Source organism: Calliopsis andreniformis, unplaced genomic scaffold (assembly GCF_051401765.1).
Source record: "Calliopsis andreniformis isolate RMS-2024a unplaced genomic scaffold, iyCalAndr_principal scaffold0048, whole genome shotgun sequence".
In the NCBI taxonomy this organism is placed as follows: domain Eukaryota; kingdom Metazoa; phylum Arthropoda; class Insecta; order Hymenoptera; family Andrenidae; genus Calliopsis; species Calliopsis andreniformis.
Genome location: NW_027480457.1, coordinates 271,148 through 415,326, shown reverse-complemented (window position 1 = coordinate 415,326; position 144,179 = coordinate 271,148). Strand labels below are relative to the sequence as shown.

At 36.0% G+C, this 144,179-nt stretch overlaps 5 protein-coding genes across 8 annotated transcripts; 3 read left to right on the top strand and 2 right to left on the bottom strand.

The window, feature by feature from the left end:
* Positions 1-6,428: 6,428 nt before the first annotated feature.
* On the top strand, positions 6,429-17,125 carry Fln (flightin). 2 transcript variants are annotated; one of them, XM_076391766.1, is made up of 3 exons: positions 6,429-6,509; positions 12,895-13,136; positions 16,799-17,125. In XM_076391766.1, the coding sequence occupies exons 2-3, from the start codon at positions 12,925-12,927 to the stop codon at positions 17,040-17,042; spliced, it is 456 nt and encodes a 151-aa protein (XP_076247881.1). In that variant the 5' UTR covers positions 6,429-6,509; positions 12,895-12,924; the 3' UTR covers positions 17,043-17,125. The 2 variants fall into 2 exon arrangements, with proteins under 2 accessions (XP_076247881.1, XP_076247880.1); XM_076391765.1 differs by having other exon boundaries at positions 6,489-6,565.
* Positions 17,126-30,522: 13,397 nt separating this feature from the next.
* Positions 30,523-62,607, top strand: LOC143187502 (uncharacterized). 3 transcript variants are annotated; one of them, XM_076391712.1, is made up of 3 exons: positions 30,523-30,648; positions 54,983-55,188; positions 60,182-62,607. In XM_076391712.1, exons 2-3 carry the CDS (start codon positions 55,008-55,010, stop codon positions 60,898-60,900), a joined length of 900 nt encoding a protein of 299 aa, XP_076247827.1. In that variant the 5' UTR covers positions 30,523-30,648; positions 54,983-55,007; the 3' UTR covers positions 60,901-62,607. The 3 variants fall into 3 exon arrangements, with proteins under 3 accessions (XP_076247827.1, XP_076247830.1, XP_076247828.1); XM_076391715.1 differs by lacking the exon at positions 30,523-30,648 and adding an exon at positions 36,230-36,251; XM_076391713.1 differs by lacking the exon at positions 30,523-30,648 and adding an exon at positions 41,407-41,558.
* LOC143187559 (uncharacterized) lies at positions 46,536-48,602 on the bottom strand. The gene is made up of 10 exons (XM_076391781.1): positions 48,592-48,602; positions 48,191-48,537; positions 47,958-48,092; positions 47,803-47,911; positions 47,718-47,736; positions 47,504-47,671; positions 47,384-47,462; positions 46,798-47,344; positions 46,697-46,708; positions 46,536-46,641 (listed from the first exon to the last, which is right to left on the bottom strand). Exons 1-10 carry the CDS (start codon positions 48,600-48,602, stop codon positions 46,536-46,538), a joined length of 1,533 nt encoding a protein of 510 aa, XP_076247896.1.
* Positions 62,608-69,705: 7,098 nt separating the features above from the next.
* LOC143187558 (uncharacterized) lies at positions 69,706-100,456 on the top strand. The gene is made up of 6 exons (XM_076391780.1): positions 69,706-69,755; positions 69,803-69,894; positions 69,959-70,012; positions 70,043-70,111; positions 71,564-71,748; positions 99,899-100,456. The coding sequence occupies exons 1-6, from the start codon at positions 69,706-69,708 to the stop codon at positions 100,265-100,267; spliced, it is 819 nt and encodes a 272-aa protein (XP_076247895.1). The 3' UTR covers positions 100,268-100,456.
* Positions 100,457-109,046: 8,590 nt separating this feature from the next.
* Positions 109,047-109,457, bottom strand: LOC143187472 (histone H3). The gene has a single exon (XM_076391684.1). It carries the CDS (start codon positions 109,455-109,457, stop codon positions 109,047-109,049), a length of 411 nt encoding a protein of 136 aa, XP_076247799.1.
* Between the last annotated feature and the right edge of the window lie 34,722 nt (positions 109,458-144,179).

The window sequence follows — 144,179 nt, the reverse complement described above, 5'->3', positions numbered from 1 at the left end:
ATCAATTGTATTGGAATCCCTTTAACTATTTCGATGCTGCGTCCTGCGACCGAGCCTTGCTTTTTATCACGCTGCACATGTAGTGACCGTACATTTATTCTTATATTATTACTGGATAAACCCTCCAAACTATTATTTCTATTTGCCCTGCTACCTTTCAAAATATTTTTATGAAATAAAATCGAAAAAACAAACAGATATTCGTTAAAATATTCCCAAGGAAAGAAAGTATGGATCGAATTTTCTTATGAGAAGGATAGGAAAATGATACGGAAAAATAATTTATCTTATATTTTGTATTTAAACAGCAAAATCAGATAAGCGGTTTGTCATTGTTCTGACTTTAATTTCCAAGTAGTTTATAAACGAGTTTCTGATTTTACATGTACCTAAATGCATTGACGTGCATGTAAAAGATCCGTCAAATCTTTAATACACAAGTATTCTCCCCTATAGGCCGAAAAGGTTTACAAAAATTGGGGAAGAGAGAAACAAACATCGGATGATCACTGTGTGTGTACCTTAATAAAATGCATGCCGGTTGCAGGACTCTGACATTGAAGTAACTAAACAATGAAAATACAATTGCCGTATTTTCCCCTCATCGACGAGTTTATTTGTCTGTGCGAGACATCCATTAACCAAATATTTCACGTTCAGAAGCTTTCCCCAACTGGCGTTTTAACAATGGCCAACTCCATATTTCATTCGTCCGAATGCATCGAAAGGACTTCAACGGTAAGCGCGACGCGACCCTCGCGGCTTTCAGTCTCGGGCACGGATGGCTCCTTCGAACTTGTAGGGCCATACCTGCGATCATAAACGGTTTCATCTGCGAGACACTCGTTACGGTCTCCTACCCTAATCCGATAAGCCTTTGCTTTTCCCCATGAATTTGCTTGCGACTTTTTCGACCCGAAGAAGAGACTATCACCTCCACTAAAAAAAGTAACCGTGCAAGATTCAACCTTGTTGGTGTCAACTAGTAAATCAAATTCGAGTATTTCGACGAAGCTACATCCCGAGAAGTCGTCCTGGAGGGATGCGAAGGCACGAGGAAAAAGACTCCGGAAAAAATCGTCGGTATCGATCGTAATTTCGGCGCCGAACTGTCTTCAGTTCAATTCTAACATCTTGTTTTTTTTTTACGGAATGCCGCAGAACGTTTCAAAATAATCGGTTGTCGGTCATTGAAAGGTCAAGTGCTCGTTTGGTTAAGTGATGAGTATTAGTGACCGCGAAGTGTTGTAAATGCAAGCTGGCTTCTTGTGGTGTCATATACCTGTAATCAGCGCAACCTGGGCATCATCCCCCAATGAATTCCTCTCCGAATGGGTTAGATCTACCGATAGTAGCTACTCATATTACTAGAGTTATATTATTAATCTCAATTTATTTAATCATTTTTTGTTTTGGTCCGTCATAATTGAGAAAATAAAAATCAATGTTTCCGTACATTTTACCGATTACAGCAACTAATACGTCCAATTTTCGTTGATTCATTATGAAATAAGTATTTTTGTACATAATAAATGTTTTTGTAAAATAATGTATAATCCGTAGGAACTACGAAAACATTACTTTTTATTTTTTTCCTATGGTATGTCAAGCTAAAAATGTGAAAAAAATGTTACACAATAGTATTGGTGATATTTATGTACTGAATTAATATGATCGTAAATCCGATTTTGCTACAATACTAAATCGGCATTTTTAAACTGTTTTTCCTCGTTTTTTATTTTTTACAACTTGAATAATTAATTTAACAATCTGAGAAGATTCCATAATATTTGTCACGATAGGCCACGTTTTCCTGATTTATTTCACAATTTTCCATCTAATAGTTTAAGAGGAATTGGACAATAATGTAGAGATTTTGAGTTTCATATACAAGACTCGATCACAGCGAGTGGTAAACGCTACGCATAGCTTGTGCCCTGTCACTATACGACCGTCCGTCTGCTATAGGCGCTCTCTGATTCGTCGATGTTTTTTGTTGATAACTCGTTAACAGAGCTTCAGAGAACGTTTTTGCAAAGAAAAAGGTTATTTAGAATCACTCCAGTAATCTCCCTTTAACGGCTCCGCCACCTTATGTGGAATACTCTGTAGAAAGGAGGTCGAGTGCAGCCCAAGTCACAGCCCTCACTCACAGAGAAATATAGTCATAAGACGATCTGCGGCGCGCGGCCCAGGTTATTTCAACCGCGCCAACCATTCGGATATCCTGTAGACGTTAAGCGCAATTAGAAAAATCACCCCCACTTTCATTAGCTCTATAGGGTTCAACAAAACCCCACTATTTTCATATTTCAAACGAAGTTCAAGTTTCTGTGTAGAATCTACAATCTACAGTAATGGCTTTCCAGAAAGCAAAACATTTTTATCCGTCGGGGATAAATTTAAAGTGTCAGAAAAATTGCGAAATGGTGTCTCAGTTAAATCACTAGTCATTGCATTTAATTTGTCAGTTACTGTGATCCGCCGAATGTGAAGAGAGGCTATTCTATTGAGTAGTTTGGGAATCGAGAGAAGGAGATGTTAACAAGAAAACACCGGAAGGCAGGAAAATTCAAAGATTTCGATGGACATTCGTATCAGTAGTTTTTGGACCTGAGAGCACTGGGAGTTCCAATATCTGATCTCTTGTTACAAGAAAAGGCATGTGTAATTGGCAGCGAGTATGGAGTACCTTTATCATTCACTGCAAGCAAGGACTGGCTTAAACATTTCAAAAATCGGCACAGTATTCAACTGTTACGAGCGTATGGAGAAAAAGGAAGTGCAGACAAAGAGGGTGCAGCAAAATTCGTTGCAGAATTTAACAAAAAAAATGGAGGAAGATGTCCACTTCAATAATGTTTATAATATAGATGAGACCGATATGATGTAGAAGGCAGTTCCATCAAGGAGTTTGGTCCATATGAAAGGAAGGATATCAGACGGAGAGAAATTGAAGAAAGACCGTATCACAGTGGGTTTATGCGTGAATGTGATTGGAAGTCACAAGCTGGCGCTCTTACTTATTCATAAATATCGGAGAACAAGAGTGTTAAAAAAAATTCCCCGTGTTGCCAGTCCTCTATAAATTACAGAAACATGGTGTTGCCACTCTCCCGTCTGCTCGCGAGAGCAAGCATGTTCTACCTTCGAGCGCCGTCAGGTGAGAAGGAGATAGGATGTTTTTGGGTCCTTGACCAGGTTAAAAAGTTGGAACTCGCCGTGAACTTTACTACTTTTCTTCAAACACTAATTAGCTCTGGTACTATCGCGATGTGTATCGCTAGACGGGCTACGCTTAAGTGTGCTACGCTCCTAGATCGTTTCGACGATCCGTGCTCTTTTCGGAGGCAAACCGGGGAGGCTGGAGCCGTCACGTTTTGCCGACTCTTTGGGAATTCGCTAACTCGGCGCGAAGATATTTAGCTCCGCGGTTTTTGCAACTCAGCGCATGTGTACCTACACGAGCTATAACAATGGGTGAACAGAGCACTTTTTGGCAACTACCAAAATGACTTTAGGGCCTCTTTTCGTTAGTGTCACTTGGAGAATGGCATACAGAGGATAGTCATCCTACTTCTGGACAATTTTTAGATCCATAAGGTGCAGGAAGAAGATGAACAATTTAAAATTATGTTTCTACCACCGAATACGACATCCATTTTGCAACCGATGGATCAAGGTATATCAGGCAGTGTATTTTATTATTAGATGAAGCGTGGACTGGTGTCAGTGATGATAATTTTGCAATGGCTGGAAGAAAATTTTTAAGGGTGGCCACGTGGAAGGAGATGGTGCCAATGTAATAACCTCAGATATAAACCATATGGTGAATTGCATCAATGATGGAAATAACACAGAGGAGGTGTTCTTGGTTGCCCTGTCCCAGATAGAGGAGAAGGAACAAATTGTAAATTACAACAAAGGAGAAGAAGAAGAAAAAGAAGAAGAAGAAGCAGGAATTGTAAAAATGATAAAAATGTGTTACTATTTAATATTATCGTTTTTGCACAAAATTAATGTGTATACGTAACTGTTATTATAGGACGCCAGCCTTTTACTACGATTAAGAACTGTTAAAATCTTCACCCTTCCTACAGTAAAATAAAAGTGAGACAGGTTTTTACAGGTTTCCAATCTCTCCACCAGTAACAACCACTGATAAAATTTCCCTCGACATACACATCTCTTCAAAGGTGACAAAACTGTAAACTATAAATATAAGAAAACTTTGCAACAATTTATTGTACTTCATGACAATATAATATATTGTATTCAATAATTTCTTCACGACAATATAATATATTATATTCAATAATTTCTTCACGACAATATAATATATTATATTCAATAATTTCTTCACGACAATATAATATATTATATTCAATAATTTCTTCACGACAATATAATATATTATATTCAACAATTTCTTCACGACAATATAATATATTATATTCAATAATTTCTTCATGATAAAAAATTTATGTTAGTTTTTACAGATCATCAGTCTTTGCCATAATTTTTAATGCCGAAGCGTTCCTAGAAAAAATAAAAAAGATGGACTTGTCTATTGTCCAAAAAAAGATAAGTTTCACTTTTTAATGACGTATATGTGCATCTTTCGTACTTCAATGATAAGGAGTATTTTACTAATGTTCCTTTTTTTCTTTGTACAGTAACTCGGCATATCCACCTGTTTTCTGAAGAGAAATTCCGATATGTGAATAAATTAATATAAATTAATATAAATTAATACAAATTTGTATAAATTAATAAATATTATTATAAATTAACCTGAATACTAGAGTAATTATTATTTGTGATTGCAAGAGTGTTTTAAGACGAATAAAAGGCGTATGATAGCAATTTAAATCGGAGCATGATTTGCAAATGTGTCTCTCCGTGCGGGTTGTCTACCTCCGTAATAACTTAGGGATCAAAGCAAGAGAAACTATGTATTCCTTGGCATACCCCGGTAGCGCCCAGAAAAGTGTATGGCTTGTCGCCGTGAAGATTCTTTCAATCGCCTAACAAGAGGACCCCTGCTGTGTGGTGGGGATAGTCGCGAACGTTCTCCGAGGTATGAAACGCGGCTCTTACGGGACAGTACTGTACCTATTTGATAGTGGGACTGGACCTGTCCCAAACCTGATACTGTACATTTTGTTGAATTATGTTTTAACTGTACTGATGCAATCTTGAGACTCCCTCTTTCCATGCGGTCGTGTGCGTGAGACACTGAAAGGAGGTCTGCGTTTTTGGCTTTCAAATACGAAATATGACGTAAAATAAAAAATTATTTTTTTTAATTACAAAATAACTAACTAATTCAAAGAAAAATAATTTGTTTAGTCAAATAAACTAATACATCATTGTTTAAAAATAATGTCTAGTCAAATAAAATACTTTAAATACTACATTATTCAAATAATCATTTTTGAAATGTTATTTAAGTAATACCCATACCTGTTCTGGATCAATATATTTAATGTTATAAAGAGACATGTAACAGGGAAGCTAAACATTATCAAATACATAGTATCCATGTATGTATGTATTTTAAAAGTGACATGACTCGAAACAGTATCTTTCTCTGGGAAAGCAAGAAAGTATTTAGGATTGTAGGAAAAATTAATTACCAAATTGATGACAAAAGTTATTTTATTTCTTTAATTCGTCTAAAGAATCACTCGTCTAAAGAGTTATTCAAGATTTGGAATAAATCATTCTGTCCAAATAAATAATTTGTAAATTTTTTAGTGTTAGTAAAATTTTTACGATGAACAGAGGTGTGCTTATAAAATTGATTCATCGTATCTTAAATCGTAACTTAAAGATCATGTTTTTTTAGTTGTAACCTTTAAATACATGCATGGCATATACTTACATGAACTTGTTTTATGTACTCTGATGTCTATGAACCTATAATGTAACACATTCCATAAAAATGTTATCTCATAATGAACAATTACATTATTTCCGCCATAACTGATATCATAAAGTAACTAATTATAAGAGGAGTTTATATAATTTGAAGGCGTGCAACTGGCAATAATACAAGAAAGTTGCTGAAGGTCGTCTTGAAGACCCTCGCAAGGCCATGGACATTTTTTTGCATTTAAACATTAGTCTTTTATAATGAAACAATGTATTTATTTATTTCTGCATTCATACGTAACCACCATATTCAATGGTCTATCTTTTCTTGCTTAACCCGTAATGCTTGTATTAGTTCGAGATTCAGATACATCAATTAGCACGAGGACGTGTGTCGTTCCACTCGAAATTGCAATTGGCCAATGAATTCACATGTGCATCGAGAGTTACTTCTTGCTCTGTGTGGTAACAATAATTACAATCGTTAGCTGCCAACTCTCCCCTCCTCTTTAAGCTATTTCTTTCTTATCCTTTCTGCGGGGAGGGATGTTGTTTTACTTAAGAAGATGACCGGAGGGAAGGCAAGGAAAATCATATAAGCGAAAATAAAAGCGAAACAAAGCACGAGCCACGTGAGTATTTTTTTCAGTCTGAAGAGGTGCTTAGAGGAGTAACCATCGTATTACAGGTATCCATATTGTCTTCCGAAACGTTAACGAATATTAAAAAATAATTCGACTAGTGCGGTTTCAAATACACCAGTGATTGTTTTATAAATTGCCAGTTCAAAGTGCTTGAAAATAAGTTCTGAGTGAATACATTATTGTGATCGTGTCACAGTGACGGGACAACTTTCGTTTAATATTCAACCGAATAAATAATGTATTTATTAATGTTTCATATTGTGCAGTTTGAGGATTAAAATCATAAATCGTAACGCTTTAGAACTTCACATTAATAATGAATTCAATCGATAATGTAAATATAAACAGACGTGTAGTAGTCGGGATATGATTGTACGTTTAACAATAATGAAACGTTTAAACAAGGCTAATGAACTTCAAACTGAATTTTAGAAAAAATTTATTTTCTTTAAATAAAAATCGAAGTCGCAACGTTAGCTTTGTTTTTCCATTATACAAATAATCTATATAGACACGAGGCGGAGAAATGGCATGCGAATGGATTAATTAAATGGAACTCAAATTCAATAATCAAACATTCCTAATGTATTTATAATCTTTGGTTGCTAGAATTATTTTGTTACCTTTTTGGCACACACATTATTTAACTGCTTATATTTTAAAATTAATTGCAGTGATTAGTAAAATAATTAATTACTACAAATACTATTTGATGTCACAATCAGTTTGTTGTGTCTTAATGTGACCTGCTTCTCTTTGTTAAATATATCTCATTAGCTAAATATATCGATTGAGAATACTAACGGTACAGTACTAGATCTACTTAAACGGAAGCAAATGTAAAAGTAGATCGTGTTAAATTAATGTAAAAATCATGGAACAGCATGAATATTATACTTAAATCCATTAGTCATTAGTTATTTGGATAAAGTTGTGTTCTTTGTGAAATTATTCATAGAAATGGATAATATTCACAAATATAGATGGTTAGACAAAAAGGTGGGAAAATAAAAATAGCAAAGCAATAACAATGAAAATAATGACTATAATAACAGTATTAAATGAAATAAGATGAAAAATACAATAGTGAATACTACATGAATATCTGATTTGAAATAAAGTATTCCATAGTATATGTTTAAAAGAAGTAAAGCTAGCCTTAAAAAAGTTCAATTTCATTTTAATATTTTTATAAAGGCGAACGATATTCTTGATTTTTATAAAATGTCAAATTTTTCTTAAATTGTAAAGTTGGTGTACATGACATTGCATATTTTTAAACAAAACTTCAAATACATCAATTTATTCAAAACATCCGTGTATGTAGTGAAATTAAATTTTATGTGATTTTATGCACCAGCCCCACCAATTAATTAATTCTATTACTCCATATTTATAAAAACAACCATTTCTAGAATTAAAAAAATCTACAAATATTACCTTTACAGTTCATTTATTTTGATACAATTTATTCATTGCAAGATTATTTACGTGTTTCACAAAATAATAATCAGTAAGTGTATTTATTATATATTTACGAAATTTACATATTAACGAAACTGCATATGTCAATTTATGAAATTTTTTATATGGTTGATTTTAATGTTGGTATTCCCAATCGCTGAAGTTCTGCGTGTTGCTTGACTCGTGCAAAACACACTTATCCATTTTCTTCACTTCTCTATTTGAATGAACAATAATAAGCAATGAAACATGGCAGAATGCTTCATTACAATTTAAAGTGTAGTATTTTTTACCGTTTGCATTTGATGTGAATAATTTTTTATAATCACTCTTAATAAACTCTCTGCCTAAATTTGCAATTATTTAATAGAAAATCGTCAGTCTTGAATTTTAGAAATCACCACTCGACAAAATAGATTTATATTTTCAGGAACTTTAACGCTATTTTTCATGCAAAAAAATACTCAAATATCTCGATTGTGTTTCATATTAACTCTTTGTCAGCAATTTGGGTATTTCAAGGGACAGGCCTTGTTATACTCCGTAAAAATTGAAAAGAATGCTAGATATATTGAATAGTAACACAGAATTGTTGTAGATTTTTTATAAGCTTAGAACATGAAAAGCAATCTTTGATGCACATAAACGATCTAGGTTGCTATCAGTGTATACTAAAAAAGTTATTGCTGACGCAGTGTTGGATTCCCGTATGAGTAACACCATAGACCGATTATACTATACAATACAATATATGTTCGACAACGTTTCTATTTACAACACCAGTTACAACTAAATAGTTTGATCTGAGAATTAGAGTATAATATAGTAGAATTTAGTATAGTGTCTCAGAATTTCTAAGAATTTCTTATATAAATTACTGAGTATAGTGGAGAGAGGATGACGAGAGTCTTTAGATGACTATGAGTAAGCTTGAGCAATTTGTACTTTCATATAGAAAGTTAAAACAGGAGTGATTAGGAGTGCTGATCGATGACGTAGGGTTAACAGAAGGTTGGTCATGCAACAGCAGGTCTAAATAATAAGAACATAATAACATCAAAAATTTTGTTGAATGTCTCTTTTTCTAAACGAGTTTATAAAAATGGACGGTCGGGTCGTATTTAATGCATGGTATCAAAATTTAGATTTTAAATACACATTTCATATGCTGCAAACTTAATAATTGAAAAAGATATAAGAATGATGACAATCATATTCTAAATCATAGTAGTGCTCTAATCGTTTTAATACTTCGTACCTATACGATATGTTTTGATATGAATTAGAGAAAGTTAAAGGAGTGATTCTAAATAGCAAAATAAGACGAAAATCGAAGATAACGAAATTGTAGTTAAGTCTTCAGTTGTTAATTATAGGTTTTTAAAGAAAGCAATTACTATTGTAGATATTAACATAAAACGATCTACAAACGCTGACATATGCTGCATTGTTTATGTCATTAAGTCGCTCATACGACGTGACGCTGAAACATTATCCCGGGTGCACACTGCAACGAACTTAAATGTAAACCTAGCAGAAGAACAGATGTGAAAAGGTACGAAAGTACCAGTACGAAACACAGCGGCGACTCAAGTCAATCGCTTTTTAAGGTTTGCGGGGTAATTTTCGGCAGCATTCGTCTGGCGAAATTAGGCGATCCGCATTCCCTCCATGTGGGGGACTGCTCTAAAGCTGACGTTCCTTTCCGACCACCCGCTGGCAAGGTACTCCATGAAGGATAATATGCGTAACGTAAATATATAAGTATTTATTCGAGTAATATAAATTTTGTATACTTGTTATTTTACTTTAATGAATGTATGTCCAACGAATTGATGAGCTTTTCCTGATAAAAATGAAACCAAACACGACGAGATTCGGACAGTTTAGAGTCCTGCTTATAATATATTACAATTTTATTATATTAACAGTACTTTTATATTAATTAATAATAGATTTTCTTCAAGTGGGAAAGTATAATTAGAAGAAGGCAATTTTTGGTTTTATTGAAGGAAACTAAATTATTTTTTGAATATTTTAAGCTTATCCCTTATATATTTTATGAACGATCTTCAATTGTTGGCATGTACAATTATTTACTGACTACTAAGATTATTTTAACAAATATCCTACCGGGGAGTAACACGATAAACATAAATTACACAACAAAAGGGACATGTGATACAGTATTCATATTCAATCGCAAATTGTTATTTTAACGTTATACGTTTAATTTAGTTAATTTTAAAATATTTTTATAACGCATTTGCTAAATTATATATTGCTAAAATTAAAATATTATAAATACAAAGTAATTACTAGTATTTTTGTAATCTATAATTAGTAATTACTATACTATTTAACTTAACGATCAGCTTAAAATCTTCCCTGTTTGAATAAAAGCAGAAATTGCTTTTATTATTATTTTTATTGTTTTCAATTGAACATTCTCTCTTGAAGAAATTCTGTTACTAACTACTATTGTTAATAGAATTATAAAACATTATAAGGGACTTTAAATTGTCTAAATTACATCGTGTTTGGTTTCATTTTTATCAAGACAATCTCGCAAATATTTTAGAAATACTTTAATCTAGAGACGGTGACAAATGTGCAAATTTCATTTGTGGTTGTCACATATATTGTCTTGTTGGAGTACCTGTTGGCGGAGGGGTCGCAAAAGGTCGATCGGTCCCATTGTTGTATCCCATTCTTCGAGATTTGTGCGAACCGTTCACACGTTTCCACTGGTGGTAGATAGGGCGAACGATTTATGCGAACCTTGTCAACCAACACTTAGCATGACCATATGGACTGTTTTATGCCTATTAGTAGAGGTAGTTTATTGACGAACGTGTTTTCGGGCATCCGCGCTAAAGTGAGCTACTGTCCGAGACTAGCTTTTAGAACACCGTATGAATGGTTCCCTAATTAAGTTCCCTAAAGATTTCCTTTTACAACTTTTTTAGTGCCAATCAACAAAGTTGCTAGTGAATCTTGCAATTAAGAAATGAAGGCTTAAATACAATTCCGTTATTTTTGATTTTCGTCTTATTCTGTTATTTAATACTTTACCGAAGAATCTGTATACTGACTTTATAACAAAAACACACAAGGAGCATGAATATCGAATACAGAGTTCCAAAATTTGGAAACCAGAAACGGGAACAAATTAATAATTTGAATATTACAAGAGTTTAATTTTAAAAACTTTAAATATCCAAAAGTTGGGACGCTCAAAATTGACAAAAATTTGAGAAATTAACAATTTCTATTTAAAAACAATTCAAAAACAGCGTGTTCTGATGTAGTTTCACTCGATTTCAAAGGGCTAATGTATCTGTCCGATACTAAATCTCAAAAATACAAAAACTGTTTCCTTTCTTACACTGTTTAATGCAGAATTTTATCCCTTGAGTCCAACTACACAGTTGTGGATAAATCTTAATAGCGTTAGGAAACATCAAAGTCTGACACCTTTTCAGTAACATTCAAGTGATAGAATAAATTTTTCCATAACTTTTTACAATGCGATATTCATTTAGAAAATTGGAAAAAGGTATTCATCGGTCACACATTTTCTTAACGTACGAAATTCCTGAAAAACTGTTTGCAAAATTAAAATCATTTTTGAAAAATGCGATATTTTATATATCTCGGGGATTAGAATGTATTGAATTAGATATACAGCATGTGCCACGAAATCCTGGACAGTCGATTATTTGGTAACCTATTAAAGATACAAAAAAAGTTTTTATATGAAATTGAATGGCAAGAGGGGGCTGATATATTGGCCGTAACAATTTTTTTGTATCATTATTGTTTACAGAGATATGAAAGTTAAGTTTGGTTTTTTAAATGGGATTATATATTTTTTGTTTGATCAATAGATAGTGCATTTCAAAACGAATTCAGCAAACATTAATGTATACACTTTTTTTCAAATAGTTTTTAAGATATTACGCGTAAAAGTTTACTAATTTTCGGTACAAGAAAATCTGCGAGACCAGGAAGCACAGTAGGAGGTCTCGACTCTCGACCACACTTACAATGCTACGGGTTAACCCGTGCTTCTTGAAACCGATACGAAGAGACTGGGGTAGGAACAGCAGGCCTAAATTCTACACAATAGTTTTTTTCACAACCCTTTACCTTTACGGCATGCAGAAAAATATCGCCCATTTTTAGTAAAAAAATAAAGCTAATGGATAAAGCTAAAGCGTTGCTCGTACTTTGAAGTAATTAACAAATTGGCAATACATTTGAATGGAAAATACTTATGATGGCAAGATATTATGTACTACAAGAATTTAATATTAGAATTTGAATTTAAATTCATACAAAAGGGGTAGAGAAACTTTTTCAGATGTGAATGGTATTACTACGGTGTATACAAAATTATTGTGTAGAATTTAGGACTGCCGTTCCTACCCCAGTCTCTTCGTATCAGTTTCAAGAGGCACGGTACGGTTTAACCCGAGCATTTGAAGTGTGGTCGAGAGTCGAGACTTCCTACTGTGCTTCCTGGTCTCGCAGATTTTCTTGTACCAAAAATCAGTAAACTTTTACGCGTAATATCTTAAAAACTGTTTGAAAAAAGGTGTATACATTAATGTTTGCTGAATTCGTATTGAAACGTATTATCTATTGATCAAACAAAAAATATATAATCCCATTTAAAAAACCAAACTTAACTTTCATATCTCTGTAAACAATAATGATAAAAAAAAATTGTTACGGCCAATAAATCAGCCCCCTTTTGCCATTCAATTTTACATAAAAACTTTTTTTGTATCTTTAATAGGTTACCAAATAATCGACTGTCCAGGATTTCGTGGGACATACTGTATGTGTCATAGTTCCACAGCTTATGTACAAAAATACTAACAGTAATTTGTATATGTTACAGATCAAGTTAGTGTTGAATACATAAGTCAATATGTGGGATGATGAGCCAGCACCATGGGATATGGAAGAAACCCCAGCAGAAGAACAACCTGCTGAAGAAGGGGCAGCACCAGCAGGCGACGGTGGTGAAGCAGCACCGGCAGAAAAACCAAAAATAAAATTAGAAAAGATTGAACCACCTCATTATAACACTCACTGGGTTCGTCCTCTCTTTCTTAATTACGACTATCTCTACGAGTACAGGTAAGAGTTTGCTAACGGAGAATCTCATAAAAATTAATAGAGGATGTTCCACATTACTTACTATTAAAGACTTGTGTTTTAAATATTCGAAAATCTGAAGATTTGAAAATTAAAATCGTCTATGCTTTAAAGATTTAAATCTTCAAATATTTGAAAGTTCAAAACTTGAAAATTTAAAACATTAAAGATTTATATTTTAAGTATACGAAAATTGGAAGAGTTAAAAGTTTAATTGTATAATGCTTGGAATGCTTAAAGCATGTGTACTACAACTGAACTGATTTTAGACGATTGGTAATGGAATTTATCCCCGTATAATTTGCAAAAACTCATATTAGTAAAACTAAAATCAGATTTCTTGAAATAGCTAAATAAGAAATTTAGATATGAGAACTTTTATTTTATTTCTCGTATAAAAATTTTATTATTTTTTTACTTATTAAAATATAAAAGTGTAAAAATGCACTTGAGAATATGTATCTCGGCCCCATATGTTCGAAGTGGACCCAACAAGAAGGTGAAATTTTAAGAATGAGTCAGGATGGGTGACCAAACGACACTCGCCGATTAACTAAGGAAAATATTTATTATAACAAACATGATGGTCATGGTTAACTAGGGTTGCCACATTACAAGCAAAAAGTTTTTAGCTTACCTCAAGGCGTAATTTAGGTGGATGCGGTGACGGCGACGACGACGAAAGGGCCGCAAAATGTTATTTTTTGCTATATTTTCTCTTTGCCACAGTATTTATTGCTAAATAGTTTTGTATAAATTAAAATCAAAATCTTAGTTACTTAAACAGGTAAATATTTATTAGTTTGAACTTAGAAACTAATTGTCATTTGTTTCTTTCCGAATTTTTAATTTCTTTTAAAGCCATAAAGGTTCGAACTTTCAACTTAATAACCTGCTTTAGTGTAAAAATTCCGACACAGTTGGTTGAATTCTGACCAGGTGGCAACCCTACGTTCAACACGATACTGCCATAGATTGCCTTTGAATAAAAAAGAAAAAAATACTACCGTAGATCAGCACGTATTTGCTGATCATGGTAGTTGTTACACATGACGTCTGTCTCTAATATGTCGGGTCGAAATACGCATTTTTATATAAGTTCATACTATAATTTATTTTACGTGATTAATAGATATTAGTAAAAATTAATGGTCCAAAGTAATAAAAAACAATTTCTATCATCAATAATTGGTATTCGTAACCAAAAACAATTCCCATTATGGATAATGGTTATCGCTAACTAAAAAAATCATTTTAACGATGATATTAGTTTTTACACTAGAACTTTGTAAACGTAAGTTGCAGCTGTAAAAGTAAGACTATAAGACAGAGGGATGCAGCGCGGTACAGTTTCTTTTTTGTAATTAGCGAAGAACTATACGACACCACATATAAGCGTACTGACTTCATTGCATTTCTACTATTGCGTTTTTTGCTGTTTACAAAAAGACTGTACTACACTGCACAACTCTGAGCTCAATGTGTGCCTAATCTAAATAATTATAAACGCCTCCAAGATATGTATACTGTCAGTCATCCCATTGGCATCCCATTGTAGAGTTTGTACATTAAACGAAATATATTGACGTTCTGCTACGTTACTTTCTACGGTTTTCGTGCAGGCTTGAGGTCTTCACTTCATCGTATATGTATCTGTAAAACCATTTGTTCAACGCCTAAAACATGTTACTTTAATCCTCTACCAATTTTAAGAACGGTGTTATATCTTGGAGGCTTCTGTACATTTTTGGGTATCACTACCTCCACTGTTTCGTCTACTTTGAATATACTATCGGTTACATAAATATTCGAACATCTTACAAAGACGAAATAAAACAATTAAAATAATAATTTTTTATAAAATTTTATTATTTTGTTGGATACTTCTGTTATTTAATAAATAGTTTTAAGCAGTTTGGAATTAATTATACTTCGTTCATTAATTATAAACGTTTAAGGAAAGCAATGACTGAAATGCAAAGATTAATGAAAGTGTTTGAATGCTTATATTCACAATGTTTAACGTATGTGACGTGTATAGGCATATGTTAAACTGAAATACTCAAAATATTTAGGAACTTATATTTATCGAACTATTAAGCCATGTACTTTTAACTCTGTATTTGTTCTTTTCTACATGTAATTTCGAACATCCTATCTGAAAACATTATATTTAGATTCATCCTTGTTGACATAATTTTTTTAATAATTTTTAACATCAAAACAAGAAGAAAATAACGAAATTGCGGTTGAATACCACAATGCCGAGTATTATATCTTTCGTACTGTCAATTTACTTTACTTTTTATTTTTTGTTAAATGATTATAATAAATTAAAGTGAAAAGGTTATTTCACTAAACAATTATTAAAAAGTAGTATATACTTCGAACATAATTGTTTTCATGATAATTCTTATAGGCTTTGTTGTACATACAATAACACTTATAAAAGAAACTGAATAAAAATTAAGACGAGAAATTTTAGTTATTATATCGAAGGATCGCCTCACCGATTTTGATAACATTGAAATATATTATCAAAGGCATTACTTTGAGTAACTTTTTTTTATATATGTTACTACCGCTCGGCTTTAGTTTCCGAAATATTCGTAAAAAACTATCAGTACTGTCATATTTAAATCCGCTTATACGTATACGTCTGTAGCATCGGACGCGTGACCCCATGGCCGCTGCTTATCTACTTCTACAGGATGTTTCCAAACATGTGAATTATTTTTGGAAGGTATATTCTAGACACGATGATAATGAAAAAAATTCCTTTGCGACTATGTAAGGAAATGCTTAATTTTTTAGGTATGATCTATTTTATATTGCATACGGTGTGATACTTTCCTCAAGACTTATGACTGTGTGCCACTCATTTAAGGGGTCGAAATATTCCTGCGCCAAGTAGGACCTTAAAGAGGATAGCACATTTTGCAGCATTTCACATAATATAAAATAGCATGTAACTAAAGAACTATGCATTTTCAGACATATGTACACTTGAACTTCTTTCAGCGTCTTTATATCTAGAACTCATCTGCGAAAAATATCTCACGTTTTTCTTATTTTTTACGGAATTTCAGCCAACATTTTACACAACGCAAAATAATATATAACTAAAAAACTAAGCGTTTCCGAACATATGTTCATGAACTTTTTTCATTGCCTAGGCATGTAGAATCTATGCTCCAAGAATGTTCCACATGTTTGAAAACACCTTGTGTAAAGATATCACGATAAATATACTATAAAACGATCGTAAGTTAAAACTAGGGACGGCACAGGGGCAAGAGGGGCACATGCGATGCTACAGGTACAGATTAGTAGATGTAGCCAATTCGATCAATAGCAAAAATGCATGTGATCCTACACCAAAATCCGACCAATCAGACCCACATTCCTTCCAGGTTTCGATTTATAATCGTTGTATAGTATATTTCTCTACTATATTAATTTTTGAATGCAACTGTAATGACCCTACTGCGTAATCTCAAAATATTGACACCATACCAAGCAAGAGTTAAATTGAAAAATATATTTGTATTTTGTATGCTCGTTAAATTTCTTATGATGTGAAATACATTGATGATATTGCTCGTAAATATAATTGTCATTAATCAGTTTTCTCTTTTGTTTAGGAAAAATTACTACGATGATGTCATTGATTATCTAAACCAAAGACAAAGAGGCATATTCCGTGAACCACCTAGAGCTCAAGAATGGGCTGAACGTGCAATGAGAACGTATGACCAGAAGAATCTCGACAAGAGCATCAAGCGATCTGCGAATATGAAGGAGATTATAAATATGAGACACGAACCTAGATATTACAGTTATCATACTCGAGCATACTACAGCTTAAAATATCAGAAGATTTTGTGAGATCATTCTCTGATAATAAATAATGTACCATTCAACGTTAAAAAAATTACTGTTTGCGAAATAAATATAAATTTCATTACGTACTTATTCATTTTACAGCATTAAACGAATATTTTATGTTCTTCTACATGTACAAACTCTCGTTTACCTATAATTTTGCAATATACTTATACTTTTTGTAACACAACATTTAAAGGTTTTACATCATGGTGAAGTAATTAAATGAAGTTCTAGGTGTAATGAGATTTCGAGGTAGTCTTGCAAAATGTAAAATAATTTATGTTTAAAAAATGATGAAACATACATATTCCTTTGAAAATACAGAGTGTTTCTGAACAGCATGGCATAACTTTAAAAGATGGTTCTAGACACCAAAATAAGATGAAAGTAAAAAATAATGATTTTATGTTTAAGGTTTCATTTGTTAATTATAAGTGTCCAAAAATCTGGTGGAAATTACTAGAAATAGTGACTTGCGTCAGAGTTACACAACCATTGCTCAAGGCCTCCGCAAGGGCTTATTTCTGGTGACTTCTATTAGATCTTTAGACGCATATAACTAACAAACGAAGTCTCAAACGTGAAATCATTATTCGTAATTTTCGTCTCACTTCGGTATCTAGAACCACCTCTTAAAGTTGTGTCGTACTGTTCAGATACACCTTGTGTATTTATTATATTTTAATTGTACAGAAATGTATATTGTATTGTTACGAACGTTACGAATTTTGCACGCGTTACGAACTCGCGTCTATTACGCTACTTCATTAAATTTTTTATTTTGAAGGACAAGGGAATTTACAACACTTTTATATCTCAATTCTCGTTACCGCTCGACGTGCTCTCTTTTTGACAGCTGTCAGGCAACTCCGTTTAATCTATCTTCGAAGACGTCTTCTTCGACCGTTTTCTTGTTCTTTGTTGCAAGCATAGCAGGCAATGTCCATGTATCCGGTGCTCGCAACAGTATATTATACGACATACTGAATGCATTATTATTTAGAACCTGCAAAATGTGTACAAATTATAAAAACAACATGAAATCAGACACTAAGATTTAACCTCATTATTATTTGTCTATATTCTTCACTAATGAATAAAATATTAAACAGAAAAGAATGCAATTTTTTTAAAATATTTTTCTCGCCTTCATCGTGGTTACATGCATTTCCATTTCGAGTCGCTGTATACTCGAAATCGATCATATGCAACCTCGTCGCTCATCGCCTACGTGACATACGCAATATAAAAGCTGGACACCAGGCACTCCATAATACTAATTCTTTACTATAGCCTATAGAGGGATTCTGCTAATTTCTATCGACAAGTGTCAGTGTCGATACGTATCAAGCTGTGTAACTTGTGTTATCAGCGGTATCGGGTCTCACAATCGTTACAACAGACGTTGAATTTGACGAATGTTACGACGAAAGTTAAAATGGACGACAAATTAGACAGAGAATGTCAGATTTTCTTTTTAAAGATGAAAAGATTCATTGCATCAGTAAACGATGGGGTTCTGCGGCACATGATTCGCTGTAGATCGTGGCTCATGATCCGGTGGATCGCGTACAAGGCAGTAAATGAGCACGAGTCAAAGAAAGAAGGGGTATTATTAACAATACAACATTGCCACTTAATGGCATAAGAATTAAGTAGACATTTTTAAACATTCTTTTTACTACTTGTAATATGTAACTAATTGTCAATGCTGTACTGATGATAATGAATTTGTTACGTTCCAATTAATTATGACATCCTAATCTTGCTTAACATTTCGACACGAGTGTTGCTCCGAATCCGAGTGTCTCTGTAACCTGGTATTTTGTCAAAATTAGCAGTTCACTTACCGTGCAGATGTCAAATGTGTATTGATGATTGACGTAGCATATATTTCGCGTTTTATAGAATAGATAGTTTACGAGAAAGTAAGAAGACTAGACTATGCCCTCGCTGGTACTTTATTTGAGGACACCAAGACTATCATCTTCCAAATGAACCAAAATTACAGATGATAGCTTCGTGATTACAGAACACGTGTTATATATTTCGTAAAGGAAAATATTAATTACGACAGGCCATTCGGTGTCATGATTCAGATAAATTCCAATCAAATCCTCTATAAACTGTTATAGCTTTTGCCTTTGGTTGTCTTTTGAACTCAAGTACTAAGCCCGTCGAGTACACGGTTGTTTGTTGGTGCCCTACATGACGTGAAAACTACGGAACGAGAAGAAGTGACATGTTTGTAAGTTTTCTAACATTGAGCTATTAGGGTCCTTCCCCCTAGTAAGTTAACCAAACATTGTCAACTATTATGAACTATATTTTTATATCGTACTGTATTAACGTATTTATACTATCTCCAAAAAGAGATATAATTAAATAAACTATCTGTATCCGTATACACATGTATTTAAGTGACATCTAGTCCAACTAATTCCTAATCACGACTACTCCGACGATCCCGAGGAAGGCAATAGTAATCTAAATCTCATATATTATACTGTCATTTATTCTCAGCACCGTGGCTGGGACGTATTAAATTATTGAATAATGAGTGTTGTAAGAGTAGAACTTATTTGCCTTTTTTGTTACCTATTGGTCTCTTAATTGACAGGAATCAAGCATTGATTCATTTCTAAAAAGGAGTAGCACAAGCTACAACTTTTTGCTTTGAATCCATGTTTTGAATTGAACGATGAAGAAGAAAATGGATGCCACGCAAACAGCGATTTTTACATGTACTTCTTTAAGAAGAAATAAAAATAAGCATAAAGTTAGAAAATATTGGCTGCATCCTATAAATAACTGTTTAGTCAAAGGCGTATTCTATACACTTTTTAAACATTTAGAAAACGATGCAAAAGTTTTAAATTATTTCCGTATGTTTCGATCATCACTTAGAGAATTATTAGTTAAAATTGAAGACAAAATGGAACGGATGGATACAAACATGAGATGTGCAACTACACCTCAAAAAATGTTAGAAGTTACTCTGAGGTAATAACAGGGCCAAAGTATTGATATGAGTCAAATTGTGCGTCTGCCCGTCCGGTTTTTTTTGCATTTTTCGACGTCATGAAATCTCCTGAATCCAAAAAAGTCAAACAACTGATGATTAAATCCATACATTAAATGTATGGATGTGTGTGTCTGTATACAAGGTGTAACATGTATACGTTTCAATAAAATTAAGGAGTGGTAGAGGACTCTAAATGGGTTACAAAATGTCCCATAATATAGTGTTCGATCTACTTCTGTTTTGCAGTACTAATGCTTCAAAGTTAACACGTCTATACAGTAAATGCGTTCGAGAATTCTGTAATTTTGCAGACATATTGGTGGTTATTTTGCTGTATATCTCTGGATTAGGTTATTGGAACTTCATAAAGATTGACATGAGTACTTGTGTACCTGGAATATCAATTTAATCACGGCAGAGAGAAGATGTCGAGGTATGGCACATATTATTTCAAAAGTGATTGAAGTTACAGAAAATTGTATCTTACCACGTTTTAGCACATTATGAAAAAATACTATTGGCAGAAATGGTCTTCTCAAATACCCCACCAGCAATAATAATAGTAGTAAGCTGCTGCTGCTGCTGCTGCTGCTGCTGCTGCTGCTGCTGCTGCTGCACTACTACTACTACTGCTACTACTATATAATTATACAATAATATAATATAGTATATATGTAATAATATAATAGGTATATTTAATATTCTAATTCGTTGGACGATACATCTGTAGATGATTCTAAATTTTCGTAATATGGCGAAATATAAATTAAAATCAATAAAATGTGATGTAACTGATGAGTTGTTAAGGTATTAACATTGATGACTGATGAATTGTTAACATAAAGAATAAATTGTAAAAAATTTGTTTGTGTTGATTTTCGTACATTTTGAAACAATTCCATCACTTCATTTTGGTATTGCATCTTTTGTTCCACAATAAACGATTTGATTAGTGGCAAAGTCGTATTATAAAATGCTACATCTCTGTTTTCTTTATCGATCTATCTTTCTTTCATTTTGTTTTAAAAAATGCATGAGTGCCTTTTCTAGTTCATTTTTCTTGCTTCTCTTACGTGGTTCATTTTTCTTCGTTCTGTAAGACAGTAATTCTATTTTTATTTCTAGTAGTAATTCCAGTTTCTATATAAATTTCAGTGTGTACTTGCTCGAGCACTTGCTCGAGCACTTGCTCGTTCACTTGCTCGTTCACTTGTTTGTCCACATGCTCGTCTATTTCTTCTACACTGCTGTCAGTTGATCGTAAGTCAGGGTTATGTTACGACAGCTTTTCAAAAATAATAATTGTTCTTTATGATCATTGTTATTTATTTAATATATCGTACTATTCTTTTTGCAGCAGAACCAGATCTATTATTTTTATTACGTTTTCTTAGAGTACCAGTGTAATTATCGCATATATTTCTCCGTTTGGAAATAACTTCTTGTACTACAAAAAAATGAACAATACTTTAGACTTAATAACTTAGTTAGGCACTAACAGATAAATATTTTAATTATTTTCTGAATATTGTTTCCAGATATTTAGGCAATAACAATCAACTGACATGATTTACACTACGAGCATCGTATAGGCCGGTTTATATTAAGTAATATTATACTTGTAAACAAATTTTGGAAATATTGTATGAAGAATGCATCGGGATTCCTTGCAAAGATATATGGAAAATTGTCGCAAGTGGGTTCGAAGAACAAGACAATTTTCCTCATTGTCTGTGCTATTGATGACAAACACGTAAGAATTATAAAAATTAAAAATTATTTTTCAATTATATTATTGGCAGTTGCAAACGTCAATTATCGTTTTACGTATGTGGACGTAGGATCTTATGGCAAAGATTCGGACTCCACGATATACATACATGTATAGGAACCCCTCCTTAGGACAGGGATTGGAAAAATAATAGTTTAGGTATTTATCCACTAAGCTCTGTACCAGGAGTTCTTATACGATTACCATATACTTGTAGCGACTGATGGCACGTACAAATAAGAACATTTGGCATGCAGATGGTTGGCAGGATTTTTAGACACGTGCGTAAAGAAAACTATTTTTGAGAAGATTGTTCCGTTAGCTGTTTCAAACAATGCATGTTTCCTTCTGTTCAAGACTTTTATTTTTGGGCCTCAATAGCTACGGCGGGTGTCATAAAGTCCTGAATTTCCGAGAGACCTAAGCGTTGCGAGAGTGACAACTTGCGGGCCATGTGGTCAAGGGACTCGGGCCTCGAGGAAATTCTGTTGCGTTGCCAAGTTTGGACCAGTAGCCCCTTCTCCGCAAGGTCGTGACACGAGGTCGCTGTCATGACGATGGAAATAGAGGACGCGACCGAGCTCAAGAATTTTTCCGTTGGTCAAGGAGCGTGAGGCATTGGCCAATGGGAATGAATGCAGAGGTTCGGCGCGTTTTCGTGGGAGCGAAAAAAACTTGATTGAGAGAGTTAACTTGTAGACGCCTACGCGACAAATAGAAAAAAAAAACGAATAAACACAGTCTTCGGAAACGAAACGTGATTTTCTTTGAAACACAGATCCTTCGCTAAATACTTATGTTGGCGACAAAGCATTCGGGTTGGCACCGAATATGTTAAGACCCTATTCAGGCAAATATTTGCCAAGGGACAAACGAATATTCAGTTCCAGATTTTCACATGCTAGACGACAAAATATATATTTGGCCTCTTATTGAAGAAATGCAGAATATTCCATCGGTCTATCGACGTTGGAATAGACTTCGCTGTAAACATTGTAAAATGCTGCTTTGTGCTACACAGTTTTGTACATGAGAGGGATGGATATAAATGTGAAGACGCATTAAGAGTGCGTGGATTAAATTTTATTGCGAACATTACAGACGAAAATATTTATACTGTGTAACGTTGCGTCTAGCGCCGTGCTCCCGTCAGGGACTATGTAGCGAAAAGGACCGTACGGCTCCTTGCGAGAAACACGTGCCGACAGGTGCCTCCTGGAGGACTTTACCGTGATTCCGGATTTACGCTAATTTCAGGTAACTCTGTGTCGAGCGCACTCGACGTTTCAGGGCCGTATAAGTACCCTGAGGGACTCCCATGTCGCTCCCGTCGCTCGGCCGCGCAGTTTCCGGAACCAGGTGTCGCATACTACCGAAAGAAGCAAGGCCACTCCACCTTCGGTGTTGCGGGACTTGCCGCTCCCGTGGAGGACCTGAGGAACCAAGGAAAATCTGCTCTACACGAGCCGGGGAAAGGTCCCGCGGTGCCGCTCTTTTGGAGAGGCTCAATGGAGAAGGCGAGGGTGGAGATGAGCTCGGAGGTCGTTGTCCCGGTGGCAGGAGCCATACATGGAAGTCTTGGGAAATCTCCACGATGCCGGAAAGGGAATCGTCGCTGGAGACGAGCGGGGCCCCGTTCCTCGAGTGCGCGCCTCGATTAGAGCGAGTACGCGTAGGGGCTGCGGCGCTTGCGCGAGGGAGGGACGTGCCGCGAATCGGGGGGTGGGGTGGGGGCTGTGCGCGTGCTAGGCACCGTCATCTGTACCGTAGTTAATATCAAGCGATTACATAGCGAAAGAATACGGGTAAGCTCCACAGGTCTCAATTGTTTTATCGGACACGGAGTGCCATAGTGGAGGAGTACCATTCCTACAGAAACGTGTCGAACCGGGTTTGTAACGACTAAAGTATCTTAAATCGTACCGACTTTATCCAATCTAACTCAGACTAATTCCGTCATCTTTCCGTAGTCGAGATAGCTAGTAACGATTGACGTGCTTTCGCATTGCCGAAGTCACCGTAACTCTCGCTAACATCGGGAATAATTGTACCGGACGAGTACGCGCGTGCCGATTGTAGTGGACGCGCGTATTGCGTTGCATTGCCGAACATCCACGAGTCTTCCGTTGCCGTGCCGACTAATTTGAGATAAAACACCTGTGGAAGATAGACGCTGTTTCGTTCTCTTGCCTTGCCGTGAAGGCGATCCTCTCCACTACCGTCCAACCCACGTTCTGTCTCTTTCCTCCAGGAGATGACCGAAATTCTGTCGGGACCTGCACTGCGGGTTGCATTTGATTGTCGATCCTTTACGTAAATCGGCATGAGAGTACCTGGCGCCCAGCTGGGCGAGAGTCCTCTTTTTTCGAACATCTTGCAGGGCAGATCGCCCGAGGCTATCAGATGAAAACACCTGATATCGTCACACGGAGGTTGCTGCTAAACGGAGTCGTAGCGCGTGAGTAACGCAGAGGCGATAAGCACGTACGTTAACTCTTTCTGTTGTATGCCGTCACTCAGTGATCAACTACGGAGCGGCGTTGTTGCTCCTTGACGAAGAACGAACTCAAAGAATCAGGGCAGACTCCGATTCCAAGAGCGCCAATCTCGCCAAATTGTCACCTGTGGGTGAACTAGGTGTTCTGTCGTACGTATAATACGTATTAAATCGAACAGAGCAACTTACTAGTCGAATGGGACAGACGTAAGATTTCAAACGTCTGGCGACCAAACTACAGTAATGTTGCGTACGAGAGCCGCTCTCGGGTCTGGTCGCGACTCTCGTCCGCGACTGGTAGTCGATTCGGCTTCCTTTGCTCTCGGTCGCCGAGATAATTGGTACACGACCGGAGAAGCAAAAAAAAGGGTCTCGCTCGACCGTCGATGCTCGAGCTCGATGCCCGAAATCAATGACGTCAGAAAAGACAATTTAATAGGAAAAATTGAAGTTCCTTATTTGCAAACAGATTTTCACGCAAGTAACACCAATCGATTCCCTGTGCTCTCCCGATAAAAGTGATATCAAACACGACATGATTCCTATTATTTATAATAAAGATATTTAAATAATAAAGGTTGGAATCCTGCGGCGGTTACGGAGAATCGTCAAAGTTACTTTTCTATCAGTTCTTTACGAGCTAAAAATGACAATAAATGAAGATTTGGCTAACAGAATTTATGTATATTATATTTAATCGATGTCGGAAAGACTATATTGAAAATAAAAAAATAAAAATTTCGCTTACGCTTTCTTTTTCTTAATAATTTCAATCATTAAATAATTAAACACAAAAATATGAGGGAATAATAGCTAGCAGGAATAATAATAAGTAGCATTCTAACATGCTACGACGAGAGCCGCGCTCGTCGAATCGACTACCACTCACGGACGAGAGTCGCGCTCGGGTCTAGTCGTGCCTTAGAATCGACTACCATTCACGGACGAGAGCAGCGCTCGGGACTGGTCGTGCTTAAAATCGACTACCACTCACGGACGAGAGTCGCGCCCGGGTCTGTTTACATAACGCGATGAGCATGACCTTTCGTTCTACAAACCAAGTTTTATGTATCTTTGTTAAAAATAATCGGAATCATGTCGTGTTTGACATCATTTTAATCAGGAGAGCACAAGGAATCGATTGGTGTTACTTGCGTGAAAATCCGTTTGCGAATAAGAAATTTCAATTTTTCCTATTTAAATCTCTAATGCTATCGTTGTTTTTTATGATGTCCTTGTTCTCGGGCGTCGAGCTCGAACGCGATGGTTCCAAGAATTGGTTTCTCGGCGGCACGTATCAAACGAGGTAGTGGGGATAAACCACAGCTCTCGTCCGTGTAGACGAAACGGCTCTCGTCCGCAACATTACTTTCTAAAGGAGCGGTCTCGGTCTCACTGGACGAGTATATCAGCTACCTCCAAGATCTTCGTCTATTCGGAACCTGATGCCAGGGAGAAGTGTGTCTCTTGCTGCTTTTGCAGCTCCCTATACAGGGTGTAACAAAAATGTCGCAGTTCCTTAAAAGGGGTGATTTAGGGGGTGATTTGAAATAACTTTTTCCTTAGCGAAAATGTAAGATGAGGCTTCGTTAATGAGTTATTAACGAAAAACACCGACCAATGAGAGCGCGAGTTTGCCGCCCGAGCGAACGCGGTAGCGTTGGGTACGCGCGCTAGATGCTACAGTTGTACTCCGAACAAGAAAGTCGTCATACATCGAAGAAAATAGCATTAGTATGAAAACTGAAAGCGACATAATAAATAACACCGAGTCCCTTTTTTCTTTATCACTTGAAGTGAATAATTACTTAAAATCGAGGAAAACTACGTGCAACGTAAAAATACGAACATGTAAATCTCTTATTCGCATAACGTATAAACGAAAAAGCAATACAACGAAAAATAAAGGAAGAAGAGAACAAACTTCACCTGTAGTTTGTAAACCTGTGTCACTGGGTCACTGTACCGATCCTGGTCATCGACTGTCGAAATGGTTTATGCTAGGGCACGCGTTTAGGTAATTTATGGCTTTATTGCTTTGGTTTCGAAGAAGACATGATCTCGGAGTGTCCGAACAAAGAAGGTCTGAGGTGCTTAAACTACGTGGGGGGTACAAGGAGCTTCTTTGGAAAAATTCTACCCTGCCATAAACCACTCCAGAGGTCGATGACCAGTATCAGTACAGTGACCCAGTGATACAGATTTACAAACTACAGATGAATTGCATTTGATTCATTAATGATTATTATTCTTTAAATCTAACGCAGACTACTTTCAACATTTCTATCTTCAACGTTAATTCTCCAATTCTCCGTTCATTTCTTTTGTTGCATTGCTTTTTCGTTTATACATTATGCAAATATTTTCACACTAATGCTATTTCCTTCGACGCATGTCGACTTTCTTGTTCGGAGTACAACGTAGCGACCAGCGCGTACCCAACGCTACCGCAGTCGCTCGGACGGCAAACTCGCGCTCTCATTGGCCGGTGTTTTTCATTAATAACTCGTTAACGAAGCCTTATCTTACATTTTCGCTAAGGAAAAAGTTGTTTCAAATCACCCCCTGAATCACCCCTTTTAAGGAACTGCAACATTTTTGTTACACCCTGTATACCCACTAGTCGGAGATCGCGCATGCGTAATGTCTTATTTCTAATGGCGGTCTTATTCTAATCGTAAATGAAAACGTACGACATACGTTATGTTTATGTCAAAATATAATTGGAACCTATAATATATGATATAAAAGTAAGGTACACAAGAATATTAATTAGTATTAAGATAATAGAATACGCGGTAATATATAATAATAAGGTATTAGAAGAATACAAATACAATGAGATAGAGAGAAATGGTAATAGATAGAGTAGAAAGAGATAGTAGTGGATAGAGTGAGAGGGGAGACCGTGGGTAGTTACACTAGCCAAAGCAAACTATGTATTTCACCAAAGGCAACGCGATACAAGGCACTATCGGTTCAACTGTCGTGTAATGAATGACTATTATCGTCCCTCAAGAATCAGCCGATGCCTCTCGGGACCTGCTGCAGGTACCGCCATAAACGAATTCGCGGTCCCCACTCCGCACATGTCATGTGTTGTCTTACAGGATGATTACGCAGGTCTATTTTCGATTAGAGAAAAGTCTCGGTGTTGAGTCATAGTAAAAGCATATGCACGCGTGTTTGTATGCTTTATAACTAAATGTATGGCTTCTGACCTCAGTACTCGGGCATTTTTTAATTGTTTATGACAATTTATAGCACGTCGAGAAAAGTGTAATATCATTTAGTTACATAATGGCACAAATTTTGTGAGAGCACGTAATGAGTTAAGTGATTTAGGCTTTTTATTATTGAACAACAAACACAGGACACAAATGTCTCCATTATGTACCGTAGAAAGTATTCAATGGTACTTTATACCTCTTCATGTACCGCATGTTGGCGATTATGGGAAAGTGCTGTCAAATCAGCAAAGTACCATCTGAAGCGAGTAGTTGGCCAAACCAATTCAATTTTTGAAGAATTATATACAATAATCACACATGTTGAATCACGCATGAATTCCCGATCATTATGTCCGTTGATAGATAATCCTTCTGACCTTTCCTCTCTCACGCCCAGTCATTTTCTTATTGGTGGCATACTGACTCTACTGCCGGAACCTGATCTTCGATATGTTAAACCATCTAAACTAATTACATGTTAAAAACATCCAAACCTTTCAATGGTTCTGGGGTAAGTGCCGTGTCCCTTAACACAGTCCTCTTTCCAGAGAGTCAAAAGACACTCCACATTCTGTGGCCAGATCCTTCAGGACGATGTCCTTAATATTCTCTGGACTCTGTCTTTCTCTCTAAACGTAAACAATCAACCCACCGACACTTAACTGCTGAGAAACTCAATATGGTCGTCAGCCATCAATTGCAGCAAGCCTATTCATGACCTCTAATGGCCATAACCCGGTCATAAAATCATTTACTCTTGGACACCCTAGTCAGTATCTGTTGCAGCATTTTTAGACAAGGTGGCAGAAAGGGTATCTGCATCAATTGCAACAAAGAAACAAATGGATGGTGGGTATGTCAGCCAAATTCGGACCAGGTGCTATGTTATAGTTAAGGATGGCAATGCAGCACCACTGAAATGGTACATGGGCAGGATCCAAAATTTAGTTAAAATTGATAAATAAAGAGTTATTGTGTCTACCCTCGTCTAAATTATCTGTTTACTTCACACGGTCACACAGCACAACTCTCTCATCCGCAAATATTGAAAGACCACTAAATTTGGAGGAAAACCGTACACACAACGGAAATAGCGTGGGAGATGGACTAGATTTGTAGGAAAACTAGGCAAGTGTCACGAACATTCGCGCAAATGTTTGATTCGAAAGTTCGTCGAAAAACTAACTATGGCTTGTTGAAAAACTCGTCAAGGTAATAACTTCATTATTACCAATAACAATAACTTCATTATTTTATCTCATTTATATTGTCAGTAAGTATAATTAAAGAAAGATTAAAGAAATCGACATTTTGACTCTTTTGAATGGGAATACCCCCTTAATACATTAATTCATTAATCCCTACATCTGCTACAATGGAAAAATCATTTGTCGATATGTCAGTAAGGTAGCTATAGCGGGGTACTTGTGTTCAGTGCACAAAAGCCCAAGATCAGCAGGGGGTCTGGTTATTACATCTTTTGGATCTTTCTTATTATTTGCCTTCCACTATTTATCGAGTTCTGAAAATCACATTTTACATAGCAAATAACTTTTTATTTCATTTTCATTCACCTTTAAACTGTTTGAAAAATATATGAAAGAATTTTATGCAGTACCTCTATGAAAAAACAAATACCAAAAAATTATATTGCAATATCACTCTGGTGGTCAATACACCATGTATAAAATGATAGTTTAGGTAGAATAAGAATAGATATATTCGTATATGCTGTGTGTTTTTATATTTTCGTAGAGTATTTTTCACATTTATAATGTAATTATTTTTCAAATAAGAAATAAATGTGTGTTCCTTGCTTTATTTTCTTCTCTGAACTTGAGTGGCTCTCTTGTTAATTAATAATTTAGTAATAATTTTTTGCTTAAACATACATTTAATTTATGTAGCGACTATAACGTAAATATTGAGCTTATGTAATATGAAGAAAATAACGGGGTAAGGGACCGAGATGATTTCTGCACGAGAGTCCACTAATGCCTAGCTATGCAACTGCGATATGTTATTCAAAATATGCACATTATTGAAAACAAGTAACCGCAATTAAATTTTCCAAGTTACTTGAAAACTATAAGGAGTCTGTTTCTTCCATACTTTCTATTTATTATCCTTGTGAAATAATACTACATAAAGTAATATTTAAAACAATTAATACAAGTTCAAATATATAAAATATTATTTCAACTAATTATTTCTGATACATCTTAAAAAACTATTATTTGAGTTAAAAATTTCATTTACTTTGTTCTAATTAAGTACTATCTATATGTATATGTATTGATAACTATAGTGTGAAATAAATTTAAAAATATTATTTCATTTGAATATACTATATATAACCGAATTTGTGCTTGCGTGTTCATGTGCGTCTGCGTGTGCGTGCATGTGTATGAGAGCGAGTATGTAAAGGAATATAAATTTTTAATAAAATGAGATATATTATATTATATAATTTGAAGAAAGAACATTTCTTGATTCAAATAAACTAAGGTATTATTATTCCAAAATAATATGTACCTAAATACAAGGATAAGTATATCTAATGTTTAAGTAATTATTTTTCAAATATTTTACCTAAATAATTTCCATGCCTAAGAAATAGATATTCATTTCTAAAAATTAAAAATTTTGTCGAAATTTTTAATAGTTTGAACTAAAATTATTCTTAAAGAGCATAATTCCCTAAGTATGTTGTAGCAACTTATTTTAAAGTATACATAATAATTCATAGTTAAGATTGATATATTATATAATCATTTTCAAATATTTTCTTTAGATAATGCATATAGTGTTTAATTGTATAATATTCAATTATGCTCGCGTGCAGAGATACATCAATATTTAACAGAAATATAAATATAAATTCTAAATAGATGGAGGACATTTAACAAACTCTCATCATGTATGAATAAATCAGTTGGAATTACATCTTACGAATCAGGAACCACATAGAGGAAGGGATAGACTCTGAAGGGAGTGGGAAATAACGAGCGTTGCATCGTCTGTGGGAGTCGTGCCGCTACTTCCGAGGAAATAGCATCTTTAGGGGTACCTTGTAAATCCAGGTATAGACATTGCAACTTTCAACGATTTTTACACACACTTTTATTTACGTCTGTTTAAAATACTTCGAATGTAATTAATCATTAAACGCCATTAAATACAGCATTAAAACACTCATAATTTTGATCATTTATCGCGTTCAGGAAACTGTAACAACTGCGAACGACGTCTTTAATAACACCACAACCTTTATGGCAATAATTTAAAGTTATATTCTTTTGAAGTGCCACGAAGAGTATTGCTTAAGCACAAATTAATAAGTAATTCAGACTAAAACGGAAGCAGCTGCGGAATGAGATTTCCAAACCTTGTTCATGTATTTGAGATTCTTTCCTTCTTTCTGCGATCGATGCATCACCAATCAAATTTATCAATAATTTGTTATCTTCTAGTATTAGCTTTCAATAAAAAGAATACTATTAACATCTGTAAAAATTTTTGGAACAACTTTTAACGAATACTTTATTCTTATTATTTTTAATAACTAAACTATAACAGCATAAACATTTATCAAGATGTGTCTGATATTTCGACGTTATACAGTTCTGTTGTTATCACTAAAATGTTGTAGTATTTCTCAACATTTTTCAAATTTTGAAGTATTGAAAATGTAGAGAACATGTGAGACTAGAAATTTTTTAGAAGTTCAGTGTCGCGTTTTTTTACCGCGAAAATAAAAATCTATCTAAGTGAAGTAATTTTGTAATCAATATCACCATTTTAAAACTATGTCTGGCAGTTAAATTTGGTATACTCTTACGCAACGAGTTAACGAACGCTCTCCGACATGTGAACATATTTATTATTGGCTTCAAATTAAATTTTAACTAATCGTCAGTCGATTGAGTTCATTGTACGTTAATTCTTTGGTATTAGTGGGTTAAAGATTGTTAATATCGTCAATCAAATGATGCAAAGTTCCACTATAATAACTCAATTCTCTAATTTTCTAATGTCTATCTTCATTTAATTATAATGCAGGCACTGTATTTATCCGGGAATAACTACATGGATAGTTGCAATTAAAATTATATAGAGATAACTAGTAGAGATAAATAAATCAAAAATTAATAAAAACTACATAAATATATAAATAGATAGTAAATGTATTTTGATACTATGTAACAACTTTTAATGTGAAAAAGATGTTAAAATGTATTATTATATAGTTCAAGTAATTGATACTGTCTTGTAACAATTTTTAGTTTATCGCTAACTATTCTACTAAAATTTATGTGATTTAATATTCATGGAAATCCAGTACTTTTATCATATTACTATTCTTGTGTCAAATGCAAAATATTATTTTTTGTTAAATTGTTAGTTATGGTTTTCTCGCTACTATTAGATGTGTTAGTATCTATTATTTCAAATCTAGTCCTAAACAAATATGATAAAATTCCTTACAAACGTATTTTTCACTAACATATTACGGTTTTGTGAACCCTACAGAATGATTAGACTTACATACCAGAAAATGATAAAGTAAACTAATATATCTTTTATACGTATGACGCTAATATGTGTATCGTAGTGAAGCGCAGAAACATAAGAAGTTTTCGATTTTCGTGTTACACAAGATGGCATGCTGTTATACTCTGATTATTTAAAAACACGCGTCGATGGCAACAAGATATAATAAATATTAAATATAAAAATATTCGAGAACAAGTACGATCGTAAACTACAGTATTTAATAGAAATATTTACAGAAATCTATGAATATTTTTTTCAACTTTATGCGATCCAATACACTTTTAAATGTATTTTGTATTTAAAGAAAACCTATTGTTTTCCTTAAAAATTGCTTTCTACATACGTATTATATGTCCATTATTTAGCAATAGGTTAACAGTTTTATATCTTGGTATAAATCGTTGAAACAGATCTTAGGCTTTTGCAATAGAATTTTAAAGAATTTGCTTTTACACTGAATTTTCATTGTATTCTACCTATTTCATTTCGCTTCTTCAATAATCTAACAAAAGCAGAAAAAGTTTAATACGAGAAAGAGTAAAACTACTTTAAAAGCACTTGTACACAATTAATACGAATAAATAAAAAATATACTTATATGTCACAAATTAACATTTTAGGCAGATTACTGTAATAATAAATTATAATGTATCACTGTGATTAATTTTACAACATAGTCACATCTTGATTTTTGCTATTATAACTACTAGTTAATTTTGTAAGTTTCGTCGTTTTCAAAAATTGTCTAAACTGTAAAAGGGTAATACATTTATATCTAATCACTAACGTGTTGACTATTACTTGCTATAACCATCTTTTATTCCTCCTATAATCCTTAAATGTTTTCTTTAAATAATCTTTATTATTTTCATTTAAACAATAAAACTATAGACAGTAGGATTTGAGAACTATACAGCTACACATTCATTTGTTAATGCAGAGACTACAGTTAAATTTATTATTAATCACAATTTAATATTATAGTTATTTAATCACTTAATCATTTTGCATATATTGCTTTAATTTACTCAATTAAAATATTTTATTGTAATATACTAATTGCCAACTCTAAGGGTTCTTTACATTTAAAAATAAAACCATGATAAAATCTTTTGCAATTAGGTAAATATGTTAACAAGTGAATTGAATATTTTCAAACTATGAAAAAATAGAAGAAGATAGAAAGTAAAAACGAACAATACGTTACGATATAGATATGTACATACTCTTCGTAATCGAAAGCGTTTGTCCGGGCCTCGAGTGTGCTGTGTGCCAGTTCAGTTCACGGACACCAAATTAGACATGGTCTATTTTTGAGCAACATGTAGTTGCTCGTTCCAGTTTACTGGTTACTCATAGTAAAGGCCCTAAGAAAAAGCCAGACGAATGAAGAGAGGCCTATTTAGAATTTTCCGTCAATTTCATTCGTATCCGTTAACTGAATCGTAATACACAGAAACGAGTTAATTGGCATTGTGTTTCAAAAATTTCCTTGTAATCTTCTTGATCGATTCTCCAAAAATAATTTCTTTTATTTTTGCTATATAATTTTGTCGTGTATCTACTAATTCATGGATAAAAATTATTTAACTCTTAGCACAATAACGTGAGATTCCTCAAGGCTCTCAATATTTGAACACAAGCAATTTTAAATTTGCAGATTTTCGAGTACTACTCAAAGAACGAATCTTCACTTTCTCAAATTCTCAAACCTTGAACTTACGAACATTCAAAGCTTTCAATTTATAAATTTTAAACATTTAAACTACAAATCTTCAATTTCACAAAATTTTCAATTTTTAGAAATTAAATATTAAAAGCTTTCAAATTTCCACACCTCTGTGTTTCGAATATTTAAAATTTTGTATTCCCAAACATTCGAAGCTTCTAAATCTTCAGATTTCCAAATTAAATTTGCTAACCAATTCTAAATTATATACTTGAAAGTAAATAAATTGATACACTTGGAAAATTATACTTATTGTGAATTGTCTTAATTTAGATTGGCAGAAATTCAAATAAATGTGTTTCATTTTTAGAAACCGATATCTATTATATTTAACAGTATTATTTAAATAAAATATTTTAAATGATTATTAAAATAATATATTATCTTGTTTTTACTAAACATTATTTTAAATGATTATACGTCAATTTATTTGTATAAGCAAATAATTTTTCTTCGTATTATTTCACTTATTGGTTATTAAATGAAGTAATTCTTTATTTTATTTGGTATTTTATATTTAGTAAATATTTTCTAATTATATATATTGTTATTTTCTGTTATATATATTGTTAATTGACAATGTGTCAAAAATTTAGATCCCTTCACAGTATCTTACGCTCGTAAAACACATAATATGTACATGAACACGTACGAAGCCAGAACAATTTCGGGAGCAAACAAATGTATATTATAAAAATTTCCAGAATCTATGTTTATTATAAAAAAATATGTGTAGAAGTTAATTTATTTGATTACAAAACTTATTTATTTCGATTTTAACAAAAAATAAACTTAGTTTCCCTGTATTACTTCCCAAATAGAAAGAATAAAGTAGGTGAAACCAAATTTGAAAATTATTTCGAAATATGGTTTTTTGTTTTATTTCAGAATAACTCAAGACTGTTACTCATTAACCAAATACAATATTTGATTTCACAATTGTTTGAAAAAGTGTATTATATTCTGGAAACAAGACCACTCCTTAGAAGCGGAAAGTAATTATACAATTATCATACTTTTCCAAGTTTAGAGTCACGTCTGTGAGAATATATTAGGAAACACAGTAGTCTTTACACACATTTTCGCAACAGTCATACACAAAAATAACACAAACAGACAACATTTACAGCACATACATACCTATATAGATAGACCGCGTAGTTTGGGGTTTCTGACTAATCTTACCTAAACGTGCGGTGACGTGATAACGATCACGTTATGATCACCGATTGAGTTCTCATTCACTTATATAGATTCATTATTATTTAGTCGTCGCAGTTTCATGAACCCTTTGAAGAGCTCTTGTTTCCATCTTTAAAGAATCCTCTCTAAATTAATAAAAAATGAATTAATCTAAATATGGATGGACAGGGTTGATGATCTTTCTATTTTTTTAGTCTTTGTCGAAGCAAACTCGCAAAAAATGTCAAAGTTACTTAATCTACCTACACATATTTGTAATAGAGAAAGGTATCTATTGCTAGAAAAATACTCGGCTTAACTAAGAGAATATTCAGGTATTACAAGGGTTATCAAAATTATCGTAAGAGGTTTTGTGTTCATTTTTTATTACAACAGAAATAGTACGTCAACAACTTTAAAATCATAATTAATCCTTAGTATACAAAGATGAAGTCACTCAGATACCCCAATACAGTAAATTCTCGTTATCTGTTGAGCAAGAAAAGGTTCCCTTTAAAACGTAATTCTATTCGTCACAAACAATCGGTTCGAATTCAAGTGGTGAGTGCTTGTCCTGTATACGATATATGCCTTTACTAGTCTTCAATGATGAACATGTAACAAGACTTCACTGCACTATTTTTCTGATACAAGCGAGTTTCATTTTTTAAATATTTAAATTTGCAATTTTTCTGTATCCACAATACAAATCTTGAATTTCTTAGAGTTTCAAATTTTATACTTTTGAAACCTGTTTATACACTTGTTCCTATTTCTGATTTCCAATTTCTGAAAGTTTGCGCTTAAGCTCTGAGAGCTCAGTCAAAGCGATTTCGTCTTAGTATGATAAGGGTTAAATGAAATCTTAATCACAGTAATTAAATGGCTATAAATGTGAGTGAATGAGAACCGAAATAGTGCTTATTACATGATCATTATCACATGACCATCTGCTTGAGTAAGATTATTCAAAAATATCAAGTTTGCCAGGTGGATTTATATATAGTATGTACATGTCTCTTTTATGTACTGTGCAGAGCTCAGGAGTTGGCACTCAGAAGAAATGTAGGTCTGCTTCACTGTAGTACAATAAGTTAACTTATTCATTGTCAGACGCAATCATTATTAGCCGAATCGATGACATTTACTAATGATTCTGTAGCATCGCGTAACAAACATGAGAATAGGCAAGTTGAACAATAAACTCTTCTTGCCCATGTAAGTACCATACTGGGTAAACTATCAATTACCAACAAGTTTTTAATACATATCTGATTGATACATCGACAATATCTCTATTCCTCTCTATTTCGCGATTCTAGTGTCTCCTTTATTCTCTCTAGAAAGAGTTTAAAGTTGAGTTCTATTGATTAGGGTCGTTTACACGAACGCTTCGAAATACCAAATTGATAGGTTTTAGAGTGTCGCGCGGAATTTCCATCAAGTTGGAAAGTTTTACACGACGCAAAGGTAGACATCATCGAGTTTGTCTTGTTGGCAGATTCTATTACCCTTTTCTGAGCGTAAATTTACAATGAACATTATGTTTCGAAGAAAAAGGTTAAGAATTCGTTTAATCGTTTATGATGCGTTATATATATTTCTCAATATAAGGAAATAAAAAGCAAATGAAGGTATAGGTGAAATAGGCAGTATCAGGATAGAGATCAGCATTGAGAACAAATTTTTTAAGAGTGAGTGCTGATATCCTATTAGCTTTATTCAAAATACCAAAATTATTTGTAATTTTTATTTTAATCGATATCTACAAATGAGTTTTCCTTATCAGTAAGAATAATATGAGGAGCTAGTTGCTTTAATAAAATTTTTGTTACAATAGAATTTATCAAACTTTCGACATAAATGGCCTATGCATTCTCTATTTTTGCTAATTTTTTAGTAATATTGATGCCAACTGCTTCAAATTCTATAGCTTCATTAATATTTTGGAAAGCGTGCTGGCTTACTTTCACAAATATTGCAGCACTTGTCGCTGCTTTATTTTTATTACTTTTTTGTCCGTCGGACGTTTGTACTACCTCTTGTATAACTTCAATTTCCTAAGAGTAAAGACAAATGGTTACAAATAACTCAACAATTCGCAAATAAAGCTTTATGAATTGTGGTAAAGCTTTCGACGGAAAACACATTCGTATAGTGCAACCATCCAACACCGAAGTACACTCATACCATTGCAAAAACTTTTATTGCACTGTACTAATAGTCCTTATCAACACAAATTATGAATTTATATTTGTTGATATAGAAAAAAACTGAAGATCATCTGATGGTGGTATTATTGAATATACCGAATTTTATAAAACACTGATGTGGTCACAAATTTAGCTACAGTAACTGAAACAAAAAATAATTTTAATTTTGTTTTTCTTAGAGATAAAGCATTCTCTTCAATTAAAAACCTTTTAAGACCTTTTTCTCGGAAAGACCTAACATACAAATGACGATTATACGATTAACCAAAGCAAGGAATATCTCTGCAAATGTCTTTGGACTATTCGCTAGAAGATTCAGAATTTAAAAACATGTACAAATATATTTCCAGAAAAAGTTCAATACGTTGTACTTACGATATGTACTTTACATAATTGTTTAACAAAATGATCATTTTATGTAACAAGGATGATAGAAATGGTAAAATAACAGATACCATACAGAGTGAATGGCGTACAGAAATTAATAATTTAGAAAATTTACAACTACTACAACTTAAAAATGTACACGCAGAAGCTGTACAAAAAAAAAATAACAATTATAGGGCATAGTTTAATAAGGAGAATAAAGTATCATGGTAAGATAATATGTTAAACTGAGGTGTCGTATAAATGAAAAAATAAAATAGAAATAATAAAGATACTTACTCTGTCTTGTTCACTCTCTAAAGTAGAAACTTTCACATAAACTGTATTTCGAGAACTATTTTCGTCTGTATCAATTCAAAATACCAAAGATTTGATTTATGGACATCTTCCGCTGTTCCAGTTCTTTTACTATTATTTACTTTCTTTAATTCTCTGTGAAATGCTCCTCTTACGCTTTGAATTTTTTTCAAAGCGAAGTCTTTATTTTCATTAGGGAAAACATTTGAAATGCAGAAATTTATTAATTCTTCCAATGCCCGATTTTTGTAAATGTGCGATTTAATTTTGCATAAGCCAGGAAAACTCCTATACGAAGCAGTAAATTTTTCTTTTTTAATTCGGTATTCTTTATTAATGTCCTAACGATATTATCGTAACATTTCAATATTTATTGACAACGATATCGATAGTCACACCCTCGTCCTGGGCACTAATTCCTGAGCTCTACAAACTATACGTATCATTATTAAATCTCGTGTACATTCATCGCTAATAAATAGCTATTAGTGTACTTCACATGCGAATAGTATATTCCTGGATTAGTTTTATAAGTATTATTAATACTTATACAATTTGTAAAAGAATACGTTCAATATATTTACTTCCCTAATGACTCACCAATGTAATATACAGGGTGTAACAGGTATACGTTGCAATATTTTAAGGGGTAATAGGGGACTTCAAGTGGGTTACAAAATTTCCCATAATATAGTGCCCGATCAGCTTCCGTTTTGCAGTAATAATGCTTTAAAGTTAACATGTCTATACGATAAAGTATGAGTCATAGGATTTTGTAATTTTGTAGATATATTAAGAAAGAGAATAGAAGAAAAAAGTCTTAATATATTGTGTTTCATCTCTTACGGTTTAATTTTTATAAAGTTTTAAAGATCGAAAATGCTTGTGGAAAAAACGTAAGTACATAACTCACACAGATGTAGTGTAACCCAAAAGACTGCCGGCAGTTAGCTGTTCAAGATTAGCCCAGGAATCGACAGAGGAAGGACTGTTTAAAATAGGAATCCTATTGAAGAACTTGTGTCTACGAGAGTCTTAAACACCTATTAAGAGCCTTCCGAAACAAACCCAATGCACGAGCTTCTCTTCGTTTCAGAACATTTGTGTAAAGTGCTAACTTTCAGGCATTATTACTGCAACACGAAAGCAGATTGGACACTATATTATAGGACACTTTGTGATCCAATTGGGATATCTTATCACCCTTGAAACTATTGAAAGGTATACAGGTTACATCCTATATATATGTATGCATTACCTAGTAAATAGAGAGGAAACAAACTTTACAATAATCTAGGAGTTTTTATATCCTCGGGTTTCTTGTGGGTTATAGATGACTATAGTTCTCAATTGCAGGGTGACTAATTGTAAGTTAATTTCAAAACAGTAATTATTAGTGATATGGTCTTCAGAACTGATTTCAATAACCGTGAAATATATTGTCCATGACAACATTTTGAACAACTACTCCCTATACATGTCACACCTATATGATTGTCTATAGTCACCCATATAGTTGGCTTTAGTTTTCAAAATATACACAAAAATACTGTCAACACTGGATATCGTATTCTGAAGGTTTAGAATAAGTTTAAATTAAGTTTAGTAGAGGTTTACATTATGTTTAGTCTTGGTTTGGCTTAGTGTAGAATCAGTTGGAGTGCATGATTAGCACTGGGTGGTTTATGTTCGATGCTGGGTGTATGATTGACACTAGGTGGTGTGTGTAGCAGGAATGGTGGGGGCGCAAAATGCGGAAGTGAAATATTAAACATTCCTTCGACAACTGAAATTGCAATGATAGAAATTAACTACTTTACCATCCCTAATTCAACTTTGCTTGGAGCATCGAAATTACAAGATATACCAAATACCTAACATCCTACGATACATATATCATAAGATATATTTTGGAAAACATACTTTTCTTAGTTGTGTCACTTTCATTGCATATGAGCGACATATGTGAGGTAAAGTTGTTCAAAATGTTAATTTCGACAACATATTTCAAGGACATTGAAATTGATACCAAGGAACCTATTCCCAACAATTAATATTAGATTTTTCTACTGACTTATGGCCATTATAATATATATATCTATATATATCTATCTATCTATCTATCTATCTATATATATATATAAGATAAGCCTTTCTGTCTCCCCTTAATCTTCTCCATTACAGCGATCCCTGTAATCGCGACGCTACCTCGCGTGACATTTACAAATGCATTCCTTCTCTTTCGATCATTCTTTTATAATCCTCCGCGGAAAATCGTAGTAATTAGCCAGGGAGCGTAGACGCGTTGGGATGCGGGCTAACGAGCTCGAAATTTATCTCTGCGCGGTTGCGATCCAGAGGCCCGATTGAAATGCAATTTAAACGACTTACGGTGTTACTGTACCGGTGCATCCTACGTGACCGAGGGAGTTGCCGTGGTACCTGTCGCGATATCAGCCCGCACGAGGGTCATTAGTTATCCAGTATTATGGTCCAGGAACGATTCGAATCAATTTGGAGGTTCGTAGCCCCTGCTACGTGGGGTCTGTGGTTGTTCCATATATCACTGGACGCTGGCCGAGTCGATGCAGGTCGGAGGGTAAAGTGGAAATGGACTTTAAGCTTTCTGATTTCTGTTTAATCTTTGATGGCGACGCTTGGGTCGCTTGAAGTCCTTACCACTTGGTATAAATGTTTTCAGATGCATTAGGAAAATGGGATGAGTTACAGGAATACTAAAATGGTTGATATACAAATTTGGACAGTGGTTGAAAAGAACTTAAACACTCTTCTTATGGTGGGTACTGATAATAGATAGGCTTTTTTTACATGGTAGGTACTATTCGAAAGGTACCTAAAAGTATAATATTTACTTATTATATCGAAATTATTCTCACATTTAGGGGAACTCAAATTAAAAAACGAAATTTAATTTTTTGCATATCTTCAGAAGAGCAGAAAAATATTTTAGTTTTTCGAATTTTCGTGTTAATGAATTTAACAAGAAATTCATAACAAGGAAATATTATGCATTAATTTGAGTGATTTTTCAGAATTCATCAACCACAAGGTCTCCTATTTTCGTGTCCAATTGAAGTTCCATTCACTCATTTTCCACCCTTTTTCTCCCCTAAACGGTTCTCGTGAATTTTTATAGCAAAAGGTTAAAATAAATTGGTAGAGAGGTGCTTGACAAGATGCAGGCCCGAAATAATCACGTCGCTAACCGTTTCACAAACTTTACCTGCATAAATATTGAACGTACATGTGTTTCATATTGACGCAACCAATAATTCTCAATTATTTTCGGCCGTTGTCTTCGTGACGGTAATTTAATTCAGCAGCCTTTGTGCTGTACATCGATCGTAAAACGACTTTTCGCGACAGATTTTTACGGTGCGTTTATTTTTGATGCTAGACGGAGGTTCGAGAACCGATCGACAGTACTCGTTACAGAGTGACTCTTGATTTACCTTGGCTCGGAAACAGACCCTTCTGCATGCTGGGAGCTCCCGACTTGTTAAAAAACGAAAAAGGAAAATGAAATATGACGTCGGTGGATGCTCGATAAGCGACATTCTTCGACCTCTGAGCTTTCGCCGTGTGGGGTCCTCAAAAACGTATCAAGGTACTTCAGGAAAACGTGTCTGGCAATTTATTTTTGCGATTTTCGCTCAACTTCGATCTGAAATTAGAGTTACTTACCTTAATACGAAACACGCGTTAAATCTGACATATCGGAATATTAAGAAATTTCATTAGCAGATTAAAGTCAATATATGTTAAAATTGAAGTTGAAGAATATTATATAAAATAAAAAAGTGTTTCCTAGAAGTCAATACATATCTGCAAAAAAGAAAATTAAAAAAGATAAGATTTATGGGACTCTAAAAAATGTGAATAGTGTCCCCTATTAGAGTATATTAATAAAAAAACTTCAAAAAATTCAAAAAGGTATTTGAAACATTTAAAACTTTTGGGACTCTAGAAAATGTGAAAAGTGTTTCATATTAGAGTATATAGAGTAGAGGAGTTTGAAGACAGGCTCTCAGAAATGCAGAAAATTCAAAGCTCGCCTGTAAAGAGCGTGAAATCGTGCAGGCGAGGGGTCAGCCTTAGATCGAATCGGAATTCCCTGAGTTTTTCAATCGTCCCGCCACGAACCACCGCGTTATTATACAAATATTTCACAGTTAAGAGTCCAGCGAGCGTTCGTGCAGAGTAGGCGAACGGAATTTAAACGACAGTCGGCCATTTAGTCGCTCGAATCACGTCCGCCAGGAATTTTTCACGGGGCTCGTGTCTCGCGATTTTCTCATGGCGAACTCGCTTCTTCCTCTTCCCTTTTTCTTGCTCCTCCCCCTCGGGAGTGATAAAGATAATCTGAGCCCGTTTCTCGACGGGAAAATTGAAAATGAATTTCCAGCGTCGCGAACAGGGAGACCGATATTTAATTAGGAGTGTGTTCATGGCAGTAGAAAAGGGAAGCCCTGTGCCTTTGTTTATGAATGAACGCGACAGAAGGTGCTTTATGAAAATACGGTCGACGATGTAACTAATAACGCGCGACGCAATATGCTTTGTGATTATGAAACGGCAAACTCGCGCTCTCATTGGCCGGTGTTTTTCATTAATAACTCGTTAACGAAGCCTCATCTTACATTTTCGCTACGGAAAAAGTTGTTTCAAATCACCCCCTGAATCACCCCTTTTAAGGAACTGCGACATTTTTGTTACACCCTGTATATATATATATATATATTACATTATCCCTTCGTTTCAATGCGATGAACCAACACTAAAAGCGGTCATGCATGCCCAAAACATAGTATTTCTGCCCTCGTGCCGTGTTCGATTGTTTGTTTAACATGCTGAGACTGTACTGAAACACCTTCTCAAATTCAACACTAGGCATGCTTCACATTCAGAAATTGTCTACGTTTGATACTTCTTGTCAAATACCAGACGCTGTTTGATATTTTTCTTAGATAGCATTAGTTTCCTTTTTTTCTTGGCAGCATGAACGTTAAGCCTTTTAAGAGTTTTTTGTGCTGCCCAGAAATTAATTTCTTCGTGTACATCACGTTCTATTAGTTTTGGAACTGGAATTCTTCCGGATTTACGGACCGTTTGTATTACCACCAGTTCTTGGAACCAACCACTCAATATTTTTGTCATTTTGTTTGTCCTGACATTCAAAAATATTTTTTTTAACAACGTTGAAACCAATACTACAATCTTGTGAAGAGGCATAAGTATCTCACTTCACTCGTACTTACTGCTAGTATTTCTCACTCTCCCTTTCCACTCATCCCTTGACACACAAGTTGAAGAAAGAAACTATTTTGGAATTTTTAAAACTAGAACCACCCTTGATAATAGTCTACACATGACCCCAAAGGGTGCTGTCGAGTAACATCTAATTCAATCCGTACGTAAACAATTACGACTATCGCAAAATATGACTTATCGAGCAACGTATAATATACAGGGTGTTTCTAAATTCGTGGGAAAACTCGGAGATGTAGGTAGAAGACAAGAAAATAAACCGAAAACTTCCTATGCAATATTCTCGGAAACGCTTAGTTTGTTAGTTATACGCGATTTTATATTTCGTAAAATACCGATGTAACAGTGATCCATCCCCTTTAAGGTCAGTGTCCAGGCTTTGACGAGGCCTCGAGCTTATAAAGGTCTAAGCATTTCTGGGCCTAAGTGAGCTTCTGGCGACTCGCAACGCGTGTCGAGAGATATCTTATCGAATGGGAAAGCAAACTTTCTAATTGAAAATACTATTGATATTTATCTACAATTAAGGGGTTGCTTTGGCATTTTTAGAAAGTCGAAAATTTTGCTTCCTCATAAAGGGATGTCTTGAACCTATTTAAATAACGTGGAAAAGATTTCATACTAAAATATTAAAAATGAAATTCGGTTTGAATGGAGAAATATCTTCGAATCCGGAAATATTCCTGAAAATTCAGGAAACCTTTCGGAAAAGACTAGAGATGTGTTTGCGTGAGGGTGGAGGGCATTTCGAACATCGATTATAAACATATGGTAAGTCGTTATTATTCACACACAGCGTTCTTCCTTAATACTCTAGTCGGATTTTTAATATTTTAGTATGAAATCTTTTCCACGTTATTTAAACGGGTTCAAGATATCCCTTTATGAGAAAGCAAAATTTTCGACTTTCTAAAAATGCCAAAGCAACCCCTTAGTCGTAGATAAATATCAATAGTACTTTGAATTAGAAAGTACGCTTTTCCATTTGATGAAGTATCTCTCGACATGCGTTGCGAGTCGTCAGAGGCTCACTTAGGCCCAGAGATGCCTAGTCCTTTAAAGGGGATGGGATACTGTCATATCGGTATTTTACGAAATATAAACCCGCTTATAACTAACAAACTAAGCGTTTCCGACAATATTGTATATGAAGTTTTCGGTTTATTTTCTTGTCTACTATCTACATCTCCGAGTTTTTCCACGAATTTAGAAACACCCTGTATATCGTATATGTAAGCAGTTCATACTTACATATTTACGAATTAATAGATTCATGAAAGAACAAACAGATGGATTTTGTCTACTATTGTGTTTAGTATTGTTAAGAATAATGATAGACAGTAACTCCTATGGTACATGTGCAATAACGGTACAGGCATGTGGTTACAAGAACACAACTACATACCTTTGTGTATCATAAAAAAAGAATATAAAACACAATAACTTGTTAATTGGAACATTTGATATAATAGAAACTTTCACATGGCGAAGTGCGTGGTTCGGCTAACAGGCGATTTCCGTACTAATACACAGCGCACGCGCACGCACCACACGCGCACGACACATACACGCACATCATAATATCCATTTTTTTATAATTATTAATTGCAAAATTGTTGAAATTGATAACTTTACTGTCATGTGTATATCTTTACGAACATGATCAGCATATATCTCTATGTGAGTGGTATCGTAGCCGTATTTATCGAAATTTGTTTCGAAACTCGATTATCTCGAAAACTAAGCCAAAAATGAAAGAATTTATTCTATATTGTTTTTTTACTTTTTCATAAGGAATCTCCTTGTGTCCAATTGTACATACTATTCGGCTGCATACTCTATGTAGAGTAATGTGCGAACGAGAGCCGTTTCGTCCACATGGCCGAGAGCCGCGGTCTATCCCCATTACCACGTTTGATATGTGCCGTCGAGAAACCAATTCTTGAAACCATCGCGTTCGAGTTCGACGCCCGAGAATAAGGAGGCCATAAAAGACATGGATAGCATTAGGGATTTAAATAGGAAAAATTGAAGTTTCTTATTTGCAAACGGATTTTTGGGCAATAATAATATCGGAAATAATAACGGATTTCCTGGTGAAAATAATATCAAACACGACATGATTCCAATTATTTATAACAAAGATACATCAAACTTGGTTTGTAAAAAGAAGGCTCGACGGCTACATATCTCGGCGACCGAGTGCCGAGATTAACATCACTATATCACTAACACTATACTACACTGCATTGTCCAAGGGGATCCTCTCACTAGGAGACTCAAAGACAGTACCGCCGCAAAAACATTGCAGTGGGAAAGCGCATAAGAGTCTTGTGGGCTTCTTACGTCACAATAGAGTTCTGCTGTGATGTTTTCATATCGGCACAACCTTAAATCTTCTAGCGAGAGAATCACCCTGTATAATATAATATAATTTAATGTAATAATAACTATATTATAACGTATAACTTTACTCATGGCTCTATATAGAAGTAGCTCATTTATTAATTACGCATTAATAAAAACTAGAACTCGATTCGAAAGTGCTGACATAATGACGCTGTTGACGGGCGTATTCACACAGTATTACCATATGCCGAGACAAAATGTCTTCCAATGATATCATAGGCAATACAGTCAAATATCGCACGGTACTCTATGACGTCACTGGAAAATATTTTGTCCCACGATATGGCAATACTGCGCAATGCACACATACCGTGTACTTGTATGTGTGATCAGCCCCTGGGTATTTAATCAACTTTATCTACGATTGCATACTCATAAACCCACACCTATTCACTGTTTTTGTCTGACGTCTATGGCTTTTCACTTTTAGTGAGCTCACGTAGCGACATTTCTATGGCGATTGAAGACTTCAGTCCCACAGAAGAAATAGCAGACAATTCGGCTTCATTCCACACAAATTTAAAACAGGCCGAATAGTATCGTAAACTATTCCGTAATTTTATCAAAATTTACTTTTACGAGAAAGATTTATTTGCTTTTAAGAATACAAGAAGAGATCCCATTTCCTACACAATCTGATAATATTAATCGAAATACGCATCTAGTACTGAGAGGCCGATCACTAATTGTTTTACTTGATCAATTTATCATTTAAATATATTTTACATGAATATAAAACTTATTAAACTTATAGAAGACTTACAGGTGAACAAAATTTTTGGTGTAGTTCTAGATATTGAAATAAAACAAAAATTTAGAATAATAGAATTACATTTGAGCTTTCATTTACTAATATATAAGTGTTTAAAGTGTTTTTAAACATAGTTGTAGTTAGCGCTATTTTCTCTTAATCTATCCCTAAACATTTACGATTAACAAATGAAGATTCTATTATATTTTCGTTATTCTTGAATTTCGTTTTATGTTTGCGTCTCTTATTTTGACGTTTCCTCCTACTTGTAGCCAAACACACTATATAAGTCTTTCATTTTCATTTTATTCATATACCAGCTAGCAACCCTTTAGTATACCATAATAAAAGAGAAAGTAACAAAAATAACAGCGTTAAACACCTAAGAATTCAATAAAATACGACATATACGACATACCGCCTAATGGTATGATGTGAACCGAAAAAGTTAAGAAATACATTAAATTCATTTACATTTATAAAAACGTGATTGAGACAGTTGAAGTGGCCATATTGAGTTTGGTGACACTCATGGTAGAGAAAGACATTCTGTCTAATAGATGGTAAAGATATGCATATGCAAAATTTCATAAGAATAGATGGACAGTTAATAGCGCCATTCAATATTTTGTGTGCAAACAATAGGTTCAACATAACTCTACGCTGCTCAAGCGCCAAAAGATTAAGACGAGGCAAGAAAGGTGCATAGTCATGATCAGTTACTGACATAAAAGATCCCATGTAAAAAGAAAGAAGATGTTGGACAGCTTCAATTATGTCATTAAAATAACGAAGATATGGTGACCATACCACAAAACAATATTCTAAATGCCGGCGAACAATAGCGCAGTACAATAACCTTAAAGTGTAAACATTTATAAAACATCTAGATGCTGTGTAGATAAAGTCGAGGTTTCTAAGGGCTTTATTGGAAATATCAATAACGTTCTTTATGAAAGATAAATCTGAACAGCAAAGAACTCCAAGATCTTTAATTTACTCACTCGATACTAACGTAGACCCGTTTATAGAATTATTGTAGGACGAGATCGTTCTCGAGTGGGTAAAATGAATTACAGAGCACTTAGATAAGTTAAGGTACAATTTATTACGTAGACACCAGCGTTCGAGGTTCGCGAGGTCTTGTTGGACCCCTTGTTATGGCTAAGCGAGTCCTGAATGGTGTGATACAACTTCAAGTCATGGGCAAACAATAAAAAGTAACTATAAAATAAGCACTCGGAAATATCGTTGATAAATAGTACAAAAAGCAGAAGACAAAGATGAGGACCCTGTGGCACTTCAGATGTAATATTTAGTGGACAATTTGAGATCTACCAGATACAAAACTATGAAGCTAATTTAATACGGTACCATAGAGGCCGTATGCATGCAGTTTAGCTAACAGGACTGAATGATTTACTGAATCAACAGTTTTCCTAAAGTTGGTATAAATGGCATCAACTTATAATCCTTTTTCAATACTGTGAGATGAATAATGCTGATAAAATACCAAATTGAGACAAGTAGATCTGCTAACCATAAAATTGTGTTGCTGATCAATAATAGTGTGTTTACGTAGCACAAAAAGCTTATGAGCTACAATCCCTTCAAATAATTTCGGCATACAGTTTTGCAAACTAATAGGACGATAGTTTTCTATATTTGAAGAATTACTTCCCCTGTGAGGCGAATGAAGCACGTTTTCCATGGCTGAGGAAAAATAACAGTATTTAATGATTTATTATAAATGAGCGATAATATCCTAGACAAGATGAAATTGCAAGATTTGAAGAACAGAGGAGCAATACCATCGGTTCCAGGTCCTGAATTAACGTCCAAGCTCTCAATGGTATTGTAAATTTCTCCAATTGTAATATCCAAATCGACCAATGGCAAATCCAAACCATAATCGAAGTTAGTATTACAATTTACATTAGATTTGTAAACGGACCCAAAGAAACTTGCACAATTATCAACTACGCCTTTATTATTACTTAAGAGTTTATCTCTAAAATACATTGTAGACGGACGCTCATCAGAGTTTCTAATATATCTGATAAAGCTCCAAAACCATTTAATATTGCGATGGATATTGTTCTCAGCGCGACTTGTATAATTCTTCCAAAATTCTGTTGTAAGATTTTTACATTTCAACCTAAGAGCGGAGAAACGAAGATAATCCGAACGAGCATTGTGCATTTGTATCTACCAGTAGCTCATAGCTGAGTAGCTTTTTTTGCTTTAGTACAGGTAACTAATTCCTGAATAAACCAAATAGGAAATGTAGATTGACGGATCATACTAGTTGGGAAGAAAAGTTCAATACACCTATTTAAATGAAAATATAGTGTGTCAACTGCTTGATCGGCAGATAAATGTTGTAACAATAGGTCCCAATAAATCGATCCAAGATAGTTATATATAGATTGGTAACCAGTACGCTTAAAGTTACGTTTCACCCGTATTTTAAGTCTTATTTATGAAATATTTTTATGTTTAAACTAACTTAAAGAAACAATTTTTTTTTTCAAATTGAACCGCTGGAACTTCTGATAGTAAGATGTTAAGGTAAGGATCTATTTTTGTCTTAATTTTTAGATAATATTGTTTGGTAGATTAAGTTTTGTCGCTAGTTTTTTGTTGACATAAACGTACCACACATATCATTTTCTAAAAGAGGATATATGATCTTCTGAAGAGAACGAACAGTAATAGCGATTATTTTCCTCGATGATTCCTGTACTTTTGTGCGCTGAAAAATTTAAATGCTGAGAAATTTGTTACATGAAAACGCAAAAGAATCCCTTGTGCGGTCAAAAAGTTAAGAATTAACTCTCACCGAACTGTAGAGAACCACCTGTAATGCGAGAGTAAAAGGAAATGTATGCTTTCTAATATGAGGCTGGTTTCCCACTCCGTGAGAAACGGTCGTAGAGTAACTTCGACAACTCCCCACTCTGCTGCCGAAGTCGACCTTGAAATCGCTTGCTCATTCGCGACCACTTTCAACTGCTCGCACTAGTCTCGGTGATACTTGAGCATCGCTGGTCTAAACCCATGTGACTATTATTAATACATAAATTTGGCTATAGAGTACACTGCGGTTCGACCACATGCAAATAGCGAATGTTATTTTTCTTCCCTCTCTCCTCTCCCTCTTTACCGCCGTGTAACAGGTCAGCTTCACTCGTTTAAAATTCCATTTAACACTCAATTTTCGCATGTAAATTTATATAAAACATACTTCATTGCTGTAATTTATTTTATGTTAATGTACAAGTCAACCTACGTTACAAAAAGTAGCATGTCTCATTTGTCGTACAAAAAGTAGTACATTTTGACTATCCAAGAAAAGGAATACATTCCATCTCTCCTTATGGATAATAGCATATCTCGGATTTGTCAAGATGAGTACTTTCATCGTTTCAGCACGAAGAAGATGACATTTGAACATTCAGTAGGACATAACATACTTTTCTTCATACCAAATCGTACTAATGTGCTTTCCTTTGCGGAGAAAAACAAAACGTAATATTTTGAGTTAAATCGAAAACAAATGTGTCATTTTTAGTAAGACGAATAAAATATAATACTTTTCGTAATGCACGTTAAAATGTTAATTATTACAATTACAAATGAATATTTTGATTTTTATAATGTAGAGGTTGTTTACTTGTATCATTTTGAATTGTGCCCAAATTATTGATATAATTAAAAAAAGACACAGAAACAATTTATAGTCTTTTAAACTTAGTATCTAATAAAATAAATGTAATTATCTAGGAAAGAGGGTCTCGACTCCAATTCTTTTAAATTTCGAATATGTTGTTAAAGGAAGGATCGTGAGTAACGTAGCATTTCGTAGTTCATAAATTGGCAAAAGAAAATTTTACTCGTTATATTTATTCCGATGTAGATTCTAGTTTACACTATAGATCACACATGGAATACTGATTCATTGTACACATTTTTCAATTTCATATGCATTAAGGATTGAAGAATGTTTCGAAATCATGGTTTAGTTATACATATTCAATATAGTACTGAATCCATCAAAGTGAAGTTTGCAATCCTTCACTCACACAGTGACTGGGTTAGTTTAAATATTAAAGTAATTACTATTTGCAGGAATAACAGTATAATGACTTCCATTTCAAAAACTACACTAAACGATTGATTATTTTGACTGCGCCTGTTTGAAATCAATACAATTTGTTTCGTTTTTTCAGTTTATTTCACTGCAAATATAAAATATACCGGGTGATAAAAAAAAGAGTATTCGTAACTTTTAGGGTAGGTAGATAATACTCGTCAAATGAAGCAGAATGATCTTAATAAATATGCACCAAAGAATTAATATTTATAAAATTACAAACAACTTTTTATTTTCATTCACTGCAGAGATTTGCGAGAAATTTGCATAGTGTCCATGTGCTTAACTTGTAATAAGGGTGCCACGGGAAAATGTTTTATCTGGATAAACCCGATGCGAAATCAAAGTGTCACAGCTAACATTAGTAAAACCTTGTAACTCCAAAATTACAAATTGATACAATTCGAGCGGTAAAATTGTATCGTGTGAAAATGGTTTGACTATAGTAGGTACGGGAGAGATTACGCACGTTTTGAAAAATTGACACTATTCCTAAAGTTCGTAACATAGGATATCTTGTGTTATTATTTTCGTTGAAATCAATTAAAGTTTCAGTATATTTCACTTTTAAACAAGTGAAATTATAAATTGTTTTCTTTTGGGAGAGACGCCTCATTTCTGGGAGAGATGCCGTATTTCGAATAATTTCTAATTTGCATTTTAACTTGGTAATTTAAACTTTTTATTTCAAAAATGAGTAAAAACAGAGTAATTGTGCATAAAAGGGTACACCTCATCGATTTTGGTGAAATTAAAATATGTTGTAAAAATCAACATTGCGAACTTTTTGTTTTTTCTTTTTTTTTTTTTACATCTAACCGCCACTGGACCTTAGTTTTCGAAATATATGCAAAAAGTTATTGCTAGTATCACTCTGAAATTTGCTTACATGTATGCGTTCGTGACTTCGTATGCAGTCAGTATGTAACGGCCACTTCTCTGTTGTTTCTATACAGGCCTGACAACCAATATTACAAGGGTTGGGCTAACTGTAACTATCGAGCATTGTCTTCGTAACCTTTACTTAATGTCAGTAGTATAAGTTAACCCAGCGGATAAAAGTAAAAACAGAATCCCCCAGGTGACCTAACACCCTATACAAACCCAGGGGGTCTAAGTCATATGCGTATAAGACTAATGAGACATGGGAACTGCGTACTGAAGTCAAGATGGAAGGGTGGAAATATATGGGAAGAATATAGTTCCATCTCTTGTATGTTCCCTGGAGTGTAATGCGCATGCATCAGAGAGGTAACGAAAAGAGATTCAGAGGTATATACCTGTACTCGGATGTTGGCTTCATTGGCCTGTCATTGGAAGTATACCCAATGGCCTATACAATCTTATACATGTACAGTCTAAGTTGACCCAGTGAACAATCACAGAACGTAAGAGAGATAGGTTAGGTTACCTTTGTCCACTGGGTCAATCTATACCCACTGGGTGTTTATAACGTGTTGGGTCTCCTAGGGGATTCTTTTTTAGAGTTTTCTACTGGGTTAACTTATACCACTGAGAGTAAGTAAAGGTTTCGAAGGCAATGTTCGAGCTCGGTAGTTGACCCATACGTTGCCATGGACGCGTACGTATAAGCAAAATTCAATATGATAGTAGAAGCAATTTTTTGCAAATGTTTCGAAAACTAAGGTCGCGCGACGGTTATATATGTAGGAAAAAGTTGTTTAAAATATCTTCCTCTAATACGTATAAAGATTATAAAAATCGGTAAGGTGTACCCTTTTATGCGCAATTAGCGTAATTTCTTCTGGTATTTTATTTTTTGTAAAATAATATTTCCTGGAGACTTCAAAATATTTGCCGATTATTTTCTACTTGTAGAATTAAGTAAGTGATGACCTAATTTCATAAAGGTGTTTCGAAGGTGAGACAGATATTTTGAATCACATTTTTTGTATTTTAAACACGAAAGACATAATTTTTTTCACAAAAATGCAAAATCTATGTCAAATGTCCGGGTGAAATGTCATACTTTCCTATTTCTGTATATTTTGTAGATAACCTATATATAAGATGTGATAACTTATTCTGACAAAGAAATATTTCACAGAATACCCATAACGTATTACAAAAGTTAGAGTATGAAAAACTATGAATGTTTAATTACTATCATAGTAGAAACAAACAAAAAGTACAAATATGAAGGTAACATGCGATAGATTTACCTCGAAAAACTGCAAGATCTGTGTTCAGTCCTAAGGACTTTGTTGAAAGTATACCAATTTCTAGACGTATAAGAGCATTGTAAAACCCGTAACCATCAGACCGATACCTCCAGTGATGTTAGGATTTGGACCATTTTTTAGTTAAGCACAACATCTGTTTCGGCTTAGAACCGAAGTTTAGCCCTAGCAATTATTTTCTAAACGATCACCTTTCGACTCTGCGTCGCGTTTATGACCGCCCCCAATAAACGCAGGTCACCGCGCGTTCCGTACCGTTAGGTCAGGGTTTTTCCACCGATCGCGAATTCCCTGACCACTATTTTTAGCTGCGAAAAATGTAAGCAGCCCCGCACCAATAGAAATTAGTAAAGCTCCTGATTGGTCGACCGATGCCAACAAGAATCGGTATATAAGAGAACTTTTGTAAAACCAAGAATTGAGACTTCAGACATTCAGACATTCATTCATTCAGTCGTGACACGAATACTCAAACGCGCGACGTGATCTGTAGAAGTGTTATTAAATCGTTGTCATTCGTTAACAAATCGATTCTTTCATCCACGACCTGCCACTTTCCATGAGGATCTCAAGCAAACCGATTGAGTCATTCAGCGACCCGTGCATCGCCACGATCAAACGTATTTGGCCTTACGACCCCGATAGACTCCTAAATTGCAGTGCATAAAGGACGTAACAATCTGCGAATATAGCAAATAAACTCGCTCTGGCCCAACTAACGTAACCAAACAAACAGACTTAAACATATATGAGTGAAGATGCAGTCATTTTTTATCCTCATCCTTTAAATGTGGATAGTGCGGCATCTCCCCCGTAATTATTCTATAATATAGGATTGCTAAATATAATTACACATTTTAAATAATCCACCCGATTTATGATCAATACTATCAGCGTATACTAGAAAAATCAGTCTTTGAACATTTATAAGAATATTAATGTACAAGGGTGAGTCAATAATTATCCGTAATGTAGCTATAACTTTTATTTCAATACAAATAAAAAATTATTGAGTTAATTCAGCATTGACAACATTTTTCAGTACAGTTCTTTTGTTTTTCAACGTACTTTATCCGCCGCTGAAAAAGTTTTCTTATACCACTCCAAAATAACATTCTCGACTGGACAGTGAGCCATGGATATTACTTTTTGATGCGAGGTGAATTGACAGCCCCTTAATACGTCTGTAAGTGAACTAAATATGTGATGGATAGAAGGATCAAGACCAAGCAATACTAGACAATGTGAGTCCCAAAGAACTGCAAACATCAATTTTTCTGCGGGTGGTCTTTTAAACATTTTCTTGCTATGTGATTGTAGACGTTTCTATTATATTTTTTGTCATTTACTTTCTGGCTCGTAATAACAGTACCGGAAGCAGTGCATACATGATTCACTAGTCAAAATCAGCCAAAAATGTTATTTTTAAGAGGCATAAGAAAGCTTTTTGAATGATGGACCAAGTACGTTGAGAAGCAAAAGGATTAATGTAGCTAAAAGTTATAGCTACATTCCAGATAATTATTAACTTACCCTCGTATAAAGATTACCGATAATGTGTTCACTGTTAACGCATTGCCAATGCAGGAACTAAGAGTACTAATAGATTGTCAATTACAATTATTTCGAATCGCTGGTAAACTTGCATCTGGAAAGTATGCGAGTCTAATTAGTCGTCGTGAATAGGCCTCGCCTGATCTCATACGCACTTACCTTCGACAGAAACGTATAATTGACCGAACCGGTCACAACTACTGAGAAAAGGCAAAGTCAATTGGTGTGAACGAAGGACTCTTCTTGTCCTTGTACTGTCCTGGGTACAAGTTTACCAGTTCTGAATAGTAGTTACAGTTATAATCTTTCTCTACGACCAAAATAGAATACAATTCAACGCTCTTAAAGGTATTAAAAAGAAAAAGCTGCAAAGAATTTTTAGTTTTGTAGAATCACCCACGTAAAGTCAGATACTTTTCTTACGTATTTTAAGTTTTTTAATAACTAATCCTTATCAGAAGTCAGATTCTCAGATCTGAGATGTACAATGTCACGTAGGAGCTAACATCCGTCCAATGAAGGTTAATAACTCGAAAACGAGGTCTTCAATACGAAATCGTCATTCTTTGTTTTCGTCTGATTTTAGCATATAGAATCATTATTTTAAATTTCTAACGCCTGTTATCCGACATGTTGTATATTGATGACATTGAATTTCAATAATGTTTGAAAATGAATTATTCCAATTTCAGTTGACGGTGGAGCAGTCCTGTAAAAATGTCAAGGCCAATCCTCAGCAGGCCACGCACGCGTGTTTACGGATGCAACTACGACAAAGGAGAATCATATTACAAACCAATGGTCGATCACTTAGACCGGAAGTATAGCTCTCGACCGCTTTTCTCCGAACCAAGAACTTCTATAGCCGATGAAATCGCGGCTCGCCGAAACGACATCGGTAACATCTTCAGTCGTTTTCCAAAATGGTTTTAAGAAGTGAACATATCCTACTCCCTTCTTCATTAATCGTTACAAAAGTAGTGAATAGCTCTTCAATAAAAAGAAGTTGAAGTATCTTTAACTTCCTTTATATCTTACGAATGGCATGTTGAAACCAATCCTAATGTAAACAGAACTGAATGTATTATCTTTTAAATCTGGTATTACAAGCACAACAAATTTTACACTTTTGAACAATCGTCATGAAAGTTTTACGCGCATTACAAAATAAAATAAAATCATTAGTAGCACGAAACATTATGATGTAGTGATTTATTACATCCTATGACATGAGTAATAACGTTCTTACACTATTCCAAATCTTGCATAATATATGTCAAAAATATAATTCAATTTATCGAGATAAGCATATAGATCAATCACATTGCTAAATTACTATTTTTGTATTCTGCATCTGTGTTATAATTGCTGATACCATTATTCTTACTGATCATTGTTTTTGTTTTAATGTTAAATTGTTTATACATTGTATTCTTCTGGAAAAATATTTTTTGGTTTATTACTAGACATCAGTTAATAGCATTATTTGTATTTAATATTTAATAGCAGTAAATGACATACGAGATTGCATTACGTTCAACAAATTTAAAAAATTTAACTTTCCAAGAGTAAATAGGTAATAGATTATTATACTAAATTGACTAAATTTCTAAGTAGTAAAAATCTAATTTTATTTCGTTTATACATATTACATAACGTAAACAATAAAATTATTGACATAACGCGCTCAGATTATCGTTTACTTCGACAAAGGACTACATTTTCAATGCAATTATATTATCATTATCAATAATTAAATCTATTTAATAATATTAAGTAGCCAGTACCTTGTTCTATGTAATTAATTAAACTATGTGTAAACAGATGGATAGTCTATACAAGTATACCTTTCAAAAAGTAAATATTCTAAAGTTTTAAATTTGAAAAAAATTGTACATATATAATAACTATATAAATAAACAATAAACCAAATTTGATTACCATTCACTCAATAAACTTTACTTGCACGCATGCATATCTCGTACAAATTATTTTGTTAATAAACTTTCTAGTTAAATATCGATTTTTTGTTATAGAAAAAATGAAAAATAAGGCTAGCTAAGGTAACTAATTAATTAACCAACGCATAAATTATATATCAGAATTAAGTATTCAGTTCTTTTGTCACACAGTATTTCGGCTCTAACTTACAACGTAGAGCAGAAAGATAGCGTACAGCATTCATTACAAAATTGTTATTTATTAACTTAAGTCGCCCCTACACGATAAGGCTGACCGCGAGGGTGGAATTGCGACCAGTGATGGGTTCAAATTATGAGGTGACAGGACGTCACTATGCGTAGCACATAATCCGTCATAGTGAATAATTTTTCTTTCAATGTATAATTAATTAAAATTTAAGATGTTAGTAAGTAATTTCTCACTTATATCAAGAAGTTTATAAACTCACTTACTCCAATGTTTTTAATAGTAGTATATGATATAATGTATTTGAGATTCATTGACTGTAATTTTTATAAAAGTCATATATGGGTTAATGTGCTCCTGACACTTAGCCGATTTAAAAATTTAAAGTGGCCAAATTGTATTGAATTTTTCCATTGCTTCAAATTTTAATCAAATGTATAATTCAAAACGTACTGAACCCATCATTACCTGGTAGGTTAACCTTGCGGCCGGCTCATCATGTAAGGCTAGCTTTAGAGACAACTCTTTAGTCAGGTATTCATATAACTGGAACAGTGAATAATTTATTTCATTTTGTAACCAGCATAAGAATATAAAACTTATACACTTAAAAACAGCATTTTAAATTATATTTAATTTCATTAAATATTAACTTCAATATTTAATTTCATTAAATATTAACTTCAATATTTAATTTCATTAAATATTAACTTCAATATTTAATTTCATTAAATATTAACTTCAATATTTAATTTTATTAAATATAATTATTAAGCATATCTATATTTCCGGTCATAATTTCCTGAACAGTATACTGATATATACTATTATCAGAAAATATTTCGATTTTTATTACAATTAAGCAATAATTACGACATACGTATAAAACAAAAATTTTAAATATTTGACCTTATACCATAAGTTACAGAAATAAAAATATGTTATTTCCCGAAATTTCGTTTCTTTGTTTGAAATTGTATCTTTCTCAAACTCTGCATAACACTCCTAATTTAAAATAGTAATAAAAATATCTTTACTGCGCTTTACTGACAGAAGTAAATCATTTGAAATACTGAATAATTCTCTAGATAATATAATAATGCTTTAGATCGTTTTTCGTTCATCATTACTAATAAAATAAACTTATGATTAGTTGTCGAATTGATTTCATTAATTCATGCAATTACTCATTGTCCCCATTTATTAAAATTATTTCCATTCATATTTTTCTCCACGTACATCTTCAATTTAATAATACACATAATGAAATAATTTACATTGTCCCAAATTAGAAAAGTAGTTTAAAAGAATATTTATTTTACTTTAGAATTCTAATGTCTTCCTAAAAAATATATTTCTTTATTGTTATGTTAATAAGTTTCACTATCATGCAAACGTATAAAATTGTCACTATCATTATTCATAACAAGTATGTACCTATGTATATACATACACCTTATCAATAACATGAATATATTTCCTAAAGCTATTTTAATTAGTATAAATTTTATTTATATTTTTATAGTAATCAGTATTAGTCAAGGTCGAATCAAACTATCACGATTCTGTTATTTCTCATAATAGGACACGAGTATTCTTTTATTCAGTTGCCAATTATATTCATTCATAACAATTGAATTTTACTGAATGTGAAAGAAGAACGAGCATTCGTTCACTTGATCCCTAAACACACCGTAATAGTTTTGAATACGCGGCTCCATTCTTACATATATCATACTACAGTTTATAATAGAAAAATATATTGCTGTACCTTTCCTTATCCTATTTACGTTTCTCTATAAATTTCAAATACAAAGAGCATAAAATTATAAATGCTAATAGAGGCTCTTCGTTTTTAACTCAACTCGGCAGTAATATTTGTATTATATTGCAATCTCATGGAAATATTAACGACACGAAAGTTTTAAACATTTGTATTTTATTTGTATTTTGTGTCTTAGAATATTGAAAATATTGTTATTCGTAATAACAATTTTTAATATTCAGGAATACGAACATAAGAGATTAAGCAAGATTTGCTTGTGCCACAAGTAATACGTTAGGTTTTCTCTGAATTGTTTCCTTGTTTCGTTTGATTTGCTGGATCGTCCCCTTTCTAACAAATTTTCATAGCACAGATATAAATGACTGCTTTATGTTATAATAATTATGGAAAACAATAGGAAATTAATAAATTACGCAATTTTTCTAATACTAAACAGCAGTAAAGTAATCAAACTAATACTATCAAACTTATATTCATAGAATTCGCAAATGTTGTGCTATTGCTAAAGTTACCACTTTAATTAAACATTTATAAATCAATATCAGTCTATTGCAATCTATATGTATACGTGACTCCCATATTTTCTTCAATATTTATATTTTTATGCGTAGTTATATTCAATATTAGCATTTGAGTTTCATCTATTAGTTTGTAACTTGTTAACACGAAAAATCTAAGAAACTATTGAGTATGAAAAATTAGATTTCTGTGAAAAGATTTACAAAAGTAATTAATTATTTTATGATAAATAATAAATTATGTTAGACAATGATACTTGAACAATAAGCGTGAAATATATAAAGTTGTTGTACATATTATCTGTTTATTACGGTCTTGTTAAGAAAGTGCACATTTTGTTAATTAAAAAAAATCGGCAATTTCTTTCTTGTCATTTTATTAAGTTTTGATATATGTAGAATCTGTCACAGCAGAATTTATTTAGAAAAGAATAGTTGCTGAAATTACAGGACTAAAGGGGACTACATGTTTATATTCAGGATAATGTGGAATTGAACTTCAAGCATGTTTTTTTCAAAACTACATTTCTAACTATATTGGCCGGTACCAAACAGATCTCTAAAACTATTCATCCGATTAATTTAAAATTTCAAAAGATAATTCTTTATCAAATTATCGACAATGTAGCCTATGATTTTTTCAAGTACCTTAATTCGTTGAAAGGTTATGGACATTCAAAAATTTGTTTTCAATGGAAAATAAAAGTTTTCATTGATCAATTGATGAAGACCAATTGACATGGTCTTTCTAAACATAACACTAGTCATGCTTAGTAGAAAATAATACTTACTGAAATGCATTAAGTAACATGATCTAAAAAGTTTTAATATTTTATTTAATGATGACTATACTAACATCTTAAACCGTAATACGATACTGCATTAACATTTATCGTACCACAATTCCAATTAAACATCTTTCTTAGTAAATTGTATATATCGTAACATATGTATTGCTAATGACTGCTCAAGAGCTCAGCTTCCTATGTAAATACATGTTTCTTATTAAATGTCACTTCATATAGTATTTTTCCTATGTAGTACTTATTCTTTTGAGGAATCAATTTTTAATCAAAATGATGCATAATTACCATTTCTGTAATCAATTTGACCAGTACTTGATACTGCTGTTTCAACAATGGATTATCGAATATACATATGATTAACAAGCAGCGTAACAAAAGAATTCAACTGTCTACCCCTCATTTTACGGATTATCGCACAAGTCTCTATATTCATGAATCTTCAACATAATGAATAACTATTGAGAAAACGATGAAATATGCTATCTTTCTGTTCCTCACTGCATACGATCGCAAAACTGCCATTCTGAAAATACGAACTTAATATTTTAAAGTAATATAATGCTTTAACGAAAATATAATACGAAACTATAATACTCTAACAGTGACACGCATCTTGCGAATACGTTTTTACAGGCTTGCGTGACCTCTCTGATCCTCGCAACAGTTCCTTCGGCCATGACCTTGACCTCGAACCAGATCCCTTGATTCGCGGCCCTCAATTACCACTGTCTTCCCTGGCTACTGACACCCTGTTTCCCGAAAACGAGGAGATCGTCTACGACAGCCGTGGCCAACGCAGTCGTCGCCGATTAGCTGAGAACTTTGTCGACGAGGTCGCTGCGACGACAAATCACCTCAAGTCAAAACTGGCAGCCATCAACTTGGAGGATGAAGTACAGGCTGCGTTAGGAAAATCGCGACGCCTTCGTCAAGACTCGGATTTTCTGGAAAGTTCTTTGAGCGCTAGAAAAGACATGCAGGACATAAAATCGACGATTAGTGAAGCTGGAAGTAGCTTTAAAAGACGCTCAAAGCTCTTCGACGAAATTGACCAGATAGAGGAAACGAAACCTATGCTCACGAAGTGGTCGAAATTAATTAATGAAGATGAGAATTTAATGCCTGTCAGCAGTGCTGCGACTAGGGCAAAGCAAACCAAAGCTCGTTTAACCGATCTGGAATCCGAAATGGAGGAACTGGCCGAAAGGCAGGCGAAAAGGGAGCGCAGAGCAGCTGCACTCAGAGCATTGATCAATGAGAGCACTGCTGATACTGAGAACATCCAAGAGCAGTCTGTAGTCAGTAAGAAGGTGTCACTTCGTGAACGTTCTGAGAAGCACGTCACGTTTTAAGCAATTATGACGTTTCTATTCAGATAAGAACTAGGGATGGCGAGAAAAAGGAAAGAACCGATTTATCGATATAACTGCCATCGATGTTAATCGATGCATTGGTACCAAAGAATCTATTCCACAAATATTGGTAGTTTTTTAAATTATCTTAGTTAGGATCATTTGCTTAAATATCTTTATTTACGTTGTTCTAATATTTGCTTCTATGGTTAACAGTTGAAAAATAATATAGTATCGTCTCGATACAAGGTAGAAGAATCTACTTTACCTTGTAGTAGAATTAAATTTACTTATGAAATGTTAGTAAATTTAAGTTACTAATACCTAGACTGATCTTTCAATTACAAACGAATTTTTTTACATTTTAAGATCTTTGAACTGATTTTAAGTCGCGAATTGGTATCGAGACAGGACGGTAGTTAGTTTAATATAGTAGTATACTATAATTCATTAATTTCAATCTTTTTATTCTCGAAATAGATTTGATGTGCAAAACGTACAACCCGAGAACACTTATCCTTCCATTCGTTTCCTTTTCATACTTTCTACACTTCACTTATTCTATCCTTTCTTCTCATTTCAATTTCCTTGTTTTCTTTCCTAATACCTTTTTCTTTATCTCTTTTCTTAACTAATTAGTCATCTTATTATTCTCTCTACCTTCTAATTAGTTTAATATAAATCTCGACATACGGATTCTTCTTTGTTTTGTAGTTAAATTGACTTTAAGGTATAGTCCCCTGCTGGATTAGACATATTCTGTATGTCAGATTTCGCTTGAGGCTTGAATAAAGGGAGAGAAAATTATGTATTTTGTGAAAAATTGTGTTTTTTCTTACAATGGGTACATTTGACGTCGCGTTATACGTATATAAGAAATTTTACCATAGATGATTACTACAGAGACGAAATTTTTATTACAAAGTTTGTAATAAACTTTAGACTTTTCATATCACGAAAGTAATTCTTCATGCTATAAATGTAAATTTCCGATCTTCCTATATTATCTTTAAAATAAAATAAATGACAATTATAATTTTTCTCTAATTTCATTTTGCGTAGGCGTAAGTAATTTAATTGTATTAATACCACTGAGATGGAATAGACACAGTAGGAAAGTTAAAATGAAATTAGTCAGTTAGTGTTTGAATTTTGTTCCTAATTTAACTGCTGCTATATTCAGCGATATTCCTTAGAAACTCATGCGCATTAGAAATTGCGATCCGTCAAAAGCCAGAATTGCTCCTCTGTAGAAATCTTCTGTGATCTCATTTTAATGTACTATAGACATGGTACCCATAGTAACTTTAATAAACAATAACTTTCGAAGGGAATTGGATACTACATTACACAAATAAGAAATTCCATTGAACATGTATAGATAGTTTTGGTATATCTATTTCTACATGATGGTATATATATATATCGATTTATCGACAAGAAGCATCGATGGTTTCAAAAGATCGATACATCACTGCCATCCCTAATAAGATCCTACAAATAAGCTTTGAAGAGTGTTTAATCGAATGTCATCCTCTATCAATGTTGTATTACGAGACCATGCATTATTTAATTAACCCTTAATTTTAAATCGCTGGTTCCTGACAATCCCGAATCTGTACGTATATTATTTGATACGTATTTGTACGTATATTTGTAAAAAATTATTTTATGTAGCAGAAATACATTAGCAATGTTATAAACATATTTTTTAACTTGTATTATTACTTATTTTATACCCAGAATTGTTTAAAGGTATGTAAATAGTTTCTGTCGTTTAGAGACTCTTGTTATAAAATGTTAAAAAAAACATATTTAGTACACCTCAATTATAGATATTAAATTACAACAGATAATTTATTACAAAGAAATTACACAGATATCTCAATTTATGAGATTATCAAAATGGATTCTTAGTTACTACAGATGTCTTGCTTGATTAATTTCGTACACATTTTTTTTATATGTTAAGATTAATAATTGAAGGGTAATTGTACACAGAAAACTTCTATTGATTATTAAATTTTGATAAACTATTTCATACAATTGCAAGTATAACAGTATTACGTTCTAAAAAATTGAATAACTCCGATTACGTTACCCTACATTTAATAATTTCTTACATTCTGTGTACGAATAACAAACGTCATAATAAGTGCTAAAAACAATCAGAGAGAATCTCATGTTTACTTCTTTACAATAGTTCCTAATCTATTAATACATTGAATGCGAAGTAAATACAGAAGACGGCTTCAATACGTGTATCGACCTTACACTGATCGTGTTTAGCCCTTTAGACTCGGAGGTTCTGACTTTCCATATATTTTGTCCCCTTAAAAGAGACAACCGCGTCCAAAGGGTTAAAGAATCAAACATAAGTTGTATTAAATATGCTAAATTCTAAGCTACTTTTATTTATTGTTTTTACAATAAATATTTGCGCTAAGTGCACAAAATACCGAAGAATGTCAATTTATCTGCATATAACCTTAAAATTAAATATAGAGCAAAGTATTAATTTAATATTACGTAAACATTGTAAGAACAATATGTACCAACGAAGAATATTTCCTAACCGACACTGTTGTTTTTTGTGTTTTTTTTATAAACTAAATTTCGCCTCGTGAAATACAGCTTTCTCACTTTATGATCCCAGCACTTAAAAAACAAACTGACTAACAAAGTGTTTTTAACAATACCATAGATATTATACCATACTATACCATAGGTATAGGTACACAATTTTCAATATTACTGCAAGTTTGCGTAATCGCAAGTCTGAAGAATGGAAGGGCCATCAGCCTTCACCTATATAAAATGAATTCTGCTTGATAAGTATCACGTACGAATCACGTACCAAAGCCGAAAAATAGACAATAGAATTTGTGTTAAACTAATACTAAAATAAAAATGACATGTAAATAACTCTAAAACTATGATCAAATGAATATTTAGCCGCAATAACTCAATTATGAGTTTAAGTGTATGAGAGTCTAATCGGTGACCGTTAAATGATCATATCACGTAATACAGTGTTCCCAAGATATGAGCGCGCTACACTGTCCACAGTAACACGCATCACTATTCCCACTACTTAGAGGTGAAAAGCCGACTAGTGATATTAAAAGATACTTAGAAAAAAAAGAAAACAGAAAAGTTAAAACTTTTAATCTTTTATTCTACTCTTGTGAAAACACTTTTATCATTTTTAATATTTTCGATCAAAATAAGACTAAACATAATATGATTTGAATTGTTTTCAGGTACCTATTTTAATAATTTGCAATTTCTTTTATTATTGCTTCTCACAAGTTACAAAAACAGTGTGCAGCTCAAACGGGCAAATCTTGTATAATACAGTTATAATGTATGGTTAAGTAAGACATATGTATATGTATGAAATGAAAAATACAGTATGTGTGTAATTGTATAAATAGTACACGAATAAGCAATTTTAGTAGCATTATTGTTCCACATGATTAACTCAACGGAACTCTTACATCTAGGATGCTCAACAAACAGATTCGATTTCTTGAAAAAGACAAATACCACCGATGAAGCCTACTGCGATTTATATCGTATGACAAAATTCGTAATATACATAAATGTTTAAACAAAACTGTTAGTGGTACGAAAGTTCTATAAATATTAGAAATGTAATAAAAATGTATTTCTCTAACTCACAATCGGGAGCGTTGTATGTTGACGAAACAGAAGTGTCGTATAATTTTGAGAAAACTTGATTCAAAAGCACGTGAGATGCGGAAAGACCTAGATCTAGACCTAAACTTGCAAGGGTTGGTGCATGTTGTAGTACAACTCTAGTATTGACAAATTCTAATGGGTTTTGTCATGATGGGTCTTTATTCTTGAGGTATTTTTATTGAATGTTATGTATTTGGTCAGTAATTTATGTGTTTCAAACAAGCGGTCGTGAGCGCTGGGTTACAATGCCGCGGGTTGCTAGTCAAAAAATGCATTTTCAAGTTTCCATTCACATACAGGGTGTTTCTGAACTGCACGGCGTAACATAACTTTAAGGGATGGTTCTAGACATTAAAATAAGACGAAAATCAAGAATAACAATTTCGCATTTGAAGCTTCGTTTGTTAATTATATGCGTTTAAAAATCTGATGGAAAGCAACAGAAATAAGCCCCCACGAAGACTTCGAGCAGTAGTTGCCTGAACAGCAGTATGACACTGACGCAAGAAAGTGGAGAGGACATAGGAGAGGAAATAGAAAGGGTTAATATATCCACCTTCATGTAAATTGTCTGTTCACTTCACACATCCACACATCACGTTTCTCTCATCCGTGAATATTGAAAGACCATACGAGTAACGGGTATCGTTGAATAACACTAAACTTGCCTACTCTTTACAATCCAAAGGGCAAGTCAAAACACGCCTTATGAAAGGGTTAATGTGTTGACCCTCCGATTAATCTTCGAATCCGAATTCACAGACGAAAAAACTGCACACACTACTAGAAGTCTTGGCGTAGAATTTAGAGGAAAACCGCACACACAACAGGAATATTGCGTGAAAAGGGTAGTTTGTGGGTAGTGAAAGTAGATTTGTAGGTAAACTCGTCACGTATAACGAATATTTGCCCAAACGTTCGATGCGAAGATCCGTCGAAAACTTAACTGCGGCTTTTCAAAGAACTTGTCGAGGACCCTACACCACACCTAGCATTGTTAGATACCTAGGTTTTCCCATAAAGACCCGTAGCATTGCTATAGGCTCTTCAAAAACTGAACCGACGCGCAAAGAAAGTTCTTCAATGTTTCACATTGAATTAAATCATGCTCGGCGTTTATGCCTCTTGCAATAATCGCCATCAGTCTTTGCTTTCCTAAACGATTGTTATTAAAAATGAATAAAGGTATAGGTATTCTTTTGATGTTTAAATAAACGAAGTTTCAAATCAATCAACATGTGGATACATTGTAAAAAGTAAAATATCATATTCCATTTCATGCCAATATGATACTGATATCTTCAGAGAACCAACTCCGAATTTTTTTTGTGTGCGAACATTTCTGATACGTGCCGAGTTTTTCTACAGATCTAGTTCTTTTTTTGCGATATTTCTGTTCTGCGCGATTTTCCACCAAATTCTATGCCAAGACTTCTAGTAGTGTGTACCAGAAGATTAGATCTAGTGTGTGGACCAGAAGATTAATCGGACGGTCGACCGCATTAACCCTTTTTACTCTGAAATTTCATAAGGCATATTTTGACTTGCCCTCTGGATTGTAAAGAGTAGGCAAGTTTAGAGTTATTCAACGATACCCTTATATGGTGTTTCACTATTCGTGGATGAGAGAATCATCATGTGTCGATGTGTGAAGTGAACAGACAATTTACATGAAGGTGGATATATTAACCCCTTCTATTTCATAATGAATGCTTTGAATCGGCCTATGGATTGCAACGACTAGACAAGATTAGTGAGTGCTCTCTCCTCTTTCTTGCGTCAGTGTTATACTGCTGTTCAGGCAACTACTGCTCGAAGTCTCCGTGAGGGCTCATTTCTGTTGCTTCCTATCAGATTTTTAAGAGCTTATAACTAAGAAACGAAGTTTCAAATACGAAATCGCTATTCTCGACTTTCGTTTTATTTTGATATCTAAAATCACCCCTTAAAATTATGCCCTGCTGTTCAGAAACACCCTGTATATAAATGTAAACTTGAAAATGCATTTTTCAACCAGCAACCCGCGGCATTGTAACCCAGCGCTATACCGCAGTATCCACGACTGCTTGTGGCGAACAGAACTTATGCAACTGTATTACTGGCGGAACACAGCTATAAATTTCAAATAATAATATCTCGAAAAAAAGGCTCACGATGACAAAACTCATTGGGATGTTTTAATGCTGGACTTGTACTATAACTTGCACTTAGTATCATATCAAAAATAATTTCCACATACGTGCCTTTCTCTTGTTAAACTTAAATCGAAACTTAAACCTATAGAGAACTCAAAATTAAATGTTTACTTACACTTAGAACGAAAGGTTCAAATTTGAATTCAACGAACTGTCTTTTAGACAAAATATCGTTTCGACGAAGTGTCCATTTGATGAAATGGCTGGGTGCCTGTTGTGCAGTGACGACATACAGCGCTTTATGTTATGAATTAAAGAAGGATATTTATATAATTTTTCAAATGTTTATAAAAGTTTGCATCTTCATTTTCTCCAATTGGTTTATTTTTTTTCTTATTCACTCTCATTCTTTTTCATCTGCTGTCCTTTTTTTTCAACCGCGATTCATACTTCTTTAGTTAATGTAATTAATTTTTAGAATTGTGTTGACGATGCTATCGCTTAAACAAACAATTGGTTTAAAATCACAGAAAGTGTGAATTTGTTACCCTATCCAAGGGAAACTCACGTAAACGATCCCAAAAGTCACGATTGTAACTCAAGAATACTTTAATTTCAACAATTGCAAATGTTTGTAATATGCAAGTAGAAGCTTTTTTCAAGAACAAACATCCTTACAATCATAAGTGTAAAGCGTATGGTCTCCTTTCCCGCTCGTGACCACCAATAAGAGAGACAGGGTAATTTATCTTACAATTAGCTTCAATCTTTTGTAGTGATGTGGTTTATTGGAAAGTAAGCTTTTTAGTGTAGGAATATAGCGACAACACCGAACAATTTCTAAGGCTTTAGTCTCAGAATATAGCATTAAATGCTTCCAGGTCCAAGATCAAAAAATTCAAGTTTTCATTGGGAGTATATAGTAACATACGCTTAAATTCCAATAATTGAGGGTCCGCATTTTAGTTCTCGTTGTAACAGGTTGGGATTTTGTGCCAGGATAATATTCAAGTTCGAAGTTTCAATAGGTTAAAATTGCATTGAGTCTCGATACAATAAAAAATGGGGTTGGATCATTGGAATTAAGACGGAACAATGTTATTGAAAATGCATACACTACTATATGTGTACACCAGCTGTTTCCAAACTAAGTGTACATATTCTTCTTAACGATCAGATCAAATCTATTAAATGCTACTTGCTCGCGTATCTCCTTTTATATCCCAGAATTTGGACACGCATATGCGCCATCTATAGTTATAATCGCGATTTTAGAATAACCCAGACCTAATTTGTGTAAATTAACTCTACATGCAAAATGCTTTATGAGGAATATAAAACGAGAACATTAAGGTAATTTTAATATATTGTACATTATAAAAAAAATTGACAATCGGAGACGGATAGTTTTGTCAGTCCAAAAGCCGATTACAAATTTTATATGTCGATTGTCTTCTTATGCATTAGATAGAAAAAGAAGGATTGTTCAGTCCGCTATCGGCTTTTAGATTGACAATATTGTCAGTCACCGATTATCGGTAGGTGTACACTTAGACTTGCTACAAGTAATTTATAATACACGTGCGAAAGAACATCACACCATTGTCGCAACACAAACTCTGTTGCAAACTGACATTTTCTTGAAACTATTTCTTCACCTCATTTAGTCATCGCTGCTGAGAAAACAGATTCAAGTTGGTAATGTGTACACTGATATTAAAACAAGTATATAATTTATGCTGTGTAAGCTCGTAATCAATTCCAAGTCGTGAGTTTATATCGAGATAAACTTGGATCTGATTCAAAATCGAAGACTTATGTCAAAATAACACTTTAAGTAGATGCATGAGAAACGAATAGATATAAAAAGAGAAAGAGATACTATAAAAAAGATAGATAAAGCAATGGTGTAATATAGAAGAGACAACTCTGTTGACATATAACATTTTTAATTATTAACGGGACTCAATGAGCTGATACGAACAATGATTGCTATTCTGTAAGTGTTGTGGGGTCAGTATTTGAAATACTTAAACATAGTTTAGGACTAAAACACTAAATACTTACACCTATTTTGCAACTATTTTATTATTTAGAACAGATTTTGTAAAGTATTTATATTTTTGTGAACCAAATAACATTTTATCTAACATTGTGTTACAAGCTATAAATTCTAATTGTAAGAAGCGTAACATTTTCTACTTATATGATTAAATAATAACAGTTTTTTTTGTTAGAAATTGTCACATTCCTTCAAAAGTTGCATAAAAAAATCTTCTTATATTAAATGAGGCTAATACTATGTACGACTGGTAGGTTAGTATTCGTTCTGTTTGTCTTTATCTCTGTCATGCAACGCTACAGGTACCGCTTAGTATGCAGATGCCACTGATTCGACCAATATCGAAAATGCACATGGCCCGACTTTATGAGTGTGCTCGAACAAACTGGCTCATTCCACTTCGTTCAAATATGAGATTCGAATTCCTTCCGTCTGCTAACTTACCAGTCATATGCGATAGAAAATTATTCACATGAAACCTAATTGATAATAAAGTAATGCTTCTATAAGAGTGAAACTGTCGGATTGAATATTTCACATTTACCGATACACGTAAACCTTGTTTTTGCATTTTGAGGTTTTCGGCGAATAAAGAGAAGAACAGCGGTCGAAAGAGAAAATGGAACTGAAAGGAATCGAAACAGCCGACAAAAACCAAAGATCTGTGCTTAGAGAGATAAAACTAATTTTTTTAGTTTTGATCAAACTTTTACCCTCATATTTGTATATTTCTGATTTCTGATTAAAATAACACCAAACATTACGCAATTTGAATTATATTTACTTATCTGATAAATAATAATGATTTATGAGCTAACACTTTTTAAATAGATAAATCTGATTTGAATTGTGTTGTGTTTCAGTGGCATTTTAATCAAATAAATTTGACAAACATAATGATAAATGTTTCATAAAAAAGAAATAAGAAATAAAAAAGGTAGGTCGCTTAATAAGTATAGTTAAACCTCAACACCACGCTCGCCTTATCTAACTATCTCAGATTACCCTACGTCCTAACTGGATGTGCGACATGCGACAAATCCTATCCACCGACAAACACCGACAGTATACAAACAAATAACATTTACATGTGTCACATTCAAAATATCACTACATTCATATGAGAATTGTTCACTACGTTGTTTTTTGACGTTAGTCAGATTTGTCGCAACGATTTTGTCGTTGTACGGCCAAGTACAGCACAATCGTTGTATGTTACACATTCAGTTAGAACCATAAGGTTACATTGCTCGGTTCGAATCAACTGACACTAATCCCTTAATTGATTCCAGTCAAGCACTTATACTTGGTAAGGATTAATTTTTACATTTATTGTAAAGCTTAGTTTCATTCTTATAGAGGCATTATTGTAAAACTAATATGTAATTCAATAATTTGTTATGCAGGGTGTCACTGAAGTAGGTAGTGAAGCTTTGGTATTATATTATATATTAACATATATATATATATATATATATATATGTTAATATATAATATAATATAATATAATATAATATAATATATATATATATATATATATATTATATATTAACATATATATATATATGTATATATATATATATATGTATATATATATATATATATATACATATATATATATATACATGTATATATATATGTATATATATATATATATATATATATATATATATATATGTATATATATATATATATATATATATATGTTAATATATAATATAATATAATATAATATAATATAATATAATATATATATATATATATATATATATATTATATTAACATATATATATATATATATATATATATATATATATATATATATATATATATATATATATATATAGAGAGAGAGAGAGAGAGAGAGAGAGAGAGAGAGAGAGAGAGAGAGAGAGAGAGAGAGAGAGAGAGAGAGAGAGAGAGAGAGAGAGAGAGAGAGAGAGAGAGAGAGAGAGAGAGAGAGAGAGAGAGAGAGAGAGAGAGAGAGAGGTCCGGAGACTCTTCGTTTTCAAAATATAAGTATCTTTTGTTTATCTCAAAACTTGACATGATCAGATATCACATGTAAAATTATGAGAACTAATAACACCTGATTCTGATGTTGGTGCCGAGATATTCATACATCTCATGGCACAAGGAAGTTATTATCAGCAATGTTTTTAAGTAAATTACAAATGTTTTAAGTATTCAGTCACAAAAAAAAACGTTTATATTTCGAAAACAAAAAGTTTCCAGACCTATGTTTATATGACCTTTTTTCATTCTTAGAAGATGTAGAATATGGTACCAAAGTTTGCTCACCTACTTTTATAACAAAGTTATAATGTTAACTATCTTTATAAATTAATTAATAAAGTAACTATCGTTGTGACTTTAATCAACAATTTTACGTTCACTACTTGTAGCATAATTATGTTATGTTTTTAATACTAATAAGAAAGCTAAATTTCATTTTTGCCTCTTTTTGTTACGAATACTTATTCATAACACCTCAATATATTAATAGCTTTCAATTAATTTTAGCTTTTCATTAAAATGTTTCACCTTAATAATAATTATTCCAAATTATTCCTTATTATTTTTTTGCTGAATGAGCTATCTGATAAGTACACATCTGTCGTGTGTATACAAATGTGACAATTTTTCTATTATATTTGTTTACATAATTTTTACAACTACAATTAACTAGAATTTAACACGAATTGCTTTAAATGAGTACCAGTCTATTTTTGTAATTAATGTCACTGTTTGAACGTTCTAGGTTCCCGTAACTTATCTGGTAATCATAACGATTTGTATGATGGGTTGGACTTTATTTATGATCGAGGAATAGAAGATGATTTTCAAGATGATTTTGTTCTCACTCAACGCCGTTATAACGAACGTGCTGCTGCAGCATTTGCCGAAGACTTAGCTGATTTGAGACGCAAAAGGAGGGACATGCAGGTTGCAATTGAATTCAAAGATGTGTATAAAACTAACCTTTTATGTTCTTAAAAAATCAGTCGTAGTAAAATTGTTTACTTTACACATGATAGTACTAACACGTTTCCTGTTGTGGCGGAATTTCAGATTTTGAATTTAGTAAAATCTGGTGCCAAAAGAAAAGGAGTAACATTCATAGGAATAGTTCCTCTAGTGTAATTAGCACAGTTTAATGAGTCTTCGTGAGTTTGAATAATTTATCAAGGAATATGTACCAGCACCTCACGGAGCAGGGGACACAGAGCCAATTTTTAATTGTCAATATCTCATATACTATTGGCTATATGCTATCACAAGGGGACATTGATACATTCTGCTTAACACATTCAATTTAGCTGATGTAGCCTATCTTACAGGAGGTGATGCGTGCATCCACGTCGAAAATTCGTTGTAAAGGCGATTGGCGTGTACCAAGTAGGATTTTTAACTTTTAGTACCGCATTAAACAGGGTATGAATGCTGAAAATTGACATAAGCTCATTAAAAACTGGGGGTTACACTAACTCTTCTCAGTCACATAAAAGTGACTGTATTCCATCCTTCATAGGCTTAGCTTTCTTTTCTTCGTTTCTTCTTAAATCAAAGTTATCAAATAAGTTTGTCTACGAGGTATGTCTAGAAAGTAATGAGACTGACTGTTTAAAAATACTTAACTGACTGATTACCTATGAATCAACACTCTTCACTCACACACTCACTCACACACTCACTTCAATATAATTTCCTTGGAAAGTATCACACTACTGTCGGAGATGTTGTCCCGACTGCGACTAATGAAAGCAATACCGCAAACCTTTAACTGGAACTGCTTTTAATCAGTTAGTCACAACCTTCTAGATGTTAATAATTAGGGGCGTAATGAGACTGAAGTCTTACAGGAATATCTTTATTGGTTAAAAGCTTATTCGTACTGATGTCTCTAAGTAAGATACCTTGGAATCAATTTGGAACAGATTTATCACACGTCTAAATCGAAAGTCAAGAGCAGTCTGGTGATTTAGATTTCATTCATTATGATTTATTCCCATTATCAAATAGTGTGCGGATAAGTGGCTAATATCACTGCTAATAATACTGCTCAATATTTCATTGTTCCATTTTCGTGACGCATACATACACACTTACAAAACTCGTTATAAGATTGCACATCTTAACGTTATCAAGTTGAAACTAAAGTCGAAGCCGGTGAAGATCATTTTTCCCTCTCGCGTTTGTCCCCCCTCCACGTTGCTCCGTGTGAGCACGCGCATTGCAACATATACGCAAGACACTGTGTATCCGCGGCAGTATTGTAATACTGCCAGTACAAGCTAGTACATGTCGGACAAAAGTACAAGAGTGGCGGTATCGCCTACTATTAAACTTCATTGCCTGCAGTAGCCCCATTCTTCTATTTTTGTTTCGGCATATCGCAATACTGATCCGCAGAAATTCTGCTAAATAAAGGAACACAGATTTGATTGTTGTTTAATACCCCACTTTATTTTGGAGTCTAATTGTCCCACTTATTTTCATACGCATTGTCGACATTAACCACAAGGGTCGTAACTATTAATCGGTCGCCTGATGAAGAGAGAGAACTGGTCATACAAAACTGAGTGGGATAGAACAATGACTTTTCACCATTGGCGTAATCTCCCAATTAAAGTATGAACTTGTACAACATGAAAATTTCTCTACTTCTATATTTATTTACACAGATATTACCGCTAGTTTCATAAGATTTTCCTGATGAAAAGATGCACTGAACATACGCCACAAACACTAACTTTTACATATGTATAATTTGATAACAGATGAATTTCTAGAGTTAGGTGTCATATTTTTGAATTCAACTCGTCAAAAACTGTAAGAATATAAAAAGAGCGTACCTCCGCACTTAGTTACGATAATTATACTCGTATGTCACCATGGGCTAACTACGAGGGCAGTCCTAGAAATACCCGCCCTAACAAAAAAACCACAAAAAAATTGGGAAAAAATATCTTTATTTCTCTAAATAGTCTCCTTTTAGCTCTATACACTTTTCCCAACGATGTTCAATAGTTTCGATACCCTGTTTGTAGTAAGAACCATCGAGCTCCTCAAAATAGCCATCAACTACGGACTCCATCTCTTCATTGTAGGCAAATCTTTTACCACCGAGCCATTTTTTCAAATTTGGAAACAGAAAATAATCCGAGGGTGCTAAATCTGGCGAATAGGGTGTCCGAAGAAGCAATTTGAACTTTAACTCATAACGATAACCAATTTTTGCCATGTTCACAAATTCACTGAAAGCGTTTAACATTGATGGCTGCTAAACAAATATCGAACAATGTAGCGTCATCAAACTTCAAACTTAAGCTTTATAAGGTTGGTACTTTTTACCATAGTCATTTTTTTCAAACAACAACCGCCATTTATACGTCAAGTCGGGTGCTTCTGGGACTACCCTCGTATATGATGTATAACCTAAAAGTGGGAGGATGAGGGCAGCATTAAAAGTGGGAATGTGTATGTCGCCTGCTGTTCAGCTAGCCAATACTTTACGGACGCGCAGTACATGCACTTTTTACGTACCTATTGTACGTTTGTGTCGTAGCGTGTGTGGTCACGTTTGGCAACATGGCGAGAGAACAAGCGCGAGAGAAGAAGAAGGTGGTCTTCATCAGTGTGCCTCACTGGTTCCGACTATAGGAGCAGTCTGATGTATCGTTCCACGGCGATAGATACATGTTCCCACATAACTTCTTTGCAGTCAGTTTGTGTAAGCAATAACTATTTCAGTCACATTGTGATGAATATACCATATTCATAATTTATGGAAAGTTACCCGTCAAAGTTTACGTATCATACCTGGCCTATTCATGTTTCACAGTAACAAGAACCTACAAAACAATTTATTCATTGTTACGTACGTTCCGAGTTCGAATCTTTGTGCACTTGAAAATCGGATACGTGCAATTTAACCATTTCGCGCTCCGCGAACTATGCAATTATCGAAATTAATCAAAGTTGAGCGCCAGGTGCCGATTTTTAAAGATTCTCGAAATCTACGAACGGCAGAAAGACCGACAGCTCACGAAAACGGCCGTGGCCACATAATCAACTGGAGAACGTCTTCAAGGTTCGGCTATAGAAGTGAGAGACATAATTGCTTTTCACAGGTGATTTATGCAGTACTACAGAGGACGCGAGGCGGCAGATATAAGTAAGAGAAAATACAGGTGTTACATCGCTGTTACAATACAGGGGTTACGACACGTATTCGCGATTACAAATTTCGTACGCTAACGAATGTGAGTACAATATGGTGCTAGGCTCGTATTGATAATAGGCAAAATGATCTGTGAAATTTACTGGAGAAGTCCAAGAGAAACGCATCATTCGGCAACAAACTATTTGGTTACCTTGTTGGCCTCAGAACTCGACATTTTAACGGAACTTCCGAAACTAAATAACGAGAAATCAGTGGATCATTGCAAGGTAGTACGACTTACGAAATTCCGTCGAAACACAGTGAGTCACAGGGTAAACGGTGAAGCTGGACCGAACTAAATTTTTCTCAAAATGGAGACGTCAGCACATAATCCTCGATACGAGTGATCGATTGGGATCATCCAATAACAGCTAGCTCCTTTTGGCATATGCCGTCTAGACAACGGCCCCTGAGCTTCTCCTGAGCTTCCCCTGAGCTTCTGAGAAAAGCAGTGCCGTGGGACCATTCTAAGGCTCGAATACGGCAGGTATTACGTTGGCTCTCTGGTCCATCACGAGAGTGGCGAGTCCCGTGACTCCGCGCGTGGAGTGTTTCAGTCCAATGTCGTTCAATGGGCTTACTTAGATTCGGAGGCTGCATGTCCCGAGAACACTCAACAAGTGTCACGATTTGACACTACGGCCCTGAAATAGTTCGTAGCGACGCTCGCACAGAAATATTGCTAGATACTGGTTTGCTAGGGATCCCCGAAATCCCTTCCGCGAGTACGACAAACGTCTCGGCTGGTAATTAGAACAGTCGTTCGATCCTCGATCCGAAATTCAAACCCCAGACGCGGTCGTCATGTGGGAAAACACAATGTCATATCATAGATTAAGAACTTCAATATGTACCTAATGTTTGTTTCATAACTGAAATAATAGACAATTTTAGTAATATTGTTATGTAATTTCCTCACGCTTAAGAAAGTTGTCTGCTATTCAAACCTCATTTCTTGTTAAGATATCATAAAAAGCAATGAAAGGCGCTTATATGTTGAATAATGTTCTCAACTCCCAGATTCCTAAGATTCGTTTTCCGGATCTCTCAAGGTCGCGTCTGTTTGTATTTGAGTAGTAAGGAATTCGTAGACAAACTCAGAGAATCAAACCAAAATCAACATTGGATCTTACGTTCTAGGAATTAAATTCAAATGTATCATTTTATCCAACGGTTGCCCTATCATACCACATCCGGCCATATTAGAAGAACTTGCCAAATTGAACATACAACCCGTATCTCCAGTCACTTTTATTAGAGCAGGTATGAATCAACCAGGCTTTGCTCATGTTCTTAGTTTCCGCCGTCAAATGTATATCCAACATAACGATGTCACAAAGCTGCCTGAGTCTCTCCGGATCAATTACGACTCCACCGATTACAGAGAAGCTATCCTGCTTTCTGTGCAAAGAGTAAGACCAGTTGGCCAAATTCTGCAACAACTCTGTTACTCCAATTATCTCAACATCAACCGGACTGGATCCCCGCGACTTCTGTGTTAAGACGACTTCCACACAGGTGAGAAAATCTAAAAAGCTCAAAATACTTGGTGCTGGAAACCCTCTCAACGACATCGCCAATCTACTTCTCCCGGTGGAAGACTTAATTTCTTCAAACGCAGAGAAGTATCCACTAGACGTGGAAAAACTCGCTGGTTTTTTTCATAGCTCTTTTGGTCGCTCTGATCTTTTACAAGAAGCTCAGATATACACACCTGATATTCCAGCTCTAGTCAATATGCTGTCAGAGATCATCCCTCATATCACCAACAGAGCTCTTAAGGCCCGTATACTTAGAATCAATAAACGTTTGACCAATCCGATCGACGCCGATTTCAATAACCTTAACTGCAGTTCTCGTGAAGATTCTGATGCTTAGTTTCCTGTGCTTACTATGGTGACAAACAGAAGGTCTCTAAACATCTGCTTTTGGAATGCCAGAAGTGTCACAGCAGGACTGAACGAAATCAGGAATATTTTAGACAACCTCGACATTTCGGTCTGCGTCGAGTCTTGGCTCTCACCGGACAAGAACCTCCGCCCTTCTCCTGGTTTTCTGATGCTTAGAAGAAATAGGACTCACTCAAGAGGAGGTGGTATCATCTTTTTTATTTGTAAAAACCTAGCTTATAGCAAGATATCAGATTTAGTGTCTCCAGCCGAGTCTGTCGAATTATTGGGTATATCTGTAAGTAATGTCAATCCTCCGCTTAATCTCCTGGCCTGCTACAGAGCCCCGGGCTATACTCTCTCAAAACCAATGAGACTCTATTCTTCTCAGTACTAGTAGGCTCGAGAACTGTATTCCCATGGGGGATTTTAATGATCATAATGTTCTGTGGAACTGTGAGTACACAAGTCCCAAAGGGGTCAGACTCGAGCGTGCCATAGACTCCTTTGACCTTTTCTTACACAACGCTGATACCCTTTCTCACTTAGACGTTCACAGAAACAAATGGTCTAACCTCGATTTAGCTTTCTCTTCTATGTCTATCTCCGACAAAATCAAAACAGATCTTTACGATGATACCCTGGGCTCTGATCACTTTCCTGTACTAATTCGGGTTGACACCGACTACGAAAATAAAGACTTTCAAATTTGAATCTAAGAAAACGAATTGGGATAAGTTCAGAGTTCACTTGGAGGATTCTTATCATTCTTGCCTGTTACTAGATTACCTGTTACTTCTACCGCCTAACCACAAATATGAATTCTTTATCAGATTTGTCACAAAAGTAATCCAGTCTGCTTCTCCCTCTAACAGGGGTACAACTCGTTCAGCAGCAAGATGCAATCCGACTCTTTGGTGGGACACAGACTGTGAAAAGACTAAACGACTCCGTCGTGCCTCTCTCAAAAGATGGGAACATTCTAATGAGCTATAGGATTTAATTATAAAAACCATGTTGCCCTTGCTAGGAAAACATTCAAAAACAAAAAGAAGGCCTGCTTTAAAAAATTTGCTGAATCCATCAACATTCATACCAATCCCTCGTATGTCTGGAATACATGCAAAATATTTAAGAACAGATGTATTAACACTTCTCCTCAGAGTAGCAGTAGCAATCCGTGTTCCAAACAGGATTATGAAAATGCCTTAAACAAAATCAGTCCTGCTTGGGTCCTAACTAATCTATCTCGTTTTCCATCTCACCAGGAAAACGAATTTCTTGATTACCTATTCGACTTTATAGAATTTAATATTGTCCTGGATTCAAAAAGATCTACTTCTGCACCGGGAATCGACGGCATAGATTTCGAGATCTTAAAAAATTTACCTGCCAAATTCAAACTACTATTACTCGACATTTTCAATTTAATGTAAACCGTTCACGAATTCCCACAAAGCTGGAAACACTCCTTCAACCATTTTATCAAGAATGGCTGACGGTCGTAATCTCAAACTTATTTCTCTAACCTCTTGTAGTTGCAAGCTGTTTGAAACTATGTTTAAAAATAGACTGAAATGATGGATTGAAAGCAATAACTTTCTTGCTTCCAGCCAACATGGTTTCAAAAAGGGCAAATCTTGTATTGACAATTTAATCTGTCTCTCATTGAAAGCTGATGAAGCCTTCTCTGAAAATAAATTCCTATTTGCCACCTTCTAGATGTAAGTGGAGCGTTCGACAATGTTAATACTGACATACTCATTTCTAAACTTGCTCTCCTGTACTGCCCTTTGTCGCTTCTTCACTCCATCAAGTTCCTTACTCATGAGAGATTTGTTATTTCCGAATTCAATAGTGAGCCCAGAATCGTGTGCAAGGGAGTGGCTCAGGGGGGAGTTCTCAGTCCTCTCTTATATATTTTACATGTTAGCAATATTACCAAAAATGTTTCCCGCAATATGTATATCTTACAGTTTGCTGAGGATATAGCTGTATATATAAAGTCCTTCTCACTAGATTATGGTGTTTCTTCGATTGAAAATGCCATAGAGTCGATTAACTCCAACTTGCGTGATCTTGGCTTAAATCTATCACCTGAGAAAACTAAATTTGATTGTTTTACAAGAAAACGAATTCCCTTTAAACCCGTAGAAATGAAAATCGGCAACTGCCTCATAAAGGATCCTTAGCTCGTTTTCTTGGTATTACATTTAACCGCGATTTATCCTTCAAATCTCATATCGACATTATGTCGAAGAGATGTTTCAGAGCCCTAAATATTGTTAAATATCTCCGTAGAACCTGGTGGGATTCCGATCCAGAGACCCTTCTCACACTATATAAGAGTTTCGTTCGTTCTGTTGTTGAATATGTTGTTTTTATCTACTTTACTAGAAGTAAATGTTGGTCACAAAAAATTGAACGTATTCAAGTTTTCGCAGTAAGGTGTGCCTTAGGCTACCGTATCTCTACCCTCACCAATATTATTATGGCGAAATCCGAGTTGCCGCTTCTGGAGAGCAAAGTCAGGTTCCTATGTAACTGCTTCCTTGTTAAAACGATATCCAACTATAACAGCGTTACATAGAAGTCCATAGTAAATTATTTTTTCTCGTTGTATATGAGTAAGTTCAGGCCTAGATTATTGATTCTGACGCAGTGTATCAATTCAGCACTCGACAATCCCACGGAGGTGCAATCGCAGGGCAACTGGTGTATTTAAGTGTATTTAAGTTCATCGCCATAGTTTTGACGTACTCACCACTTCTATTCCTTTTGATATCAGTTTAGTAACCTCAACGCCGTATCCATCTTTACGGATGGCAGCAAGATTTCGGACTTTACTGGCGTCGGTTCGGCTTGTATATGCCCGGAACTCAAAGTATGCATAAAGCATACTACTAATTGCAATGCTTCCATTTTCAAAGCAGAGTGTATTGCTCTTAATGATGTCCTGGATATCGCTTTACTCCATGCGGGCTACAGCTTCCTTATATTCTCGGACTCCCTCAGCGCCTTGTCGTCACTGTAGTCACACAGGATTGACATTAGAATTAACCCATACATTCTCGAAATTAAAAGAAAATTCTCTCTATTTCAATCCACTTCTAATAACAGATTTATCAAATTTTTCTGGGTTCCATCACACGCGGGAATTAAGAGAAATGAGGGGACTGATCGGATCGCCAAGGAGGCTGCGCTTTGTAACCCTCTAGATATCATCCACATTCCCTTTACTGATTTTTATGCCTCATTTAGAAAAATTATGAAAGACGATACTTACGAAACTTTAAAGCAGCAGGGCTCATTCCAGGGGAAAAAGTTCTTCCAGAATTTCCAATAGTGGCGTCAGCCCTCCTTAGTTCGCACACAAAAGTCGCCAAAGAGATTTCATTGTCACCATTAATAGAATGAGATTCGATCACTATAATCTGTCCTTCTCCTTAACCCGTAGTGGCATAATCAAGGAAGCCAAGTGTAAATGCAACTATCCCATCGAAGACCTAAATCATGTGTTATGACAGTGCCCCCTGTATGACACTCAACGAACCAAACTAATTGCCTCACTAAGGAGACTGGGCCTCACTCTACCCCTAAGCATTGATATTTTTATTTCCAAGCCTTGTATCCCCGCTTGCCGTTGTATATTATCTTTTTTCAAAAATTGTTAGCTACAAATTTGAATTTGCTTTTCCAAACATGATATTTTGTTATTGTTTTGTATGTATTGTATTGTATTTCTTATGTTATTTCTATTAGTATGCAACGTTCAGCTGAATAAGCCCTTTTAAGGGCTTACATGCTGTAATAAAAAAAAACTCGTGTTTGCATTTGCTAGGCTATGCGTAGGAATGATACTCCGTCCCGCTTCCCACTTGCCCAGCTTATTCTTATTCGCCAGACAGCGCTTGTCAGCGCCGATTTTCTGTGTTTCCCAGTGCAGGATGCTATGATGCTTTCCACTGTACTTCTGACAGACCATGTATGAGTGGCAAACAAACATATTATGCTGTGCTGATAGCCTTTTAGGAATTGGAATCGTTGTTTAGGTGTCAGTCGCTTGAAATTCTTGCAAGTCGAAATTTCGTGCGATTGAGCGTAGAACACATATGCCTTGGAAGTGGTGGGGCCATCCTCGACAACGGTGTTATGATGTCATATGCGAGGTTTCGACTGAGCATCTGTCGTTGTTTTGTGTCGCTTGTCGCTCAGTACGAGCAACGCGCATGCATGTGTTTCCAGGAGCTCCAAAATCGCTTTAAAAAAAGAGTAGTCCTTCGCGGTCTGTAACGACATTTCCCACTCCCACTCAAGGGATTCCTCCTATTTATCCTTAACAAGGACGACTAGCAAATCACTCCATTCTTTTACTGGCCGACCCAGCTGTTCCAGTGCAGCGAGCATATGCTTACAACTGATTGTGAATTGTTAAAGGTTTGCTAAATCAACTTCCAGAACGATTCGAGAAGCTGACTGATCACTAGGCTTGAATTCCCCAAATGTTCCTTTAGGGTATCCCACGCCGTTTTGAAATTGCGATCTGCAATTTCAAATGAGGCGATCGACGCTAGAGCTTCCCCTTCCAAGCAGATGATCAAATACTGCAAACGCTGTGCGTTGCAGAAACGTTTGTTACTGATCGTTCCTGCTGTCAACAGATACTCGAATTAACTCCACTTTTGAGGATCTCCGCTACATTTCGGAATGCTCTGTTTAAGAAGCTCAAGCGGAATTTGAGGACTGTTTGAGCTACCGGCCTCAGGTTTACGTTGGTCTGTATCTAACGTAACCCTTTCCTATTCTTCTATGAGTTGGGCTAACTGCAAAGTGAAAAACTCTTCGGTTTCGAAGTAACGTTCCTCTGCTTGCTCCATGTACTCACTTGTATAGAACTCGTAGCTCCTGCGTTACGCCAACAGAACGACTAATTTGAGATCGGTATACCGTTCGAGGGCGTCATCCTATATCTTCGCAACGCGAGCCAGCCTTTCCTTCAGGATAACCTGAGTATAGCTGGCTCGTCCTTTCTTTTTGAAGTTGACAACCAGATTGTCGATTCGCTTGAGGCGCAAGGTAATATCCTCGATATTCGTCTGAATAACGGTATTATCCAGCTCTTTGGCTACGGAACGTAACATTCTAATCGTCCTCGAGAGGTAAACTCTGCTCGAATATCAACCTATTTGAACTACAAGTACGATTTCTTATCACCTTTCTCAACCTTCAAATCCGGCTCGAAAGACCTTATGTTAGGATCGCTTAAGGGGATCTAACGTCGGTCCGGATTAGGTGAGAAGGCGGGTTTACCAAAAGAAATTGCACGACTTCAATTTCTTTTGTCTGTTCTGATAAGGATAAATGTTTATTTACTTCAAACTTTTAAAGGTAGAGGGGGGCAGCAAGGGGCTAGGACGATGATTCTTAACTTCTTGTGGTTGTCTTCGGCATCCTGTTCGGCTAGTCCAACAGCTGTCCTATCGTCTCTGACACCTAGAACAAAATCGGCGGAACCGCACCGTCTAAATACTAGTAGCTAGCACTAGATTCGTCTGATCCGTCTCTAGTCAACGAGCAGTCGTGCCTTTTGGACGGGAGGCGCGATATCTCACTATGAAGTGCAAGGTAGTTCAGGGGACTGTATTATTAATAGTTCTTCGAAGTGAAGAATCTGTCGGCTAGTGAGCGTATAGAGATGAGGTGGCCTCTTTTCTACGCTCCATGCCCTGTTAGACGAATTTCCTTGAACGAAGCTTGGTGAAAACTGTTTACTAACTGGGCTAGTCCTGGTGGCTGATAATGGCGGCTTATCTCGCTTATGCCCTACAGCACTGTATCCACCTCACACTATGTCCACCCCATCTATTCGCCATACGGGGGTTTTATGTAGACGAAGGGTGTACAGCGGTACGTACGAGGAGTAAAACCTGCCTCATGATGAGTGTATCTTGTGAGTGCGCGGCTAACCAGTGGTCATCCAAGGAGTGGTCCCTGATGTTTCTACGCTGAATAGCAACCGCCAGGAATCAAAGTAACTTATTAGTTCCGTGTGGTTTTTTGGGCATGCCACGAAAAACGACGTCTCTTTAAAGCGCGAGGTGCTTCGTTTGGGGCACGTATAATACGTGTTTCACCCAGAACGAAATATGCAGATCGCTAGAGACACAGAAGGCAGCGTCTATAATGTACTCGATAGCGGTAGACTCTCTACTGAGAATCGGCAGGCGTCTTACGTAAGCCCGAAACATTAATTAGTCGCTATGCGGCGCTCGGTGTCTTCTACTTTCTCTGTACTATTACATGTCCCCCCACCCCCTACCCCACCCCTCTCCAAGGGTTTGACGTCCCCACTCCATGTCGGACCTGAAATTCGAACAGTTAATACAGATCGTTCAACCAATTGACTTTAACTGTAATAACCTAAAAGAGTCATATGTCGTTTTTGCCATGTCTGTTATGAGAGCAAGGGAATCTCCTACCAAGGACACCTTCGGTAAGTGACGTATGTTAACCAAAACGGTTTTCGCGGGCGGGACAAAGGCTTATGTTATAGCTTCACTTTTAAAAAATGTGTATCCTTATTCTAATGGCGATTACATTCTGATTACAGTTTCGTTAGCTTGAATTCTTAGAAGCAATATAAAGTTTCATAAAATATGCAATCATGTTTAGAAGCGGTAATATATCGTGCCTTTGTCTCATTCGCGAAAACCGTTGTCTATTAGCATACATGACCGACCGAAGGTCGCCTTCGATAGGAGATTCGGTTGCGCTAACAACAGATACAGTAAATTCGGCGTATAATTCGTTTTTCAGCTTTACAGTTGACGTTCGAAGAGGTGAGCAATTTTGATCAGCTGTTTGAATCTCAGGCCCGACGTCGACTGGAGACATCAAGGCCTGAAGGAGAGAGAGACAGAAAGAGAATGAAAACCGTATCATGTTAGACACAGACAGATGATGATACGCGAGCGCGGCGTAGCGGTTAATTAGGGTGATCCGCACTTTTCGCGAAGACACTCGAGCAGCGAGTCAGTTTTCTGCCAATTGTTCGATGGGTAGTAAGAAATTTCAGCACTCTTGGAAATTTCAGACGTATTGCACTCTTGGAATCAACGGTTTTCCTGATTCCCTGAGTTTGTTATTTGTCAGAGGAGCAACCAGAAACCAATCCTTGGTTGAACACTGATTGGCGGTACAAAACAGAGAGGGTTAACGTACGTGTTTCACCACTGCGTTACCCGCGATCTACCATCACGTTTAGCAGCAACCCACGTATGACGAATAGATGCGCATGGTGTAGTGAACAGCGTGTGGTACAGCCTCTGGCCGTCTACAGTCACCAAACTACTCTCTGTTATTTATAGTACGTCTGACGCTCACAAATCTCAGCGCAAGCCGTGATTCATACGAGGCAAGCCTTATTGTAAGATGTATTAAACGCAGAAAGGAGGGCCCCTCCTCTCTGTACGTTCACCTATCGACGATTTCTTCAGTGGGATGAGACGTCAGTTATACAGTCCACTGCACTACCTTAGCGTTACGGCAGGGTATTGCTCTCCCCTCCACATAAGCTCGTCGTCGAAGTTATTTGAATTATTTGCAAGTTAACCGGTGCGATTTCGCCACCCCTTCTGTTTCCAGATGCCAGCGTCGTTAACCGGCAAGACAAGGAGGGCCCCGCACCAGGACGTCACGCCGACCACCCCTGAAGCGCTCGACCCGCGATCATCTCCCCTTTCTTTTTTATTTGGAATAAATGTCCGTGTTCTTATAAGGACAGATAAAAGGAAATTCACAGCGTACGTTTTTGCGATACCCGATTTCAGATACCTTATCCGGATCCCCGTTAGATCCCTGTTGTCAGCAATTCTAATAAATTAGAGAATATAATATAGAATGCCATTAAAACTATAAGACAATAATACTATATACATTTACTTAGTTAGTGGTTAATAATTAATTACATAGTAAGCAATAAAAAAGAATAGAAATATATACAGGGTTTTTCATGGAGCTGGGCCAGGCTATAGTTTTTAGATGGTAAGAGATAGAAATAAATATCATTAGATAAACTTGAACAGTATTGGATGATGCGTGTTTCAGCGTATGTGCATGTTGTGTCTAGTCAACAAACGACGTTCACGAGTATGACGTAGGCGGCAATTGTCAAATGTGAACTAAGAACAATGAAGTTAAAATGTTCGAACGAATTAATTTTCGACCTAAGTGCCCTAATACTTTTTTGTAGAGAATAAAGAGATGCGTTCGATGGTATGCAAAAATGTATAGTTTCACTGTCGGTATAGTTTATAATAATGCACTTTATTATTATTACAATAACTACACTTTAACTAAATTTCGTTCTTGAATAATGGTTTTAATAACTAAACATAATATAGCTTTGTTCGCCCGACGCATGGTCACCATTCACTGTCGATTCGCACGACGTCTCTCTTGCGTGATCATTCACACACACACCATCATTCACGGAAAAAAAGTAGATGCGATCCTGAAATCTCTGAAACGTTTCCACTTTCGGATTAAACACGTATGCCGAAATACATATCATCCTGTGCTGTTTTAGTTCGTCTCATGAAATTTTTTTCTACTTCTTACCATTTAAGAGCTATAACCTAACCGAATTGCGTCAAACACCCTGTATATAAATATAGAAAAAGGTATGATAACCTTATTATAATCTCATGTTTAAACATCAATTTAAATGTTGTTACAAATTTGGTGAATTGCCAGTGACTCCCCGCGTGCATCACAAGCTCGCGTTCGAGTCGTGCCGACATATTAAACACCAAACACAAAATAATTCAACTTTATTTACAACAGGGCTGCTGTCTGAAAAAGAGGTATGAAAGGATTTATACGTATATGACCTTTTCCGACTACGCCTCGACATTTATCCATGATCCCAAGGGATAATCGCCCAAGAAATCCTAGGCGAGGCACAGTGCGCCGAGACCGTCTTTCTCTTCCGGGCAGCCCATTCTGACTCGACTTCCACGCCCATCCTTTTGATGCTTGGGTCTTGCACCCTTTTTTCTTCCTATCTTCTCGGATCCTGCTCCTTATGGCCGCTCCTAATAAATTAAACCCCACCGGACACACCTCCTTCTTTCCCACCGAGGAATCAGCTTCGCCGGATGAAGACGATAAATCAGTGCTTCACCAACGGCTGAGCCGATCGAGGAGAAGAGAAGAGAGTCTCACCTTTCTCCCTTCTGGAAGACCCTTCTGGTCTTCAACGACGACGCATCTTGTTCTTACGTGAGAACGGCCAGCGAGTCCCCTATTCTTTTGGTCCCTTTTCCTTAGTTCACCGGCAGATAGAACATTAAATTCTTTTTATGCCATAACGGATTTACTGAAAATTGGTGGTGACACAGATTTTGCCATCCAGCACATCCAGAGAAGGGTGAAGCATCTGGAGAACCAAGGTCGCGACATACCCTGCGACCCGCCGGGAGCCAGCATGGACCCGGGTTTGGCTGTCTTACCGAAGAAACCTGACCAATGAATCCCCCGACATCAACCACTCCTCCACGCCTACTGGGAGGGCATAGTTAAGTCTTGTTTGTAGTAGACAGTGACACGTCAACATTGATCCTGCTTTCCCTACCTCCTCTTGTCTCTTGTGCACTTCTTAACTTCTTTGTCTTCCTTGGCTTTGGATTAGCTGTTGGAGCTCTTTAAGTGATTAACGTGCAGAACTTTGTATTTGCTTCAAGACATATGCTGAATTCGATATATTACATCACTCAACTTGTTCACTATGTCGCGCGTTGTAGGGTCCTTTCCAATATAACTTCAGTTACGGGCATCTTCCTTTTCTCAGAGTTTCATAGATCATCCTTAATAGCCTTAATAGCCTCCATCTCATCCTTTTCTTCCATTCGATTGCAGAGCTCACAGTTTGAGATTGCACATGGTCTTCTGGACAGCGCATCAACATTACCGCGTGCCTTACCTCCACCATAACGAGTCTCGAAGTCATATTCCTGTAACTTTTCGATCCATTGGCCGATCTGCCCTTCTGGATTCTTGAAACACATATTCCATCACAGCGCCTCATGATCTGTTGTCAGTAGGAATCTACATCCATAGAGGTAGCGTTGAAAGTGTTCTACGGATTTCACTACCGCGAGCAGCTCTCTTCGGGTTACACAATATTTCCTACACAGTATCAATCTGTCTTTTGACCCTCTGATGAAGCCAACTGCAATGCTTGCGAAAAGTTGGGAAAATAATTCCATCAGGACACAGCTTACACCCGAAAGCCTCAACAGTGAGAACTGCATAATGTCGGGCCGTGAAAGCCTAAAATTTCCAACAATATTTCTTGCCCGATATCTCCAGAACTTTTGAAAAGTATGCGATCACTTGTTCTTGATCTCCTTATACTTGTGAGAGAACTGCTCTAATTACCGCATTTGAAGCGTTCATATCTAAAACAAGATCGGCCCCTGTATAGAATACGCAAGAACAGGAGATATGACCAGTCGTTGCTTTGGTTTCTAGAAAGCATTCTGATGTTCTTCCGTCAAATGTAATGTTGTTTATTCTCCGTTGATTAGTGCAGAAATCTGGCGATATCCGAGAAATTCTTTCCCTATTACCTATTACTTACCTATTACTTTTCGGTAATAGGTACAGAGTCCTAAGGTTAGCCGGAACTGGCCGTCCCTACATAGTTTGAATCTCTTCAGGGTCCGTCCGTACCCCTTTTCCTGTGACGATGTGTCCCAAGTATTTACGCTGCCTTCTGAAGAAATCACATTTCGTCAGGTTCATTAAGAATTTTGTATTCCGTAGGCGCAGACATACTTGACGAAGATGCGCTAATTCTTCTTCGGAAGTCCTTGCATGTAGTATGATGTCGTCCAGGTATACCAAAGAAAATTTTCCAATTTAATCTCTAAAGCATCATTCCCATTAAGTGCTCAAAAGTTGCTGGTGCATTGCATAGTCCGAAAGGCATGATTTCGAATTGCTATGACCCAGAACCAACGCAGAAGGCGGTCTTTATAGATCAACGGTAGATAACTATGTGGAATTAGCCAGAGCTTTGAGAGTATCTTCGATTCGTGGCAGCAGATAAGAATCCTTTTTAGTAACCTCATTGCGATGACGGTAGTGCACGCAGAATCTCATGTGAACCATCGTTCTTCTTTACTAGGACTATAGACGAAAACCATGGTCTCTGCGACTTTTCAATTACCCTTTGCGCCTCCATTTTCTTCAACAGCCTGTTATCTTACTATCGGCGATTCACAAGTAATCTTCTTGGCGCTTGTTTAATATGTGTATGGTCGCCTGTATTGATCCTATGTTGAACAACCTCTCACTTACCAACCTGATCGGGGTTCTTTGTAAAAATATCATGATACTCCTCGGGCAAATCAGTGAACTGACTTTGCTGATTTATCGCCAAGTCTGTAGATCATCTTCTGAAAAGTCTCCGCAAATATTCTAGTGTGCCAGAATAGGTTTCTTGACGTTTTCTTCTTTTCTTCTCAGCCAAATCGTGACGTATCCGAGAGGCGCACCACATTCTGGGACAGATCGATCTGATAGTGATGTCTGCTCAGAAAAGTCATGCCTACTTCCTCTTTTTCGATTCTAAACATTTTCTCGGAGCACCAGCAACGGAACTCCAAGGCTAAAACTAGAATTTCATAATCCGACAGCTCGGCAGCGGACAGAGAAGTGAAAACGTTCCGCGTCAATCCAATCAATGAGGCGACCAAGGCCATAACCTTTGTTACGAGCAGAGTTTGTAACATCACTCGTTACTTACGATTTTTGTTACTGGATGGCTCGGCTACCCGAGATATATTTTATAAACTAATATACTCACGCTCTTTATAAGTGACTAACCGAGCTACTACTTTCTTTTATCTATCGCTAATAATGAGATTATGTGAAATGTTAGTGTGGACGCAATAGCAGAGCGGTCTTTAAATAGAAGAAAAGGACGGTCACGATACATGAGTATATCTACTACATTTATTAATTAATTATCCAGGAGAATAATGATAAATGGTTCAGGAAATCATCTTGTCCCATACGGGCCACGCTATACGTGACTATTTTCCGAAAGGTGGAGGCTTACACTTATATTATATTTGCAAATGTTAAATAATTAACTCAGTGTAAGTGAAAAATGAAAAGAAAAATAAATATATGCTCAAGGATCTGATACTTCATAAACAAATCTAATATCGTTGACCAATTCGAGTTATCAGTAACGTAGAATAGAAGACATAGGAATTATATCTATATACAGGGTGTTTCTAAATTCGTGGGAAAACTCGGAGATGTAGGTAGTAAACAAGAAAATAAACCGAAAACTTCATATGCAATATTCTTGAAAACGCTTAGTTTGCTAGTTATACGCGATTTTGTATTTCGTAGAATACTGATGTAACAGTGACGCATCCTCTTTAAGGTCAGTGTCCGGACTTCGACGAGGCTTTGAGCTTTTAAAGGTCTAAGCATTTCTGGGCCTAAGTGAGCCTCTGGCGACTCGCAACGCGTATCGAGAGATACTTCATCGAATGGGAAAGCATACTTTCTAATTGAAAATGCTATTGATATTTATCTACGATTAAGGGGTTGCTTTGGCATTTTTAGAAAGTCGAAAATTTTGCTTTCTCATAAAGGGATAGCTTGAACCTTTTTAAATAACGTGGAAAAGATTTCAGTTAAGTTACGAATAAAATTACGAATAAGTGATAGAACAAAGCAAGGAACGAAAGGATAAGTAGACCATGGGCTCGCATTGCGTACCTCACGATTTGTCGACGAAGAGTGATCGATTACGGAAATCAGGATAGGCAGTATTCTTCCGTGGATCACCAATACACTGAACTGCTGGCGAATCAGGTGAGGTAACGCCACGGGAACCGTCACGAGTTCGTCAATTCGTACTTTGATATATCGTTTGTGCTCTATTTCCAGTTTTCTCTACAATTTTACTAGTTGCTTAATTTTTGTACACATACGGCATTCTCTATTGCTCTTTTGAATTATTAGCGGTCAGTAACTATTAAACTGGCTGTAACAATTCCCACAGGGTTTTGAACCGTTACTCAGACGCGTTGCATCGTGTTGCGCGCAGTGTACAGTTTTTATATAAGTTCCAAAACAGAATGTCGAAGGTTCTCGTTCCGATTTTTATGTACGGAGAGTATTTTCCGTTAATCTGCCAATTATTCAAATCTCTGCCTGTTAAAAGAAAACGCCCTAGTACTTTTGTTTTTCGTTATCTTTAAGAGACCGCAATTTCGAGCAGCTGTGTAACAACCACGACGCTGTACCAACCATAAGAAATTTCTTTATATGGAAATTTCTAATGAATCCCTATTCATTTTTCGGCCTATATAAACCCCGAGATTTTAACCCTAACAGGTTCAGAACAGTATCGTCACACTGACAGTCAAATTCGTCTGAGTTGGTTGCTATTCTGTTAAATCGGACTATAGTTACCTTTCGAGTCTACAGTTTAATCTCGTAGAATCCGCGAGTTGGCATAAATTCTATCTGGCAATTTCTACGACTACAGTAATGTTGCGGACGAGAGCCGCTCTCGGGTCTGGTCGCGACTCTCGTCCGCGACTGGTAGTCGATTCGGCTTCCTTTGCTCTCGGTCGCCGAGATAATTGGTACACGACCGGAGAAGCAAAAAAAAGGGTCTCGCTCGAGCTCGATGCCCGAAATCAATGACGTCAGAAAAGACAAGGATAGCATTAGGGATTTAATAGGAAAAATTGAAGTTCCTTATTTGCAAACAGATTTTCACGCAAGTAACACCAATCGATTCCTTGTGCTCTCCCGATAAAAATGATATCAAATACGACATGATTCCTATTATTTATAATAAAGATATTTAAATAATAAACGTTGGAACCCTGCGACGGTTACGGAGAATCGTCAAAGTTACTTTTCTATCAGTTCTTTACGAGCTAAAAATGACATAAACAGAATTTATGTATATTATATTTAATCGATGTCGGAAAGAAGATATTGAAAATAAAAAAATAAAAATTTCTAAACATTTAAAACGGAACTTATATACTTTTTGTGTTACGCTTTCATTTTCTTAATAATTTCAGTCATTAAATAATTAAACATAAAAATATGAGGGAATAATAGGGAGTTAACCCTACGACGAGAGCCGCGCTCGTCGAATCGACTACCACTCACGGACGAGAGTCGCGCTCGGGTTTAGTCGTGCCTTAGAATCGACTACCATTCACGGACGAGAGTCGCACCCGGGTCTGTTTACGAGCATGACCTTTCGTTCGACAAACCAAGTTTTATGTATCTTTGTTAAAAATAATCGGAATCATGTCGTGTTTGACATCATTTTAATCGGGAGAGCACAAGGAATCGATTGGTGTTACTTGCGTGAAAATCCGTTTGCGAATAAGAAACTTCAATTTTTCCTATTTAAATCCCTAATGCTATCGTTGTTTTTTATGACGTCCTTGTTCTCGGGCGTCGAGCTCGAACGCGATGGTTCCAAGAATTGGTTTCTCGGCGGCACGTATCAAACGAGGTAGTGGGGATAAACCACGGCTCTCGTCCGTGTAGACGAAACGGCTCTCGTCCGCAACATTACTGTATCATGTAAGTCCCCGCATCGCCAGTGCGTTAACACCGTGTATTAAAATCATGCATTTTACGCGTCGCATTACAGAGTCTTTCCCACATTCATTTGTAACCGTCCTAATTTGTGCGAGATACAAATGCACTGGAGTCTAAGGCATCGCAGACAACAAGATATTCGATTCGGGATACAAGGTGTTTATCGCGCGTTCGTACCACACTCATTCGGGCATATGAGAACCCGGGATTTCAAACATTGAAATGTAAAGATAGTTAGTACAACAAAGACGTTCGCGTTCACTTTCTCGAGGCTTCAGAAAAACACACACACACACACGTCTGCGGTGTCGACTTTTTCGATGACGATTCCAAGGAGAGAGCGGATAATACAATAATGATAATTTAGAATTCTGAACGTTAGAGGCCAGAATATGCTACACTAAAAAAATTCATAGTGAGAAAGCATTGCCATGACATATTTCGGCAGACATAATGGTCGAAAGTAGAGGAAAATTGACAAATTTCTGCTCAAAACGTAACACCTTTGCCCTATCCCAGCCATTTTCCCATGATACAGCTTTAAACTGTGTTTTGTGTCCTTTTCAAGACTCCATATGCCATATCGGCCGCCCGCTGACGTCCCCCGTAGGAAGATGCCTTATCGGCCATCTCCTCGCGTGGGTATCCAGAAGCGATACGAATCTTACTTCTGACATCAGTGTTACAAGTCTCGTCCACCACGAGGTTGTTCATCATACTGACGTGTACGATGGTTGGTCATTCGGCGGATCCTTACGGATACACGTACATCTTAATAGACGATCAAAACATGATCTCCACTCGTTACACAATGTATCGCTCACTAATTCATTCGACAATTGACGCTCGACTAACTTGATTATTCTATTTCTACAATGCACTGCTTACTAGTTTACTCGAGAGCTGATGCTCGACTAACTCGATTGTTCTATTTCATCCTTCTGATAATCAGAATAATTTGTGCGGTCTCATGGTGATGCACATATTGCTACGGGCATGCATGTATATGCAGAGTACGATTGTATAATATCGAAAGTTTGTTACGAATATCTCAAAAATTGAGGCTGATCGCAAATTTTGTCAAACGAAAAAGTTGTTGAAGATATCATCCTTTATAACATGTTCAAAAGTCACCAACGCCGATGAGGGTGTAGTACCTCGACAAGTGAACCTGAAACTAAACCTGAATCTCGTTTATAAACTCGAGTCTATAATTCACTTGCTTGTGTATATACTTTTTCACACTAAACCCCATGTAAATTCTAAAGCAAGTTGTATGAATTTCTGAATATTATGATTGTTTTTTTTTTTTTTTTTTTTTTTTTTTTTATTATTAAAGCATATAAGCCCTTAAAAGGGCTTATTTAACTGAACGTTACAAAGGAGAGTACAAACATGTTGTATAACGCATACAATAGTCAATAACGGTATACCGCGTATAGGAAAGCAAATTCAATTATGATTGTTTTCAAATATGTAGTAAAAATCAACATCTTGAACAACTTTTTTTCATTTTCCAACAATTAATATTATAATTTTGTCTATGCGATTTATATGTTAAAACCTCAATATGTGGGAACATCCCTACCCCGTAAAAAAACCAATCTGGATCCAAATCTCAATTCTAGGTTATAAACAGAAAAACTATCAGGCTATTTCCCCTCGTTGAGCTGCCGTTTACTCGAGGCAGGGATGTCTGAGAGCTTCACCGTATTCGCTCCGCAAGTCGCTGGGCAAAAGGAACTGTTGTCGAGACTGGCGCCAGGTACTTTTCCTAGTAATTAACGAAAAATTCAGAAAACTTACGGCCCTTGCGGCGCAGGCACGGTAGAAGCTTCTGCTAGCTCATGGAAGAAGAAAAGTCATGGGTTGGAAACATAGGGAGAAGATTAGTATTCACAGCAAGGCAATAACGATACGACCCTTAGCTTCCACGGGTATTTATTATAAGAAAATTGGCCGTGCGTTACGGCACGGCAAAGGAAGATCGGTACGGAGTTTCGAAAATAGATTGAGGCACGCGTGCGCAACAATCGATACGCGTAGACTCGCCCGTTATAAATTTTGTATCGGTCATAATGACATTGAAATCACGTTGGAACGATCGACACGGATAATTACTATGGTAAATATGGCACCTAAAATTACGAAATTCCGTGCCCAATAATTGAGACCAAGATCATCAGCAGCTTATCCTGATAACCGCTGATTATTCTCGTAGAACAAATCTTTCGCTCTCGCGATTCGGCAATGAGTGATGACGCTTGACACGCGCGCATGTGACCCCCCGGATTCGCAGCAGGTCCCTCCGCCACACAAACATGACAGCCCCTCAGCGTACAGTAATGTTGCGGACGAGAGCCGTTTCGTCTACACGGACGAGAGCTGTGGTTTATCCCCACTACCTCGTTTGATACGTGCCGCCGAGAAACCAATTCTTGGAACCATCGCGTTCGAGCTCGACGCCCGAGAACACGGACGTCATAAAAAACAACGATAGCATTAGGGATTTAAATAAGAAAGATTGAAGTATCGTTCTTATTTGCAAACGGATTTTCACGCAAGTAACACCAATCGATTCCTTGTGCTCTCTCGATTAAAATGATGTCAAACACGACATGATTCCGATTATTTTTAACAAAGATACATAAAACTTGGTTTGTAGAACGAAAGGTCATGCTCATCGCGTTATGTAAACAGACCCGGGCGCGACTCTCGTCCGTGAGTGGTACTCGATTTTAAGCACGACCAGTCCCGAGCGCTGCTCTCGTCCGTGAGTGGTAGTCGATTCGACGAGCGCGGCTCTCGTCGTAGGGCTAACTCCCTATTATTCCCTCATATTTTTGTGTTTAATTATTTAATGACTGAAATTATTAAGAAAATGAAAACGTAACACAAAAAGTATATAAGTTCCATTTTAAATGTTTAGAAATTTTTATTTTTTTATTTTCAATATCTTCTTTCCGACATCGATTAAATATAATATACATAAATTCTGTTAGCCAAATCTTCATTTATTGTCATTTTTAGCTCGTAAAGAACTGATAGAAAAGTAACTTTGACGATTCTCCGTAACCGCCGCAGGGTTCCAACCTTTATTATTTAAATATCTTTATTATAAGTAATAGGAATCATGTCGTGTTTGATATCACGTTTATCGGGAGAGCACAAGGAATCGATTGGTGTTACTTGCGTGAAAATCTGTTTGCAAATAAGGAACTTCAGTTTTTCCTATTAGATCCCTAATGCTATCCTTGTCTTTTCTGACGTCATTGATTTCGGGCATCGAGCTCGAGCATCGATGGTCGAGCGAGACCCCTTTTTTTGCTTCTCCGGTCGTGTACCAATTATCTCGACGATCGAGAGCAAAGTAAGCCGAATCGACTACCAGTCACGGACGAGAGTCGCTCCCGGGTCTGGTCCCGTCTCTCGTCCGTAACATTACTGTACTACCTATGGTCTAGACGCGTATATGAGGAACGGGAACCCCCGGGCAGGTCGCTCCTTTCCGGCGTCAATCCGTATGTCTTCGGCATTGTGGAGGATTTCCCAGCATTTCTTATGACTCCTGCCACCTAGGAAACGACTTCCGGGTTCGATCCCTCCCATGCTATCCTTTTGAGCTTTTCCAGAAGGGCAACACTGCGAGACCATCCCTAGGCTCGTATTCGGCAGATTTCTTCTGGCTCTTTTAGTTGTTCGCGGAAGTAGCAAGTCCCTTAACTCCGGGAGTGGAGGCCCTCTGTACCATCCGGTGTTAATATGGCATCTGAATTCAGAAACTGCGCGGCCAGGGGACAGGGACAGCCTCGGGATCCTTTAGGTTCCTGTTACGGCTCCGAAACGTCGTACGGAGTCACTGGAAATTAGTAGCGATTCGAATGCAGGGTATTTTCCTCCAGGAGGCGTTTCTTGGCATGTGTTTCGCAGAGATAGCAGTACAGTCCTCTTGGTCACTAGATTCACTAACGCGGAGTCAGCGCTAGCCCCAACGTCGCAGAACATAAATTGCCTTACTGAGATCTGTCCCATGGGCACCGAACGAAATTAACATGGCGTTAAAATAAGTTGAATGACATGCACCTTTAGAGACATAACTTTTGATATAATGTGTTCAAAATTGAATGAGCAGAGAGTTGTTCTCTCTTCTGAAGAATCGGGGATCGAGGTATAGGTGCAGTCGCAGAGGCATGTTTTGAAGCCGTTGGCTCGGCCGACGCGCATATTTTTGTTTTGATTAAATAAACGCTATCTCCTGGCTATTTAGGTTTCATCCTATTTCATTTTTTCACCCTTTCGGTCTCCCTACTTTTAACGTTATGCATTTCTAAAGTTAAAACTGATATTTTTGAATTCTACTCGTCAAATACTATAAATAGGTACAAAGTGAAGTAACAAACTTGTGGTCCCCATGATAAGTTCAGTTGCATTTTTTTGTAATTTAATAGTATTCGATGAGTAGAATTGAAAAATTGTATTCTTAACCTTTAATCCGTTAAAAAGTTGTACGCTTGTTGTATTTGGTGTCTTTAGAGTATTGCTAAATTAACATGACGCTATATTGACTCTTATCAGTAATCTAATTGACTAACGTCACCTCCACGTAATAAAGTATTTACAAGTAGGCAATTATTTAAAATTGAGAACAGAGACCACCACCCAATGTTAACCACGGACCCAACAATCTGTTACAAATATTTCTAACTTTATATTATTTACCTAACTGGTGAAGCAAGACGGACCAGAGATAGTTTTGGCTAGATTATCTGAAAAGGAACCCCTATCAGAGGGGTTCAACCACATCAGCTAATCACGTAACAAATAAAAGCCAATAACACATAATTGTAATCTATCAAAAAAGCTAGAAACACTAGGCTTTACAAACGCATAACTTTTTAATGGATGCATTCCCAAAGTTAAGAATAGTATTTTTTAATTCTATTAGTCAAATATTATTAAGTTATAAAAAATGTAATAATTATGACTGCTTTATAGTAAAATTTACTCATTTAACTAATTGATAATGTTCTATTGAAAATAAAAATTGTTAAATAATGAATTTTGTAGGATTAAAGACTTGTCTGCCTCTTTTTCCGGCCTCATTTCTGGAGGCCGGAATTGAGAGGAATTAAGAAAAAATACGATCCGTCCCTACACACATGTATTTCTAGATTCATGGTTCACAGGAACTGTAGCTCTGTTATGGTTCATGCCTCGTTTTGATGTAATGCATAATTCAAAATGGCTTGTACGAAACGTACTTTAATTTCTGGTTATTTATTGCCCTTCGGACTATCCACCGAACCGTGATCTATATACTATGGTGAGCAACCCCGGTCTTATGATGCATGACTGACAGTGGCTCAGACCAAGTGCACACTGACAGGTAAGCGATGCGACGTAGCATAGATCAGTACAGCCTTTTCTAATCAGAAGAAGAACACATAATTGAAATACAGGCCTGTATAAAGTAAACGAAACTGCGTCGCCTCGCTTGACTAATGTGTGCCCGACTTCGCTATTGCTTGCAACCGCTTGGCGAGTCATCACGCGCAATAGATCTCAGGCTCACGATGAAGCAAATTACAAACCATATGAATACTATAGGTCTACCTCATTCATGAACCATCTCGAATCTCACGCTGCATCAAGACCCCGCCTATCTATGGGCAGCATAGCTCCGATCACTTGAGCGTTTAGGACATTAGATTAGGTTTTAACATTTGTCACTCTATCAATATCACCCTTCAGTGTTCTTGATGTTATTATAGCAAAGGACGAGATTTAACATCCGGCTCTCTTGAATGAGGGGCACACTTTGATAGGTCTTGAAAGAAATATCACACGGAATACAACGTAAAATAGCATACAATTAAAGAACTAAGCGTTTTCGGACATATGTACACACGAACTTTTTTCATTGCCTTCGTGTTTAAAATATACTCTCCAAAAATGTCTCACATGTTTGTAAATACCCTGCATATGGGATGTCCCTGTTGAAGTTTCGCACGGAATCTGAGCAATATCAAAGCCTCGTAAGCACACTATCCTACACAAGATTTGTGACCATCATAAAATGTCCCGCCGCTCTTCCCCACCTCTCCAAATAGAGTAAGGTTTCTTTAAACAATTTTTATAACGAGCTATAGTTTAGAAGATAGTTGCACGCAAAACTTCAAATAGGACATTCTGTAGATAGATTGGTAAACGGAGAGAAATTTGAAGCAGAGTAAGATAAGGTAATTATTTGCAAAGTGGTCTGCAGTACCGTACAGTACAGTACAGTACATTAGCAGGTACTGCGGGCGGTCTACTGTTTCCTCTGTTACGTCCTAACTAGACGGCGGTCGTCTCGAGCGGCAAAGATCGACCTTAGGGGTTCTTGCTCTTTTAAAATGCTAAAGCACACCTTGATTAAACTTTCTCTTATAAATAACGTAAGGAGAAGGAGAAAAGGGAACTGTATATCTTGTTCGGGTTTAACAATTGTATATGTATTTGACAATTCGTTGTTTACATACCAACTCCTTCTTCTATGATTGTGAGTACAGAGTCACGGATGTCACCTCGCCAGTGTAGCCGGTCGCTGGTTGCTTGGGGTTGCTTCGCGTCGCAAGTTTCTGTTTCATGCACTTCGCTACTTCTTACTTCGCGGAGTTACTCTATTCCCTTCGACTTTTTACGCGATTTACCGTTGCTACGCGATACGCCCTCACTGTTACGATGTTACAGTTCTCGCGTTGCGGCGATGGTCAGAGATTCGCTCTGATCCCGGGGTGACTGATCCTGATTGAAGGACTCAAAAGACTCTCGACTGATTAACTCGCCTACTCTTTATAATATTCCTTTTGGGTCATTCCTCGTAATATCCAAAAGGAAAACGCTTACGTGTTGTTCTGTTGCATCAGTTCGGCGGTGTCGGTTATAATCGCTCGCATAACAATGTTGTGAAATGCATCAGCAATTCTCGCTTATTGACAACGAAAAAGGGGACCAGGTGAAGGCCGGATATAACACCTCTCTTTGTATCGGTTTCAAAGGATAGTGCCTAACACGCGTCATCGGGAGGGAAGAATAGACCGCTCGTAGTATCTGCTGGTCAGAAAGGTTCTCTTTCGACGAAAATCACTGAATTTGTAGGCGCAATATCTCAAAAATTGATTTAAAAAAGTACATAAATTAGACGTCGCTGGATTCGTCTTGAAACACACTATCAATTGATCTGTAAGAAAATATATAGTTCTAGTTAAAAAACCAAACTTGACCATCATATCTTATGTAATAATAATGTTTCAAAAATATCTTATTAGTCTAAAATTTATTAGTCTTCGCTAATATATTGGCCTCTTCGAATCATGTAATCCTGTATGAACAATTTTTTTTTTATCTTTAACATTTTAGGAAATAACGTACTGTATAGTGTTCGCTGAGACACCTTGTATATACAAACGCATTGTTTTTTACATGTATCGCCTCACATTTGGTTATGGAATAGAGAAAGCATATGATTTCTTAGCATTATATGTATAACATAAGTTTGGTATCATTTTATTCAGAAAAATTTCACGAATATGATTAAAAAATTTGCATGAAAAAAGAACTAAAAATTAAAAAATTTGTGCCCTTGCATTAGTATTGTCTCAGCGGTACGCGATCTTTAATCTTCGCCGAACTACCTCGACTTTCAGTGCCTCTCTCTCTCGCCGATTGACTGTCTCTTTCTACGTTCAACAAACTATAAAAAATGTAGTACCTATGCAATAAATGTGATTCTCGCCACCCGAAGGTTTCACATTTACTGAGAGAATACTGTCAGAAGTTGAAAAACTTATTATAGGCGTGGATACTACTGAACATAAATCTTCTTAAAGATTTAAAGCTTTCATGTTTCATATAGTTCTTATTTTTAAGGTCCTTATATATACGCTTTTGGAAGAAATTTCTCATTTTAGAGATAAGAGATTTCCCGATTGGTACAAAAAGACACAACAGTGAGAACTGTAAGAATTCTCTTACTACTGAACACTTATTATGTAAACTAGGTCAAACGTGTTATAAGAATTCTTAGAAACCACTACAGACATTGATTTTAATTTTCTATAAAACTCAATGAATCAAAGAGCTAATCATTTAATGCACAACAAATTGTTCTGAGACGCAAAGGGAACAAAGGAAAATCTCTCGTTTTTTTAAAATGGAATGACGTATTAATTTACTTTTGATTTACGTAGAACTTATTAAACTTAAAAATATATACATATTGTAAGAACTCGCAAATACTTATTTACATTACCTGTCTATTACAATCTTCTTTTAGGATCGTATCTTTGATGTGATTGACTTGAACGCTGAAATTGAAAAAGCAAGAACTACCCTGCAAGCTGCAGGTGTTGCCTTCCAACGACATGCGACAAAATTTGACAATACGCAAGAACCTGATGAAGCACTGTCGAAAAAGTTAGCTCAAATAGGTACGGTGCCAGAAAAGGTGACATTTAAACCAGTAAAATGGATAAAGGTTCCCGATGTGGATATAGAATCCTGCATGCCTCAACCTGCTAAGGTAAAACAAAACAGAAATAACTCAATAGTAGAAGCAGCAGAAATTTCAGATCCCTTAAATACAGTTGCCTTACTACCATTAAAGAGGAGATTCTTAAGAAGAAAGAAAAACGTTTCGTTTTAGAAATCACTCAATAATAATGTAAATTATTCTATGTTAATACTACCATAATTTGTTTACATTACTTAATATTATTATTGGAATTATTCAATTGAGAAACGATTATTCTGCAGTATTTTAAAACACTATTTCAGTAAACTTAAAAACAGAATTAATAATTACATATATTATTAGCAATATATGTGTAGATTAATTAGCGCCATTAAAGTGAAGACATTTCCTGAAATATCGATGTTAAATTTGTGTATAGATATTGTACCTAATTACCATATCATTTATCACAATGTATATTTCTTGTTTGAAATACAAATAATAATATATACACTGTTGTTTTCAATAATGTAATGCTGACTTTGCTCAGTCTTTCCTTTTCTATACTACTATTCTTTGTTCGATAGCTTTTAAAATTAGTACGCGTTAAAAGTGATACGAAAAATATTCTTTCATCGTATAAGAAGTTACTTCTTTCCGAGCAACATAAGCTATATGTAGTAAATTTGTTTACTTCGTGTGTCTTCCGAAAGTCTGCAGTTATAAAATTGCATTCATATTAGCAGTAACATAATAGATAGCTAACAAATTATTACCTATAATAAAGCTAATAAAAGATATCACTTCAGTGTCATTTCCTGATTTTAACGAAACTTGGTATACGAGGAGTCCATGGAAAAACATTAAATACGTATTTCCTTTTAGCTAGTATATACTACTCATGTTTAGGAGATGAAAGCCACCTCCATTTTCGTAAATATCTTGAATTTCGTTTACATCATCTTATTGCTTAAACAAAGTCACGCATTTGATATATTTACCATTTTTTTCTACTTGCCTTAGTTTTTGAGATATACACAAAAACGTATTTTCTACCACAAATTTGGGGATGATTTTCATCCCCCAAACATGGATATCAGCAGTTAAAAAAAATACATGTCTAATATTTTTAGAGGTATTACTCGTATACCACGCTTCATCAAAATCGATAGATGACACTAAAGTGATGTTTCTTGTAAGTACGTATTGTCGTGTTCATGCCTGATTTTCTTCATCTTTCTCTCTTCTTTTGCTTACTATCTTTCTGATCCATTTTTCCTTTGTTCCATACCTGTTAATATTGTTACGTTTATGGGGAGCCGCCGGCGGCTCCCCGCGCGCACCGTAATCTCTAACGCGTCGCGGCATCGGAATTAAGCTTACACTGTATCACAATTTCTTTATTTACAATTATTAACTATACGCAGTATTATTAAGCTCAGATATAAGGTAAACGATTCGTATATTTTGCTCGTCGTGTTCACTGCCTGACAGCTGTCAGAATTCTGTTCGACAGTTGTTCCTCGAATGTCCTCCTATTCCTCGTTGCGAGCGTAGCAGGCCATGGAGATGTACCCGGTGCTCGCAACAATATGTTCCTTAGCGTTAACTCATTTTGCATGTTCATTTCTTTACGTGCATTCCTTCAGTAAGTGTTTTAAGTTTCTATCTTTTTCTTTCTTTCTTTACATAGATGGCACGTATTTTCCTGTTCGTTTCATCATAAGCTATTATCTCGTTCCTCATTTTCACACCTAACTTTTACTATTAATTATTAATCTCTTCCTCCGTATTCTGCATATAGGTATTCTGTCCTTTCTGTTGCCCTTATTCTTATAGAGGAAGTTCCCTTAAAACAGGACAGCTCTTAAAACCGGCAATTAGCTGTCTTTAAAAAATTAAACGCGACAAAGCGGCCAAACTGCAAAGCTGATAGAGGGTCATGCAAAAACCGTATATGTTTTGATACATTTCAGTTGTGTCTGTAGAGCTAAAAAAATAGATTAATTGTTGCACTTGACTGGAAGTCGGTGCATCATAGAAACTGTAAATTATTATATCTACCAATCTTCATAATTAGAAGAGGCGTCAGTTTCGTTAGCGTATCTATTAATAAGTACTTCTCTAAGTACCCTTATGTATTGTTTATTGTATACTGTTTTCCCAAAAAAATTTTTGTAGCATATGCGCTGTCCCTCGGTAGTAGACAGAATGTTTTCTCTTTATAGTTATACGCTGATTTCAATCTTATATGGTCCTATTTGTATTAGTGTTTATTATTCTGGTTTCAATAGATAAAAGGTATACCTAAACGACAAGAACAGTAAAAAAATGAAAAAAAAATTCGAATGAAAATAATGAATGTATAAAATGAATTCTACAATGGAGACGCCTTGAGCACCTAATACTTCTAAAGAAATAAATAAAAAGACATTAAACGTGCAACTATGTACTGTTTGTCGGCGAGAAGTTAACTGTGTAAAAAAATGCGAGTTTGATTAGAGCGTAGATTCCCATTCCACTTCAACAGTCCAAACACTTCGACCTGTCGCCATATTTATTGTTCGTATTAGCAAAAAGGTGCGACGGAGATCGACAACGGATCCTGTTGTGCAAGCGAGACAGGTGGTGATGGTCCTGAATCCAGACCTCTGTGCCGTCCTGCGAGCCAACTTCTTGCGGACGAACAGTATCTACTTTTTAGTTCTACCTCTAATATTTACCAAAACATTTTCAAAATTTCCTCCTTACCCGATGCTAAAAGGAAGTGAACTGAGACTAGGACAAAATGATCTAATTGTGAAAAAAGCAAAATCCTTACTTCATCTCTCCATAAGTTATTGGCTGAAGAAAAGGGGAAAAGAAAGAATTTAAGAATAGAAAAAAACTTAGAAAATAAGTTGAAGAAGGTCAAAATACTAAAACCGAAAGAAACAAATACGAAGACTGTGTACTTTGTATAGAAACCGATAAAGAAGACTGGATTCAGGTTTGAAACTGCGAAAAATGAGCACACGGAGCTTGTATCGATATTCCCGAATGCTTTGGTAATTACAATTCTAAGTTATGAACTTCTAAATTATATTGAAAGTAAAACTGATCTCGGTCAGGTGGTAACGTCCTGCTGTATCCGGTACTAGGTGCCACTTAGTGATATGTCAGAATTCTGTACAAAAGTGTAACCATGGTTTAAGTTAACTATTACGATAACATTGGTTAGTTTGTTCCGTTATCTTAAATTATAGTACTGTAAGCCTAAAAATAAAGCACAATAATAAGCATAAAATGTTGTTTGTTTTATTTATTTAAGAAAAAACTTAAGTACCCGGCACTAAAGGAACTGCCCTTATACCTTTGTATATATTATTTATGTGGATTTTGCTCGTGCATGTACCATAGGTTCACTTCATAATATTTATGGATATTGATGTAGATATCTCTGGAAGCTTCAATTTTTTTTTAATTACCTGAAAATGTGTTTTATTGGATTATACTTCTATCTGTTTATTCCATTGTATATCCAAGCGTCCATATTTCTGTAAGTTTGTACTATATTATTAATTATTTCTTCGTTTCCAAAGAATGTTAATGATCTACTTTCATATGGGGACCGAACTCCTTCTTCTACTAAGTACTATATACAATTTTTAATTGTTTCTTTTGTAAAGGATTTTTCGGGAGAGAGGATAGAGGGGTTGAGAGTTTCAGAGTCCCGATGAAGACAATTAAACACTTTATTTGGTTTCACGCGGTTTCTCTTAATATTCCGCGTATTGACAATCTCTGCCACACTCTCTCTCTCACACTCCCTTACTCCGACTCCGACTCGATTCGGATTACGATTCTGCTCGGACTACGGACTACGATTCGACTCGACTCTGCGACGATCGCGAATTGCCTTATATTTATATGGATCGCGGATCTCGCGTACTTATACCAGTCGCGAGCCAAAATCCCCGCCGCTATCAATGTGACCAATCAATCTTAATTGATTTCTGATACGTCACTCGATCATAGGTGGGGGGGGGCATATTTAGGCAGTCTCGCGACGACGAGATACCGCGAGGGTCTCGCCGCGTTCTCGTAAACGCACCAACACTTTGTTGAGGAGATATGAAAGTATCAAGTGATTCAGATGTTGTTCATCATGACCGCATTCACATTTTGAACCTGGTCTAATTCTAAGTTTGTGTAAGCGTGAATTTGTTCTATGATGGTTGCTTCTAATTCTATTTATCGTAATAATTGATCTCCCATTTAACTTATATTTTGTAAACCAAGCTACGTGTATTTCTATGTTTCGCGAAGGGTCTATATTCAAGAAAATCACCGACCAATTCCAAAGAATGTTTTATTCTTTTTCGTTTTCTCACAATTATCGTTTAGACTTCTGGTAGTCGACTGTTTCAACTTCGCTTTCTAAGCTCTCTCGAAAACGCACCGAACTTCCAAATTCATTTTCATTGGTCAACTCCTCACGCTAATTGGCCAATGGAAATATTTCATAGTTCGATCGCGCCATCTACATATACTGGCCCAAACTTGGCAACAACGCGGAATTTCTTTGAAGCCCGAATCGTTTACGCCGCTCCGCCGATCGCTTGACCCGGTAGACCGCCGGTTTCCACTCTCGAACCTTTAGGCCCCTCAGAAATTCAGGATTTTATGACATCCGCCATAATTATTGAGGCCCAAAAATGAGTTTTGAAAAAGGAAACATGCATTGTTTGAAACAGCTAACGAAACTAGCTTCTGAAAAATTGCTTTCTTTATGCACTTGTCTAAAAGTCGTGCCAACCGTCTGCACGCCAAATGTTCTTTGTACGTGCCGCTGACCGCTACACATGTTATTGTCTACGAGTTTTAAATAACTATTGTTGCTGTTGCTGATGCTGAGCCTCATGTTCCAAATCTTTTATCCATTTTTGGATAGAACTATTATTTAGTTTTTTTTTCATTTCTTTCAATGTCAATTTTATTTGAATTGGTAGTCGTTTGATTTCTCCTTTTTTTGCAAATTCCTCGGCTTTATCGTTATTTTTAATGCTTACATGACTTGTGCAGCAGATAAATAATATTTCTGTCTCCATTGTTAAGCATCTATAAACTAGAAGTTTAATTTCTATGATGTAAAGATTAGTTTGTTTTTTGGTGTATGATTTCGTATCAGAAGCAGGAATTTAGCATTTGAGATTATTCTACAGACTTATGTGCACTATTTTTGAAGTATTTTAAGGCTTTGATCATTGTTGATGCTTCTGTAACGTCCCTAAAACGATCCTACGTTGTCCATGGAAGAGCGGCTTTCCAATGGACGAAAAGGTGGGGGTTCGTGTAGCGTGCGGTTAAGGAGTTAAAATCCAAGGCTTATATCTCTGTTAACAATAATTTATTCAATAATACTTATTCTAATCCTAACGTTAATACAACATTGATAACTATTCTAATCTGGTTAAATAAAATCATAAGGTGATATGAGATTATATTATGTGTGATTATCTATATGTGAGGTTATATTATAATTATCTTGTTTCGTGCGGTTCACGCTAGCGAGTCGCCGCGGCGACTAGACCCCCCTCCCTGCGGCCACCGACGGGCGGATCGAGGCGATAACGAACGCCGATCGGCAGCGTCCTTCTCTCTAACGATCATTGCGTAACGAATAATCGTAACTCTCTTGTCGATCGGATCGTAGCCTCTATCGCATTGTTAAACAGTTTTTTTTCTTTTGTCGCAAGTATTAATCTTTTTCTTTTGTTTTTAACTGTAATTTGAGTGAAGTTTAAGGACGTATCGTTCCGAAGGATCGATCAAGAAATAAACTAAGTTAATTGATGATCGTGCTCGAGGTAATTTCAAAGACCATCCTTTCTTTGTCTTTGGTCACTGTGCCCGTTGTCTCCCGCTCCTTCTGTCCCGGAGTCCGGCAGGAATTTCGAGCGAAATTCAAGCAAATCAGCGTATACAGTCCATTTACTTCGCCAAGTTAACGGTGAAGACGAAACAATCTATCAATTATCTCGATAACGCAAGAGTCATGCAAATACGATATATATGTCGTTGAACGAGAGTTAGGTTATGTGATTATTTATATTATTCGCGGTAGAGGATCCTCTATACAAGGAGAAGTGTATAGTGTGTGTGTGTGTGTGTGTGTGTGTGTGTGTGTGTGTGTGTGTGTGTGTGTGTGTGTGTGTGCGCGTGCGTGCGTGCGTGCGTGCGTGCGTGCGTGCGTGCGTGCGTGCGTGCGTGCGTGCGTGCGTGCGTGCGTGCGTGCGTGTGTGTGTGTGTGTGTGTGTCTGTAATAGATCTTGTCTCGTATGCCCTGGTCGCTGCCAAAGTTATAGGTGGCTATAACCTCAGAGCGGTCTCAAGGTTTCATGAAACATATAATCTTTGCTTGATTGCCTAAGCATCCGTTAGCCCTTCGTTATCTTTTCTACATCAGTCGCTACCTTGGAGAAAAGACTCTTCAGGAGCGGTCTTAGAAATGTGTCCGACTAGGAATGACTTCTAGCGCTTGTTGGCAGGTGATTCGTCTGCTTCTGGCGAGTACGAACTCTACATTAAAGGATCATCAACTACTATTTGTTAGAACGGTCGTTACCTCTAAAGGAGCGGTCTCGATCTTTTAGTATATCCGCTTCCTTCAAGATGTCACCCGTACTGCACTTCACAGGAATCGTCGTAGTGCACCTGTCATAAGGTTACCTCAGACTGAACCTGTAAAGGAGCATCAAATACCCTTGATCTCTGGAAAACGGTCGCTACCTCGAAAGGAGCGGTCTTGATCTCATTGGACGAGTGTATCAGCTGCCTTCAAGATCTTCGTTTGTTCGGAACCTGATGCCAGAGAGAACGGTGTCTCCTGCTGCTTTCGCAGCTCCTTATATACCCGCTAGTCGGAGTTCGCGCATGCGTAATGTCTTATTTTCTAATGACGGTCTTATTCTAATCGTAAATGAAATCGGACGATATACGTTGTGTTTATGTTAAAATATAATTGGAACTTATAATATATGATATAAAAATAAGGTACAAAAATATTAATTAGTATTAGGATAATAGAATACGCAGTAATATAATAATAAAGTATTAGAAAGGTACAAATATAGAGAGAGATGGTGATAGATAGAGAGAGATAGTAATAGATAGAGAGAGATAGTAATAGATAGAGTGAGATAGAAATGGATAGAGTGAGAGGGAAGACCGTGGGTCGTTACACTTCTATCGTTTCGGTTGAATGTTTATTGTTTGTGTTGTAAAATTCAGAAGTATTTGTCTGTGGGATAAAAAATGCTGCTCCTGTTTTATTATAAGTTGTAAATTTGTTTGAGCTTGCTGTAGCTCTTTTGTGTATAAGCCTACTTCATATTTTAGTAGTTTGTTTAATCCTTCGTTAAATATTTCAACAGACGTCTTTGATCCTTTGATCTTATTTTATTCTAGTTCTAAAAGGTAATCAGTTGATCTGGAAACCCTCGTAAGTAAAGCCCCTGTTGGTCAGAAGTGGAAATTGGTCTTGTTCTCGTTCTAGATACCTCTTGAACGTTGGTCATAGCCTATTATAGAACTACCACAGCCGATTCTAGTACTAGTGTTTAGAGAAAAACTTAAATATTCTTTCTCTGAATCCCTTGGTATGTGCACGCTGTGCCGTCTTTCATGTCTCGTCGAAGGACCATCCAAGATGGAATGGCTTGGGACCGTGATAATGGACACGTGGTTGATTTTATAAACAACTATTTGTTTGGTGATTGTTATTGAGTGTAGAGTGTGGCTGTGTGTTGTTTGCATGAACAATTAGGTGTTTGAAACTTGTGTTCTATTGACCGGGTTTCTATCTGAAACTTTCTGCTTCCCTTTTTAGTTCTGTTCTTATTTCTGTTACTATTTCTGTTATGACCTCACCCTGCTAGGTTCTTGGGTTTTTAGACATCGTATCATCCCTTCCATTACGCCCTGAGCGTGGTATTTTTGGAAGGAGAACAGAGTCTTTCCACAGGATGAAGCGAGGGTGCATGACGTATTGACAAGGCTGGGTATTTCCCAGGTTCTCCAAGTGACGACTCGCTGCCGCGGACACTGTTAAGTTCGAGGCCGAGTAGTCCCTTGGTTCTGCAGTGTTTATGACAGAGCCTTGCTTAAAACCTTTTCCTAATTGAAATTGAACATGTGACAAAAACTGACATTTGGTAAAATTAAATTTGTCATGTACTGTTCGACCGCTGTAAATACCCTGCCATAAACATTACTTACCCGAAACTCTAACAAAACTTGTAAACAAGACTCAAAACTTATATCTACTTTTCCCTATGAATTTACATTTTGATAAGCTTGAATATAAAAATATATTTTTATCGTTGAAAAATTTAAAATCTATTATTGGAAACAGTAAATTTATTTTAGTACTTCCAGAAAAACATTCTAATACTAAAACAACCATTATAAATGTGTTAGAATCGCTTAAAGGAAGTGATCTAACTGGGGTCCGGACAAGGTGAGAATGAGGATATAGAAAAAGAAACAAGTACACTTGATTAAATTTGAGTCGGCCCTTACAAGGACTTAGTTACGACTTTCATTTAAACTCTTTGTCGTGGGGGCTGGGGGCTCCTCTGGTCCTCGGCGGGCTCCTGGAGGATGGCGATGGATCGGAGGGCCTGGTCCTGTCGACGCCGGTCAGCGACGCTGGCGTCTGGAAAAGAAAATAGCGGCAGAACCCCGACAGTAAGCGAGAGTGTAAGTCAAGTTGTACCGAATATTCCCGACTCCTGGCTGTGACAACAAGCCTGTATGGAGGGGATAGCAATACCTTGCCTGTAACGCGAAGGTAATGCAGTGGACTCTATGATCGACTTTCCTTTACAATTAAAAGGGGTTGTCGACCGGCGGATGCGTAGAGAGGATGAACCTCTTCTCTACGTAAGTTCCTTATAAAAAGGTTGTTTAAAATTGAGGGATTGTATATTTAAGCCCTCTCTCCACGAATACGACGAGCCAACTGGATGTCTTTAGGCATGATGGTCACACGTTTGGCGTGAATTGCACAGAGGTTGGTATCTTCAAAAAGACCGACCAGGTAAGCTTCGCTGGCTTCTTGTAAAGCCATAACAGCAGAGCTTTGGAATCGAAGGTCCGTCTTGAAATCCTGAGCAATCTCACGAACCAAACGTTGGAATGGCAGCTTCCTGATCAGAAGCTCAGTGCTTTTTTGATATCTTCGAATTTCTCGGAGAGCTACAGTTCCTGGCCTGTAGCGATGAGGCTTCTTTACTCCTCCAGTAGCAGGAGCACTTTTACGTGCAGCCTTTGTTGCTAACTGCTTCCTTGGTGCTTTACCACCAGTTGATTTACGAGCGGTTTGCTTGGTACGAGCCATAGCTAATACTTAGACGATGCGTACTACTCCGAATCTGGAATAATTCCCTACGTAAGAACCTTATAAAAAGGTTCACGTCGGGTGAATCCCTGCGAGAGCAGAGATTCTTCTAAACGGGCAGTACAGCGCGAGTAACGCAGAGGTGATAAGCACTTACGTTTACTCTATCTGGATTTACCCGTCAACCAATGCTCCTGAGAAGTGGGTTCGATGCTCTTCCGGCGATAAGCAAACTCAGACAATCGTGAAGATCACCGATTCCAAGAGTGCATTCAATTGTTATAGAAATCTCTTTTTTGCCGGCTGATTCGTCTGTCGCACGTATAATACGTGTTAGCCGAACAGACGAATAGGTTAAGACGCAAGAGAAAATCGTCCGATTAGGGAGGATTTTGCTCTTCAAGTGCTTCGAGCTTGTTGGAAAAACCAAGACGCTCTATTCGAAGTAATCTCGAAATGGCTAGACTTCTGCTAATCGAACTGTTTCCTGTCAAAGACTGGAACAAGACTGACTGCGAGACTCGCGCGTGTCTCCGCGAATGCGCGGAATACGCTAATTAGCCGCTACGCGGCGCTCGCTTATCATACTGTGTCTTTTTCTAATATTCGACAACATTCTCTCTCTCTCTCTTCCAGGCTCGATGCTCCCACTCGACGTCGGGCCTGAAATTCGAACAGCTGACACAGGTCGTTCACCTGTTCGAGTTCAACTGTAATTATTTAAAAACGAGTCCTTAATCAAATTCACCGTGTTTGTTATTAGTGACACTGAATCTCCAACCGAAGGCGACCTTCGGTTGGGCACGTAGATCAACATACAACGGTTTTCGCGAACGAGATAGAGTTCTCATTATATTAACACTTTTTTAAACAAAATGAAATGCTTAAATCTATTTTTCCTGAAAATGAAATAAAAATTTTTAATAATACTAAAATTATCCCTAAAACCCGTCAAGAGGTAGAATTAATATTGAAAGAAGATCATGATAGTAAATTATCTGGTCATAGTAGATTTCATAGAACATATTCTAAAATTAAACAATCTTATTATTGGCCGAATATGAAACTAGATATAAGAACATATATTAAAAATTACCATTTTTGTCAGTTAAATAAAACTAACTTGAAGCCAACTAAGCAACCTATGGAAATTACCACAACTGTAGAAAAACCGTTTGATAGAATAGCTATGGACATAGTAGGCCCATTACCTTTAACAGAACAGGGAAATAGATATATATTAACGCCGCAAGATGATCTAACCAAATTCTCCTTTGCGGAAGCTATCGTAAATCATGAGGTTGAAACAATTGCAAAAGTTCTAACTATAATTTTCATGCAATTCGGTATTCCAAAATCATTCCTCTCTGACCAAGGAGCTGATTTCATGTCGGAGTTAATAAAAAATCTAAGTAATCTTTTCAAAACCAAACATATTTCTACTAAACCTTATCATCCTCAGACAAATGGTGCTCTCGAAAGGTATCATTTAATATTAAAAGACTATTTAATGCATTATATTAAACCGAATCAAATCGATTGAGGTGAGTATATACAATTCGCTATATTCAGTTATAATACTTCGATACATAAATCTACGAACTACACTCCATATGAACTTTTATTCGGAAATAAACCTTATTTACCATCATCTATTATTCAATAACCCAAATTTCATTATACTTACGATGACTATATACGTATACAGGGTGTAACAAAAATGTCGCAGTTCCTTAAAAGGGGTGATTCAGGGGGTAATTTGAAACAACTTTTTCCTTATATATACGTATACAGGGTGTAACAAAAATGTCGCAGTTCCTTAAAAGGGGTGATTCAGGGGGTGATTTGAAACAACTTTTTCCTTATATAAACGTATATAAATCTATAGTATATCTATAACGTATATAATCTAAGTATATATAAATATATATATACTGTGACGTGGCACAAGTGCCAGTCACAAAGCCGAACCCTTCCCGGAGCAAGAGAAGCCTTTAGTGCGCACCAGAGAGAGTCCAACGTATTTCTAACATCTATTTTGCGCCCTAGCTCATCGAGATATCGCAGCGGTCTAGATGGTAGCATCGGCAGGCGACAGGTACGAGACCATCTCAACACCACCGACACGGTCTCTTGCGGCGGATCTTCGGAATCGGGGAGCGGCCAGGGTGCCAGCCGCTCCAGAGTCACTTTACCCGTCGAGTGACACAACGCCTAAATTGGGAGGCTGTCGGAACCCATCGTGCAACTCAAGGAGAGCACGCGATGGGAGGGCTGCCCCACGGATGTGTGAGGACGCACCGGTGTATGGGGACCAGCCGACGCGGGCGAGGTTGGCCACCTCACCTCACGATGGCAGCGGACCCCGGAAAAGCGAAGTCTACTACTGCGCCTCGGATCCACGCCGCAGGAAGAGTTCCAGGGGGACTCAGAGAGGACTTGCCGATCAGCCGTTAATCTCCGAACGGCGCGACGAATAATTGGTCGCGAGACCGCGCGAAATGAGCGAGCCAATCGGGGCACAGTGAGGGAAGCGTCGTGTGCCGAGATCTTGCCGCACGCAGCGATCTCGGTCTTCTTCTTGTACGGGACGCTGACCAGTAGAGTTCGTACTCGTTCGCAAGCGAAATCTCGAGAGGGCCGACTCCTGGTGGTCGTATAGGCCGTGTTACAGGACGAAAGCCTTCGCGTGCGGGTTTCTTGAAGCCTGCGGGCTCGGCCAAACGGCGAGTCTGCGGCTTAGCGGTGTGTTAGCAAACGGTTGTCGCGTGCGGGTACATCTTCGGCTTGCTGGTGTAATTTCGGTGTAACAGCAGCCACGCGGGCGGTTCTCTTACGCGTGCCGAACGTGCGTTTCAGCCTCGTCGTCGCTCGAAAACCTTGTTACGCGATCATTGTAGCGGGGAACGGGTAACTGCCCGCGGCCGCGTGTCGCGGGACCGCGCATGTACGAAGTCGTCTAAGTCCTGTAAGTTTCTCGCTTAAATATATCTTGTACTACCAGAGAAAACCGTGTTTTGGCTGGCGTTCTCGCCGTAAGAACCCGAAATCCCGAAGCGTTCCTCACCCTGCGCTCGAAAGGACCTCGCCCCTCTCCGCGCGAAGAGCTGACCCGGGCCGCGGGTTTGGGAAAACAGGAGACGCGTTCCACGCCGGTATCGAAAGATACCTGGCGCCCACGGAGAAATCAAGGCGTGGGACGCGTCGTGGCCAGATCTGCACGCCCGTCCTAAGCCGAATACGGCTCGGCGGGGCGGTCACGTCGCAATACGTATATACTATATCGTATATCGTATCCTATATATACATAGTATATAGTATATATACATATAGATACGTATATAGTATATACATATACATAGTATATACCAATAGAATTTCAAAGGAACATAACAAATATATAGAAGCGGTAAACCTTGGAAGACATAACATTCTATCTCCATTAATTGTTACGCCAAAAATTCTGCTGGAAGAGTTGATTAATTATAAAGGCGAACAAGATTTATTGGTATCGCCTAATTTTAAGACCTTATCAATATTCTATAAAATTTTAAATCTTCAACTGATTTTTTCTGAGAACATTATTGTATTTGTTTTAAAGATTCCTTTAGTAGCGAAAACAGTATTCGATCTCTATCAATTAATTCCGCTTCCTTCCCAATATCAAAATACCTCTTACTTTTCTTATATTATTTCCACTGAGCCATACTTAATTATGTCACAACCCAAAACCCAATTTTCCTTTCTATACGATTTGCTGGGCTGTAAAGCATATCTGGATCGGAAATACGTATGCTTGGATATTCATACAAGAGAGTCATCTGAGGAAGCAACCTGTGAAGTTCTTCTCTTATCACCCCACACAAGCAAAATACCCGAGGACTGTAACACGAGGACTATCAGAGCAAGCATCGAGACTTGGACATATATTCAAAATAATCAATGGATTTATGTCCTGCAAAATCCAACCACTCTGACGATTATCTGCAATGGGAAGAAGGATCACATGAAGGACATTGTTCTACATCAAAACATGTAATCTCTATATTACATATAGAGAGCCAATGTAAAGGATATAGTAATGTTTACTCCGCGGAACCTACAAAGCAGACGAAGAGGAATGTCACTCACTACATACCATCAATTAGTATCGTAGACAGCGATTGTTGTATTATTGATATACAAAAGGCCAAAATCGACTCAGCGCAATTAGAATCTGTACGATTAGCAAATGTAGATCTATCTGATTTTAAGTATGCCAGCAAAAAGTAAGTGAGTTCGATAAGATCTTAACAAATAGATTGAATGAACCTTTTATTGTTACGTATACGAGTTGGTATACGATCGCATTAGGAGTAATAGCAGTAATTTTGATTGTTATTATTAGTGTAAACTGCTGTCGCTGGTGTGGATGTTTAAGGCTATTACGGCAATTGTTTTGTTTCACAAGAAATCCAAACGATGAACAAATTGTACCACCGATAATTAAAAATTTTGTAAATTGTAATTTTAACTCAGACATTCGTAGCGAATACTGTGAGACATCAAGAGATGTTGTTACATATGATAGTAGAAGGGAAATTGCTCGAATTCATAGAGATACATCCTCCGATAGACAAGGTAGCCAGGGAAGCCAATCGTCAACACCACCTCTATCACGTAGCCTACCAGTTAGAAATTATTTTAGAACACCTAAAAGTACAACACCGATATAGGTTAACCATAATACAGTTATTTAATATTAAACACTATGTTTAAAAAAGAGTTAATATTGAGAACTCTATTTCGTTCGCGAAAAGCCGTTGTATGTTGATCGACGTGCCCAACCGAAGGTCGCCTTCGGTTGGAGACTCAGTGTCGCTAATAACAAACACGGTGAATTTGACGAAGGACTCGTTTTTAGATAATTACAGTTGAACTCGAACAGGTGAACGACCTGTGTCAGCTGTTCGAGCCTGAAAGAAAGAGAGAGAAAGTCGTCGAAGATTAGAAAAGGACACAGTTTGATTAGCGAGCGCCGCGTGGCGGCTAACGAGCGTATTCCGCGCATTCGCGGAGACATGCGCAAGTCTCGCTGTCAGTCTTGTCCCAGTCTTTGACAGGGAACAGTTCAATTAGCAGAAGTATAGCCATTTCGATGTTACTTCGAATCAAGCTTATTGGTTTCTCCAACAAGCTCGAAGCACTCGAAGAGCGAAATCCTCGCTAATCGGACGATTTTCTCTGGCGACTGAATCTATTCATCTGTTCGGTTAACACGCATTATACGTGCGACAGACGAATCAGCCTGCCAAAAGAGATTATTCCAACGATTGAATGCACTCTTGGAATCGGTGATTTTCACGATTCTCTGAGTTTGCTTATCGTCGGAAGAGCATCGAGCCCACTGCTCAGGAGCCTTGTTTGACGGGTAAATCCAGATAGAGTAAACGTAAGTGCTTATCACCTCTACGTTACTCGCGCTTTACTAACCGTTTAGAAGCAACCCCTGTGTGACGAATAGATGCACACGGTGCGGTGAACGGTGTAGTGGAGACTCTGGCCGTCACCTGCCTCTGAGCCTAGCACCAGCTAGGGACAGTGCATCTCACCGCTCGCGAATCTTTGCTCTCGCAGGGATTCACCCGACGTGCACCTCTTTATAAGGTGCATAAGACGTAGAGAAGAGGTTTCTCCTCTCTACGCACTTGCCGGTCGACTATCCCTTTAATTGTAAAGGAAAGTCGATCATACAGTCCACTGCTTTACCTTCGCGTTACAAGCAAGGTATTGCTATCCCCTCCATACAGGCTTGCTGTCACAGCCAGGAGTCGGTAATATTTGGTATAGCTTGACTTACGCTCTCGCTTACCGTCACGGTTCTGCCGCTATTTTCTTTTCAGACGCCAGCGTCGCTGACCGGCGTCCAAAGACCAGGCCCTCGGATCCACCGCCAACCACCAAGGAGCCGCCGAGGACCACAACAACCCCCAGCCCCCACGACAATTCGATTACATTCAATAAACGTCGTACATAAGCCCTTGTAAGGGCCGACTCAAATTTAATCGAGTATTTGTTTTTTTCTGTACCCTCATTCTCACCTTGTCCGGACCCCAGTTAGATCACTTCCTTTAAGCGATTCTAGCACACTATTTTAAGTATAGTTATATTATAGCGTATCCAATATCATCATAACAATATATACACGTATTCACAATCATATAAATACTACGTAGATTGATTTTACAGTTTCGTAGTTATATCTAATTCTGTTAACTAGTATTATATAGTTTCTTTAGAATTAGTGTAACATTGAACACTAGCGTATTTAATTTCTTAAAGGGGGGAGATGTTGGATGACCAACTTACGTAACTATTTAGTATTACTGGCTCACTTAAGACATAACTACGATCGGGTCCAAAAGAACTGCGTCAGCCCTGTATTGACTGATGTAACGACCCACGGTCTTCCCTCTCACTTTATCCATTTCCCTCTCACTCTATCCATTTCTATCTCACTCTATCTATTACTATCTCTCTCTATCTATTACCATATCTCTTTCTATTTGTATCCTTCTAATACTTTATTATTATATTACTGCGTATTCTATTATCCTAATACTAATTAATATTTTTGTACCTTATTTTTATATCATATATTATAAGTTCCAATTATATTTTAACATAAACACAACGTATATCGTCCGATTTCATTTACGATTAGAATAAGACCGTCATTAGAAAATAAGACATTACGCATGCGCGAACTCCGACTAGCGGGTATATAAGGAGCTGCGAAAGCAGCAGGAGACACCGTTCTCTCTGGCATCAGGTTCCGAACAAACGAAGATCTTGAAGGCAGCTGATACACTCGTCCAATGAGATCAAGACCGCTCCTTTCGAGGTAGCGACCGTTTTCCAGAGATCAAGGGTATTTGATGCTCCTTTACAGGTTCAGTCTGAGGTAACCTTATGACAGGTGCACTACGACGATTCCTGTGAAGTGCAGTACGGGTGACATCTTGAAGGAAGCGGATATACTAAAAGATCGAGACCGCTCCTTTAGAGGTAACGACCGTTCTAACAAATAGTAGTTGATGATCCTTTAATGTAGAGTTCGTACTCGCCAGAAGCAGACGAATCACCTGCCAACAAGCGCTAGAAGTCATTCCTAGTCGGACACATTTCTAAGACCGCTCCTGAAGAGTCTTTTCTCCAAGGTAGCGACTGATGTAGAAAAGATAACGAAGGGCTAACGGATGCTTAGGCAATCAAGCAAAGATTATATGTTTCATGAAACCTTGAGACCGCTCTGAGGTTATAGCCACCTATAACTTTGGCAACGACCAGAGCATACGAGACAAGATCTATTGCACACACATACACACTCTTACACGGCGGATCGTCTAATATAGAGGATCCTCTACCGCAATTAATACGGGTTAATAATTAATAACAGCATAATTACTCTTGTTCACGAATGTAAAAGCGTAGTCACATAACCTAACTTCTGTTCACTAATTTTAAGCATAGACACATAACCTAACTCTCGCGTTATCGAGAGAAATGATAGAAGTATATCGCGTAACGATTACGATTAACATAACCTCATCTGTGCATAATAATTAACCTTATTTGTTCTTATAAATATTTAACGAATTAGAATAGGCATTAGTATTGTATTTACGTTAGAATTAGAATAGGGTTTTACTGAATAAATTATTGTTAAGAAAGATCTAAGCTTTGGATTTTAACTCCTTAAGGGCCTAGGATCAGATATGTCAGGGCGGTGACATTACCGACAAAATTAGGCAATCATTAGGCAACCACATGTCTGTGGATAATTTTATTTCTGTAAAGAAAACTGTAACGACAGATACCGACCAGGAAATCTCGTAAAGCACGTGACTACCCTAAGCCCTTAACCGCACGCCACACGAACCCCACTTTTCGTCCATCGGAAAGCCGCTCTTCCATGGACAACGTAGCATCGCTTTAGGGACGTTACATAAGCCAGTGTTTCTTGTTTATTGAATTAGAAATAGACAGTTTACTTTTATGAGTCTCATCTACTATCAACGTATAATAGCATTGGATGCATGCAAGTATGTAATTTATTATTTTACACTTTGTTCAATATTTTTATTTGCAAGTTGTGGATTACAGGCATAAGTGAAGATTATCTGTGTTGTAAATTAAGTATGTTCCATGCACTCATTGATTAAACGAATTTGAAGATGCGCGCCATTCGGCCATCTTGTTCTTAAACACGGAAGTTACCTCTTTCTTTTTTTACGTCTTGCATCAGTCTGTGCCTTTTGTTAGAAGACATGTGCGACAGACACAGCGAATTAAAATATTCTTTTTATTTTACCGTTGTCTTATTAATAAACCCAACAATCTGTACATTCAATCAAAAATATAGTTTATCCCTACGTGTTTCAACTACTACCTATCTATAATAGCTATCATTTAAATGAACAAAATATTATAAAATTTAATTTTGTAGTATAATTCATACAAGTATGTTTATTCATAGAAAAAATTTATGAAATAATATATGTGTAATTATACCAATTATATTTTTATTATCTGTGTCACTATATTATATTGTAATATTCTCTTTTAATATCAAAATTTTTCCAAATTTGAAAATATTTATAATTATATGTGTAAAATAATGTCAAAAGTAATTATTAAATGAAATAAAATTATTAAAATGATACATAGCTCCTTAATACGGTTGTATATACACTTCTCAAATATTTATTTCTGTCACAATCTTTAATTAAAACATTATTTATTAACAAACTATTAGATAATAATTGCTTAATATAATAGTACCACAAGGACTGTGATATTATGCTTGAAATATTCCGCGTTTTTTACTGTTTCTTCGATATCTGTCTTTCCTTTTTTATCTACTGTCTCATAGAAAATGACGGAAACATATTTCTTTAGGGAACTGGCAACGCTGTCCCTATAGATAGTGTGCACGATCTGTACGGATTTCGAGGCACGAACCACAAGTTCCAGTTCTGCAAGAATGCTTTATAGCAGTTTATGGTAACAATCGGTTATACATTACATGTGTTACATACATTTCGTACATTTTATAAGTGCATGTGTATGTATAAATGAGCCTGTTGATAGTGTATTGCAAGATACTTCCTTCATCTAACATGTCAAGGTAACGTTTAAAAGTAAAAAAATTACTTTATCTTTTCAACCAAATATACACGGCCCAAAATATAGAGCAATTAACTATTTAAAGCACGTGTTTAATAAAAAAGAACGTGATTGTAAATCATTATTTAAAAGTATGTATGGACTTACCATCTCGTCAAAAACAAAATCCAGCTTGCTACAGGCAAATAGTTACCTATTGATATAAAATAATTCTTATGAAGTACCTAACCATAACTATTTAGAAGTTGCACCATACCTATAATATCTTAAGTTTTTAAATTTAAGAGAATAATCCATGCTAATAATAAACATGATCTTCATCTTCATCTAATAAATTCTTTCTGTAACAATAGGCTAGAGATCACGAGGGATTATGATGAAGGAAGACCAACCCATTCCAAAATAAAATCTTCTCATGCATGGTATGTAAATTAAACGAAAGTAATTATATTATTAACTTGATAATAGAAAGTATTGAAATACATATCTATTGAAAAATAATATTATTCGTTATAAAAAACAATCTGCTTTTCTGATTTTCCCGACTATCATGCATAATGAAAACAATAAGCAACTTTTATGTTAGGTAAAGGAACTTCTACACCATTGCAAGGTATTATACATTCCTCACAGAAACAAGGTGGTTATTTAAGGAGTTCAGTTAAGGAAACGTGTAAAATGAATGTAAACACTGCAAAGCGTGGACATTCTGTTACGGACAAAGATGACGTAGTGCCAAAGAGACTATGTATGGATGTAAATACTACTAATAATGACGATTCAGAATTTCCTAGTAATTTACAAGATAAATTTACACAGGATCTGTCTGATAAATTATATAATGTGTGTCAAACTAATCGATACAGAAATCATTTTCCTCATCAGCTAATTGGACTTATGTATCGATTAGACTTGTCTGTGCTTTGCTCATTTAGAAAGTCTATATATGAACATAAATATGCTTCATTATTATTAGCATTTGAAGATTCTGAAATTGATAAATTTAATAATATTGTTCTCCGTTATAAAAAGAAGTCAATTTATATACAAATTGAAAATGTAGAGAAATATTATATAAATAATGACATTAGTTATGCTAGATTATTTGCTAAAGAAAAACGAAGTTCTTTTTTTATTAATAATTACTTTGACAGTTTTGTTAAACATTTAATTTCTAAATTGGATAGTTCATTAAATAATATAGAATATCTTATTATCTATACTAATTCAAGACTGGATCTTACAGAAGAAAAGAAATTAAAAAAGGGGAGATTCAGAAAGTTTTATCCTTTTAAATTTGATAGCATAGATATGGAGGAATGTGACTTTTTAAAAGACTTTTTGTTTACAAATGATAATGTGCAAGGGCGTGGTTTTTATCAATTTTCGCGAGATAAAACAACAAGAGAAGAATTGTTAAAGCAATTAGAATTTTCGTCTGCTATACTGAAAGTAATAAAAGAAAGAAAACTTTCTCACAAATTCGAAAAAGAAATAAAAGAAGCATTCTTAGATAAATTAGTGTTTGCAGTTAATCAGCCTAATAGAGAAGAACTGAATAGTATTATTAAAAATGAAATAGAACAAAACAGTGAAATTCAAGACAATTATATAGCATTACACGAAATAGTTATGCATGGTTTAACAGCTTTGGAAAAGTATAAAAAACTTGGGAATTATATATCTGAAATTATATATGCCTTCAATTTATTAATGTTCGTCTTACATGACATGTTTTTGCATAAAAATATAGTTTCCATAAAATCTGTAAGAAAAAGCTATAATATATCTAATGATATTACTATTCATTATAAAGATAAAATTGCTTATGTAAAAGCTCATAATACAAATAATGGTATTGGTTATAGTCAGTTATTTCCTTCCAAAAAACAGGAAGTCAAGAATACGTTTTCTATTAATAAGTATTTTAGTCTTTTTGTTGAAGAGTTGAAAAATGATATAAGATATTTTATTATTTACACCAGGCTTCGGAATTAACTGCTCTTTTCGGCCGATTCTCGAAGGCGACGCCTCCTTTCTCCCTCGCACGTCACTTCTCTCCGCGGCAGCCCTAGTGCTCGGAAGGCCTCAGGCGCGTGCCACAAAAATCGCGCGTGGCGCATTTGGGCAACGACACTTATATCAATAGATTTCCACATCACCCATGAGGTACCATTATTGATGCGTTTTTGTTTTGTCAGTGGTATCCCCTGACGCGCGATTCTTGTGGCACGCGCCTGAGGCCTTCCGAGCACTAGGGCCGCCGCGGAGAGAAGTGACGTGCGAGGGAGAAAGGAGGCGTCGCCTTCGAAAATCGGCCGAAAAGAGCAGTTAATTCCGAAGCCTGATTTACACTAATGCAAATCTAGACCTTACAGAAGAAAAGGAACTAAAAAAGAGGAGATCTAAAGATTTTTATTCTTTAAAATTTGATAGTATAGATATTCGAAAAGAAAAATATAAAATTCTAAAAAATTGTTCTTGTATAAATAAGGATGGTCTTTATCAATTTGCACAAGAAAATATAACAAGAAAAAACCTTTTAAGTCTATTACAACTTCCACCTTTTTTACAAAGAGAAAAAGAAGAAGGGCGATTTTTTAATGAGAATGAAAAAGAAATAAAAGAAAAGTTTTTAGATAAACTAATATTTGCGGTTAATACACGTAACAAGAAAGAATTGAATTGTATTATTAAAAATGAGATAGAAAAAAATAATAAGTCCAATAAAGTTCCATATAATTATGAAGAATTACATGAAGTAGCGTTACGTTGGTCAGAATCTCATGAATTTGGTCCTATTTCAGAAGGAATAATGAAAAAGCTTTTTGAAGATATAAAAAATAAAAGATATAGTTATCAGAAAATTCAAAGCAGAAACATTAATGAAGAAATAGAATTTGCTAAAAGCGTAGTTGGTAGAGAAGGAACATCTGCCTTTGATCAGTTCTTAGATTTTTTAATTAAAGGAGAAGGTATAAAATATCTAGAAGCTCTGAAGAGAAAAGGAATAAACCTCACCAATGTGTCCAGTATTTTGCACGGTGCGGGAACTAATGCTGTAAAAACTTTTAAAGACTTATATGATCTTTGGTTTGATACAGAAGGAAATAAAACGCAATATTTAAAAGCTTTTGAAAAAAAAGGAATAAATGTAGCTAATATATCCAGTATTTTGCATGGAGCAAGAGCTAATGCTGCAATAGCTTTTAAAGACTTATATGATCTTTGGTTTAATGTAGAAAGAAATAAAATACAATATTTGAAAACTTTAGAGGAAGAGGGAATAGATCTGACTAATGTGTTCAGTATTTTAAGTGGCGCAGGGGCTAATGTTCCTAAAGCTTTTAAAAATTTATATAATCTTTGGTTTGATGTAAAGGGAAATAAAACACAATATTTAAAAACCCTAGAACAAGAAGGAATAAATTTAGTTAATATATCTAGTATTTTAGGTGGAGCAGGAGCTAATGCTACAAAAGCTTTTAAAGACTTATATGACCTTTGGTTTGATAAGCAAGGAAATAAAAAACAGCATTTAAAGTTGTTCATTAAGAAAAAAGATGGAAAAAAAGGTTTTACGCTGTATAATTTATCCAGTATACTAAGTGGAACAGGGGCTAAAGCTAAAGATGCTTTTGAAAAATTACATAGTGTTTGCTTTAATGAGAAAGGAAAAAGAACAGAACTTTTAGATGATTTCTATAATGCAGGTTTTACACCAAGCAACTTATCCTGTATGTTATGTAAAACAGGAGTTCGTGCTTTTTCTGTTTTAAAGAGATTGCATAGTGTTTGTTTTAATAAGAAAAGAGAAAAAACGAAACTTTTAAATGAATTCTATAATGCAGGTTTTAGACCATGTGATCTATGTAGTATATTGAGTGGAGCATCGGACGGTTTAGAAAAATTTCATAATTTTTGTTTTATAGAAGAGACAAAAAGGTATTTAGATCATTTCTTAAGAGGAGGTTTTATGCCAAAAAATTTATCTAATACATTTCATGGAGCAAGAGATAATATTTGTTCTGTTTTAAAAGATTATCATGATATTTGTTTTGATGAGAAAGGAAACAAAACACAGCTTTTAGATGATTTCTGTAATGCAGGTTTTGCTCCAAGTGATTTGTCCAATGTATTATGCATGACGGGAAATAATGCTACTTCTATTTTAAGGAATTTTCATAAACTGTGTTTTAATAAAGACAATTATTTAAATCACTTCTTAGTCAGAGATGAACTTTTTACGCCGAAAAATTTATCTAAGATGTTACGTGGAATAGGAATTAATATTTGTCCTATCTTTGAAAAATTGCATGATCTTTGTTTTGATAAGGCAGGAAATAAAACAAGTTATTTAAATAATCTTATCAAAAATAACCCGCCGAATAAGGTATTTAATATATTATATGATAAATTTAGAGGAGCTCCTTCTATTTTCTTAAATGATATATTACTTCAACAACAGAATACTAGTAGCATAGAAAAAAATGAAATAAATGATCTTTCATAATCGTTTAAAATAAGACATCCTTACGCAGAAGAAAAAGAAAGAGGGTTCTGAATACAAGGTGTAATTCGCCAAATGAGAGAAAATTTACTATGGAATTCAAAGTAAAAGTTGTGGAAAAAATCAGAGTAGCCAATAGCAGGAAGATCTAGGTGTAAATCGTGGTGGATTAGGCCAGTGGATAAAAAGGTGTGACAAATTAAAGCAAGCTCTAAGCAATCAAGAAAACTGTGATATCTAAGCTATTTCTTCTTTAAGTTGTATGATTTCAATTTGAGAATGGCCACGCCTAGTAGATTCAGATATGGAATTGACAGATACACCAGCTATAAGTTTTCCGCATATGGGTTTGCTATATGTTTTCTACAGGTTTTCCCCAACTTGAATTTCCCTTTATTTTCGACTTTCTTCTCTCATCGCTACCAAGCTAATTTGGATGCCTTCCTGTCTGTCTTTTTCTTGTCCTACTTCAACGCCCTATTCAAATCTTTTAGCTAAAGCAACTATTTCACCCATTAGACGCTTTTCCCTTTGTTCATGTGCCAGTAATCCTTCTTCCGATCAATTAAACTTGTTCATTTTTTCATATGTTCGTTCTATTATTACGTCACTACTAAATATTTTGTCTAGGTCTTCTGCTAGCGTTTCTGTTGCATTTTGAAAACAATAACACTACTTTGTTACTATATTTTCTAATAGATCTTTTGTTTTTGAAATTCTATGAATATAAACTAAAAATCCTTTAAGGGCTTAGGATCAGATATGCCAGAGCGACGAAATTATCGACAAAATTGGGCAAAAACAGAGGTTTACACCATTACATTTTCCGTCCTTATATTAGATTTTGAATTGGGAAAGGGCTTATTCGATAGAGGAAGATTCAATCGAGGACGCTCTGGTCATGATTTAGTCAGATTCTGCTGATGTTCAGTAATATTAGTGTTCAAAGTAAAACAAAAATTGAAAAAATTCACTGTCATGAAATCAAAGCATTTGTTGGTATGTAATTTGGAGATTATTCTGAGCAAAATTATAACCAGAGCGTACTCGATTGAACCTTCCCCTATCAAATGAGCTCGTTCCCAGCTTAAAATCTTCTAATATAAAGACAGAAAGTGTAATGGCGTTTCAGCAATGTTTTTTGCCAGGTTAGGGACAGAACAGAGTAAAAAAGTGACAAGTTTTTGTGCACAAAAAGCGGCGCATAATCAGAAAGCCCATGATACCCAACATGGCACGCGAGCTTTGAGAATTTGCACCTTCACTATACATACGACCCTACGAGCTGTGTGTATCGTTTATGTCTCACAAGTAGTCCTGTGAAAAGTCATTCTGAGAGACACTATTGTGGCAACAACAGTAGATGATGAACTCACCGTTTCGGAAGGAAGCTTGAAACGCTTAGGTCTAAGTCACGAGCAGAGTTGTTACAGAATTACAATTGAATTACTCCATGAATTATAATTACAAAGTAATTGAATTGCATTGTAATTCAGTCATATTGTAATTTGCAATTCAGGTCTTCAATCAATTAAATTACAATGTAATTCGTAATTGCAATCGGAGTACAATTATAAAATACTATGTAATCAAATTACATTAATTTCGAATCACGATGTAATTAAATTAAAATTAAAAATTAAAGAATAATGAAGTAATAGATAATAAGAGGTTGATTAATCAATGTGAAGGTTTCAAACAGAAGGAATTTATTATTTATAAATTCATAATATCTGAACAGAAAAAGCATACATAAATAAATAAACATAAAAAGCAGAAAAAGGAAACATTTCCCTACTTTGTCTAGGTTACGATATACATTAAAGGAAAGAATAACGACAATCATCTAATGAGACTCATTGAACAAACATTAATATTATATGTAAATAAAATGAAATATATTATCTAATAACAAAAACTGAAAAAGAACGTTTTTAGCTTACCACTAACGAATAATAGGATCACTTTGACTGATTATAGGTTCATTTTAATTATTTTACAGTCAGCTGTAAATTAGTTTTTATGAATACTCTTTTTTCAAACATCTTGTTACTGAGGTTGCTTGATTTTGGAAGGTTGGTCATCGTAGCATAAGAGAACATCCTCTCCACGGCTACAGATGAAGGGAGAGAGGTGTATTGTATTTCATGAAGACTTTTTATGGATGGATATCTATCAAGCATAGCTAGATCTTGTGATGGATCCTTAAAATTCTGAAGCACATGGAGCTCGGCATCCAGAAGTGTAGTTTCTGCTGTTTCGTTCGTCGAACAAGAATCGAAGTCGAAGTAGTCACTAAAAGTACACGATTGCTGAGACTGGCTAGGTTGCACCTGTGATAACAATACATCCGTTTGTTTAGCAATAGTTGTTTTAAAAGTTTATAAATGTTTTCATGTTTCTGTGTAGGTATACACGTCAATCATTTCTTTTTAAATACTGGATAGGACAATGCGGCTATAACTGCAGTCTTTGATTCGGGATTAGTGAAATTCAGGAATGTATCAAATCTTCTTTCCAATGATGCCAACAAACATTTTGCTAGAAGTTCGCAATAAGTTAGAGGTGGTTCTTTTTCAGTTAGTTCCTTCAATTTCTTTCTAGCAGCTACCAAACAAGGTAACAAAATCCCATAGAAAGTAGGGATGGGTGATTCTGAATCGATTCTTTAGAAGATCGATCTTTTTTCAACCAGAATCGATTTTTTTGAATTGATTCTTTTAGTTGTGATTTTGACTCGAATCGATCTTCGATTTTCCAGTTTATAGAGAGCATTTCATTGACTTTTTCATTGTCTTATCTATTAACCCTTTGCACTCGAAAATCCTCCTTTTCCATTCATTTTGTCTTTTAAGAAGGGACACCTGAATTAATAATACATGTATCCTACATATAACCTATATAAATATACCTATATTACCTTATGCTAAATTATACATTTATTATAACTTTATTATTTAAAAAATTGTAAAAAAACAATTGTAATTTTCCATAGTGCTGCTACCCCCCCCCCCCCCCCCCCCCAATCGATTTTCAGAAGATCGATCTTTTAGGTATGATTTTTTCGGTGAATCGATTTTAACTGTTCCGATTCAAGATCGATCTGAGAATCGATTTTTCTGTGAAAATCGCCCATCCCTAATAGAAAGTGTTCTTGTCATTCTGGAGAATGTCCAAAGCTTCTGCAAGGCGGCGTGTACACATGATGTGTTCTTCAAGGTATGTAAAATCGGATGGCAAACATGCTTGTTGTTCCTAGTGAGTTATATAAGCATATCACTTTTTCTTTATGTTTACATATTTGCTTCATAAAATCATAAAGGTTGTTCCATCTGGTTTACGTAAACTACAACCCAACATACTTTCTATAATTTCTGTCGATTTCGGACGTGACGTTAATTTCCAAAGCGAATTGCATTTTTCTATAGTTTTCCCATGAAGTTCCTGAAATTTCTTGGAACATTTAATAAAATTGATTTATTAAATGATTCTAATAGTGTGGGTAGCACATTTTAAATGTTTTAGTAAGTAATTTGGAGGAAGCTGATTGATATTTTCATTATATGTAGTCATCAAAATAGCTTCATCATCATTGCTGATTAGATATATGCGGGTTCCCGACTTTATGGGATCGAGACGGGATGGAAAATTTCGGGCAGAATCGGGCGGGATCCCCAGACCATTGCGTGTCTCGAGAGTAGGCGAGATCGCGAGATTCGTGCCTGCTCGGAATCCTGAGACTCGATACGGGATATAAGCACGAGTCGGCCAGCGTACAGTGGGGCGAGTAAATGGGAAGACTGGACATTCGTATATAAGTATTGAATAGGTGAAATATTTTTTAAAGTTTGTTCATACAAAATATTTGGAAAGTTACATGCATGTATTTTTGTATGAATTTACAAACATTTTTTTATATTTATATTATTTTTACGAAAAATAAGTAAATATTACCTTTAAAAATTCTGATGTATTTCGTTATCAAGAAGTTCCTTGACTTCTGGTGATATTTCTTTGTATGACGTAGGTGGTGAAGGTCTCAGATGTGAAATCAGTGGATCAGAATTAATTAATAGATTATTCAGTATGTCTCTATTGTTATCAGATCTTGACATTTTTCTGGAGTGGAATTCTCTATACAAACAGAAAACTTTATGGTTTGCTTCTTGAGCATCTTCAGACAGTTGTCTAATTGGTACTATTGCATTTCGTACTATTTCGGATCCATGAATTAAAAGTTGGACTGTAACGGGCATGTAGTATCATTTCTATAAGGAAATGTACATTTCGGCCGTTTCTTTGGTATACTTGTCAAATTTCCTATGATCAATTGATGCACCAGATAATATTGCTTGTAATATTATTGCAAATCATTTGATCAGTTCTATATTTATTTCTGTTATGGAAGCTGATAATGATGGATCCGTGAAAAATTTCCTAGCCGTATTTCCGTCATTAGACGTTCCTTTTCCTTGCTTTACATTGTCTACCAGTAATCCCATTTTATCTCGAAAATCTTTAATAATATGTTTTTTTCTATCCTGAAAAAGATGTTTATGCTGTGGCGATTTCGTATTCCATTGTTACGTCCCTGCTTTGCGGAGCGCACGCGCGCAGCACGGCAGGGGAAAGTATAGTGAATATTTAAATTTTTAAATATAATTTTGTTTGGGTTCGGAGACACTCTAGTCCCATACGGGCCCCATTCACAGGATTACTTAAAGAAAGTGGTAACAAAATAAGAGCTTGAGATTAATTTTAACTGGAAAAGATATAATGTGTAATTGCCAATTCTCAATGATTACAACAAAGTTATTCAATGAATATAAACATATAAAAGAGAAAATTTATAAAATACGACATACGCGTACACACACACACAATCGACCGAGTTGTTACAAAATTTTTATTATAAAGGAGTAACGGAAAAGTACTCACCAAATTTTATTTGGTCAATTTACTTTATAATTTTGCTTTTGGTATTTGGCTTTAACACTAGAAAGACGGGAGCTTAGTATATACCTATATTGCCTGAAAGCAGTCAAAATGACTGCATTGTGAAAAAATAACTAATGCGCAAAGAAATTTGTTTAACAGTAATTTTTAATATATTTTATATCACTTACAGTCATATAACAAGTTATTAATAAGTATTAACAATAAAAAAAATGTATTTCACACTCAGAGATCCTCCTTCCCATTTGAATGACGTTACAGCGCGTTCAAAGGGAACAAAGCGCGTTCAAAGGGAACAAAGCGCGTGGCCAGGCCTGGCATAAAGATTCGAATAACAAGTACGAATAACAATAACAATAACAATAACTTTAGTTATTGAACAACTGCAACTTATCAAGAATATGTCGAAATCGACAATTTATCATGAACTTGTATGTTATCATGTTATTCCAATCCAGAGCCGAACTGGTCTTTTCCAAGCAGTCAAAATGACTGCTTTTCGGCAATATAAGTATAACACATATATATTCCGGAAGTGAAGGACGGGGGGGGGGGGGGGGGGGGGGGGGGCAACAACAATGATTAATTAACCCATTTATATGTTGTAGAAAAAGTCACAAAATTATAAGAAGCTGTGTCATTATTTAAATCATTATTTTCTTAATTGAAATTCAAAAGCAGTCAAAATGACTTGCTGAGGCAATCTAGTGTTAACTGTGTTATTTCCTGTTGGGAGAAGAAATACACACACACTGTTATTAGCACTACAGTTACGTATGATTATAATTATAATAATAAGAAAATTAAAATTGAATATATATATATATATATATATATATATATATTGTAGTAGGTTAGGCAACAACTGGAAAACGTGTCGTCTCCTTCTTCGCGACGCCGTCGTTCGTCCCTCGTTTGTTTTTTCGCCGCGTCTCGCACGCCACACAATTCAACCGCGTCCCCCCACATTCCAGGGCCCCTTCCCACACATACACACGCACACACATGGTCATGCCACTACAGTTCGGCCATTCTGACGGAATGATTGCCCTCGATCATTAGCACAAGCGCATAATGGTGTAATACACAACACATCTTAATACATAATTTACCATAAGAGAAGAGTACATAAGAAAATATATACGATACATAAAATGATACATAAGAATCCAAACATCAATCGGAACATAAGAATCAACCACAGATGTGATGTTCAACATAAGGGATACACATAAGTTCACATAATATAATCATAAGAGTGATCAGTCCACACATAAGAGTTACATTCCATCAAACGTACGATCCGTCGAATTGTGTGCATTCCTTCTTGTGATACAAAAACTAAATCCAAGTAAAGAATAATCTAAAACTACAATTATAAAACTTACGTCTAAAATTATAATGCTTTTGTTACGACTACACATTGTACATATTATGACTCAACTATATGATTTAAATTCATGTTACATAAATGAGAATTATTTAATACTTATCCAGGGTTTCATATTTTCCGGTGAACAAACGCTCTCAAAAGGTATCTGTGTTAACTGATGACCTTCGGGGTCTGAAACGACGTACCTATCTTTATCCAGGACCGCTTTAACAACGTACGGTCCGCGAAACTTCGGCAATAGTTTTTTATTTACGCCAACGGTAACATCTACATTCTTAATCATAACATAATCGCCTTGTTTATATTGAGTAGGACTTTTATGTCGCTTGTTGTAATATTTCTCATTATACGCATTTGAGTTTCGTATTTGTTTTATCGCATTCTCTCGAATAATATTTAAATTTCGATCATTAGATTGTTGTTCCTCCAACAACAATCGGAGATCATCATTAACCGGACCTTTCTGATTGATACCAAATAATAATTTCGAAGGAGTAACTCCCGTTGAACGATTTATACTATTATTTAGTGCAAACTCTACTTCCGAAACTATGCGATCCCATGTATTTGTACTATTCGATAATTTAGCTAACATTGGAGTCAACGAACGATTAATTCTCTCTATCTGCCCGTTTGCATGAGGAGTAGCCGCTGCTATTAAAATGTGCTGTATACCGTTTTGCACCATAAATTCCTTAAATTTTGCAGATGTGAAAGCGGTTCCTCGGTCTGACACTATTTTCGTAGGTTTACTATACGTTGAAAAGTATGTTCTAAGATGTCGTATTACTTCGTCTGAATTAGTACTCGTAGTTGGATAGAGTTTAACAAATTTTGTTAAAGAATCAATTACTTCAAATAAATATTTCTGCCGATGACTCGATTTTTCCAATGGTCCATAATGATCAATGTGAAGACATTCGAAAGGAAGATTGCCTACCGAGGGACAATGCAATTTGCCCTCAATCCTATTACTCGTAGTTGCGTAAGTTATACATTTTAGACAATTCACAATATATTTGTGAACTTTTTCTTTTATCTTTGGGAACCAGTAAACACGAGTTAAATATTCGATAGTTTTATTAATACCTTGATGACCGACCTCTTCATGACTTGCACGTATAACATTGTCTTCCATCGTACTCGGAACGTAAAATAACAATTTGTGATTTGTTTTACGATATACTAAACCGTTATTTAATTCATAGAATTTGTCCTCGTTCTGTTCTAATTTTTCTCGTATGTTACGAATTTCCGGATCTAAATCTTGTAATATTGTTAAGTTTCTTTCGAAAGAATTTTCAGTAATCACTAAAATAGTATGATTCCGGCTTAACGCATCCGCGTGTTGCATTTTGTCTCCCGGACGATGTTCCAATGTGTAAGAATAATTCCTCAAAATTAATGACCATCTTAATATTCTCGGATTCACCTCCTTTCTCTCTAAGGTCAATTTAAGGCTATTACAATCCGTTACAATTTTGAAAGTTATGCCCTGTAAATATATACGAAATCGTTCCAGAGAATAAATTATCGCTAGAGCTTCCAGTTCGAAACTATGATATTTCGATTCCGCTTTGGAAGTGCGTTTACTAAAGTAACTAACTGGGTGGAATTTTCCATCTTTCTGTTTTTGTAATAAAACAGAACCAAACCCATGCGTGCTCGCATCACAATGTAATTCGGTTTCAGCTGAATGAGAATAAATACATAACACCGGTTCTGAGACTAACAGTTTCTTCAAAGTTTCAAAACAAAGCGATACATCCTCATCCCATCTATAGTCAGTTTTGGATTTTAATAAATCATGTAAAGGTTTAGCGATCAAGGCAAAATTTTTTATAAATTTTCTAAAATAAGAAAGTAAACCCAAAAAGTCTTGCAGTTCCCGATAATTTCTTGGAATGGGAAAGTCAGTTACAGCCTGAATATTGTCAGCACTCGGCTTGATTCCTGCAGAATTTATGTTGTATCCTAAGTATACGATTTCCGTGAGCAGAAAAACACATTTTTCCATCTTTAGTTCTAAACAGTTATTGATGAGAACGGATAAAACTTCTTCTAATATTTCTAAATTTTCCTCTACTGTTTCGGTTGCGATCAGAATATCGTCTAAATAAATCAGTATTTTCTGTTCCCTTAAGAGTTTTTGAAAGGCTGTGTTAACGAATCGCATAAAGAAAGAAGGACCATTTGCGAGACCGAAGGGCATTCGAAGATATTCGAATTGACCCATAAAAGTAACGAACGCGGTATACGGGATAGAATTCTCTTTCAACTTTATGTGATGAAATGCATCTTTTAAATCTAAACGAGTGAAATACACCTTGTTTCGTAAATGATCGATTTGATCATCAATTCTTGGAATGGGGAAATTATCACGTAGCGTTAGTTTATTCAAATCTCGGTAATCGACAGCCATTCTATACTGCCCGGATTTCTTCTTAATTAGTACAATAGGGCTACAATACTGCGAAAGGCTCGGTCGAATTATCCCTCTATCTAATAGATCGTGAATGATGTTAGTCACTGCCTCCTTTTCGCTGTACGACAAACGTCTCTGACGATAAAAGAACGGTTGGTGGTTTGGTTTTAACACCAATTCCATTTCTAAATTCGTTACTGGAAATTCAGGTCGCCTGGGTTGTACGTAGCGCTTATCTATTAGGCATCGTACTCGATTTTGGGCTTCCCAGTCAATATTATTATTCACCTGAACATGAACGTCTTTACTAACATCCGATACATCAATTTGCATTATTTCAGAGATGAAATTAGCAGTTTCTACTTCTATTTTCTTACGTATGCTAACGGGATTGCTAAAATCTACTTGAATATCAGGCTGCGAAATAAAATCGTGACCTAACAAACAAGTATAGCTCATTGTACCCTCTGGCACTACGTAAAAATTAATTGATACTTCGCACTCTTGAACAGAAATCTTTCGTTTCAGACAACCTAATATTTTAATTCTACTTTTATTAACACCTTCGAACTGCAAGGTGTCGATATACGGTTCGAGCTGAATATGATTCGGTATGACGCTATTATTCAATAAAGATATAGGGCTACCTGTATCTAATACGGCGTTAACCTCACCAATGTCCAAATTAACAGAAACGTTATACGAAGGAATCATTTCCCGCTGCGGTTGGACGAGATGAGTGGCTGGATTGCTGGCCGCTGTCGTAAGTTGCTGTTTCACCGATGCACGTTGAGGACACGACCTCCTCTGATGATCAGCTGATCCGCAAGTGTAACACGTCCCCCTCTCTCTCTTTGGTTTAGGACAGGCAGAAGCGATGTGGCCACGCTCGTTGCAGTTGTAACAACGCTCCTCGCCTTTTGTTTCCTTCGACGGAACGGTAATACCTCTGCTTCCGCTTCCCGATGGAGTTTTGCCACTAGCACGATTTTGTGAATTTCCGAAATTTTGTGCGTGAGTCCTCTGCTTCACTTTCTGGTAAACTTCCAATTTAGCCTTTAATTCCGCTAAAGTACGTGCTTCGTACAGACTAATCTTCTTACTACTTTCTTCGGGAATTCCGTCGACCACATATTGTATCAATGCATCAGTTTCTATGGATCCTCGCGCAGCGATCTCTTTCATAGCCAAAAAATATTCTTGTACCGATTCTTCGCGTTTCATTTTTCTTCGAGCCAGAGTTCTATGTAGTTCGGCACTTGTAATCTTCACCGCGAATTCTTGCAATAGCAGCGACTTCAGTTTCTTCCAAGAATTTATTCCTCGTTCTCCTCTGATGAATAATTTCGCTAATCCCGTCAAAGATTTTTTGGCGAAAAGTAATTTTTGCAATTCAGTCCATCCGAATAAAGTTGCGCTATCTTCGAAATCCGATATCCATACTTCAATTGGATAACTATCTTCACCGTCGAATTTGCGAATTGTGTCTTCTACGTCTCGAAAACTCATGGTAAAAGTCGGCATGGTTACACTCACCGACGATTCTTCATCTGTTTCAACACCGCCGCCATTGCGTCCTCCTGGTATAACCGTATCATCACCGGTTTCATCATCTGACTCTACCTCACTCTCCACATTGCGATATAGCAATTGTAAATTCGTTAAATGTCGACAAATGCGAGAGGCTACCTCCAATGTGGTGCCTCTGTAATCTATTCGCAACACATTACATATTGTAATTAAGTCTGCTAAACTGAATTCTTCCACTGCCCACTGAATCTTCGCACTATATTCTTCAGACCTTTCAGTAAATTCGAAGCCGGTAAATTTTCGCAAACGTGATCGGTTACCTCGATTGCCATCTTCCGCAAACACAAATCGATGCAATGCAACGATTGCGGTTTTTGGTGCCCTGGTAATATTGTCGTTTAGTCCTGGAACACTTTGAAGAGTCGCCATAACGAGAAGATTAATTCTTAAAACTTCACATAATATGCACTGCGACACACGTGTTCGACATTCGTTCACTAAACTAGCCCGTGGATCACTGACGAAACGAATTCAATCACATCTGAATTCATATCCGACTGCGAATCCCGAATCCCACTTCTGAAATTGTAGTAGGTTAGGCAACAACTGGAAAACGTGTCGTCTCCTTCTTCGCGACGCCGTCGTTCGTCCCTCGTTTGTTTTTTCGCCGCGACTCGCACGCCACACAATTCAACCGCGTCCCCCCACATTCCAGGGCCCCTGCCCACACATACACACGCACACACATGGTCATGCCACTACAATATATATATATATATATATATATATGGAAAAAGAAATAAAGAAAAAGAAAAAGAAAAACGAAGTTAAAGAGAATACTAATTAGGATAACTAATTTTCGAGAGGCTGAGTCCTTTTTGTTAATAACAAAAACTATGTCTCAAACCACCCCACGGACTCACGACACGCACCTCGCGATTGTACGTCGACAAGTGACGCAGCTTCACGCTCCCGGAGGAGACCAAAGTGGGCCTCGTCCGAAATTGTTTATTCTGCGTCCCGTATCTTAACGAATTAGGTTGCGAGTTCGATACATGGTGAGCCGTGATTCGTCAATCTATTGCATCGAGAGCATGTGAAGAGTGTGTGTATGCTCCTTCCTTTCTTCTTTCTATATTCTACTATACTCTTTTTTTTTTTAAAGGGTTTTATAATGAATTTTGAATTTGGAGTAAAAGAGAATTTTTCAGACGATGCGTGACGTTAATGAAAAGGAAAGGCATTCGTAAAATTAGTACCAATATCCACTATGGTCAGGGAAAGCCCACAATGCTATGCAATACCACAGTGTTCTAGTATCATATAGTTCTATTAAGTAATGCCCATCCTTACATTGAAACGCATTCAATCAACTCACTCAATCGCATACACGTACATAGGTGCAACTAAACAAATTGAAGGCTGACTAGCGCGCAACGGTAACAGTGTCTTATAGTTATAAAAATTATTTAACGTGGGAAAGGAATGTTCTAGAGCGGCAAGCGAGCGCTATCACCCTCACAGGATGTTTACGGTCCTTATACGCAACCTGATCTATTGCGCGTTAAGAATCGGAGCATAGGACCACGCTGATTCCAAGGAAGGAATGTCTAATTTCAACAGCTGTTCGGCGTCACCAATGCGATAATGAATAAACATAGATCGTTTATTCTCTTAATGAGGGAGTTCCCAGTACACAATAGGCGTAATTCATACCATAAGCGTATTCGGAACGTAACACCATACTTTAAAGTCGAGTCTATATGCTATATGGAGTAGACATTCGAAACATCTAATCAGGCAATGCAAAGACGATAAACCAAAAGAATAATGTTCGGCATTATTTTCTCTGCTATGAATTAAATTTAAATTATTCATTTCCTTTGGTGACACATTGCATATGTAACGTCTTATCGATGAATTTGTTTCGGTGAGATAATTATAAATTTTGCCGTCAACCATTGTCATCATCAATTTAAAGTTTATAGAAATAACATGTTCATTATACGGTTCAAGAGAATCTATCTGACATTGAAAACAGGTTCAAGCTATCCCTTTATGAGAAAGCAAAACTTTCGACTTTTTAAAAATGCCAAAGCAACCCCTTAATCGTAGATAAATATCAATAGTATTTTCAAGTAGAAAGTATGCTTTCTCATTCGATGAAGTATCTCTCGACATGCGTTGCGAGTCGCCAGAGGGTCACTTAGGCCCAGAGATGCATAGTTCTTTAAAACCTCGAGGCCTCGTCGGAGACAGGATACTGACTTAAGAGGGATGGGCTACTGTCACATCGGTATTTTACGAAATATAAAACTGTGTATAATTAACAAACTAAGCGTTTCCGAGAATATTGCATACGAAGTTTTCGGTTTATTTTCTTGTCTTCTACCTACATCTCTGAGTTTTCCCACAAATTTAGAAAGACTCTGTATATACGAAGAAATCGAGTTGTAACCAAAAAGGCAATCTTTATCTTAATAAATAACAAGTGATAGTTTAAATCTGTACAGTGGCAGTGACCTGAGCCCACAACCATATTCTAACCTCAATTCCTTAGATCAAATCATTACGCCAATTACAATATCGTACATACAGTAGGACGCTTACATTTACACATGCGCACAAAATCGGTATAGAACCGAAGCAACATCCTATGACGTACGCACTGATGATTGGATGATGACACTGCAAACCAATCGGCAAGCGAAACTCTCGATACGTCTGCGTGGGCATCATCAGACGCAAACCTCGGAACTACAGTAATGTTGCGGACGAGAGCCGCTCTCGGGTCTGGTCGCGACTCTCGTCCGCGACTGGTAGTCGATTCGGCTTCCTTTGCTCTCGGTCGCCGAGATAATTGGTACACGACCGGAGAAGCAAAAAAAAGGGTCTCGCTCGAGCTCGATGCCCGAAATCAATGACGTCAGAAAAGACAAGGATAGCATTAGGGATTTAATAGGAAAAATTGAAGTTCCTTATTTGCAAACAGATTTTCACGCAAGTAACACCAATCGATTCCTTGTGCTCTCCCGATAAAAATGATATCAAATACGACATGATTCCTATTATTTATAATAAAGATATTTAAATAATAAAGGTTGGAACCCTGCGGCGGTTACGGAGAATCGTCAAAGTTACTTTTCTATCAGTTCTTTACGAGCTAAAAATGACAATAAATGAAGATTTGGCTAACAGAATTTATGTATATTATATTTAATCGATGTCGGAAAGAAGATATTGAAAATAAAAAAATAAAAATTTCTAAACATTTAAAATGGAACTTATATACTTTTTGTGTTACGTTTTCATTTTCTTAATAATTTCAGTCATTAAATAATTAAACACAAAAATATGAGGGAATAATAGGGAGTTAGCCCTACGACGAGAGCCGCGCTCGTCGAATCGACTACCACTCACGGACGAGAGCAGCGCTCGGGACTGGTCGTGCTTAAAATCGACTACCACTCACCGACGAGAGTCGCGCCCGGGTCTGTTTACATAACGCGATGAGCATGACCTTTCGTTCTACAAACCAAGTTTTATGTATCTTTGTTAAAAATAATCGGAATCATGTCGTGTTTGACATCATTTTAATCGGAAGAGCACAAGGAATCGATTGGTGTTACTTGCGTGAAAATCCGTTTGCGAATAAGAAATTTCAATTTTTCCTATTTAAATGTCTAATGCTATCGTTGTTTTTTATGACGTCCTTGTTCTCGGGCGTCGAGCTTGAACGCAATGGTTCCAAAAATTGGTTTCTCGGCGGCACGTATCAAACGAGGTAGTGGGAATAAACCACAGCTCTGGTCCGTGTAGACGAAACGGCTCTCGTCCGCAACATTACTGTAATTAGGACCACATATCCTGCGACGACCCCCGAACGCGCAAGCGCAGCACAGCACAGCGCTTCCCCTACATTAAGGAGAGTCACCAGACCCAAAAGAAGGAGACAGTTTTCCTGTATAAATACAGTGGCACCAGCGATGTGTAGGCAGAGAGTAGAAGTAGTACTCAGCGCATTTCTCACTCTGAATCTAAACTCAACACAATCCCAAATCATACCGAGGTAGCTTTAACCAGCTCCTTGGTTCCTTCTTTCTAGGTAGCTTTAACCAGCTCCTTGGTTCCTTCTTTCTAGGCAGCTTTGACCAGCTCCTGGATCCTCCGCATCAAGGCAGCTTTAACCAGCTCCTTGATTATCACTCTGAGGCAGCTTTAACCAGCTCCTCGGCCTTTTCCTTAATCCTCCTCGTTATCATTCATCACTGTCATCTGCTTAGATTACAACGCGTTAATACTTAATTGACATAGAAGTTACCGATGGTACAAATTTATATAGCGATAAGAAACTCTTCAATCTAAAGACTAATAGACTTGTGTAGCTTTAAGAATAGTATTAAGTATTTCTAATTTGCACAACTTTTAGAGTAATAAATATTGTTATATATTAATTGAAAACAGAAATCGTAGTCTGTGAAATTTATTTCTTAACCGCACGTTACACGAATCCTACTCCCTGTTCACAGGTAAGCCACTCTATCTGAGAACGTTTTATGTACTACGACGCACGGTTTGTTACAGTAGCATAATTAAACTCTTGTATATATTGTGACTGACTACAGGCACCATAACATCCCCACTTTACAATCCTAGTAAAATTTTTAGGATTTTCTATATTTATTCTATTCAATAAAGAATTTAAAAAGCGGCTCGCAGTATGATTTAACACGTTGACCGTCGTGTCACCCGTATTCAGGTGACATAAAAAATTCTGATTAGGCTGCGTGACCCATACTCGGGTGACGCTTATTTGAGTGCTTACAAGGTAAATTGGTAGGTATTTCCAAAGTTCTTTCACAAAATATGAGATGATTGAATTGTCAGAAACGTTTATTAGAAAAAATTATTTCAATGGAATATTTTAAAACAGTCCATACAAAGTTGAGGTTGATCAGGGCAATCTGGGCAAAATGTTGTGGTTTTTTTAATATTTGCTCGTACCTTTGATCGGTCTGTATGGAGTCTTTTATTTTTGTAGCATATTTTGCAAGCCCGTTTAATGCTTTGCCCAGAAGAATTTTTTCGGATGGCAATATTATGCCGACTATGTTGACCTGCAGATTTAGTTTCCTTATCGGTCAGTCCTAATAATTTCAGAGCTAATAACTCTCTAAATTTTCTAATATTTATATCTTTTTTTGTCGCAATCTTGTAAACGACTGAAGCGTTTACAACTGTAACTCCTAGAAGAAGCTGAATACCAAGTTTTCGGTACCATTTCAGTCCTTTTCTCATTATACTGGCATAAGACACCATCTGATCGGAATAATCTATGCCACACTTTCCTTTGTTGTATGCAAGAACAGTTAGTGGTTTCAATTTTTCAGGTGAATGTTGGCTTGTAGAAGCAGCATGAATGTGAGGAATATTGCTTGTACTCGGTACCATGAGGGGAGCATGCTTTATTGATAAAATTCTCACGTCCCGCGAATCTTTTCATTTGAGTACAATACCATTATTATCTTCTTTGGATACAATTTCCCCTTTATTTAATTTGCAATGGAGAATATCTTTTGGGATAAATTTTTGGTTATTTTTAAGTGTTCCAACTATATGAGTCTTTCGGATCAGACATGATATAGCTAATTCATAGCTGGTATAAAAATTATCAATGTACAATGTTCGTCCTTGGTGGAAAAGTTTATCTGCAAGATGTAGACATATGTTGTGTGCCAAACCTGTCAGCTGACTTTCCAGAGTAAATTTTCATTGATCACGTATATCCTTCGCTTGAGCATAATTAAAATAATTTGATTCCGTATTTATGTGCTTTATTCGGTATATATTGTTTGAAAATGAGTCTTCTGCGCCATGGAATCAACGTTTCATCGATGACAATGTTCTCCCCAGGCGTGAACGTTTCTTAATATTTTTTCTGAAGCTTCTCGAAAAGTTGAAGTATTTTCCCAAGTCGATTTTCAGGGGCAGTAGACATATTATCAGCAAAATGAAAGTTTCTAAGTAGTAATTCAAATCTATTTCGTGACATAATAGTACGAGATAAAGGAAAATTATATAGTGGGCTTTTCGACCAATAATAATGGTTGAATTTTTATTCTTGCTCCTGTTTCTATGACAGCTATGGATTCCTCGGAAAGATAACAATTTTTTTGGGTGTTGTATTTTATAATAACTAGGTTAAAAGTTATGGCCCAGATCTTTCGCATTTTCTCTTATGGCATTGTACTGAAACCTAATAAGTTTGGCAGTGGCATAAAGTCTCAACATTTTTTTCTCTTCGTGATATTCTGCAGGTTTTAATAAACTTTCACAATATTTCCTCATGTTGGCCGTGTGTTCTGGGTGCTTTTGAATAAAATCAATAATGAGGTCCGTTCCCCTTGACTGACAATAATTTCATCGACAATGTTTACGTCGACACTATTTCATCGGTATATGTTTTCACTGATATTATATCTTCATTGACATTCTGATGTCACCGACACCAGTATTCAGCGACATCAGTTTTCATCGACATTCTGATGTCATCGAGATCAGTTTTCATCGACATTCTGATGTCATCGAGATCAGTTTTCATCGACATCGAATATATACAGTATGTCCCACGAAATCCTGGACAGTCGATTATTTGCTAACCTATCAAAGATACGAAAAAAGTTTTTATATAAAATTGAATGGCAAAAGGGGGCTGATTTATTGGCCGTAACAATTTTTTTTTTATCATTATTGTTTACAGAGATATGAAAGTTAAGTTTGGTTTTTTAAATGGGATTATATATTTTTTGTTTGATCAATAGATAGTGCATTTCAAGACGAATTCAGCAAACATTAATGTATACACCTTTTTTCAAATAGTTTTTAAGATATTACGCGTAAAAGTTTACTAATTTTCGGTACAAGAAAATCTGCGAGACCAGGCAGCACAGTAGGAGGTCTCGACTCTCGACCACACTTAAAATGCTCGGGTTAAACCGTACCGTGCCTCTTGAAACTGATACGAAGAGACTGGGGTAGGAACGGTAGGCCTAAATTCTACACAATAATTTTGTGTACAACGTAGTAATACCATTCACATCTGAAAAAGTTTCTCTACCCCTTTTGTACGAATTTAAATTCAAATTCTAATATTAAATTCTTGTAGTAAATAATATCTTGCCATCATAAGTATTTTCCATTCAAATGTATTGCCAATTTATTAATTACTTCAAAGTACGAGCAACGCTTTAGCTTTATCCATTAGCTTTATTTCTTTACTAAAACATGGGCGATATTTTTCTGCATGCCGTAAAAGTAAAGGGTTGTGAAAAAAACTAAGTTCTAAAAGAAAATCTGTTAATCTTTCTATGATTTGATAAGGACCTTCATATGGAAGTTCAAGAGATGTTTTAGGTTTATCTACTCTAACAAATACATGCGAACAGTCTTCTAGCTCTTTATAAATAAATGTTCTTCGCCCTGCATGATGAGACGTAGGTGTAGGACGAATTGCCCGAATGTGTTCCCGCAGCTTCTCCAGAAACATTTGAGGACATCCGACAGGATCTTCAGCCGCAAAGTATTCTCCTGAAACCCGCAATGTTGTACCGAAGACCATTTCTGCAGCTGACGCCTTGTGTTAGAAATTTCTTTCTTAAAGGTTAAGAAAATAAAACACACACGTATAACATACTGTTTATTATGTGATTATTCCTTCTTAATCCATACACGCAGTGTATCCGTGGATCAGTATAATTAGTAATCGTTATGTTTAAAAAAAAATATTGTATGAGAAGGAGAATGCTGGAAGCTTTGCGATCCGCACTGGTTGTCTAATTCTCTCGGACTGACTATGGTTGTCGCTTTCGGCCCCTGCCAGGACCCCCGCCCCTTTTACTGCTTTAAGAAAAACAGTCCCTTTACCCCAAGACCTTGAAGTGGCAATCGTTGCATTCCAACACCCTTTCTCAACGATAGTCACTTATCCGCATTTAATTATTCGCTAATTAATCCGCAACGCTCCACCATACATTTCAACTTTATTTTCCCTAATGGCTTTGTCAACATATCGGCTAACATCTTATCTGTAGGACAATACTTGTAATCTAGAATTCTAATATAATGATACTTAGTATCTACATGTTTGGTTCGATTACTAGATTTCTCATTCTCTGTGAGCTTAAGGCAACTTTGGTTATCCTCATAAATTATTGTTTTTTCCTCTGCTTTTCCATGAAAATCTGCTAATAGATTTCGTATCCAGACTCCTTCCTGTGATGCTTCGGCAAGTGCAATATACTCAGCCTCGGTAGATGACAAGGCTACACAAGATTGTTTCCGACAGGCCCAACTTATCGGTGCTCCAAAATATTAGAATAAATAACCGCTGTTTGATTTTCTATTAGTTTTATCCTGAGCCCAATCTGCATCTGCGAAACCAATCAAACCCCTCTCACCATCCTGCTGACCAAGTCTTAATTCATAATTCATTGTCCTCTGTAAATAACGAATGACTCGCTTTGCTTCTGTCTAGTCAACTGTAGTTGGATTCTCATTGTGCTGGCTCAATATCGCAACACTTGCTGAAATATCTGGTCTAGTATTAACAGCTAAATACAATAATGCACCGATTAATTGTTGATACTTATTACTATTTGGCATTGATAACGAATCATTCCTATTCTTTATATAACCTAAATCTAAAGGTATACTAGAATTTTCCGCATCCTGCAAGTTAAATCTGTTTAAAATTTTCTTTATATATTCTATTTGCTTCATGCAGTAAAAACCGTCTTTATCTTTTCTAATTTCCATACTCAAATAATGTTTTAATAACCCTAAATCATTAAGATGGAAATAGTTTTTCAAACAATACGCTACTTTGTCTATAGTTTTTACATTTTTCGCCGCTATCAAAATGTCATCTACATAAACTATTATATAAATAACTTCACCTTCATCACGCTTTATATACAAACATGGATCTGTTTTACTTTGTCTAAACCCGCGTTTCTTTAATAAATCATTTAATTTATCATTCCATACCTTCGCTGCTTGCCTTAATCCGTAAATACTTTTCTTCAATTCGCAGACATAATCCTCTTTACCTGGTATAGCATAACCTTCGGGTTGATCCATATATATCTTCTCCGTCAAATTCCCATTGAGAAATGCCGCCTTCGCATCGAAATGTTTGACCCACATATCCTTTTGACCTGCAATGGCTAAAAGGGTCCTTAGGGTCGTTTGCCTCACAACAGGTGCAAAGACTTCGTCATAGTCGGTTCCGTATTTCTGTGAGAACCCACGTGCGACCAGTCGAGCCTTGTATTTCTCGACATTTACCTCGGTATTCCGTTTTAATTTGAAGACCCATTTGCAGGTGACGATGTCCCGATCCTTTGGTTTAGGCACAATGTCTCACGTACCGTTTTCTTTCAAGGATTTGATTTCCTCTTCAATGGCATTCTTCCATTTGTCCTTGTGTGGTCCCGATAAAGCCTCTTTTATATTTCGCGGTTCACTGTCTTCGATTTTTATTACCTTTAAAGATGCTGCCATGTACCTGTCCGGTGGCACGCCTGTGTTTGTCTTTTCAGAACGTCTGTATTGCATCTGATTTACCCCTTCGTTGCATATGTTATATCGAAACTCACTATCCGTTTCATTTGCAGAACAAAAGCTATCTTCCATGTCGTTTTCTGTTGACAACTCCTCTTCAGTGATGTCTTCTTGCACACTTTCTTGATTATTTCCACTCTGGGATTCGGCTCTTGAAAATGTAACTTCATCGTGCAGTATCTTATTGCTGTTTATTCCTTTTTCGCGAATTCCATCTAGAAAAGTCACATCTCGACTAATTTTAACTCGGTTAGTTTCGGTATTCAATAGTCGATACGCCTTCGATTCTTCCGAGTATCCGACGAAAATAAATTTTTCTGCTTTATCGTCTAATTTTCTTCGCTGTTCCTTATGGATATGCACATATGTCTCACAGCCAAAAATATGTAAGTGACTTACGTCTGGCCTTTTGCGGAACCACAGTTCGTATGGAGTCCTTTCCGTTGCTTTAGTAGGTAACCTATTTTGTAAATAGTTTGCCGTACATACCGCTTCGCCCCAAAATTTCTTCTCAATGTATGCATCCAACAGCATGCATCTCGCCATTTCCAATAACGATCTATTTTTTCGTTCAGCAACTCCATTTTGTTGCGGTGAATTGGCCGCTGTAAATTGTGATTGAATCCCTTCTTTCTTTAAATATGACTGTAGATCTTCATTGATGTACTCCCTTCCTCGATCCGATCTTATGACTTTAGGTTTTTTACTAAATTCCGTTTTTGTCATTTCCACAAATTCCTTTATAAATGCTGCTGCTTCGCTTTTATAACTCATGAGATAAATTTTAGTATATCTGGAAAAATCATCAATGACTGTTAAAATATATTTTTTGTTACCTGGAGTAACAGTTCGCATTGGCCCGCAAACGTCCGTATGAATAAGATCCAAAATTGATCGAGTCTTGTTTGTCGATTCTTTAGGAAAAGGTATACGTGCCATTTTGCCCTTTATACAGCATTCGCAGATCTCGCGCGTCTTTACCCTTTTTTGGCCAATTCCTTAATTGCAACCGGATCACGGTGTCCAAAACGCCGATGCCAGGCATGCTGACAGTCATCCATATGCCCCTTGTTTATGACCTCATTGATCGCACAGGCATTTTCGACTGTTTCCAACTCG

Coding starts and splice junctions, on each gene's coding strand:
- Fln (XM_076391766.1), top strand. CDS start 12,925: ATGTGGGATGATGAGCCAGCACCATGGGATATGGAAGAAACCCCAGCA. Junction 13,137..16,798: donor GACTATCTCTACGAGTACAG/GTAAGAGTTTGC, acceptor TCTTTTGTTTAG/GAAAAATTACTACGATGATG.
- LOC143187559 (XM_076391781.1), bottom strand. Junction 48,093..48,190: donor TTCAGGACCTGGAACCGATG/GTATTGCTCCTC, acceptor ATTTTTCCTCAG/CCATGGAAAACGTGCTTCAT. Junction 47,345..47,383: donor CGGGTCTACGTTAGTATCGA/GTGAGTAAATTA, acceptor TTTGCTGTTCAG/ATTTATCTTTCATAAAGAAC.
- LOC143187502 (XM_076391712.1), top strand. CDS start 55,008: ATGTCAAGGCCAATCCTCAGCAGGCCACGCACGCGTGTTTACGGATGC. Junction 55,189..60,181: donor GGCTCGCCGAAACGACATCG/GTAACATCTTCA, acceptor ACGTTTTTACAG/GCTTGCGTGACCTCTCTGAT.
- LOC143187558 (XM_076391780.1), top strand. CDS start 69,706: ATGTTTCATAAAAAAGAAATAAGAAATAAAAAAGGTAGGTCGCTTAAT. Junction 70,112..71,563: donor CAGTCAAGCACTTATACTTG/GTAAGGATTAAT, acceptor TGAACGTTCTAG/GTTCCCGTAACTTATCTGGT. Junction 71,749..99,898: donor GCAAAAGGAGGGACATGCAG/GTTGCAATTGAA, acceptor ATCTTCTTTTAG/GATCGTATCTTTGATGTGAT.
- LOC143187472 (XM_076391684.1), bottom strand. CDS start 109,457: ATGGCTCGTACCAAGCAAACCGCTCGTAAATCAACTGGTGGTAAAGCA.